The following is a 144,179-nucleotide window of genomic DNA, read 5'->3' as shown; positions in this document are numbered from 1 at the left end:
AGCTGGATGTAGCCACCCCTTCTGCCAGCTCCACTCCTGCCAGCCAATGATGACTTGGATTGCTCTGCCCATTATTAAGGTTGGTTCTAGGCTATGATTTGAAGGTACATGAGGCTGCCACCTTGCCTAAGCTAAGCGGGTCTGGATCTGGTCAATGAGTGGAAGGAAGACTGCCTGGAGCCACATGCCTGCTGACTTGGGTTTCTATGATGAAAAAAAGGTGTAAAAATGTAATAAAGAAATAGTATTTCCACAAAGGGAAAAATGGAGACTTGCACTTTTTATTTTTTGTGGGGGAAGGTAAAATTAATTTCTGTTTGTTTTGTTTTTCAGTTCATCCCCAGGTCTTGGCAAGAGTGATATTTACTTGACTTGTATGAGATTTGTACAAGAGTGACTTCCGGGAAGGGTGACTTAGCCTGTGCCTGCTTTTGAGACGGGCTCCTGCCTCAAAAGAAGCTTATTCAGATATATCAGTCAGTTTTTTCTTTTTTTTTGACTGATTAAACTTCTCCCGGGCAGGGAGAAACGAAGAGATTAACCTCAAAGCCTATTTTTGTTGGGACGACCAGATCTCATTAATTTATGGGACGAGGTCCAGCCGACGAAGGTGGGACGGATTTTCAACAGCAAGCTCTATCTGTTAAAGCGAACGTTCATCTTATCTTCTAAGAGAGAACGCATTAACAGGCAAGCACCCTTCTTTCTATATTTTTCTTTTACTTGACTTAAATTGTTGCTGTTTAAAAGAGATTTGCCAGATTGATCGGTTTTTGACATCTTACTGGGGAGCCGTAACTTCTCTCTGCTACGCACTAATTAATAGCTTATCTCTGTTTTTGTTGCAAAAAGCTGTCCTGGATTTGCATTCTAAAGATACACACAGAAGAGGGATTTCTATTCCAGATTTTTATTTTGAAAAATATTATACTGTTTTGAGACTACTCTCTTTTTGGTCTATTTTATTTTGACGAATCTGTTTCTTGACGATTGCCATTAATTGTTTCGATCCTGGGAACTGCATTTTGTTTACTTAACTATTGGAGAGATAAGGCTGTCTGCTCTGTTTATACTGTGATGTCACCAAGTCTGGAGTATTAACCCAATTGTTGCTGAAATAAGAAGTGGTTTTCCTATATTTTTTTTTTAAAATGGCAATTAAGAAAGTGGCTGAGAATCTGGAAATAACTATGTTTCAGAAAATAATGGATGAGATTGAGATAACGAAAATTGAATTGAGTAAAATGAAGCAGGAGATTAAAGATATAAGGGTCCCTGTGAGAGAGGTGACCCTGGAAGGGGTCCCTGTGAGAGAGGAGACCCCGGAGATTGGAACAGGGGTCCCTGTGAGAGAGGAGACCCTGGAGACTGGAATAGGGGTCCCTGTGAGAGAGGAGATCCCGGAGATTGGAACAAACGTGGAACAGGAACAAGATTTGGAGTCTATGGACTTTAGAAATAAAATCTATTGTTTGGAACTCAATGTTATCTCTGAAGAAATTAATGAAGATTCTAGAGATAAAGTTATCAATGGCATGGATTATCTTCTGGACTGGAATGATGTGATGGAGCCCAATATAGAGAAAATCTATGGAATTAACTGCAGCCATGTGACAATGGAAAAACTTTTAAGAGATGACCCAGTGTATTTTGAAAAAAAGAACAGAGATATGATTTTACAGCAGTATTTCAGCAACCTATTCAGAATGGATGGCAAGAAAATATTTGGGATAGAGGTAATTCCCATCAGACTCTTACTATATGACTATGGCTTTGACAGCAAGATTATTATGGAATACTGATAATGGAAGATTGGATATTGAAATTACTGGACTTAACAAGACTACTGAAGATGGAAGATGAAAAATGGAACTAATAGAGATAATAGAACAATGGCTACTGAAATTACTGAACCTAACAGATTCTGATGTGATGGATTAATTGAAATGTTTATTTTGACTATGGTTATGACAATAAGATTATCATAATTAGTAATGAGATGGATTAATCGATATGCTTATCTGGAAAAAAAAAACTGATAGATATATTTCTTAAAGAATTGAAATCTCTCTTTGACTTTTTGTGGAAAGAATAAAGTAATGTTTATGAGATTTGATGATTAAGTAAGATAACTACTGGAGGAAAGTGATTTTATAATATGACTTAAGAGACAGGATTGCTATATATTATAGACTTATAACTGATTTGATCTTTGACAAATGGGAAGTCAATATTTTACTCTTTATTTTTTATTTTTTTTTGTTTTTTTTTTTCTTTTTTTCTTTTTGTTTAACTATTTTTGATTTTGTTTTTTGTCTTTGAATGTTTTATGATTTTGTCTTGTATGTTTTATGAAAATTTGAATAAAAATTATTGAAAAAAAAAAAAAAGAGATTTGTACAAGAGTGCTAAAGTGTAAGACCTCCATAATAATGTTGTTGTTGTTTAAAGCTTAATGTGTATGCTGTGAACAGTCTCTGAGGTAATCCCTCCCCTACTGTGTGGAGATCTTGGGAATCTGTTCCTCCGAACCAGACTGTTGAGATTTGGGCATGTTTTATTTATATATTTATTGCATTTATATCCCACTTTTTTCTCTCCAAGGAGCTCAAGGTGGCATACATGGGTCCCACCTCCTTATTTAATCCCCACAACAACCCTGCCAGGTAGGTTAGGCTGAGAAGCCAACATAAACAAAATGGCTAGTTGGTGCTCAAATGAGGAGCAAATGAAAGTGGGGTATGGCGAACAATAGAGCTAATGCCACCACACACATAACAACCCCTGCCCCATATAAACTTCCATGTCATCAATGACTGTGGATATATAATAAGTAGGGATGGGGGAGATTTTATTGAGTTCACATTTAAAGGCCAACCTACCTAAATTTGCACTTTCCAAAATAATACAAGAACCAAAACACAGCCATCCTTTGAAATTCACACCTCACTGAATTTTGCAGTGAAATTCTTAAGTCAAGTAATGTGTACAAATATGTGTGTTGAGGTAAAGTGTCCATAAAAACGCATATATGAGTGAAAATAACATACAACGTGTGATATAAAGGACAATTGCTTTGCAAAAATGTGCATGTAAGCAGGGCCGGCTCCAGGAATGCTGGGGCCCTTGGGCATCAGCCTGCCCTGGGCCCCTCTGCTCCCCTTCCATGATCCGTGGCAGGAGCTGTGCTACAGATCACAAGACAGTCCAAAGCTTTCGAGCCACCTGCCGAGCCGCCCGCCATCCCCCCCCTTCACCTACCTTGCTCTGTTGTTCTTTGCGGCTGCATACGCTGCGCGCGCAGGGTTACCATCACACAAGAAGGCAGCCGAGGTTTTCATAAGGGACTGAAGCCTCTACCACCATCTTGGTGCGCATTGCTGCCATCAACCAAGATGGCGGTAGAGGCTTCAGTCCTTTACTGAAACCTTGGCTGCCATCTTAATTGATGGTAACCCTGTGTGTGCAATGCGCGCAGCCGCAAAGAACAGCAGAGCAAGGTAGGTGAAGGGGGGGATGGCGGGCATGGCGGGCGGCTCGGCGGGCGGCTCCTATCCTGCAATCCGTGGCTTCTGCCGCGGATCGCGGAAGGGGAGCAGAGGGCCCCTCAGGAGCTCCTGTAGCTCCGGAGCCCTCGGGCCAGTGCCCAACCTGGCTGCCCTTTAGAACTGGCCCTGCATGTAAGGCAAAATTGCATACATACATGTATTTTAGGAGAAATTCACATTAAAATGTTAGTGAACTGATGTGGAAATGTGGAGGACTGAAGTTGGACCACTGAGAAACTGGGAGAAACCATCACTGACCAGCCCTAATAACAAGTTAGTTTTATTATCAGATTTTCCATGTTAAGGGAAATCTGGATTATATGTAACATAAAGTAGTGGCTGGCATTTTGATGACAACAATGTTGTTTGAATGTTGGCAAAAACGTGTGCATGAGTAGCACTGATTCCACAATAAACTCCTATCTGGAAGCACCCTAAGAGATTCCATTTGGAATTTACTCAGCTGAATGGTGGTTTTGGTTGCTCAGTGGATGTTGTCTTGAGAGTAGCACTGCCTGCCTGTCTGCTTGCCTCTGCTCCTCTCATAATACCTGCTATAATAATAATAATAATAATAATAATAATAATAATAATAATAATAATAATAATAATACTTCTCTGGTGCAAACCATCCCAAGCAGATTGGCCTGGGTAAAAGCTGACTTGAATTTTGAGCACAAAATGCTATTCTTCAGGATCAAATTAGATGTTAATTGTGTTTCTGTATCCTGAGCTTGCCATCAGCTACGTCTTCCTTTACAAAAAGCATCAGCAGGGAACACCATGATCCCAAACAATAATGGTGCATAGGGAGAGCAGGAATTTAAACCTTTGTTTCCTACCCTTTCCTACCCTTGCTATTTGCCCCATTTTTATTTATAGAATTGTTATTTATAGAATAACTGCTTGATAGAAGAACCTGTTCTAACCTTGAGCACACAGGGTACAGAGACTATAAACAGCTTTTGCAATGGGCATCTGATTTTCAAGCTAACAAATTTGTAACAGTATTTCTGCTTTTAAACAGAAGAGTCTCTAAATCGCTGAAAATGACAAGTTCATTATCAGCTGTTCTTGCATTTTTGTGAAAACAATTGTGCTACTGTCAAAAGTATCAACAACTGAGCACTACCGAAATTTCTGTACCAATCCATCTTATTTAATAGAAATGGTATAGTATTTGTGTCACATAATTTTGCCACATTAGTTGAAAAAAGATTCTCCTTCCACCTCCCCAAGTTGGGCTCTTAATGCCACAGTCAATGCCTTATCCCATTGCTCCTCTCCTCTTTTTTCCCTGGCCTGGGCTGTGGTGAAGTTCAGAGATGGAAGGGAACCCTGGCCCCATCTGCACTATACATTTAAAGCAGTATCATACTGCTTTAAACAGTGATGGCTTCCCCCCTAGAATCCTGGGATCCGTCATTTGGAAAGTGTGCTGAGGGTTGTCCGGAGACCTTTATTCCCCTCACAGAGCTATTATTCCCAGAGAGAAGAGAGACTGACTGTTAAATTGTTCTGGGATTTGTAGGTCTGTGAGGGGAACGGGGGTCTTTTAATAGCTCTCAGCACACTTAACAAATTACAGTTCCCAGGATTCTTGAGGAAGCCATGGTTTTTGTTGTATGCTGCATGCCTAGTAAAGCAATATGCTGCATTCTTCATAGACTCACATAAGCCCTGCCCTCTCAGCATGCTGGTCGAGGCAAAGAGTTGGCAATTAATTACATTTATATCCTGCCCTTCCTCCCCAAAAAGCCCACAGCAGCAAATACACAAACGATAAAAAAATTAAAACATCTAAAAACAATTCCAACACATATGCAGATAGGGAAAGATCTCTGCTTAAAAGGGTTGTTGGGAAAAGGTCTTTGGTGGGAGCCGAAAAGATAACAGAGAAGATGCCTGTCTAATATTTAAAGGGAGGGTATATTCCAAAGTGTTGGTGCCGCCACACTAAAGGTCTGCTTCCTATGTTGTGCAGAATGAACCTCCTGATAAGATGGTATCTGCAGGAGGTCCTCACCTGCAGAGCGCAGTGATTGACTGGGTATATAAGGGGTGAGATGATCTTTCAGGTATCCTGAATATATCTTGCAATACAAGTCAGCCATTCCTCAGCAATGGGCTCTGACATATCTTAGTAGTCCTTCTATTAAAGAATAGAGTAATAACCCCAGTGCCATTTTCAAAAGCTCACAGCTGAGAGTCCTGGCTTCAATTCCATTATCATTTGAACAAGGTCAAGTGATAGCAGGATTTAAAGCAAACTTGAAAAATAGTCCCTGTATGTATTTCATTATCTTGTCATTGCCTTTTCAAACATATTTGGCATGGAAACCTAGCTGAATGTATCCAAGTAGCTTGTGAGGCTGTCTCTTTGGGGCTCCTGTTAAAAAGGGCCGTGGCATTTCTTTAAATAACATGCTGCCATTCCAACCCCAAGGCCAAATCTATCCTGATTTTCCCAGATTGCCCCAGAAGCTCCTTCAGGCTATGTGGCAACACCACAATAAAGTATTTCAGGCAAACTGCACATCAAATTCTTTCCCTTGTGGGTGGTCTTTGAGAACAGTAGAGCCCTGTCTGTTCTGCCAGTCATGATAATAGAGTGTTTACAACACTGGGGATGAATGGTTCACTTGGGCAAAAAGATTTATTGCACTGTAAATTGCTTGTCTAGACAGATTTGCAGCTCTGATTTCTGCAAAAGTAAAGCTTTAACTCTCTGAAGGCTGCAATCCTCAAACCACTTATCCCAGAAAAGACCTATTTGCTAGGGTGGGATTAAACCATAGCAAGTGATGGGAGAGACCTGAGACCTTAGAACTACAGGGCAGATGTAATCTGTTGGGCCGAGAGTACCTTGTACTTCGTTATGGTTAAAAGCAATCTTGTCCTGCAGTTTCCTATCCCCTTAATCTACTTTTCTTTGTGACCGACAAAGTTCAAATATTTTGTATGAAACAATGTCCCCTTGAGGCAAGCTCAGTAACTGGAATGCCTCATCATGGAGGGCCAGCCAATATTTTTCTCAGACAGCGAATAACATACTGTTGGAGCTTATTATAAGGCAACAGGGAGCTTAGGACATTTCCTAGGGAAATGCTAGCACCTTATTTCCTGCGGCAACTCATCCAGGATATACAGTCTTATGAGTCAAAGGTCTTGACATCTAGTTTCGGTGTTACTGACATCTACCCATGACAGACAAGAACGTCTTAAAAACATAAGAGTCCTGCTAGATCAGGCCAAAACTAGTTCTAGTCCAGCATCCTCTTCTGACAGGGACCAACAGATGCCCATGGGAAGCCTGCAAGGAGGACCTGAGTGCAAGAACACTCTCCCCTCTTGCAATTCCCAGCAACTGTTATACAGAGACATATTGCCTGCAACACTGGAAGCAGGACATAGCCATCATGGCTAGTAGCTATTGACAGCTTTGTCATCTGTGAATATGTCTAACCCCCTTTTAAAGTCAGCCAAGTTGGTGGCCATCACACCATCTTGTGAGAGCAGATCCCACAGTTTTAATTATGTGCTATATGTACTGTCCTGAATCTTCCAACATTCAGCTTTACTAGATGGGCCCAGTTTCTAGTATTATGAGAGAGGGAGAAAAGTTATCCATTTTCTCAATGCCATGCATAATTGTATACATTTTTACTATGTCCCTCTTACTTGTCTACCTAAAGTAAAAAGCCCCAAATCTCTCTATCTCTGTATCTATGAGGAGAGTGCTATAATCTGTCCAATTAAAACCAATATGAGGTGAATATATTTAAACTTACAATTTCCATCCATGGTGCATGAGTGAATTTGTAATTGCCTTAACCTTTCTTTTAAACTGAAGGGGTCTTCATCGCAGAATAGAAAGTGTGTGTGTATATATGTATGTAAGGAATGGGAAATTCCTTCTCCTTAGCTGATGTAAGATCCTGCCTGAAAAGAACCTGCGTTTTAATGGTTTTGCCCAATGCAGCCCTCTTTCCTTACTTTTGCCCTCCAGATAGTTACAAATCAAGCATGGCAACATTCCTCCTAGCCATCGCACATATTGTGGATGTGTCTTCTGGTTCCAAAATATTCCAGCTACACTGACAAATACGGACAACTCACCAAACATAGCCACATGATGAGAAAAACATGCTCAGCTTGCAGATCCTCATGTCCTGCCAGGTGATCTAGAGACAAGCCTGGAAGCAGAAAGGGAGATAAGCAGAAAAACTGCGGGGGGGGGCTTAGGGCCAGATGAAGCTGCATTGGCCTCTATGGCCATCCTGCTCCTGCTGAGCTGATAGTTGCAAGACTATGACCTGCTACCTCTGGAACTCATGCTGAAGCACAGCAAAGAGAGCGATCCCCCTCCCAGTCTGTGACACTTGCTATCCGGAAGCGGGAATGTCTGTGGTGGAAACAGGGTAGGAAGCAGTGCTGCTCTCCTCCTTTGTGGTGTGGTCTTGTGATGGCTGCGATTTCCTATTATGAGACAAAACAGGATGTTAAATCTCACGAGGGCCGGGTTCTTGGCGGCATTGCAAGATTTGGGCCCCAGGCTTTGGCCCATGTTGCTAGGCCTTCTTATCAGCTGGCAGGACACATAGGAGGAGGTCACTATGCAAGCAGAAAAGCAAGGGGTAGGGTAGAAGAAGAGAGCTGGGGCCTGTTCTCTTCAGGGGTGTAGTGGTCCAGGGTCTCAGAGGGTCTTAGACTCCTTACTTTATTGGGAGCAGGGTCCCAGCAGGGTCCCTATGTCTCCAGCAACTGATGAGTCAATACGCATGAAAGGGGAGTGTGTTAGCCACTGAGAAGAGTCTTCTAACATGCTTCCTTGTCCTTTCCTGCTGATTGGAGCCAATCAGAGTAAAAGGATGTGAGTCAGCCACTGAGAAGACTCTTCTCAGTAGCTAACACACTCTAACACACTCCCCTTTCATGCTGATTGGCTCCTAGAGACATCTGTTGTTGTGGACGAAGTTGCACATGGAAAGAACTGAAGAGTGTGGAGATTACAACAGAGCAAGCGAGGGAGCAAGGGGGCGTGGCTGTGAGGAGACATGGTGTGACTATCATGAAGGAGCCCTGCACTTCTGAATTTGTCTGCTTTGCTCGATATGCCACCAAGGAGGCTATTTGGCAACAGCTACGCAGCCTTGAGTGCATTACATACAACAAGCAGCCTGTGACGATATTGCAAGATTTGTCACCATAAACCTTGAGGCGATGAAGGGAGTTTAAACCATGCAGGAGTGAAATACCAATGGGGCTTTCCCTTCAGATGAATTGTACAAAGAGGCAGTGCCACCAATAAAAATTAAGCTGCTGAGCTCCTAGCTGCATTGAACATTGAACCCCCAGACCTCCCCCGGGACCCAGACTGGCGTTCACAGAGGTCGATGGTGATGAGGAAACAGCATCTGATGGTGGCTGGGGAATCAGTAGGAATCGGAAGAAACAGAAACATCGGAAGTCCCAGCTGCTCAGAGGAGGTCTGACCCAAGCATCTGATAGAGCACTTCGTTCCACTTCAGGAAAGCATCGCTGACATGGTAGTTGTATTGTCTTGTTTCAAGAAATGAAGAATTGGCTCAAACCAGTGGGGACACCTTTTTTGCTCCAACTTCTCAACATGATATCCCGTAATAGGAGTATCTCTTTATGTTGATGTACTTATTTTATCTCTCCCCCCCCCCAACCGGGTGTCTCATACATTCTGGTGTAATAGTACTACATGTCTCCTGGGTGCTACATTTTGGGAATGTGTGGCACTCAGGTGTAGTGCACAGAATTTTTGTGTTCTGCAGTTTATCCAGTTTGCTAGCAATGTTTATGGTTTGGGGTTATTGAGTTATAATTGTAATGTTTGTTATGGTTAGATGAATCTAAGGGCATGCTAAACATAATACATTCATAGAGGCTGTCAGGGAGATTTACACAATTGCATCTAGCTTCATACTGTCAGAATTTAAAGCCATCACCCTAAATGTTTATTTATTTATTTCTTAAATTTGTATCCCGCCCTTTCTCCCAGCAGGAGCCCAGGGCGGCAAACAAAGCACTAAAAAACTTTAAGAAATCATAAAAACAGATCTTAAAATACATTAAAACAAAACAGCATTAAAAACATTTTAAAAAAACAACCTTAAAAAAGGGTTAAAAACATTATTAAAAAACATATTAAACAGTTCTGACACAGATGCAGACTGGGATAGGTCTCAGCTTAAAAGGCTTGTTGAAAGAGGAAAATCTTCAAAAGGCGCCAAAAAGATAGCAGAGATGGCGCCTGCCTAATATTCAAAGGGAGGGAATTCCACAGGGTAGATGCCGCCACACTAAAGGTCCGTTTCCTATATTGTGCAGAATGAACCTCCTGATAAAATGGTATCTGCAGGAGGCCCTCACCGGCAGAGCGCAGTGATCGACTGGGCATATAAGGGGTAAGACAGTCTTTCAGGTATCCTGGTCCTGAGCTGTATAGGGCTTTGTACGCCAAAACTAGAACCTTGAACTTGGTCCGATAGCAAATGGGCAGCCAGTGCAATTCTTTCAGTAGCGGGGTGACGTGGGCGAGACCCTGCTCCAGTGAGCAGTTTTGCCGCCGCATTTTGCACCAGCTGCAGCTTCCGGACCAACCTCAAGGGCAGCCCCACCTCGAGCGCATTACAGTAATCCAGCCTGGAGGTTACCAGTGCGTGGACAACAGGGGTCAGGCTATCCCGGTCCAGAAATGGCCGCAGTTGTCTCACCAGCCAAAGCTAGTAAAAGGCACTGCTAGCCACGGAGGTCACCTGGGCCTCTAGCGACAAAGATGGATCCAGGAGCACCCCCAGGCTATGGACCTGCTCTTTCAGAGGAAGTAGGACCCCATACAAAGCAGGCAACTGACCAATTATCTGAGCTCGGGAACCACCAACCCACAGTGCCTCTGTCTTGCTAGGATTCAGACTCAGTTTATTGGTCCCCATCAGAGCTTGGAAAAGTTACTTTTTTGAACTACAACTCCCATCAGCCCGATCCAGTGGCCATGCTGGCTGGGGCTGATGGGAGTTGTAGTTCAAAAAAAGTAACTTTTCCAAGCTCTGGTCCTCATCCAGCCCACCACCGAGTCCAGGCACCAGTCCAGGGCTTGCACGGCCTCTCCCGATTCAGATGTTACGGAGAAATAGAGCTGGGTATCATCAGCATACTGCTGACACCTCACCCCAAAGCTCCTGATGACTGCTCCCAAGGGCTTCGTATAGATGTTGAACAGCATGGGGGACAAGATGGTACCCTGCGGCACCCCACATCACAGATGCCAGGGGGCCGAAAGACAGTCACCCAATGACCCTGGAGATAGGATCGGAACCACTGTAAAACAGTGCCTCCAATACCCATCTCACCAAGTCGGCCCAGAAGGATACCATGGTCAATGGTATCAAAAGCCACTGAGAGATCAAGTAAGAACAACTGGGTCGCACTCCCCCTGTCCTTCTCCTGAGAAAGGTCATCCATCAGGGTGACCAAGGCTGATTCTGTCTCATAACCAGGCCTGAACCCAGAGTGGGATGGGTCAAGATAATCTGTTTCATCCAAGAGTACTTGCAGTTGCTGTGCCACAACCCTCTCAATCACCTTCCCTAAGAAGGGGGTATTTGCAACCGGTCAGTAGTTGTCACCAACCAATGGGTCCAGGGTGGGCTTTTTCAGGAGCGGTCGAATCATCACCTCTTTCAAGGTGGCTGGAACCACTCCCTCCTGCAATTATGTGTTGACCACACCCTGGATCCACTCGGTCAGACCCCCTCTGCAAGCTTTAATAAGCCGAGAAGGGCAAGGGTCGAGAGGTCACATTGCTGGCCGCATCATCGCAAGCACCTGGTCCACCTTGTTAAAGGGATGAAGGAGGTGGTCAAGATGCAACGCATATCTTAGGGATATGCAGCCTAGTGTCGTTTTCCTTCAGGAAACAAAGAAGTCTTCTAAAAAGATATATTATTGAAACACGTGATTTGGCAAGCAGTTTACTGCACCAGGGTCATCTAAATCTTGTGGGGTAGCCATTGTTCTTAAGGCCGATCTTGCATTTGCTGTGACAAGAACTTTGAAAGACAAAAATGGCCGATACCTTTTTGTGGAAGGTACACTAGAAGGAAGACAGTTGGTGACATTTTGTTCAATTTATGCTCCGAATAAGAATCAATTACAATTGTTACACGAAGTCCTGCAAAAGGCAAGAAATCTTACCAAAGGAGAGTTGGCAGGAGGAGGGGACTTTAACTGGGACACTAGAGCGGTTATATGGAAGGACATACAGGGACGGGGCTGGGCACTGATCATGTCATTCAGGTATTATGATCAAAACTCAAACCAAACTGAAACTGTAAGCTGCTCCAAAAATACGGAGTGATTGATGTCTGGGGAGGCATGAATCCAGCCGACTTCAGCTATACTTTCTTCTTCTCCAGTCAATCAATCACACTCAAAACTCAATTATATTATTGTCTGTCCAGCTGTTATGCAACGTGCTGTTTCTTCTGACATTGGGTATATTTGCATCACTGATCACGCCCCTGTCATAGCCTCTTTTAATCTATTGGAATCTTCCCCTTTTACTTTCTCCTGGCACTTTATCTCAGTGTTGATCACTCAGGCTGATATTAAGGGAAAGATCCGAGAGGCAATTCTTAATTATCTGAATGAAATTAAATCCCCTGAAATTTCTAGCACACTGCGCTGGGAGGCTCTAAAAGCAGTCATTAGGCGTATTTATTTATTTATTTAAAATATTTCTGTCCTGCCCTTCTACCCTGTAATAGGGCTTACAAAAAAAATATCAAATATGTACATAATAAAATTGTAAACAATAAAATCACAAAACATTAAAATAAATTAAAATGCATAAAATACAATATATATATATATATATATATATATATATATATATATATATATATATATATATATACATATATATACACATACATACATACATACACACACACACACACATATATAGGGAGTGGTACTAAAGGAGACTACAAGGATAAAATTTAACGTAGAAGGCACAAAATCATAAAATCAGTGTCAGGCTCTACCTTTTATTTGCATGAAAGAGGAATGGGGACTGAAAAAAAGGAGCAAATTAGAATCTGCTAAATTATCTACTGACCATTATCTACTAGCCATGTCTGCTCCAGCAATACCAATCTACCGGTTCCCCCCAAATTTATAAACAGATAGAACCAAAAAGGCAAGAACTCGATTTGCTTGAAGTCAACAAAACAATGATAAGCCTATTATATCTTAAGCAGCATTTTTATGAGTTTGGAGGCAAAAATTCTAGACTGCTGGCAAGACGACTGAAGAAGTGTTGGGATGCCACTAAAGTAATTGGAATTTGGAGACAAAATGGGAAGGTAGTTAGAGATACACCTTGGATATGCTCAGAATTTGTACAGTTTTATACATCATTGTATAGGTCTCAGCAACCAAGCCCTGAGCGTATCCTACAATATCTTGCTGATTCTTACATTGCCCACATTACTGATGAGGAGACACAGCTCCTAAATGAGCCAATAATGCAGGAAGAATGTCTGGAAGCCATAAAGCAAGTTAAAAGTAACAAAGCTCCAGAGCTTGGAAAAGTTACTTTTTTGAACTACAACTCCCATCAGCCCAATCCAGTGGCCATGCTGGCTGGGGCTGATGGGAGTTGTAGTTCAAAAAAGTAACTTTTCCAAGCTCTGCAAAGCTCCTGGTCCTGATTGGTATACAGGTATTTTTTACAAACAGTACAGTGATATATTACTCTCACCCCTTCTTCAACTTTTTTAATGATATCTTATATGGTGTTCCCCCTTCTGGAAACATGGAAACATTCTAAGATTACTGTTATTCCTAAACCTTTTAAAGTTTTAAACCTCTTAGTTTAATCTTACCATCCAATCTCCCTGTTAAACCAGGATTCTAAATTGTTTACGGCTATCCTTACCTCCCAACTTATATAATAGGCAAGTACATCTATCAGGACCAAGCTGGCTTCCTCCCCAACAGACAGATAATGGACCCCATTCATAAACTCCTAAACATTCTCAAGCATTGCAAGATGTCTGGATCCCCTTTAGCGTTGCTGGCCCTAGACATCTTCAAGGCCTTTGGCAGTGGCTTTTTGGCACAATTATTTAAAATTCTGAAACACGGCCTCACTTTGAACATAGTCTGAGTTATACATAAAGCTTCACACGCTAAAGTTAGGCTCAATGGATATAACTCAGAACAATTCTCCTTGGAAAGGGGGACTAAGCAGGGATGTCCCCTTTCGCCATTGCTTTTCAACTTAGCTATTGAAGCACTAGCATGTTGCTTAAGGACAAACCCCCAGATCAAGGGTATAGTTGTGAGAGGAAAGGAATACTTTCTCGGTCTATATGCGGATGACATAGTACTCACTTTGCCAAACCCACTAGATGCTGCCTCAGCATTACATGCTGAATTACCAGAATTTCATGGAACAGCAGGTCTAAATTCGAATTTATGGGAATCCATATGCCTCTCAGTGTGCAGAAAACTCTTTCAGAGAAGCTGTCTATCCCTAGATGTTATAAAGCGTTTCAATATCTCAGTATAAATATCACTAAAAATCTCAACCATCTTTTTCTAGCAAATTATGGGCAGGTATGGCAACAGGTCTGTCGTGATTTAACTAGATGGGCAAAGTTGAAACTGTCCCTGATGGACCAAGTAGCAGCGGTCAAAATGACAGCATTGACTAAGCTGACATACCTCTTTCAGACTCTGCCAGTTTGGATCCCCCCTCCCCAACTGGCCAGATGGCATTTATATTTCAATCTCAAAAACCAAGGATTTTCAAATCTTTGCTGTACAGGCACCAGAGTCGGGGGAGGGGAAGGGGGATCCATAACTTAAAAGTGTACTATGAGGCTTGTCAGCTTAGCCATGTAGTTTCATTCATTTTGGAAGACCCAATAAAACAATGGGTGCCTCTGGAGCTCAAAGAAATGTATGGGGTTCCACTTAGTGTCTTCCCTTTTTATAAACATAAATTTAGGTCTCTCACTAGGCTAGACAATGATTTCACTCTCACCATGATTTGGATATGGAAGTTGAGGGCACCACTATTAATCCCTGGCTGGTGCCCCCTAATTCCCTTGGCTTTCCACCCCACTTTTATAATAAATACAGGTCAAATGAGATGGCAAATGAAAGACACAACAACTTTATAGGCTTTGTGACTTCTACAAAACACCGCTAACAGAACTGGAGGTTAGACAGAAACTTCAAGGGGTGCAGTTATCATGGTTGACCTGGAACCAAATTAATTCATTTATCTGTGCTCCAGCAGTGAGGGCCACTGCAACCAGAAATTTGACACAATGGGAATTACTGATAGCTTCAGATGCAGTGCAATTTAAAGGGCTGATCTCGCAAATTTATAGGATGTTCCTTGAATATGACTCAGGCAGTCCTTATGCCATACGGTTGACCTGGGAAGGGGATTTAGGGATACACATAGATGGAGGCAATGGTAAACCCCATCTGAATACCGCTTACCATGAAAACCCTATTCATAGGGTCACCATAAGTCGTAATCAACTTGAAGGCAGTACATTTACATTTTACATAGATGGAGCAGATTGGAACGCTTTATGGGATAAACCTCTGTACCAACCCACCTCTGCCCAGCACAGAGCAACGGCACTCAAAGTGTTGCACAGGAAGTATCTCACTCCTGGACACCTCTCCCGCATCCGACACGGATCCCCCGCCACGTGCTGGCATGGGTGTACCAGTATTGGGTCATATTTCCATATGTGGTGGGAATGTACAAAAGTAACAATTTTCTGGCAAGCAGTCTTTACTGAAATGGAATCTGTTACAAAACAGACTGTTGAGAGAACCCCAGAAGTGGCACTATTTGGACTATGTCTAATACCCAATAAAGACCTGAAATTTAAAGAGCTTATTCAAATGATGCTGCTTGCTGCTTGGATGGTTATAGCAACAGAATGGAAGACCTTGAATGGCATCTCCTTGGACAAATGGTATGACCGCATATGGCACCTTGCTCTTTTGGAGAAATTAGCACAAAGACTGAGGGTGGCTCAAGGTCAGAGTAAGAATGATAACTTTTTTGGAATATGGTTTGTTTTTATTGACTATACCAATCAGCCAGAACATAGACGTTCTCCACCTTCAGCCTATGTACGGCAATGGATTTTGTAATACCATTCCACTTCCCTCCCCTTCCCCCTCTCTTCCCCTCCCTTTTTAAAATTTTTGATTGTTATTCCCTGACAACCTAGCAAAGTAAAGTGATAGAAATTAGACCACGCCCCACACTATATTGCAGTTTCTGTATTTTGATTCGCCCATGAGTTCTATTGTATAAATTGTATAAAGGGTTTCTAGATTAGTAGCAGTGACTGAATGGGCTGATGCTCTGTATGCCAGCATGGCCAACATGGAGCAACATTTTAAAGCCTTTGACTGTGTGGGCTGTGTGGCAATGGCAGTAAGGACCAATCTCTGGATCAACAGGAGAGCCTGCAGAATGAGACCCTCTTGATGAAAAGCTGGATATCATGCTTGGTCTATTAGAGGACCTAGGTAATAAAATGGCAGTGGTAAAGTGGTGAACACTGTGACACTGGAAGAACATGTTTCCATGTAGGTGACAGTGTCAGTAGGGTGGGGACTGCAGCACATACCAAAATAATCCAACATTCAAGGTATGGCTGTCAGTGGGTATTTTGGTCAGCTGGGACCTGTGGGCAGCTATCCACACACATGGCTGTCAGTGTTCTAGGGCATGGGGCTAGATAGTAGTATATCCAGCCAGCCCACATGGCCAGCAAGCAGCACAAGGACTTGTCCTCTAGGTGGAATGGTTCAGGAAAGCCAATGGTCTTCTCAGTATAACCCCCTATGCTGGTGTCTGATTGGCTATGGGCCTATTGGTTGCCATCTATAAAAGAGGTAATATGGAAGGGGGAATACTCATTCTTCCTCCTTTTCCAGGATCCTGAACTAAAATTGTTAATTAAGGATGGGATCTTAGGCAGCAATCTTAAGTGGGTCTACTCAGAAGTAAGCCCCATTGAAATTAATGGGTTTACTCCCTGGTGAGGACTAGGACTGCAGCTTTAGCCTACCTTCCCAATGAACTGGAGCAGCCCAAAGCGAACAAGATTTGGAACAATTGGCTGTCTTGTTAGATCCTTTTCATGGGGTTGATGGCTAAAATGCATCCCTGGCACGAGCTGCCCTGATATTATGCTCAAATTACATCTCTCCCAGCCTTAGCCATTCTGGTTGCAATATGATGAGTAAATCAGAATGATAGCAGTGGTGGGATACCTTGTCAGTAGCTGGGAAGAGGGGTGAAATAATTGGTATTGGTCATCAGGCCCTGATTTGGGATGTCAGAGAATTCCAGTGGAAACAGGAGCAGAAATTGCCAATGTTCAGTTATTTGTCCCATGCCTGAAATGGAAATCAGTCCAGAGATCATGATCAGTATTTGTTGTTTTCAGTACATAAAGGATACATAATTGATTATTTCCCCTCCATTTGCATTGCACTTCCTTTGCATTGAAATGAATGGTGAGAATAACACAATAATGTAATTAATTATGTAAAATCCTGCCACAGCAGATAGTGAGACAAATAATTTAAGTTTTTGTTGAAAACTGAACTGCAGTGGAATGGAAACAGTGTTGCATGCGATGAACATGGGCTGGTATGGAAATCGATGCCTTTTTACATCCCTAGCCATAATACTGTGGTTTGGTAAGAGGGCATAAAGAAGGCCTCACTGATGCCCCATCATACTGAATTGGATGAGACGAAGCCCTCATCCCACTGTTTGACATTTACCTGAGAGAGAATGACCTGTTGAAAATCTCTGGGTTGGAGGTAGTCTCCCTCATAACCTGTGATCTTTATGAAGTGTTGTTCCCTAAAGATTTTGTAGGTCAAGATGCTCCCAAGGTGAATCTAGTCTGGAACTAGAAGAGAACTAGAAGAGACTCAGCATAAATAAAGCCTCAGGGTGTGCAAACAGGGATATAAGCAGGATGGTTCCTGAATGATGCCTGGCACAATCTTGTTGGTTGAGGGGGATAGATCACCAGACAGCTGGGCATCATTCAGGAAGATGCTCAAATGTTCCAGGGGGAAGGACTTCCACCTTTCACCCATGGGACATGAGATCTACTTGATGAATATGGCCATGGACATAGCAGCATTCATCACTGCGACTGAGTGTGTGAAGGAAACTGAAAAAACCTGACCCCTTCCTGTGGCAGGTGGGACAGAAAAGTGGGGTGGAACTAATTCATTTCATTTCATTTATTAGATTTATATACCGCCCGACTAGCAATAGCTCTCTGGAGATAACTAACTGGAGATATACTCGGATCCTAGTAATCATGGAATGGGGGGGGCTGCCCCAGGAATGAGGAGGTGCCAAAACTTGGCCAGTGGGTGGAGCAAGGGCCATTGAGCTGGTCTGGCAGCTACTGGACACGGTACCATCTTACAGTTTAACCTGGCACAACAAAGTCTGGAGATTTTAATAGGTGGCTAGGCTGGACAGCCAGGCCAGTTCCTCGGGTGCAGAGAGTAGGGACTGTTATGCAATAAAGATTGCAATAGCATTTTTTCGATTCAAAATCTGTGTCCACCTCTTTGCTGTCACTTCAAAGCCCCCCGGAAAACCAGTCTACAGCACTCACTGTCAGGCAGATGGGATTGTTGCAGCAACCAGATAAGAGGCGTTGCCGATCTCCTCCTTCTTGGTGTGGCTGGGATTTCCCACTCATCATGAGACAGGATGAGATATGAAATCTCATGAGGGCTAGTTTCTTGTTCCAACTGCAAGATTTGGGGGAGAGCTATAAAAGGCCTTCTTATCAGCTGGCAAGCCCTTCACACCCAAGACATTCTCCCTTGGTGCAAGGTTTACCCAGGGACATGCTGCTTACTCTTTAGGGGGTTGGGAAAGAAAGTGCTTTTCATGCCATCCAGATTGGCCCAGGATGAGCATGTCCCATTCCCTGGAGTAGCCTTTATGCTAGGTTAATGTTTTTATTTGTTGTTATGTGCCTCCAAGTCGACTACGACATATGGTGACCCTATGAATCAGTGACCTCCAAGAGCATCTGTCATGAACCACCCTGTTCAGATCTTGTAAGTTCAGGTCTGTGGCTTCCTTTATGGAATCAATCCATCTCTTGTTTGGCCTTCCTCTTTTTCTACTCCCTTCGGTTTTTCACAGCTTTATTATCTTTTCTAATGAATCATGTCTTCTCATTATGTGTCCAAAGTATGATAACCTCAGCTTCATCATTTTAGCTTCTAGTGAGAGTTCTGATTTAATTTGTTCTAACACCCAATTATTTGTCTTTTTTGCAGTCCATGGTATGCGCAAAGCTCTTCTCCAACACCACATTTCAAATGAGTTGGTTTTTCTCTTATCCACTTTTTTCACTGTCCAACTTTCACATCCATACATAGAGATCAGGAATACCATGGTCTGAATGATCCTGACTTTAGTGTTCAGTGATACATCTTTGCATTGGGGGACCTTTTCTAGTTCTCTCACAGCTGCCCTCCCCAGTCCTAGCCTTCTTCTGATTTCTTGACTGTTGTCTCCATTTTGGTTAATGATTGTGCCAAGGTATTGATAATCCTTGACAAGTTCAATGTCCTCATTGTCAACTTTAAAGTTGCATAAATCTTCTGTTGTCATTACTTTAGTCTTCATGCTGTTCAGCTGTCGTCCTGCTTTTGTGCTTTCCTCTTTAACTTTCATCAGCATTTGTTTCAAATCACTACTGGTTTCTGCTAGTAGTATGGTATCGTCTGCATATCTTAAATTATAGATGTTTCTCCCTCCTATTTTCACACCTCCTTCATCTTGATCCAATCCTGCTTTCCGTATGATATGTTCTGCGTACAGATTAAATAAATAGGGTGATAAAATACACCCCTGTCTCACACCCTTTCCGATGGGGAACCAATCGGTTTCTCCATATTCTGTCCTTACAGTAGCCCCTTGTGCAGAGTATAGGTTGCTCATCAGGACAATCAGATGCTGTGGCACCCCCATTTCTTTTAAAGCATTCCAGAGTTTTTCATGATCTACACAGTCAAAGGCTTTGCTGTAATCTATAAAGCACAGGGTGATTTTCTTCTGAAATTCCTTGGTCTGTTCCATTATCCAACGTATGTTTGCGATATGATCTCTGCTACCTCTTCCCTTTCTAATCCAGCTTGGACATCTGGCATTTCTCTCTCCATATATGGTAAGAGCCTTTGTTGTAGAATCTTGAGCCTTATTTTACTTGCATAGGATATTAAGGCAATAGTTCGATAATTACTGCATTTCCTGGGATCCCCTTTCTGGAATTGGGATGTATATGGAACGCTTCCAGTCTGTGGGCCATTGTGTAGTTTTCCATATTTCTTGACAGATTTTAGTTAAAATTTGGACTGATTCAGTCTCAGTAGCTTGTAGCAACTCTATTTGTATGCCATCTATGCCTGGTGATTTGTTTCTTCCAAGTATTTTAAGAGCAGCTTTCACCTCGCATTCTAAAATTTCTGGTTCTTCATCATATGGTTCCTCCGTGAATGAATCTGTCATCCTGGCATCTCTTTTATAGAGTTCTTCAGAGTATTGCTTCCATCTTCCTTTTATTTCATCTCGGTCAGTCAGTGTGTTTCCCTGTTGATTATTTAACATCCCTACTCTTGGTTTAAATTTCCCTTTCATTTCTCTAATCTTTTGGAATAGGGCTCTTGTTCTTCCCTTTTTGTTGTCCTCTTCTGTTTCTAAACAGTAACTATTGTAATAGTTCTCTTTGTCCCTACATACTAGTCGTTGTATTGTTGCATTTAGGGTTCTGACTGTGTTTCTATCTCCTTTTGCTTTTGCTTTCCTTCTCTCTTTAACCATTTGAGGAGTTTCTTCAGTCATCCATTGAGGTCTTTCTCTCTTTTTAACTAGAGGTATTGTCTTTTTGCATTCTTCTCTGATCGTGTCTCTGACTTCATTCCATAGTTCTTCTGGTTCTCTGTCAACTAAGTTTAAAGCCTCAAACCGGTTCCTTATTTGATCTTTATATGCTTCTGGGATGTTATTTAAATTGTATTTTGGCATTATGATTGCTTTGTTGTTCTTCTTTAGCTTTACTCTGATTTTCGATATGACCAGTTCATGATCTGTACCGCAGTCTGCTCCTGGTCTTGTTTTTGCAGAAAGTATGGAACTTCTCCATCTTCTGCTACCAATTATATAATCAATTTGATTCCTATATTGACCATTTGGTGATGTCCACGTGTACAGTTTTCAGTTGTTCAAAAAATGTGTTCGCAAGAAACAAATTATTGTCTTCACAGAATTCAATAAGTCTCTCTCCTGCTTCGTTTCTGTCTCCTAGGCCCCATTTCCCCACAATTCCTAGTTTTTCTTTTGCATTCCAATCCCCCATGATTATCGGCACATCTTGTTTTGGTGTGTGATCAATTTCTTCCTGTACTTCTGCATAAAATCTCTCCAATTCCTCTTCTTCTGCTTTTGCCATTGGAGCATAGCCTTGGATGATGGCTATGTTGATAGGTTAATCTCATTGATATTACTCGCTCAGACCTTGCGTTGTAGCTCCTGATTGCTTTTGCTATATCACTTCTCACTATTAAAGCAACCCCATTTCTTCTTAATTTCTCATTTCCTGCATAAAATATTTTGTAGTTGCCTGATTGGAAATGTCCCATTCCCATCCATTGTCCTTTGTCACAACCAGGTGGGACAGAAAATGGGGGGGAGGGAGTAGGGCCCAATAAAACTGGAGAAATACTCCAGTTCTAGTAATCAAAGGACAGGAAGGGTTCCTCCAGGGTGGGAGAGATACCTGTATTTGGGTGGAACAGTAGAACAAGGACTACCAGCATATGGTGCTGGCTTGCAGCTCAATCCAGCACACACAACTTGAGGTTTTAACAGGTAGTTAGGGTCAAGTGTGAGCATGGCACCCCCTGGATATACATGGTGTTTTGCCAAAGGGCAAAAGATTACAGGGTGTGTAATTTCGAGGCAATAAAAGACTCAGGAAAGAAAGGGTTACAACACTTTTAATGAGAGCAATTGATGTTTACAGAAGTAGGCAAGCATTTAAAAGCAATTCTTATCTCACACCCTCTCCTTCTGAGTTTACCCGGAGCTCTGATGTCAGCAGTGAGGAGAAAGCCCAGCTGTTCAATTCCTGTGTGTAGACTGATGTCAAAGAAGCTCTCAAAGCAGGACTTTGGGAGCTCTATTTATACCAAAAGAAAGCCCCCAGACCTGAGTGCAGTTTTGCACTTCGTGACTTTAGTTCTACCTGTGAGATGCTTATCTTTCCTTGGATCTCACACCTCTGTCTTTTGTTTATTTCTTCTGTTGGGTCAGTGTTTTGGAATTCTGCTGCAACTTAGAGGGGAATATAGCTTTTGAGGCGGTGTTCCCATCATATGTGAAAGCATCCTCCCTGTCTGTTTTGGCTAGTTAGGAGCCTTTCTTACCTCATCTTTGTTATGTTCTCAGACTTCTGTATGAGAAAGTCTGCACAACAAAACCACTCGGTCTGAATCAGTGTGTGTGTGTGTGTGTGCACGCTCACACGCGTGTATGTGTGTGTGTGACAGGAACACGGGACAAGAGAATGGAGCATGCTACACTAAATCTCCTCAGACCTCACATTGAGATGTCTTGCGGTCAGTGGGCGAAACACATGGCATGGACTCTTCAGGGGACAGGATAGACTGGATCCTCTTTCTTCTTTTCTACCAGAAGTGGCTTGCTGGGTGGGGTGGAGCTGCTGTGCTAGCTTTCTGGAAGGTGGGGCATTGTTGCTTACTGGTAAGGAGAAGGAGAGGTGGCAGGTAGGTTGGCGCAGTGCAAACTCACTGGCAGGAGTGCCAGATTGACTTTGCCAATGCATTTGCACTACACAAACCTCCCCACTGCCTCATCCCTACCCTCCTGGTAAGCAGTAGCAACCCACCTGCTAGGAGGCTAGGGTAGTAGCACTGCCGTACCGAGCAAATCACTTCTGATAGTGACTAGTTCCAGTTGATCTTTAAGTTGTTGGGCAAGAACGTTGTGACTGTATTTCAAGTCCAATCTCTGGCTCTGCCTTTTCATTGTCACTGCCGCAGATGACTGGCTCTGTTCTCTGGCACATGGAATGCTTACATTTGCTTTTCCTGTTAGAACAGTAGAGGAAGGAGGGAATTGTTTATTTCAAAATGTTTTGTTGTTGTTATGTGCCTTCATGTCGATTATGACATATGGCGACCCTATGAATCAGCGACCTCCAAGAGCATCTGTCATGCATTTAAAATGTTTATTACAGAGGAAACAAATTCTGTCTTGCAAGAAAAAAGCTCCTGAGAACTTTGTTAAGTAATTTATTATGAAAATGTCAAAACCATTGTTCTTTGAATATACAGTGTCAGGGGAAGAACAGTGAACTGTAAATACATACTTGTCCTTGACAGAAACAAATCTCTGCTGATTTGACTATCCAGCATCACGACACTGCTTGAAAGATCCTCTCGGCCTTTGTAATTTTAAACAAGTCAACCTCAATGAGGACAGAGGTGATGCCACAGATTTTAAAACCAACCACCCCAAACTAAGAAAGTTAAGCCATCATAACTGTTTCTGGACTGACATTTTTGAAAACATAGAGATTGTGGGAAGGCTTGTGCCTACTAGTTAACCTACTCAGTACAGTCCACCAAGTATAGTGAGACAGTTCCATTTTTATTCCTCCCATTATTTCTCTCCAGGGCCCTTCAGTCATTTAGGCTAATCAATAATGGCATTCACATACAATGGCCCAGTTCACCTGTCATGGTAAGCCATAGCTATTGGTTTATCATGAATGTGAAGATTGCTCCAGCAGGAACAACAAACTGCAACTGGTGGCCTAGCATTATATCCGAACAAGTGATTGTGGCTTGTTTCACTCACACCAATCCAGAGTTGGTAAGCTGAGAACAAATCTTGTTTTAACAGTTGGAGCAAAGTTTTTTTCATTTCATTTTTTCATTAGATTTATTAAGGTCAATTGACCAGCCACAGAAATTCAGTACAAAAAATACACTAAAACATATTCAAAAACAGAACAAAATAGTACAGGTAAGTTAATTATTTCATAAGGCAATGGATCGATTAGGTCAAAGGTTCCTTACTGATCAGGTCTCTACGTGTATTAATGGCTGCTGCGAAAAAATTCACGACTTTACAGGTTATGGGGGAATTAATATCCGTTAATAGATATTATGCAAAAAATTTTTTATCTCTGCCTGGAAATTTCTGGAAGAGAGGAATAATAAAATGGCTGCGAGGGCTGGTATAAAACCTGCACTCCAGTAATAAGTGTTCTGCTGTCTCAATGGCACCACTGTCGCAAGGACAGTAACGTTCGGTCCGAGGGATTCTATTGAACCTTCCCTCTAGTAGAGCTGAGGGCAAAACATCAAATTTGGCCAACGTAAAGGCCTTTCTTAACCTAGGAATAGATAGGTGATAAAGAAATTGAGCAGAAGTGAATGGTTTTAGGGATGGCGAGCTTGCAAACCTAGGGCCGAGACAGGATAGTACATTTTGGAAATCCACATCCAGAATCCTCTGGGTGATGGCTAGCAGTGCTTTCGAGCGCCCCAATGATATAACATAAGGGATAGAAAAGCCAAGAGAAGTAAGCTGCAAGGAAAGGGATTTTTTCCATTTGGATTGAAAGTTGTCAATTAATATAAGGGGGGAAAGACCAACTGGTTCAAAAATCAGTTTCATCCAGTAGCGAAATTTAAGAATCCAGATCCGCGATTCTATGGAGGGCATACCTGTTATATATCTCAGTTTGGCATTTGAAACGCAAGGGGGGACGGCTAAAATACTTCTAATAAATTTATTTTGAATAATCTCAAAGGGTAAGTGTGAATTGTAGTTACTCACTTGGGCACCATACAATAATTTTGAGATTACCTTGGCCGTGAAAACCCTGATCGCAGATGGTACATAGTGGCCACCTTTTGAGCAAAAAAAGGATAAAAGGGCTTTTGATGATCTTAAGGCAATTGCTCTGGCACTCTCCACCTGCGAGCGCCAGAGACCTGACTTATGAAATAGTATTCCCAAGTATCTGTAGGATGGAACTTGGTCGATGGGGGTGCCATTAACTTGCCAACGATACTTCCTTCTCTTTCTAGAAAACACTATAACCTTAGATTTGCTGTGGTTAATCACTAGCTGGTCTTCTATACAGTTGCAAGCAAGGACTCTTAACAGATGTTTCAATCCAACGGGCTATAGCGATAGCAAGACCACGTCATCGGTGTATAATAATACTGATATAGGTTTATTAGCTAAGGTGGGAGGGTGAGCAGGGCCCTGTCTCAACTTCTGAGTCAAGGAGTTGATATATAGGTTAAATAGGGATGGGGCCAATATACAACCCTGTTTGACTCCCTTATACGTGGGGATGGATTTGGTAAGGATCCCCTCGCGGTTGCATCTAATTTGAACGTATGTGTTATGTGTCAGCTCTACACTGCATCAGCAGTGCCAGGGGGGGCTGGAAATTCCTGGGTCTTTGGCAGGGAAGGAAAGTCCTTAGCCAGCAGTCGGGTTGTAAATCTGCCAGGCCTATCCGAAGCGTACTTGCCGAGTCAGAAGTCCAGAAGCGAGGTCAGTGGAGGTCCGGGATCAATTGCCAAGGAGGTCAGTCAAAGAGATGCTGCAGGGAAACTAGGTCTACACAAAGCCACGCCTGACGTTGCAGTCAGCAACAAGCTGCAGCCAAGGTGTGCCTTATAAAGAGCAGGATGGACAGCAGGTGTGAGCCCTCAGCGTTTGGGCCTTAAGGAGACAGGCCTGCCTCTCTTCTGCCTGACCTTCTGCTGTCTACGTTCTGCAGGTGAGGGGGAGTATCCTGTTCACTGTCTGTGTCTGGCTGCAGGGCCTCTGCTGTCCCTGGGGTGCTCTGCAGCTGAAGGGCAGAAGGAGCTGGATTCTCAGGAGGCTCCTCCGTGTCTCCTGCTGCTCCTGGGTCTGCTGCTGTTACTCCCGAGTCATCCTCATCGGAGGAGTCCTCTGACGGGGCCATGACACTATCCCCCGCCCCACGACCATCCCTCCGCCTCCCACCTGGGCCCGGCTTATCCGGGTAGCGCTGGTGGAAGCGCCGGACCAGACGAGGGGCATGCACCTGCGTCGCCTCTTCCCACGAACGTTCCTCAGGGCCGTACCCCTGCCAGTCTATGAGGTACTGGAGGCGGCCCCGATGCCTCCGGGAGTCCAGGATCTGTGCCACTTCGAATTCCTCTTCCCTGTTGACTTGTATCGGCGGCGGGGGCGGCGGTTTACTACTCAAGGGGTGAGGCGGGAGAGCGGGAGTCAGCAGTGATCTATGGAAGACAGGGTGAATGCGGAAGGAGGCAGGGAGTTGGAGCCGGAACGCCACCGGGTTAATTTGCTGGGTGATCTGGAAGGGACCTGCATTCCGAGCCTCCAGCTTGTGAGACGGCCGTTACGAATGCAGGAATTTGGTCGAGAGCCATACCCGGTCGCCTACCTTCAGTGGCGGGCCTGGTTGGCGGTGGCGGTCAGCAAAGCGCTTATACACGTCCTTGGCCTGCTCCAGCTGCTCCTTCAGGACTGCCTGCAGGGCCTGCAACTCCTGCAGCATGACATCCGCAGCGGGGACCGGCGATGGGGGTCGCACTGAGGGGAAGAATCGGGGGTGGTAGCCGTAGGAGGCGAAGAACGGGGTCTGCGCGTGGAGGCATGCACCGAGTTATTATACGCGAACTCCGCCAACGGTAACAGATCCACCCAATTGTCCTGTTGGAAGCAGGTGTAACACCGTAGGTATTGTTCGACGGTGGCGTTGGTACGTTCTGTTTGTCCATCTGATTGAGGGTGGTGGGCGGAGGACAAGTGGATCTGGACGTTCAGGGCCCGAAACAGGGCCTGCCAGAACCGGGCGGTGAACTGGGCTCCTCGGTCAGAGATCAGGTGGTCGGGGAGGCCGTGTAACCGGAAAACCTGGGTCAAGAACAGTTGCACAGTTTCTGGGGCAGAGGGTAGGCCGGCACAGGGGAGGAAATGGGCCATCTTGGTGAACAGGTCTACGACTACGAGGATGGTGGTCATTCCCCGGGAGGCCGGTAAGTCCGTGATAAAATCCAGGGAGACCGAGCGCCAGAGCCCGGGGGGGTAGGCAGTGGGAGCAGGAGTCCCGGGGGCTTGCCGGGGTGGCTCTTGGCTCGCTGGCAGGTATCACAGGCTGCTACATAGTCCTTGACGTCCGCTTGGACCCGGGGCCACCAGAAATCCCGTAGGACCAGGTGGAGGGTTTTATACGTTCCAAAATGCCCTGCTGGCTGGCTGTCATGGCAGAGGTGGAGCACCTCTCCCCGCAGAGCTCCCGGGGGAACGTACAACCGGTTCCGGTGATACAAGAGGCCCTGCTGCAAGGAAAAGGGGCTGTCCTGGGTGGGCATCCCTGACTGGAGCTCTCGCTGCTGGGCCAGGGCGTAGGGGTCATTTTGCTGCTGTTCCTGCACCCGGTCCAGGAGGGGTTGCGGCTGGTGGGTAGCGGCGAAGTTCTCTGGGCGAAGAATTGGGCGAAGGGGGCGATCGACCTGCTCGTCTCGGTATTCTGGCTTGCGAGAGAGCGCGTCTGCTAGGGTGTTTCAGCGGCTAGGGAGGTAGGTGACTGTGAACTGGAACCGGGAGAAAAACAGGGACCACCGGATCTGGCGTTGGTTCAGCCGTCGGGTGCTTTGCAGGTGCTCCAGGTTTCGGTGGTCTGTTTGTACCTGGACCGGATGGCGTGCCCCTTCCAGGAGATGACGCCAGGTCTCGAAGGCTACTTTGATGGCCAGTAACTCCTTCTCCCAAATGGTGTAGTTCTGTTCTGAAGCGTTGAGTTTCCGGGAGTGGAACGCACAGGGGAGCAGGGACTGCTTGCTCCCTACCGGCTGAAGTAGGACCGCTGCCACTGCCTTATCCGATGCATCGGTCTCCACTATGTAAGGTCGGGTAGGGTCGGGTTGCTGGAGGATGGGTTCAGATGTAAAGGCGTGTTGGAGGCGCCGGAAGGCCTGTTGAGCGGCCTCGGTCCAAACAAACTTCTCTTTGCCTCGAAGCAGGTCTGATATGGGCGTGGTGAGTTCGGAGAAGTGGGAGATGAACCGGCGGTAATAGTTGGCGAAGCCCAAGAAGCGCTGCATATCTTTGGGGCTTCGCGGAGCTGCCCAGTGGAGGATGGTCTCAATTTTGGCGGGGTCCATCTGGATACCCGAGGGCGAGATCCGATGGCCTAGGAAATCCATGGTCGTGAGGTCAAAGGCGCATTTTTCGAGCTTGGCGAAGAGGCGGTGCTCCCGCAGGCGCTGCAGCACCGCTCGAACGTGCTCTTTATGTTCCGAGGGGTTCCGCGAGTAGATCAGGATGTCATCCAAGTAGATCACCAGGAAGCGGTCTAGGAGGTCCCGGAAGATGTCGTTCATGAAGTGCTGGAAGACGGCAGGAGCGTTGCACAAGCCAAACGGCATCACGGTGTACTCAAAGTGCCCATAACGGGTGCGGAAGGCCGTCTTCCACTCATCGCCCTCCTGCATACGCACCAGGTTGTAGGCCCCTCTCAGGTCTAGTTTGGTGAAAATGTGAGCGCCCCGCAGCCGCTCTAACAGTTCTGGGATCAGGGGCAGAGGGTAGCGATTCCGAACTGTAATCTGGTTGAGGGCGCGGTAGTCATTGCACAGCCGGAGTTCCCCACATTACTTTTTGACAAAGAGGACAGGGGCGGCTGCAGGGGACGTGGAAGGGCGAATGAACCCTCAGCGCAGGTTCTTGTCGAGGAACTCTCTGAGGGCTGCCAGTTCGGGTTCTGACAGGGAATAAAGCCGGCCCACGGGAATCTTGGCTCCGGGGAGCAGGTCAATGGGACAGTCGTAAGGACGATGGGGCGGCAACTGGTCTGCCTCTTGCTTCCCAAACACATCCGCGAACTCCTGGTACTGTTCCGGTAAGGCCTCGGGCACGGAGCTTGCCTCCTGGGTCATCAGGATGCACTCCTTCGACCTCCAGCAGTTGGCTTGGCAATGGGGGGATCCGAGGGTCAGTCGGGCCGTGGACCACTGGATGATGGGGTCATGCTGCTGGAGCCATGCCAGGCCCAGCACGACCGGGAAGTGGGGTGCGGCAGCCAGGTAGAACTGGAGGCTTTCCTCGTGCTCCCCCAGGGCCATGTCGAGCGGCACTGTCTCCTGTACTACAGGGCCCGAGGCGAGAAGCCGGCCATCAATAGTCTCCACCAGGAGGGGGCGGTGAATGGGTTGACTAGGAACCCGGTGGAGCTTGGCAAAGGACACGTCCATAAAATTGCTGGTGGATCCTGAGTCCAGCATGGCGGGTACTTGTAGGGTCCCCCTTCCGGGGACTGTCAGTGCAATCAACACGGTCAGATGCTTGGGCGGTGAGGAACTGAGGTGGCAGGCCCCTTGAACCATGAGGGTGCCCCAGCTCAGGGGCCTGTGAAGGCCGGGGCATGGGCGTTTCCCGAGGCAGGGGCTGTGGGTCGTTTCGCGGAACACTGGGCTGCAAAATGTCCCGGGGTCCCGCAATACAGGCAGAGGCCCTGTTGCCGGCGTTGCAGCTTTTCAGCCGCAGAGAGACGTGGCCGAGCCCCTCCCAGCTGCATCGGTTCTGCCGGGGGTGTAGGGTCCTTGCCGACAGGCTCCAAGGGCCCAGCCACTGGGGCTGATGCTCTGTAGACTGGCCGGGGTCGGTTGGCAGCACGCCTGCTTTCCAGCCTCCCGTCAATCTGGAGACACAGGCATATGAGGGCTTGCAGGGTTCCAGGGCGCTCCACCCTAGCTACCTCATCCAGGAGCTCATCCGACAGCCCCTCCTGAAACTGGTCCATGAGAGCGGCTTCGTTCCAGCCCAGGGTTTGTTGCAGTAGACAAAAGTCTGTTACATATTCCCCCAAGGGGCGTCGGCCTTGCCGCAGCCTGAGTATCTGGCGGTTGGCTGTGGCAGATTGGACTGGGTCCTCAAACATAGCCTTCAGTTCTCTGGTGAAGGCGGCTAGGTCGTTGAGCACGGGGCTCCGCTCGAGGAGCAGGGGTGTGGCCCATCTAGCTGCCGCCCCGGTGCAGAGGTTAATCAAGAATCCCACCCGGGTCTTATCATCTGGGAAGGCCTCTGGTCGTAACTCCATGAAGAGCTGGGCCTGGGCCAAGAAGGCTGAGAGCTGGTCGGAAACCCCAGTAAATTTCTCTGGGGGAGTCACAGGGCACTTGGCTCTCCCTGTAGGGAGAGGGGGTGGGGCTGCTGCTAGCTGGGTTTGCAAGCCTTGGACGGCCAACAGCAGCTGGTCTACTTGTGAGCGCAGGAGCAAGTTTTCCTGCTGGAGTTGCTCCATGGTCAGCACTTCCCCCACTCCTTTGTTGCCTGCTTTGTTTGGGCTGACTGCAAACTGTCAGCTCTGTCATGACCCCGGACCCCCAAGGTACTGGGTTCATGCATCAGACTCAGACCCCCACCCCTAGGGAAATGAGACGGGAACCAAAAAGCTATTACTTCACCCTTGCCAAGGCTGTGTACGCTCACAACAACCCTGCAAGGTAGAAGGTAGGCTGCCACCACCCCTGTATACTGGTCCACTCAGAGCCAGGGGATCTCTGAGCCCAGAAGATATATAAAACCAAGGTCCTAAAAGGCAAGAGTCACAGTTACACTCCTTGCCAGGCACCTCTGGTTTAACACTTAAAATCCAAGCTTTTAACTTCTTAACCCTCTTTGGTAGTTAGTGACTGAGATTGGTCAAGGTACTGAATCCAGAACCACCCTTTCTCTCAATGAACATACCAGGTTAAATAGAAGTAGCTTTATTAAGATATATAAGTGCACATAAAATATAGCAGCAAGTAATCCTTTAAGACCATACACCCAAACAGGGGTTTAGGTTCTTACAAGAGAATTCATACACACAACAAGAAAATAACAAACTAAACTCACCTAACTACTTACACACGAGGTAGTTGGTTGTGTGGCACCTCTCCTAAGAGAGATGGATGTTCAACATAAAGCAATGGAACCAGACATAGGTTGCCTTCCCATAAGCAACCCCTGGAACCATAAGGCACAAGGGTTTGGAACTCTGGTGCCAGTCAGCATAGGCAGAGAACAGAGAACAAAGGCTATGGGTCTCTAGCCCTATACTTAAAGGAAAAAGATCCTAACGGTCCACGTTTAATTGACCAATCAGGAATTGGCTGATGTAATGTTCTTCTCGATGTTTCTCACAGTTTTGCGCCTTGCGGGCCCCCCTCCCAACTGTGTTTTCCAACTGTACAAGCCAAGGATGACCTTGGGTACCAGGCACTTGCTAATCAGCAAAGATAAACAGGTGCAGCTTGTTAAGACTTCTCTAACCATCTTCAGCTGGGAGGTGAAACTCAGAATTGCAAATTGGCAAAGGCTTGTTTTTTCTAACTGTAACCATCTCCCAGAGTCCCTTGCTGGAGCCAAAGTATTGCTATTAAATTTTTAATAACTCATGACCATTACAGGTTCATGACACGCCCCTTTTTCAGGAAGATGATGTCAGAACTCTGGATAGTTCTACGTCATCGCCACAGCAACCAGGGATAAGAGAACAATCAAAAAATTACATCAATATATCAACATTGCACTATATACAGCATTAAAAAAGGGGGGAAGGATTAATAATACATTAAGCAAGTGAGCTACTTCTCGACTTATGCCTTCTAATATTTTCAAAAGATACAACAAAGTTACAAAATAACACCAAGAAAATTAAGGGACCCTTAACAATACCCCCCAAAAAGAAGACTTTATTAAAGAAATAAAGAAACAGAATAAAAAATGGGGTAATCCAAAAGCTGGTCCAGGTTCAAAAAAGGTCATAAGCCATAAAATCCTATAAAAGTCCATAAAACATGTTAAAAGCGTAAAAGAGTAAAACAAGGTCTAAAAACAGTCCAAAGGTCATCAGAGCTGGGAAATCCGTCAGTGGAATAGGCAGGAGTCAAATATCAGTCAACTGGAACAGGTAAGCGAGATAGGGCATCAGCTACTACATTATCGCGCCCTTTTATGAAGTGGATTGAAAAATCAAAGTCTTGAAGGGCCAGACTCCAACGTAACAATTTTTGGTTGGAGTTTTTCATCCTGTTTAGCCAACACAAAGGGGAATGGTCTGTCTGCAATTGAAAATGACGTCCCCATAGGTACGGGCGTAACTTGTCAAGAGCCCAAACCAAAGCAAGACACTCCCTTTTCAATAGTAGCCAAATTGCGCTCTCTTGGAATCAATTTCTTACTAATATATGCAATAGGGTGCAAATCTCCAGCAGCATCTTTTTGGAGCAACGCAGCTCCTAGCCCAAAGTTGGAGGCATCCGTCTGAACTACAAAAGGGCTTGAAAAATCAGGGGCTTTCAAAACAGGATAGTTTACCAACATGGTTTTTAAAGCATCAAAAGCACTTTGACATTTATCAGTCCAAATGACATGCATCGGCATAGTCTTTTTGCACAATTCAGTTAGGGGGGTAGCAACACTGCTAAAATGTGGGGCAAATTTTCTGTAATAGCCTGCTAACCCCAAAAAAGATTGAACCTGTTTCTTAGTCCTAGGAACAGGCCAATTTTGAATAGCTTCGATCTTAGCCTCTAGGGGTTTTACACGATCCTGCCCCACCCTATGGCCAAGATACACAACTTCCCCCAACCCAAATTGACATTTCTGCGCTTTGATGGTTAGTCCAGCAGCCTGCAGTCTCTGTAAAACAATTCTCAAGTGTTTCAAATGCGAATTCCAGTCAGGGCTAAAAATGGCTATATCGTCCAGATACGCGCAAGAAAATTCACCTAGGCCATTAATCACGGAATTAATAAGCCTCATGAACGTTGCTGGAGCGTTTCGAAGTCCGAATGGGAGAACCTTGAACTGGAACAAACCCATATGCGTGACAAAAGCAGATTTCACAGCAGCGTCCCCATCTAGAGGCACTTGCCAATATCCCTTGGTTAAATCCAGAGTAGTGATGTATTTTGCTGCTCCCAGCCTTTCTATTAAATGGTCCATCCTAGGCAAAGGATACGGATCCAGTTGGGAAATCTGGTTCAGCTTCCTGTAATCCACACAGAAACGCACTTCATTAGCTTCCCGTTTAGCCACTAGCACAATAGGGGAGGACCAGGGACTGGTAGAGGGTTCAATAACTCCCATTTCCAACATAGCCTGGACTTCCCTCTCTACCACTTCTGCATTCCGCCCTGTAACTCGATACGGAGAAGCTTGCATAGGGGGATAATTCCCGGTGTTAATAGAATGAATAGCCAAATCAGTTCTTCCAGGCTTACTGGAAAACATAGGTTTAAGGTCAGTCAGGATTTGGACTAATTGATTTCGTTGCTCCTGAGTCAAACCTTTGGGTAGGGTAACTTCAGTTATCCCCCCTGCTTGTTGGCTCTCTGTAACCAAATCCAAAGAATCCTCTGCAAATTCACACACCTTAGCGCAAGCCATAATTAAATGTTCATTAAGAGAATTAGATTTCTCCGCCTTTAACAAAGCAGCTGGGTTGACTTCCGTTTTGTTTTTACAACTTGGGAGGCTTCCCTTCTTTAATAGAACTGTCTTAGTTTCTCAAGAGCCAACAGGCGGCACTTTGCATTCCATCAGCCCCCCTCCTCTGGGCTGCAAAGGCGACCTTCTTTCCTGTGGCTCAGGCAAGCCCACGGCCCGCTCCTTCGAAGCCTTGGCTTCCTTCCCATTACTTTTCAAGGCGTCTAACAAAACTTGAGACCTAGCAAGAGCATCCCTCTCCGCTCTACGTTCAGTCTCTTTATGGTGCAGGAAAAGCAGGTCTGTTCCTATCAAAATGTCCCATAAACTGTTGGTTGAATGAACTAGAACTCTATGGCGCCCAGTCCAATTCTTGTACGAAAGCACCAGCTCAGCTACACGAGCTTGCACTGTCCTGGGTCCATACGCCATGACAGTCACTTGTAAGTCTGGGACATATTGTTCTGGCTTAACCAGGTGTTCAGCAATACTGGTAATCTCAGTTCCCGAATCTACCCTTCCCATGACCTGAACACGATTAACATATATGGGTTCTGAAAACTGCGTTTGAACCCATTCCTTACATTCCGGGGAAAGAGGTTTTGGGTAGTTTCTCCCTAGCAATAAGCTATCCTTTACTCCTCCCTCTCTGCCCCCGGGTATATTTTGTACAACACTCACCGACAGGGCTTTGACTACAGGTCCACGAGGAGTTTCAGGACGGTCTTGTGAATTTGGGGCAGAAAACACAAAATCCGATTCTGCTCCTTCATTCTCCTCTGCTGACGACCAGGAAGAAAGTTCAGGGGGTTCCGCTCCAGGTGACTCTAAGTCTCTTACACGCACAACTGGTGCAACCCTTGGATTCTTCCTCCCAACAGGATTGGGCTTAGGCAAGATTTCAGAACAGGAATTAGCCTTATGGCCGATTTTTCCACATTTAAAGCAAGTTATTTCTACAAGGGACTTCTTTTGTAATCCCGACTCTGTCAGAGAGGAAGTTACTTTGGAGTAGCTCTGCCCTCCCTTCACTTCCCTCGGCAGTTGCCATGGTTTCTGCATGCTTGGAATCTCTCACCCGGGCGGTTTCACAGGAACGTTCTCAGGTTTCCGAAACAGAGTAAACTTTTCTCCAGCTCTGTTTTTAAACATACGATCTGCTAGCACGCCTGCTTCAGCTAGCGAACGGGGCTGCTGGTCTCTAACCAGAGCCATCAGGTCTCGAGGGAGACGTCTGTAAAACAGTTCTTTAGCAAACAGATCTAAAACCTCACCTCGAGTTGCAGCCTCAGCCGTGTCCGCCCAGCGTTCCACATTCCTGCCCATCCACGCAGAAAAAGCTGAGAAGCTCTCACGAGCCTTTTTTTGGTCTGCCTCTAAACGCCAAAAACAGTCCTCTGCTGTTAAAGCAAAGTGGGATCTAGCTAAAGCATAGAAGTAGTCAAAATTATCTGCATACTCCGCTGGCAGAGAGTTCAACAATTCTCTCAATTCGCCTTCAGCGTTAATGCGTAAAGCACTCATCCAGTACTTTTTAAGCACACCTTGGTCTCTACAAGAGTGAGCAAAAACTTGAAAAAAGGTAAAGATATCATCTGTCTCACGAAAGGTCGGAAAAGATTTTTTATGGAGGTCTGGTCTTCCTCCTCGCGGTTGTTGCAGCTCACGAGCAAAACTTTCCCTACTCCGGCGATCCTCCTTCATAGCCTTGAACTGTATGGACAACAGCTTCATTTGCTTGGCTAGGTAACGCTGCATACTTCTAGGCAGCTCTTCCCCATCAGAATCTTCCTCCTCCTCATCTTCACTTTCCTCTTCACTTTCCTCAGTTTGCTTAAACACGATCTCCTTGTCATCCGCAGAAGGCTGAGGTATAAGTGACAGAGCAGCAGCGCCTTCCTCCAGCTGAACAAGCTGACTAGGCAACGCATTGTCTGCCAGGTGCACATCCTCGGCTCCGTTCTTTTGAGATCTGGTTTTTATCTTTTGTGACATTCTGCACTAACCTTACTACCCAAAGTAACAAACGGTTGTGTCAGAAGTCTCCTTCAAATTTACAACTTGCTGCAAAGCACTTATTTCACACAGCGTGTTCACTTAAGAGCAGGAATGGCCTCGATCCCACCGCTCCCAGCCATGTCATGACCCCAGACCCCCAAGGTACTGGGTTCATGCATCAGACTCAGGCCCCCACCCCTAGGGAAATGAGACTGGAACCAAAAAAACTATTACTTCACCCTTGCCAAGGCTGTGTACGCTCACAACAACCCTGCAAGGTAGAAGGTAGGCTGCCACCACCCCTGTATACTGGTCCACTCAGAGCCAGGGGATCTCTGAGCCCAGAAGATATATAAAACCAAGGTCCTAAAAGGCAAGAGTCACAGTTACACTCCTTGCCAGGCACCTCTGGTTTAACACTTAAAATCCAAGCTTTTAACTTCTTAACCCTCTTTGATAGTTAGTGACTGAGATTGGTCAAGGTACTGAATCCAGAACCACCCTTTCTCTCAATGAACACACCAGGTTAAATAGAAGTAGCTTTATTAAGATATATAAGTGCACATAAAATATAGCAGCAAGTAATCCTTTAAGACCATACACCCAAACAGGGGTTTAGGTTCTTACAAGAGAATTCATACACACAACAAGAAAATAACAAACTAAACTCACCTAACTACTTACACACGAGGTAGTTGGTTGCGTGGCACCTCTCCTAAGAGAGATGGATGTTCAACATAAAGCAATGGAACCAGACATAGGTTGCCTTCCCATAAGCAACCCCTGGAACCATAAGGCAGAAGGGTTTGGAACTCTGGTGCCAGTCAGCATAGGCAGAGAACAGAGAACAAAGGCTATGGGTCTCTAGCCCTATACTTAAAGGAAAAAGATCCTAACGGTCCACGTTTAATTGACCAATAAGGAATTGGTGATGTAATGTTCTTCTCGATGTTTCTCACAGTTTTGCGCCTTGCGGGCCCCCCTCCCAACTGTGTTTTCCAACTGTACAGGCCAAGGATGACCTTGGGTACCAGGCACTTGCTAATCAGCAAAGATAAACAGGTGCAGCTTGTTAAGACTTCTCTAACCATCTTCAGCTGGGAAGTGAAACTCAGAATTGCAAATTGGCAAAGGCTTGTTTTTTCTAACTGTAACCATCTCCCAGAGTCCCTTGCTGGAGCCAAAGTATTACTATTAAATTTTTAATAACTCATGACCATTACAGGTTCATGACAAGCTCTACACTGCATCAGCAGTGTCAGGGGGGGCTGGAAATTCCTGGGTCTTTGGCAGGGAAGGAAAGTCCTTAGCCAGCAGTCAGGTTGTAAATCTGCCAGGCCTATCCGAAGTGTACTTGCCGAGTCAGAAGTCCAGAAACGAGGTCAGTGGAGGTCCGGGATCAATTGCCAAGGAGGTCAGTCAAAGAGATGCTGCAGTGAAACTAGGTCTACACAAAGCCACGCCTGATGTTGCAGTCAGCAACAAGCTGCAGCCAAGGTGTGCCTTATAAAGAGCAGGATGGACAGCAGGTGCGAGCCCTCAGCGTTTGGGCCTTAAGGAGACAGGCCTGCCTCTCTTCTGCCTGACCTTCTGCTGTCTACGTTCTGCAGGTGAGGGGGGAGTATCCTGTTCACTGTCTGTGTCTGGCTGCAGGGCCTCCGCTGTCCCTGGGGTGCTCTGCAGCTGAGGGGCAGAAGGAGCTGGATTCTCAGGAGGCTCCTCCGTGTCTCCTGCTGCTCCTGGGTCTGCTGCTGTTACTCCCGAGTCGTCCTCATCGGAGGAGTCCTCTGACGGGGCCATGACATTATGGTGCAACCCACGGATCAGGGCAAGCAGACGTCTATCAATAGTGGAAGCCTCCAACTTAGACCAAAGGATATCTCTTGAAATTGAATCAAAAGCCGCCTTGAAGTCGATGAAGGTGGCAAAAAGAGCACCACCCGGCCTAACCATGTATTTATCTACTAGATGTTGAAGTACAACAATATGATTCAAGGAAGAGCGCGATGCCCTAAATCCAGCCTGTTCCTCTTCTAGGATAGACTCCTGTTCCATCCAATCTTGTAGCCTGGACAATAAATGCCCTGCATATAATTTGCTTATAATGTTTAAAAGAGAAATAGGCCTATAATTAACGGGATCCTTTCGCGAGCCCTTTTTAAAGATCGGAATAATGATGGCACAACCCCAATCTTCTGGGATACATAGGGATTGATCTATACTAGTAAATAAAGCAGCCAGGACCGGGGCCCACCATTCTAGATTAGCTTTAAGAACTTCGGGAATAATGTTATCTGGCCCGGGTGCTTTATGCGGTTTTAATCCAGCTATAAGGGATTTTATCTCCTTTACAGGTACGGGCGGCCAAGGAGGGAGGTTTTCTATAGGAGAGTGAATCCTAATTAAATTGGTTTGCCCTAAATTAAAGATATTATGGAAATAGGTTTCCCATGTATGGACCGGAATATGATGATCCACTACATTTGGAGTAGTTGGCCAACCCCCGGCCACAAGCTTCCAAAAGGCAGATACGTCATTTGACTTAGAAGCAACTATCAATGCGTGCCAGAGTTGGGTCTGAGCTATTCTTTTTTTTTGTTTAATCAGTTGCTTGTAATTTCTTTTTAATGTGAGGCATTCGGAAAGCAAAGCTGGTAGATCTTGTCCTCTATATTCCTTGTATTTCTGAATTAGCTGTTTTTTTAAGGTGACACACTCCTTGTCATACCAAGTTTTTGATAAGTTCGGTCGGGCAAATTGCTTTACTGGTAGATGGGACAAAGCAAACATTGATGCCCAATTTAGATGTAACACTAAGCCAGGGTTCATGGTTTAATACTCCTGATGGTGGTGGTGTTGGGGTGGTGTTGGGGAGAGTGAAATGGGACTGGTGTCGGCATTCATTGTAAACCGTGAACTATGGCTTACCATAAACCATTAACTGTGGCTTACCATGATATGTGAACACCACCATTGTCAAAATGGTACTACTTGTACATAAAATTAAGCATGGGTGTGGAGTGTAATGTTCACAGGCCACAATGCAGACATTTGCAGAAGGGTTTGGGGACAAATAGGATTTATCTGAATACCTGTGAATCAGTGGCTTGTTGGGTGATTAACTGATTAACTATCAGATCCATGCTGCTACAGTCTCCCCAAGATTGTGGGTCAATGTCTATTGACTATGGAAATCACTAACAGGCCAAAAAACCCCTTACAGTTTAAGAATATACTTATGGCCACAGCTAATTCTACCAAAATTTTAAAAGGAGGGAAATTTTAAAAGGGTGGAAAGCAACATAAAGCAGTAAAACCAAAAGCAAAACCACTGCAGTGAAATATTTATTAGTATGTAATACATATTTATTAACCCTACTAGATGTTAGTCATAATACTGGATGTTAATAACAGGAACATTAGTACAATATTATCATGGGTTTTATTGCACACAGCTCAAACTAGGCAAGATCACTATATTATAGATCAACTAAGTTACATTCTTAAATTTAGCATTTCATATGTTTCAACATAAATGGGAATTTTAAAATATAAATTAAATAAGGATGAAAAACATATTTTAACATTTGCAAATGTAGGGTGGGGGAATAGGGACCAAGTGGGTCCATAATCCATAAAGTCTGTCAGACTTGAAGCTCATCTCCAGTATTATTTTTAAATCTAATTTACTTATTTTAGGATTTTTCATTATCTTCTAATTGCATAGATATTTTTTTCAGTGCATTAAATTGTCCCTACTGACCTCCTCAGACTCCAGCAAACCTTGCTAGTTCTGATTAATATCTCAACCTTCTTGTTACAACCCCCCTAAAATTAATATTTAAACACTAGGGCTGAAATGTTTAATTGTTTAATTGGTTAGCTGAAACACTTTAAACAAGTAAAAAGGTGTTTGTGATTTTTAAAATTAATATTATTTTAATACAGATATTGGTAATAACTGCATGTGGCAAGTATCATTTTAAAAGAAAGAGTTCCTCTTTCTAAACTGATGCTTGCTACAACACATGTTTAGTATCAGCTAGAAACAAGAAAGTATGTATCCTGATCCAGAACTATTGTTTCTGTCCATGTGCAAATTTAACTAAATTGACGGCAAAGCTTGTATGATCAATCAACTAAGATTTGTTGATGACAGTATCACTAACCACCCAATTCTTCTGCTTGCTAATACTGATATCTAATATAGTCCAACACTCTGCAGCCTTGTTCCGATATGTTAAAGCAGCCTTCACCAACTGGGCATTCTCCATATGCTTCGGACTACAACACCCATCAGCCCCAGCCAGCACAGGTGCCAGGGCTGGGGCTGATGGGAGTTGTAGTCCAAAACATCTGGAGAATGCCCAGTTGGTGAAGGCTGCCTTAAACTCTTTTATCACAAATGCTGGTGGGAACAGCTTCTGAACTTCCTCCTCAAGCATCCTTCTGTCTTCCACCTTCTCTCCCACAAAAAGCCCATCATATTTTTCTCCAGTAAACATTTTCCTCCTGTAAGTCTGTCCTTTCCATATAATCCTTTCAGCAGAGAAATAAATCTTCAAATCAATACTACAATTATATTGCGAGAAACAACATTAAAATCAAACCAACAACAAAATCAATATTGTGCAAATCCAATTACACTGAAGTATGCACCAACTGTAAACTCAGGTTACCAAAGGGCTACAGAAGCGGAAGTAGCTCATACATGACATTTAAACAAAACAACACAAAAAGATTGAAGGGCTCTTTTTATTCATATTGAAAGCCTTTCAGTTAATTAAATTTGCAGCCGGCATATTTATACCAGACTGTCAAGACAGGCTCAGCAACCAGACAAGCTCCAAAAGTGGCTTCATCAGGCATTCTTCTTGTTCAGGTTATCTGAAAACTTGTCTAGCAGTATCTCTTGTACTCTGTCACTGTGGAATACCCATAAAGGAACACACTGCATGAACCTTGCCTTTGAAAAGATATATAAAAGTAGGAAAAGGCACATTAAGATCTCATGTATATGGTCAGATTTTATAACATTGAGGCTAATCATTTCTGGATGTGGTTTTTACAGAATAGCACATTTTGGGTGCCTGGTGAACACCTCTGCTTAGATGAGTTATCTGCCTTTTTAGGGTGGGAGTGAGAAAGATGCAATGACAATGGGAGCTTCCAGACTGGCTGTCTATTGAGCATTCATGCTGACATGTTCACACAAAACATTGCACAGAGGTTAAACGACATTGCCTGGTTATTGAGCATTCCATCATGATACGTTAATGAGGAGGTTATATGACATTGCCAGCTAGCAGTTGATATCCCACAATTTCCAGTGCAAATTTCTGTCACTTTTCTTACTGGACTTTTTGTGGTTAGAAATGTGATAGTTGCACTAAACTGTGTGGGGATAACAGCCAAATTTTGAGTGAACAAACAGCCTATCTGGAAGCAGCCAAAGCTTAATTTCACAGCTAGCTGCTGCTGAATGGCAATGCCATACATGGGGGATCCCTGAGCATGCTGCAGGTGGGAAAGAGGTTATTAGCCTTATTCTAGAGAAAGGGAACCTTTGACTTTCCATGTGCTCAGGAAAGGAAAGGCACCCATCTTCTCAACATTCAGATGCACCATGAATAGAGGTTAGATTTTCACCATCGTAAAGATCTCTGGTTTCTCTCAATATTGTTTATAGTACCAGTAACATTTAAGCTAAAGTATTTGTGTAATCTGAAGTAAATTGGCTCTATATACAAAGATGGGCACAGCAATCCTAACCTTCAGATTGGCTGGCTGGAGGGGTTTAGGATTGTGTGGAAGTGTCCCTCTGCCAGTGGAGAAGAGCTCTAATGGTGATGTAGGTGACACATCCACTGTGGAGGCTCCCACTGTCACCTGCAGAAAGTTCCACAGGCATAGAAGTACCACTTATTTTATTCCCACCAGTTCTAGCCAGCATCAGGACCCACAGTGGGGCATTCTGGGGGGCAGAGCAGAGGTGAGATGGACATAGACATGAATCCACTAGAACCAAGGCTCCCTTGTCTGATGAGGAAACCCCAGGATTGGGGCCCCCATCCAAGCCAATCTGAATCTGGCATAACTAATTTTCTCATTGGAACCAATGAGCGAGGGGGGGGGAAATGGAAATGGACTGCCTTCAAGTCGATCCTGACTTATGGCAACCCTATGAATAGGGTTTTCATGGTAAGCAGTACTGTATTCAGAGGTGGTTTACCATTGCCTTCCTCTGAGACTGAGAGGCAGTGACTGGCCCAAGGTCACTCAGTGAGCTCCATGGCTGTGTGGGGATTCAAACCCTGGTCTCCCAGGTCGTAGTCCAACACCTTAACCACTACACCACACTGGCAAAAAAGAAAAATAAATTGTGCAGGTAGAAAAAAAAGAGATCTACCTTACCCCTGTTTACCTTGGACAGCTCAAGCTTTATCTACTCCACCCTTCCCCACTTAATCTAATCCTATTTTCTTTGGGTGATAAGCCCCATTGAACAACGCAGTGGGACTTATTTCTAAACAGACATGGATAGGATTGGGCTAAAATTAATGACTAAAATTAGGCACCTATGGTCCCTAAATGTTGGCAAAGGAGAACCCTAACAATCTCTCCCATCTGACTAAAGTTTACAATTGAATTACCAAAATCTCGTGGGCTAAGCAGCCAGATGTCTCATCTCCAAATGTGACATACTCCAGTGATTCTCTAGCAAACACTTCTGCTGTCTTGGTGATTAGATTGGGCTTTGTGTACATGGTCATTGGAGTAGAAATACCAAAAGGAGTCACCGCCTGAAACAGGAGATTCAGTAACAACACAAGGAAGAACAATAGCAATCCAGCCACAATCCTGAATGCTTTGCAAATCACAGAAGTTTTATAAACTATTGAAGAAGACAGCATCTACTAGGATGGAGTACAGGAGAGAAAGAGAAATGTTTGCCATAATTAAGAAAAAAGAAGGGGGTAAAAAACACACCAAAGTTTTCCCAGCATCACATCTTTTTCCGAGGATTTAGCTTTATGTTTATTCCAACAGATGAGAGAAATAGATTACCTGTATGATAATTCCTTTTCCTTTATATTCTGATTGGAGCGCTTTGGAAAACGTGTATACAAAAGCCTAGACAGACAAAATTAAATATATTAAGGGAGAAGAAAACTAGATATATTGCATATGTTTTACACTTTATTTAACTGCTGAAACATCAGATTTCACCAAGATCCACCCCACCCCTCACTTTAGGACCCTTTGATTCATCTTCCCTATCACCAACCAATGTTATTGTTAGAGGTACGTTCCTTCTTGGGAATATAAGAAGGTTGCATATGTAGAAAAATGTCACCAATTTCACAGAAGTTAACCCAGATGTGATATTTCAAGTAAGAATAGACCTCTGGTATAGAGTGTGCTATATAGCAATACTTGAATTATGGAGGGTGAAGAAGATAGGGGAGCTTTAATAAAATCCACCACCCAGATATTTGCAATTTTAGACATATCCTATCCCCTGTACCTTTCTAATAGCTTTAGGTACAGCTGCGATCCTTGACTTGCTTACTTCTAACTCAGTTTATTGGCCCTCATCCAGCCCACCACCGAATCCAGGCACTGGACCAGAGCTTGCACAGCCTCCACCAATTCAGATGTTACAGAGAATAGAGCTGGGTATCATCAGCATACTGCTGATACCTTGCCTCACATCTCCTGTTGATCACTCCCAAGGGCTTCATATGTTACACAGCATGGGGAACAAGATGGTATCCTGCAGCACCCCACAGCACAACTACCAGGGGGCCGAGAGACAATCACCCAATGCTATTATCTGAAAATCACCCAGGAGACAGGATTGGAGCCACTGTAAAACAGTCCCTCCAATACCCATCTCACCAAGTAAGCTCAGAAGGATACCATGGTCAATGGTATCAAAAGCCTCTGAGAGATCAAGAGTAACAGGGTCAAACTCCCATGTCCTTCTCCCAATAAAGGTCATCCATCCAGGCAACCAAGGCCAATTCAGTCCTATAACCAGGCCTGAACCCAGACTGGAATGGGTCAAGATAATCTGTTTCATCCAAGAGTAGTTGCAATTACTGCACCACAACCCTCTCATTCACTTTCCCTAAGAAGGGGGTATTTGCGACCGGTCGGTAATTGTCTCAGTTCAATGGGTCCAGGGTGGGCTTCTTCAGGAGTGGTCAGATCACCACCTCTTTCAGGGCAGCTAGAACCACTCTCTCCCGCAATGATGCACTGACCACACCCTGGATCCACTCAGTCAACCCCTTTCGGCAAGCTTTAATAAGCTAAGAAGGGCAATGGTCGAGAGGACACATTGCTGGCTGCATCATCGCAAGCACCTTGTCCACATCATCAGGCCGCAGCAACTGAAACCGTTCCCAAGAAGTTGCAGCAGACGTTGCACTGGACACCTCATTGGGGACTACAGTAGATGTGGATGGGGCTTCAAGACTGCTATGGAGGTGAGCAACTTTACCCTCAAAGTGCCTTGCAAACAATTCCCAGTGGGCCTCCGAAGGGTCTAAAACTCCATTTTCTGGAGGTGATGTCAACAGACCCCTGACAATACGGAAAAGCTCCACTGGATGGCTACTTGATGATGTGATGGAGGCAGAAAAGTGGGCCTTCTTCGCTGCCCTCACCACTGCATAGTAGGCACAGTTATGATGTTTTACTTGTGCCCGATCAGCCTCATAGCACTTCTTTAGCCACTTGTGTTCTAGCAGTTGTCCAGCCTGTTTCATTGCTATTAACTCACTGGTGTACCAAAGTGCAAACCAGGTTCCACAATGCACGTGGCAACCACATCAAGAGCCTGACATGGCTCACTGTTCCACAGTGTGACCAGGACTTCAACAGGGTCACCTGCTCTATCTTCTGGGAACTCCCCCAGGGCATTCAGGTATCCAGTGGATTCCATTAGTCTGTGGGGGTGACCATCTTAATCTGTCCACCCCCCATGCATGGAAGGATTGGAGCCATAAGTCTAAACTTCATTAGGAAGTGGTCTTACCATGACAATGGGGTGACATTCACCCCCCTATCTCCAGACCACCACTTCCTCCAAAGTGCAAAACCCAAGTCAAGGGTGTGCCCTGCCTGAACTATAACTCTTCCATTGTGTCCAGTGGAACCTATTCCCACAGGAGTTAAAGACTGTAATTTCAATATCTCTCTAGTGTCATAACTATAATGATACAGGAAAAGTCTAGAAAGCAAACAAATATGAAATTCTTACCTTGGAGGCAGAATAGGTGGTATATAATGGACAAGGAAATGTGCCAAGGGCAGAAGAGAGGTTGAGAATCAGTCCTTTTTGTCTGAAAAATGAAATAAAAATGTAGCATAAAAGATCTTTTATTTTGTTACCTACAGTAAAATACCAACAGGACATTATCCACATTACCAGAATAAAACTATACTTGATGATGCTAAATGCATCCTTGGAAACCAAATCATGGTTTAAAACAGACAAACCATTAAGAGCAGGTATGAAGAACTCTGATTTCCATTGGGAATGCAGGAAATGTGGGGGAGAGGTTAACAGCAGGTGTGGAATGATGCACGGCAGTCCCAACAAAAAATAAAGCGCCCTAAACCTGCTGTTAATTTAAAAAAATAAATAAAAAACACTGATATGGTTCCTCCTAGTTGCATCACATGTTGTTTGGCTGTGCTGCCATTTCCACTGTGCACTTAGATCTGATGCAATTTAAGATGATTCTCGTATGCCCTGTCCCTTCCAGATTAGGGGAGTGAGGCACTTATGGTGCAGTGTCCAATCCTGCCCCCTCCAGCCCTGAATCTAGCATTATACTATTGGATTATTTTAATTGATATTTTTATATTTCTTTTTCAGAAAACAACAACAAGGAAAGATAACTCCCAACAATTCTCCTCCCATCTGAGGATCAACATATCCATCTTCTTCAGACCTATCCAAAGAGGATTCTAAACTGCCAGATTTTAAATCTAAACTACCAGATCAGGACATAGCGTTCTGCTATAGACCCATCCTGCTTCCAGGAAGAATCCTCTATAAGTGACCATGAATCTTTTATTGGTCTTCTGTCTTTTCTTGTGCACTGATATGTCTAATAGAGCAAAAGCACTAGGAGTCACAGCGCAATCCTACAGATGTCCATTCACATCCTATAGATGTCCCACTGATTTGAATGGAACTTACTCCCAGATAAGTGTGTATAGGATTGCGACCTTAGGGTGCACCCAACTATGTTTTACCCAAAGCAGAACAATTGAAATTGATGGACGTAAGTAAGTCACCCATTCATTTCAATGGGTTGTATCCAATGCTGCCATTGCATTTGCATAAAGGAACTCCCGCCCCATGTGCTGCAGCTTCACATGTACCCTCAAAATCTGCTCCAAACGGTTGGAGGACCCTCCAGAGCAGATTTTGGAGGTGCACGGGGCGAGGAGAAGAAGGGGAAGTCCTACTGCAGCAGAGGAACTCCAGATGTACAGCATTGGATACAATCCAGTGGGTTTACTCTGAGTAACACTAGCACTCTATATAACCAGTAGTTGGGTTTCATTCCTTGGAGGCCGTGCACTCTCTGACAGCAAAACACCCATGTTGGAGGGATTACACATAATAATAATAATAATAATAATAATAATAATAATAATAATAATAATAATAATAATAATAATAATAATAATAATAATATTTATTAGTCGCCTTTTTCCAAAATGAAACTCAAAGCGACTTACAAAAAAAATCTCAAAAACATACAGAATAAAGATTACTGTACAAAAGCATACCAAGCAAAACTCAATACAATAAATAGAACAATATAATAAAAATCGCAACACACAATACAACTCAAATATAAGTTTTCTGCTACCCCCTTCCTGTCCCCCAAACTCAGAACCTATTAGTTCTGCCATCGTAGCCAAGAACCCACCCCCCCAGGCTTAAGCTACAGGAAGCCCCACTTCAGATATGTTTGGTGGCAGAAGCCACCTTGGAAACAAACAAACAGGACGCTACCATGTTGGAGATGAGACAGGGCACCTCCACGTGCCAAAATCTGTAGTTGGGTTTTGAAAAAAGCAGATGGGAAACAGAAGCATATTTACACCCACACTCAACCCATGAGTTGTTGGGAGTAAAGCACCAACGCTTGTAACAAGTAACCTGAACTAATGCGGTGGGGGGGCAATTGACAGAAAGGTAACCTATTCTTCCCTCACTGATGCCTTCTTTAGTAACTACTTGCATTTATTATTTCCTCTACATTTTAAGTGTGTCCTTCTTGCTTGGGGTGGTCATGGTCTCCCTCCATTGTTTTCACCCTGAGGGCCAGATTAGGCTGAGATATGGTGAGTAGCCCTTGGTCACCAAGTAAACTTTGTAGGTGATTTCCATTTAAAAATAATAATTAAAATGATTTATATGCAGGCAAAGTTGATGAAGTAATGCAGATCCACATAATACATTTAAAGCACACCCAACTCGTATTTAAAGTGCATGACTTCCCCCAAAGAATCATGGGAAGTGTCGTTTCCTCCTCACAGTTATAGTTCCCACCACCCTTAACAAAATGAAGTTTCCATGATTCTGTGGTGGGATTCATGTGCTTCAAATGTATGTTGAATGTGCTTTAAATGCATGGTGTGGATCTGCCCTAGGTATGTTGTGAATTGAAAAGAGCAATTTTACAAGATAATTTTTAAACAGGGGAAGGCCTGTAGTTCAGTGGTAGGGCGTTCCAAAGTGTAGGTGCTGCCACACTAAAGGATCAATTTCTTATAAGAGCAGAGCAAGTACTATGTGGCACCCGTAACATGGAAATCACACTTTGAACTTGGCCTGGTAGCAAATCAACAACCAGTGCAGATTTCAGAGCAGAGGTATTATGTGCTAACAGGGTCTCACTCATGTCAGCTATTGTGCTGCACTAACTAGAGCCCTCAGGTCAGGTTGTGCTGTATGGGGATTTCTGTGACTTTGGCTGACTGGCTGCCGGGTTTTTTTCAGTTTTGGTTTTCGGTTAGGAAACCTGACTGGTTGTGGGATGCTGAGTCTTCTGCCTTACTCATAGGAACCTTGTTATGATTGGTATGTATGGCACTGCATTTAGGGAATGATCACTGTCTTTTGTTTTTCTTTTCTATTTGCATTTCATTTACCTCTGCCATCACTCCCTTACATCCATAAAGGCCATAACAGTGGTTCCATGTGCTCAGCTCAACCCCCTTAAAACCACTGATGATGCACCTAGTTGTTTACATGATGATTTGTTTCTTGTCCAATAGTGGTAAAAGAGAATTCACATATGGGGAAGTGTGTCTTCAATTGCTGTTGTTCCCAAGCTATTGCCTTTGAAGGTAGATTAAACCATGTGTGTTTGTCAGTTATTACTCACTAGAATTGGGTTGGGTGTCAAAGTGGCTTTATAGCAGCCCACAGGATTGACAGGAAAGGGTAGATTATCTTCTTAACTCTTACTCATTTCCCAAACCTCTCTCTGCAGTGAAGGGTTAAGTTTGTAAAGAGATTTGAAGCAGCCATGTTAAAAGGCAGGTAGGGTACTCCAGGCAGGGCATTGCCAACACTGCTTTGATACCAATATCTTTGCAGAGGATCCCTAGTCAAGCCGTACCAACCACATAATCCTAACCATATCTATTCAGAAGTAAGTTCTGTTGAGTTCTATGGGGCTTAGTCCCTTAATAAGTGTGTTTAGAATTGCAGCATTGAGGGGCATCCATCTTTACTCCTGATTGCTCCCATCTAACATCTCCACAACACTAGGCTTCCTTTTTCCTACAATGGCCTTCTGGTGACTGGCCTGGCCTGAGGGCACTTAAACTCTTCTTGCTAGAAGCAATTAGGCTAGATTAAATGTTACCTACCCAGTGTCCTTAAAAAGGTGAGAAGGAATGATTCTGTCACCTCAGATGGACGTGGGAACACCCTCATTTAGCTAAGATTTCTATCTTAATTTCCATTTGGAGATTTTGTTTGTTTGTTTGAGTGGTATGCTCCAAGCAACTGTGGTTGATGCTTAACATATCATGCTTAATAACATCACTGGGCCCACCTCTGAAATCTCAGGGTTTGGGATACTTCTGACCTGGCAACTCTATTGCAGCCTGAATGGCTGGCTTCCTGCTATTGGTACACAAATGGGCTGGGCAGATCTCCCCAGTCATTTCCAGCAATAGAGATGATACTTTCTGTTGTGCTTTGCATCACTGACCAAGGAGCATGAGCACCTGGTTTGTTGTGGGCTCTATGAAACCAAAAGCTATAGTCCCAGGGATATATTGCACATACAGTGTAGCTACCGTTCATAACCATTGTGAGATTTTTAAAATATTGTTTTAAACCCTTTTCAGATGTTGATCTCAATGTATCAGGCTAATCACACAGAGAGGGAGCAGAATCATGACTTCTGCCCCAATGTGAACTGATTGTCTTTACCTCCCCCTACCCTGGACATGATGAGCACAATGACTGCAAAGGGGAAGCCTATTGATATAAGCTTCCATACAATTCATGGTTAGGGCTTGACCACTCATAGGTTTGCTCTTTGGCAACATCACACTCAGTGCATGGATATTCTTGGGCAGGGTCAATGGGATGGGGCAAGGGGTGTGGCCCTTCTCCTCCATACAATAAGTTCTACATGTGAAGGACAATGTAGTGCATAATTTATACAGGCCAGAGAATTAACATAGGGTAGCCCTTCCCAACCTTTGGGTTCCCAGATGTTGGTGGGCTACAGTTCCCATAATTCCTGACCGTTGGCCATGCGGGCTGGGGCTGATAGGATTTGTAGTCCAACAACATCTGAGGACCCAAAGGATGAGAAAGGCTGACATACAGAGTACCGTCCATTTTCTGGAATGTGCTAATACCATGGCACATGGTCCAACATTGGTCGATCATGACATTCTCTAGAGAGTGTGTGTACATTATGTGCCTAGCTGCAGCAAGTATCACGACTGCATTGATCAAATCAACCCAAAGTTCATTGAAGTTGGAAAGCTGCTTCTTTTTCTTTAAAAAATTAGTACACAGAGAAGAGGTTTACCTTGACACCATCTGTTTCAAAATAATCCGTGTCATCTAAAACAACAACAAAGAAGCATATTAAGAACTGTAACCCTGTGCCTGTTGGATAAAACATAGTGAACAAAAATGGCTATATAATCCTCCAACACAGAAAAAGAATGGCTATGCTGGGTTAGATCAGCCTTTCCCAACTAGTGGGCCACCAGATGTTGTTGGACCACAACTCCCATCAGCCTCAGTCAGCATTGCCAATGGTCAGGAAAGATGGGAATTGTGGTCCAACAACATCTGAAGGCCCACTAGTTGGGAAAGGCCGGGTTAGATGGATTTTGGTTCTGCTCTGCAAATGAGAGAAGAGGACCTATCTTCAGAGCAGTTTTCCAAGCAACCAGTTAGCACATGATCAGAAGGGCAGACCCTACGAAAAATGAAGGTATAGCTAAGGAAGGGGAAGGAATGTGGTTCAATTCACATTTTAATCCACCTAATTCACACTTCCTAAAACAGTACACAAACCAAAACACAGACATCCTTTGAAATTTGCACATCTCTGAATTTTGTGATGCAGCTCTCCAACCAAACCATCTGTACAAACATAGGTGTGTTAGGGGATGTGCCTAAAAATGCATATGTTAGGGAAAATAACAGACAAAATGTATTCTTTAGAAAAACTTGTTTGCAAAAATACTGTATAGTAGGCAAAAATGTGTATATTAGGAGAAAAGCACACTAAAATGCTGACAATTTTCATGAGGACTTTTAAAAAATATATATAAAAATTTGGGAAAATGAGAAATGGAGAGAAACTGAAATTAACAGATTCATCCATCTCCAGGCACAACATGGCACAATTCACTGCACGTGCTATGCCGAAAGTAAAAGTTCATCATGTATATGCTTGCCTTGTTATGGCTTGTACACCTCGGACATACTGCATGAGTGCACCCAAGACTCCCCCCAGCACCATGGAATCCTTTGCAAAGAGAAGGTTAGTGAATAATGGAAAGAGCAGGAAGGATCGAAACTAGGAGCCAAGATGAAGCAGAGAGAGAGGAATGGTCCCAAGTCTCTGAAATCATGTGCCTTTCAGGACATGGTGTGGGAGAGGTGCAGCATGTGAAAACTGAGAGATTAAAGCAGAAGGCTAAATGTAGTGAAAGGTAGGTAAGGTAAACCAGGAGAGAGACCTAACAGTTCGAGGAGGGACATGACAATGATCAAAACTTTCTTTGTCATATCTAAAATATATATTTGCTGAGACAGCGGTGAACAATCAAGTTGCTGTTTGAGCTTGTTCAAGGTACACATTTAAAGGAATGGATTGCAAATTAATTGTTTTGCATTTGAATCTCTGTGAACACAGTTTGAGAGCAAACACCAAAGCAGCAGCTGTTAAAATCTGCTTAGGAAAAAAGAGGCAATTGGATGACTCTATGAACACAAGCCTGCTAAAAAAAAAAACACCTGTAAAATTGAGTGAGTTTTTTTTAATGTTTACAACAGTTTGGGGAAACAGTTTTCCCAACAGTTCAGAGGAAAGTATGATAATAAAGATCTGTGTCATGTTGCAAAAGATAATGGTTGGGTTGCGATGAAGTAACACACACATTGTATCACTTCAAATTAACCTGGTGTCCCAAACCGCAAGGCACCAAATTCTAACCACAGCTGGTTGGCTGTAATTTGAACACTTCACTGGCTGCAGACAGAAGAAATCTATTGACCAGCAATGTTTCTGTTGACTGTTTAAGATTATGCAAAAATGATACATGGAGAACAGATTTAAGATTATGCAAAAATGATACATGGAGAACAGACTTATCAGTGCCTTTTTGTTATGATAGCAACAACAACAAGAGTCCCCATATTTCTAGTGAGTTAAACTGATTGAAACCAAAAGGAACCTTTGGGTTTCCCTGTGATGCTGAACTACAGCTCCCATCATCCCTGACCATTGACCATGCTTGCTGGAGTTGATGGGAGCTGTAGTTCAGCAACATTTGAAGGGCCATACCTGGATTAAAACAAAGAATGGCAACAAGAACATCTCCATACACTAAAAGTTTGGACATTTTTTAAAAAAGTGATATAATGTTAGTATAAAAATGTATTTTATTTATTTATTTATTTAAGGTATTTTATGGCTGCCCTTGACAAAAATACTCCCAATGCAGCTTACAACAATGCAAAAATCATAAAGCTGCGCTCTCAGTAACATAATTTAAAAGCACAAATTACAACATCTAAAAATATGACAATTTCAAAATTACCCAACAGCAGTACATACAATTGAAAGCCATGTATTTATTTATTTATTTATTTATTTGATTTATTAGCTGCCCATCTGGCTGGTTACCCAGCCACTCTGAGCGACGTACAAAGCAATATAAAACATTAAAACATCGAAAGGCTAAACAGTAAAAACTAAACAATAAGGTAGAGGCAACTCAATTTCAATAATAGAGCTTCTCGCCTGTATAGTCCAAAAGGTGTAACTTCAGATGGAAGCTCCTGGTGTAAGTCTTCCCACCCTGGCATAGAAACCAGTGTGGGTGATAGTCTGTTTGCAAGATCAAAAGCAGCAGCCTCTCTTGATCTTAACCTCCAGCAGCTCCAACAGGGAGGAGGGCGGGCTAAACAGGCCCCTCAAAGTCGAAACTAACAGGGAAGTTCTTCTCAAAGAAGCCGAGGCGAAGGAGCCAGGGTGTAAGTGCAGCCGATATCAAGGCGAAATAGACGAAGGCCAGATGGTAGGACGGTGGCAGCTGCAGGGGTGGTTCCTGGCCATTAGAAGCCGCCGAAAGATCATCACAACAAAGTGGCGTCTCCCAAGGACAGGCAGCAGCATCAGGCCCACTGAAAGGCTGCAGCCCATCTCCGGCTCCAGCCCGGCTCGGCGTTCTCCACCGTGAGAGAGGTGGCAGTGGTGGTGGCGGCAGCGGCAGGGGCCTGGTGTAGGTGGAATATCAAGTCACATCCCTGGATCTTACTGACAGCTGGCATCCAGGTCCAGGTCAAATACGAGGGAGACAGCATAGGAAAAAGGGAGGGGGGCTCCCCGGTATTTCCCATGTGTTCCTGTGCATTATAGCCTCCGGCCGAGGGGGAATTACCCCATAAAAGCCATTGGTGGTGGGGCTCCATCGCCTGTAGCTGTATGTATGCAAGCCTGAACAACGTTAGGCATCCACAGAACCAAAACCACAAATAGGTTGAGAGCATAACTGGTAAAATCATGTCAGTTAAAAGCCATTTGATAAAGATGAGACTTTGATGCCCTTTCAAAGGCCATAAGTGATGGAACCAATCACTTATCAATCAGGCCAAAGTTCCACAGATCAGGAGCTACCACTGAGAAGTCTCTATTTCTAGTCCCACCAACCTGGCTGATTTTAACAGCAGGAAAAGCGGGTTTGTATGGGTGTAAGCCAGGGGTGCACCTTTTTTGCCCCCCAGGGGCCACATGTAGCAGTGGGTCAACACTCAGAGGCAGTGAACCCGTGGGCATGGCTGGTGGTGGGCAAGGCCTTTATACATAATGTATACCTCCACCCCTTCAGTCTCCAGCATTCTGACACAGGCAAAATTGGTGTTCTCAGGCTGCTGTTGGCAATGTAGGGATGGTGATTTTGCCTACTTTGAGAGTGCTGTGGAGTAGAGGGTTTAAACGCCCACCAAGAATTCCTGATACAGGCAAAATTGCTGTCCCTGCGTTGCTAATAGGAACAGGACAGGAACACCAATCTTTTCCCTGTTGCCCAGCTGATGGTTGGACAGCAGGAAAAAGTGGGTGAGGCTTCCCAGGGCTTGGCAGATTGCAGAGAGAGTGTCTGAGGGCCACACATGACCTACAGGCTGGCCAGCCATGATGGAGGCTGTCCTTCAAATAATCTGGCCTCAAACCATTCAGGACTTTAAAGGTCAAGACCAACACTTTGAATTGGGCTCAGAAATATTATGTAAATTTGTATAGATATTAGCAGAGATTGCCAACAGTCTGAGATGTGTGTGTGCCAGTGTGTGCGTTTACCTAAGTAGCAGACTTTTACCCTGCATTAAGATCACTGAGACTTAAGACTTAGTAAAATAAGAAAAGCTACTTTATTTATAGAAATAGATAGTAGATAGGAAAGGCATACCTAGTTCTAATTAACTAACTAAGTTGGAGGCGCAATGCCCAGATGTGGGAGTTGCCAGGAATGGCTCTAAAGGGTGGCCAGATGGAGCCCTGGCTGAGGCCCCATGGCCCAGGGCCCCTGAAGGGCCCCTCATTATAGTGGGGGAGTAGCGCTCCCCTTCCGCGACAGGCTCCCTGCCATGGATCGCAGGGAGGGAGCTGCCCACCTGCTCGCTCGCTCTCCCCCCGCCCCGCCTCTCTTGCCCTCCCGCTCACTCGCTTGCCCACTGTCCCGAGGGCCCCTCCTTATGGTGGGGGAGTAGCACTCCCCTTCTTTGGCAGGCTCCCTGCCATGGATCGCAGGGAGGGAGCTGCTGCTGCCCACCCACTCGCCGGCCGTCCCACTCACTCCCTCGCTCAACCTCCCTCCTCGCTCGCTCGACCTCCCACCTGACTTCCCTCTCTTCCACCTGCCTGGTAGGTAGGAAGGTGGGGCGTGCGTGTGTGTGCCAGGCCCTAGGGCAGGCTGGTGCCCAAGGGCCTCGGGATGCCTGGGGCCAGCCCTGGGAGTTGCCCTCATGGCTCAGGAGAGAGAGCAAAGACAAAGATGTCTCCTCTCTCTCGGACAGTCAAAGAAGAGAGGAAGGAAAGGGCGGAAGGAGGAGGGGCAGATGAGCTTCCCTAAGCATATCAGTCTGCGATGGAAGGAAGTCAGTCAGAGCATCACAGGTAAATGTAGTCAAGCCTAGCCATCTGGAGGACCCTGACTCTATCTCCCTTCTGGAACATAAACAAAAGAACAAAACAGGAGTTGCTCTTGCCCCACTTCCAACAAGAAATGCACTGGAGACCAGTACAACTGGTACAGTATCTGTGTGATGCATTCTTTCAATCTAACTCCAACAAGCTCCAAGGGACTGCATTCTACACCAGTTGAAATGTCCAAGTTGTCTGCAAAGGCAGCTCCAGATAGAGCACATTACAGTGGTCTACTCCGGACATAAACTAGTGCATGCATGATTGAGGCTAGGTCCACTTTCTCAAGATAGAATAGTCACTGGCCTACCAGCAGAAGCACAGAACAGAAGGTACATTCCAGTTACAAATGCACTCTTTTGCTTTCTGTCATGTATTATCCACCCTGAGGCATAGTGCAAGACAGGCTTAATGGCACTTTTGGTGTTATGTGTTAAAACACCCAAACTGTGAACCACACAGAGTTCCAAAGTGTGCCCAGAGCGTCAGGTGAATTCATCCAGGGAACCACAAAGAAAGAGGAAAAAATCCCAAAATGCCATTAAAAATTTAAACATTTTTGCTATTAGAGATCTCTACAGATTTCTTCATCCCCTAATGCAGGCCCAATACTGTATACTAGAGGTCGAAATGTGTTGGGCTTTCCTAAGTAATATTTTTTTCTCAGCGTTTTGGGATTTTTCCCTCCTTTTTTATGGTTCTTTGGATGCTGGCTGTTTTTTGTTTCGAATTGGTCCAAGGGTCATCATGGCAAAGTGAATGAGCAGGAAGAACAGGACGCAAGTGAAATGAATGACAGCCAGAAGGGCTAACCAAGGACAGCTAAAGGGCTAGATTAGAAGACCTGGGAAGCTGAACTAGGATCAAGAGAGCCGCAGTGATGGGGAGAACTGGTCAAAGTAGAGCTGTTAATAAGTCTGTATCAGGAGCTTGCTGCTTTGTTTATTCTTAGGACGGCTGGAGAGTTCTCAAGGAAGGATTTTTTAACTATTGTTAGGATTGGGCAAATGTATCCATTTTCTTTTATTTCAGTCTCTCATTTTTTTCCAACCTCAGGTTTACTTTACCACATTTCTGCATCACTTCCCCGGGTTTTTTTTAAGGCTTTACAAAATGTTCCAGTATTTTAGGGAGCATTTGTCCTAAGATACACATTTTTGTAAGCAATTTTCCCTAATGCATTTCTGGATATCCTATTTTTAATGCACATTTCTCCTCTGTTATACACATTTGTGCACACATTTTTTTTGTTGGAGAAGTACGAATTTCAAAGGAAAGCTTCCATTTGTGTATTGTTTTGGGAACTATAAATTAGGCAGGTTCTCATTAAAATGTGAGCTGAATGAATGTTTTCCCCTTTTCTAAGGGAACTCAGTTATTTCATCTCCCTGGCCCAGGCAAGGTGTTTAAGAAATTCATGCATATCAATTCAAATACTGCATTTTTTTTCTGGCAAGCACACAACACAACAACCTGCAACATGTATCCCTAAAATATGATGCAGCTCATAGCACCCACAATTCAATGTGATCTCGAAAACCACCTCCAGGACCTTTTCAATGAATAGGTAATGTAGCTATCACCAAACAGAGTGTCTTTGACTGCAACTGAGTCGTTTGTATCGTTATTTTCCACATATGCTGAGCTATTGTGTGGTACTTAAATTTATATCCCACCCTTCCTCTCAAAAGTTGCTCAGGGCAGCAAACAACAAGTATAAAAAATCTTTAAAACAATTCCAATACAGACACAGACCAGGAAAGATCTGTGCTTAAAAAGCTTGTTGGAACAGAGCATACCTTGGTGACAGAGATGATGTTGCAGTTGATGAGGTCCTGCAAGGAGTAAAAAGCTGATTACATGGGAGGTTCGCTTATCTGGTGAAGACAAGGCATTTCACAAAGGTCAGGTTGACATAATGTCTAAAATGGGGGGGGGTCTGTGGCCCGCTAGGAGTTGTTGGACTGCAACTTCCATCACCATTGGCAGTGCTGGCTGGGGCTGATGGGAGTTGGAGTCCGACAGTATCTGGAAGGCCACAGCTGCTCCGTTTCTGGTTGAAAAGGAAACACTTAAGGATGAAAAAAGGATGTCTGCGGTCAGGTCTGCTAACAAGATGCAGGAGAAAAATAAATAAATAAATAATTGCTTGTGCATGGCAACCCCACCAATAGATATAGGGAGAGGTGCTCTGCCCGAGGCAGCAAACTTTGGGGAACCATTAAATGAACCGCAAACTGTTAATTATGTAGTTAATTATTATATTTTAAGCCCGTGGAGGGATTGCATTTTCTACCTCAGATATCAAGATATTGTTGGGCATTTCTCTGCCTAGCCCCTACACAACAACTTTTAAGTCATATACTTTCAATACCAGGAGTGTGGTATATTGCAAAATCAGATGCATGGTGAAAATGAACTCGATTTATTCCCCAGCTACTGGGGTGGCCATGTGTCCTACTTCACAGAGGATAGTCCTCTATTTTGAAGGGCTGCCAGAGGACAGTCCCCTATTTTAAGGTGTCCCCTAGTTGAGGGCTATCCAGTCCAAGTCTGGTTTACAGATAAGGAACCAGAAGAAGGGACAGCAGGAGCTGTAAAGTTAGCAGCTCCTGGTGAGCAGACCCACAAACAGGGCCGGTGCTAAAGGGTCAGGTCAGGCCCTGGTCGAGGGCGCTGAGGACCCCTGGGGCCACAGGGGCTCCTGAGGGGACCTTGATAGGGTGGGGGAGGAGTAGCACTCCCCTTCCGCAATCCGTGGCAGAGTACTGCCGCAGATTGCAGGGAGAGAGCTTCCCAGATGCCCGCCCGTTTGCTGGCTCCACCTACCTGTCTCTCCTGTCTTTTGCGGCTGTGCGGGCTGTGTGCGCAGGGCTGCCATTAACCAACATGGCAGCTGAGGTTTCCCTAAGGTGCTGATGCCCCTGCCGCCATCTTGGTTGATGGCAGGGATGCATGTGCATAGCACGCATGTCTGCCATCAACCAAGATGGTGGTGGGGGCTTCAACCCCTTAAGGAAACCTCAGCCTCCATCTTGGTTTATGGCAGCCCAGTGCACACAGCTGCAAAAGATAGGACAGACAGGTAGGTGGGGTGTGCTCGAATGTGTGTGCATAAGTGCTGGGGCCCGGGGCACCGCCCCTGCCCACAAGTCACCTGAGGGCTTCTCCAGTGTGGTGAGATGCATTGTATTTCTATTTAAATCACAGTTATTATTTCAAAATTTGCGCCTATATATTACTGCATGCAAAGTTTAGGCAAACCAGTATCCTCTTTTTTGGAAAAGCATAACTGGCCACCGTATCAGCTATTGCCTTGTCTGCAAACTGCTGTACCACTCCACAGAGGGTCAATTTATCCCAATGAGTAAAGTTCCTCTTCTTTCCTCTGGTTTTTTTTGGAGGGGGAGGGTAATGAAGCTCAAGAGGAAAAACTGAAGTAGGAGGCAGCTCAGCTCTCCATGTTTTAATGTGTACAGAATTGTACAGCTGTCCCATCCCTGATTTCATCACAAGAATACACACTATCAGAGAATAATCCTTACCTCATCTTTGTCTGGTCCATGAAGAAAATGGCTTGGGAAGGGGCTAGGAATCATCCCAACATTGTTAACTAATAAAAGGAAGCACAGTAAGTAGAGTTACACAGCTAAATGGCACAACTGCTTAAGCCAGGCTTTGCCAACCTAATGCTGTCTAGATGTCTTGAACTTCAGCGCTCACCAGATCCAACCAACCATGCTAGTGAGAACTGATGAGAATTGTAGTTCAAAACATCTGGAGAGCATCAGGTTGACAAAGGCTGGCTTAAGCTGAGTTACTGTGAAGGTATAGCACCAGTTGGACTCACTCATAAGAAAAAGGACTTTTTTTTTTACATGATACAATGGTAATCCCTGATCATCCACGTGTAGGTTGGATGAGGGCCAGTTTGATGGACTATAAATTCAATAGATATGAGAAGAGTTTATTTCCTGTAAAGTGTTTAACTGAGATAACTTTGTATGGACCTTCCTGAAAGTCTCATGGATGGTTCTACACATGGTTTAATTGTTGGCTCACTTGAGTTGGGGAGATTTGTTTTCTGAGTTGGGACAAACTTGCATAGGGCTGTGCTTGGACAGCATGTTTTGAGGACAGATGGGAGCAGACATGGGAGATGACAGACCAAATTTTCTCTGCTTGGGGTTCCCTAACCAACACCCTTCCTCTAATAATTAAAGATCTCCTATTGGTCAGTTGTTTGACAGCCGTTCAGGATATGTCATTGAAAAAACAAACTCACATTAGTTTGCATTTGCAAAGAATGTCTTAGACATTTGAGTAATTCAGACTAATGGCTTTCTAATACATTGGTTGCAAGAATTTAAAAAACTACATACATAGAAATAACACATTTCTCACTGCAATCTGAAATGAACTCTTGACAAGAATATTGGATACTTTACTCAAAATTCCAATTTCTAATCCTTGAAGACTTTCTTCAATGTCACCATATATGTCCTTTCTGGTGAAGTCAGCTTGTATGATTTTCACTTTTCTCCCTGTGGACTGTTCTGCATTTAAAAAAAATAAAACTCATTTCTGTGCTCTCTGAGAAGTTTGTTGGCAGCTGCTAGCACAGTAATACTGATGCATTAAGGAAATATGCCAGTTTAGTAGTTCTTAAAGGTTTTTTTCTCTCTTGAAGATGGTTGGGGGTCTCAGTAGACCACTTAAACTTTTTTTTGTCCTAGAAAGAAAAGCACATACATTACTCATATTTTAATAACTTTTTAATCTCTTCAGCACTGGCAGCATTGTCAAAGCTAGCTCTGTACTGTATAATGATAATCACAAGCCCTAGGCCAGGGTGCTGAAAGGAGTATCTTTACTGGTGATTTGTAAGGAAAAGGTTAGTAGACTGTACCAACATTGTAGTATGAAAATCACAGGACTAAAGCCAGGGCCTTCAATAGCCTGTTTGATAATCTGGCCCTGGTCAAAACTTCCTTGATCTCTACCATCGTAAGAAACAAATCAAGTGCAGGGTGGCATAGAAATATACCTTACTGTTCCAGGCTTTCTGAGGACCACCTGAATGGAACTCGTGGACCACCACTAGTTCATACTGTGATGTATGAGCACCTCTGTGCTAGTCATGTCTTGTACCAAAGCAGTGACACAAACTACAACATCACACCAGTACAGGAGTTTTTGCATTTAATTCTGCAGCACTGGGGGACTGGAAAAGACCTGCACTGGGAGTGCGTACTTGAGCATCTGGGTGCTTGCTTGCTTGCTCTTCTGGGTTGCTGTCTCTTCAGACCACTGAGGTCCCAGGCAAGTGCTGCAAGGACTGGGACCCCCTGCCTACCTGACCCTGCTCCAGAGACAGGCTCCAGTCAATCTTGCAGCCTCTTGCATCAGCTCCTGGCTGGGTCAGGGGGCATAAAAGCCCAGCTGCCCTTGGATTGCCACTGAAGGTGGTCATCCCTTGGGGAGCCCTGAGGGCAAGGGCCCTACCCCCTTCTATTATTTAAAAACTACTCTAGAGAAGATTGGTAGTGGGGAGGGTGTACGGTGCATATGCAGTTCTTGCGCAGGATGAGAACCTCTGCAGTGAACTGAATGATAGGAGAAAGTTGCCAGATGCCTTCAGAGTGAGAGTCTATAACTGGCAGAAGACTGGCCCTCTTTGGGTATGAGATGGGGGGGGAGTAGAAGTGCCCTGTGTGAAAGATATTGAGTGAGTCTGACTGTTCCCAATTCTCTCAGAGGTATGCTGGGATAACTGGTTCAGGTAGGTTTTGTTGGTGGGCTCTTGTTGTGCACATATGAGGAGTTTAGGAGACTTAGTAAGCAGGAACATGGGTGATGCCACCTCAGTCTCAGTGATCATGGGTAGAGGGAGGTATAGCCATGGGGAGGTGGTGAACTACCATAGAAGATGAGTGCAAAGCTATCTACATCTTGTTCCTTGCTGCCACTCCTCTCATGGATGGGTTCGTCATTGCTCATCTGCTATGCCGACTGGCCTGTGTGTGCTGTTGTTCAATGCCAGATCAGTACACAATAAGACTACACTCACCCGTGATTTGATCATGGATGAGGGTGCCAATTTGGTGTGCATTACAGAGAACTGGGTGGGTGAGCTGAGAGGAGATGATCTAACCCAGCTTTGCCCAGTTGGATACTCGGTGCAACATCAGCACAGTCTCCAGGGATGGGGGAGAGGGGTTCCTGTCTACAGAACTTTCATCTCTGTCACCAGGAAACCACTCTGTCTTGCAGCTGGCTGTGAGGGCCTGCACCTGATGTCGGGCCGAGGAGACAGTAAACTAGGGTTGCTGCTGGGGAACCATCCACCTTGCTGCCTGGCAGCTTCTCTGACCGAGCTGGTGAAGGCCATCTCAGAGGAGCTTAGAATGATAGTGCTGGGTGATTTCAATGGCCATGCTGAGGCTGCCTGTAGTGTTCTGGCTTGGGACTTCATGGCCTCCATGACAACTATGGAGCTGTCTCAAATTGTCACTGGCCTGACACAAAGGGCAGGGCACACCCTTGACTTGGTTTTTGCTCCAGATGGAGGAAGGTGTGTTCTGGAGATGAGGGTAGATGTCATCCCATTGTCATGATCAGACCACTTCCTGTTGAAGTTTAGGCATACAGCTCTGATCCTCCCCTGAAGGAGTGGTGGACAGATTAAGTTGGTCCACCCCTGGAGACTAATGGAATCCACAGAATTTCTGAATGGCCTGGGGGAGTTCCCAGTAGATAGAGTAGGCCCTGATGAAGCCCTTATCATGCTGTGGAACAACGAGGTGCGTCAGGCTTTTAATGTGGTTGCCCCTGAGTGCCCTGTCCACCATTGTGGAGCCCAGTTTGCACCTTGGTACAGCAGTGAACTAAGGGCAATGAAACGGCTAGAGTACAAGTGGCTAAAGACGTGCTGTGAGGCTGATCAGGCACGAGTAAAACATCATAACCATGCCTACTGTGTGGCGGTGAAGGCAGCGAAGGCCCACTTCTCTGCATCCATCACATCCTCAAGTAGCCATCCAGTGGAACTTTTCCGTATTGTCAGGGGTCTGTTGACATCAACTCCAGGAAACTGAGTTTTACCTTTCGGAGGCCCACTGTGATTTGTGCCTCCATAGAAATCTTGATGCCTTCACATTTACTGTAGTCCCCAGTGAGGTATCCAATGCAATATCTGCTGCAACTTCTTGGAATTAGTTTCAGTTGATGTGGCCTGATGGTTTGGACAAGGTGCTTGTGATGATGTGGCCAGCAATGTGTCCTCTTGACCCTTGCCCTTCTTGGCTTATTAAAGGTTGCTGAGGGGGTTTGACCGAGTGGATACAGGGTGTGAGAGGGAGTGGTTCTAGCTGCCCTGAAAGAGGCAGTGATCTGGCTGCTCCTGAAAAAGCCCACCCTAGACCCATTGATTTGTGACAACTACCGCCTGGTCACAAATACCCCCTTTTTAGGGAAGGTGATTGATAGGGTTGTGGTGCAACAATTGCAAGTACTCTTGGATCAAACAGATTATCTTGACCCATTCCATTCTGGATCCAGGCCTGGTTATGGGACTGAATTGGCCTTTGTCATCCTGATGGATGACCTTTATCAGGAGAAGGATGGGGGAGTGTGACCCTGTTATTCTTACTTGATCTCTTGGCAGCTTCTGATACCATTGACCATGGTATTCTTCTGGGCTAACTTGGTGAGATGGGTATCGGATGCACTGTTTTATGGCAGTTCCAATCCTATCACCAGGGGCTTTTTCAGAGAATAGCATTGGGTGATTGTCTTTCAGCCCCCTGGCAATTGTGCTGTGGGGTGCTGCAGGGTAGCATCTTGTCCCCAATGTTGTTTAACATCTATATGAAGCCCTTGGGAGTGATCAACAGGAGATTTGGGGTGAGGTGTCAGCAGTACGCTGATGATACCCAGTTCTATTTCCCTGTAACATCTGAATCAAAAGAGGCCTTGCAAGCCCTGGACCAGTGCCTGGATGAGGGTCAATAAACTGAGTCTGTATCCTAGCAAGACGGAGGCACTGTGGGCTGGTGATTCCTGAGTTCAGATAATTGGTCAGGTGCCTGCTTTGGATGGGGTCGTACTCCCTCTGAAAGAGCAGATTTGTAGCCTGGGGGTGCCCCGGATCCATCTTTGTCTCTAGAGGCCCAGGTGACCTCAGTGGCTAGAAGTGCCTTTTACCAGCTTTGGCTATCTCTGGACTGGGAGAGCCTGACCACTGTTGTTCATGCACTGGTAACCTCCAGGCTGGATTACTGTAATGCGCTCTATGTGAGGCTTCCCTTGAGGTTGGTCCAGAAGCTGCAGCTGGTGCAAAATGCGGTGGCATGACCGCTCACTGGGACAGGGTATCACCAACATGTCACCCCACTGCTGAAAGAATTGCACTGGCTGCCCATTAGTTACTGGACCAAGTTCAAGGTTCTGGTTTTGGTGTACAAAGCCCTATATAGCTTGGGAACAGGACACCTAAAAGACCACCTTACCCCTTACATACCCAGTTGATCATTATGCTCTGCAGATGAGGGCCTCCAGCAGATACCACCTTATTAGGAGGTGCATACCAAACAACATAGGAAGCGGACTTTTAGTGTAGTGGCACCTACCCTTTGGAATTCCCTCCCCTTAAATACTTGACAGGCACCATATCTTTTTGGCACCTACTGAAGACCTTCCTGTTTCAACAAGCCTTTTAAGTAGAGACCTTATCCCAGTCTGCTGTGCTGGAATTGCTTTTTAATATGTTTTTTAAGCCTTTTTAAAAAGAAGTTTTTAAAGATGTGTTTTAACATGTTTTTTAAAAATGTTTTGTTTTAATATGTTTTAAAGTCTGTTTTTATGATGTTTTAGAGTCTTTTAGTGTTTTTGTTTGCTGCGCTGGGATATGGGAGGAAGAGCAGGATATAAATAAATAGATAAATAAATAAATAAATATTTACAGCCAGCTACACTTTATGCAGAAGGCAGTGTTGTAGCACATCCACTCCATTCTCCTAGTAAATCTCTGTAATTGTTGAAGGGTTGGTATGTAACCCTAAGCTAGCAGTGGACCATGCTGGGGAGTGTACACTGCATGTCTCTATATGTCTAGCGACATGCAGGTAAACATTATGACATGGATGGGGAATCAGCAGGGATGATATTGTTTCCATCAGCCCCAGCCAGCTTGGTCAATGGTCAGGTATGATGGGAGTTGTAGTCCAGCATCATCTGGAGGGCCACACTCCTGCATTATGGTGCTCACTGAAGCGAATGATGAGCAAACACTTTCTTGGCAAAGGAGAATCAGGAAAGTATTACAAGGTTTTTTTTCAATCCGGTTATCGCTCAATAAAATAAATCCTAGTTGACAAATAAAATGCATTTTACAGTGCAATCCTAAGCATGTTTACTCAGCAAAACGTCCCACTGAATTCAAAGGATTACATACTTAGTATGTTTAGGATTGCAACCTAAGGCATACTTAGGTTGATAAGGCATATACTGTATGTCATTGATAAAGATCTAGTAGGAGAATGTTTTCATGTTTTAGGGACTTACCAATTTCAGAAGCTACCTTGTGCAGTTTTTCCAATGTTCTGCTAATCAAAACAATATTTAATCCACGTTTGGCCAGCTACAAAAACAAGTTTTTAAAATATCAATATTTAAGAATTGTGGTGATATGACAAAAGCATTTTAAATTCAAAGATTGTTGTACTTTAATTGACATTTTGCTTGAAAGCTGTCTTACACTTGCTGACTTGTTATCCAGACACTTGTTACTTTTGTTCAAATATCCACAACTCTGCAGAATACCCAAGTGTACCTGACCAGCAGCAAAAGCTAAGCTGCCTTCTGCTTGTACAATACAATTCTGAGTGAACTGGAATATTCTGACTCCTAGTGGCAAAAGTATGAAAATGATAATAAAGGTCCTGTTCTTTGAGATCCTGAGCAAGATTCAAGGCACTTCCAGACCGCTACTATTTTGGGGTGGGATTCAGTCACATACTGGCCAGTTCAGGTTGCACGGTTGTAATTGATCGGGAGGACTCATGCAGTCTGCCCTCTGAAAAGATAAGACTTTTTGCAATAAGGAAAGTGATGGAAACTGAACAGGATAATCAGTTGTAACACTTTTGCTCAGAACACCTCCCCACAAACAAATCAGACTGAATGCTTATTAAGTAGCCAATGCCTTCTAATCTCCCTGCAAACAAATCAAGGTGAATGCTCAATAACCAGATCATCTGGAAGTAATCTAACTCTCTTCTCCTTTCATATTGCTTTAAATTGGATTCCTGCATTGAGCAGGGGGTTGGATGACCTGACCCTTTCCAACTCTACAATTCTATGATTATGTAATTTTTCCCCTGTGGTATTAGAACAGGGAACCAAGTAAGACAAGACTGTGGAGTTGGTGGTAGGAAATAGAATATCACTCTTAAAATAAAATATTTGAAATTGAAATGCAGAGAAGAAGGCAAATACTTTTTATCTATTGCCCCAGAGTCCAGGACAAGAACTAACAGGCTTACGTTATAGGAGGGTGGATTTCACATGGACATTAGGAGAAAATTCTTGATGCTAAAAGCAGTTCAACAGTGGAACCATTTATTATTTAATTTGAAAAGATTTATATACCGTCTTACATTAAACTAATATCAAGGCAGGCATTGTACAGTAAAACAATTCAAATACAAAACAACAATTCATAAGCAATCCAAAAATACACCAAAACCAATTCAACAAAAAACAACATATCACAATTAGAGTAGTCAGAAACCATTCAACTGGTATCAGAGACCAGGGAAAGTTAGAGTAAATAAGCATCACTAATAGGCAAAAAACCTTGCAGTTTAAGAACGTACCTATAGCCCACAGATATTTCTATCAAACTTTAAAAAGCAGGGAAATTGGGCAGCTATAGTGAATGCACCAGGGGAGCAGGAGACCTGACCTCCTCTCTGAGATATTGGACTGCCCTACAAATTGGTCAAAATGCAAACACCATTTGGGTTGGTCTTTCCCAGTCCAATCCACTTCCTGTGTAGCTTGGAAGAATTTGGTAACATGTGCCTCTGAGCATATGGTGAGTGGTGATAACACCTGCCATCTCCAAAGATGGAGAATTATATTTTTGTATGTTTGTTGGTGTTCTTCTTACTTTGCTTCTTTCCTGTGTTACTAATGTTTCTACAGAGAATCTAAACTAGAAAATTTTATTTCCCTCATTATTCATCCTAGAAATCAGTATCAAATTTATTTTTATTAATTTCAAAGTCTTTTTATTGGTTAATGTCATATGATGGTGAAGACGGCCTTTTGTGTTTCCAATTGGAGGTTTTGTTCTATTTCTATTTTGGCTGCATTAACAGTTGAATCTGAAACTGCAGTTTGATGTAAAATCAGACTGATTACAATACGTTGCTACTTCAACAATGACTCTAGCTGTTGGAAAAAAGAGGATGCATGTTTTCAGCCTGCTGTGTTTATACCACTGCATTTAAGGAAAGGTGGGCACGGTCAATTAAAAACATAGAGCACAACTAGAATTTTGCTAGAATATATTTCACCTCCCACTGTTTTATCTTGTGCAAATTGAGACACTCCTGAGGTCCACTGGAGGCTATTCTGCAGAAAAGTCAATGCCATTATTCCACAATTATGTTTGGAGTTTTTTTTAGTGTAAATTTTGGAAAGTGTTGCTGTACTTCACATATTCACAGAAATAGAAACAAACAAAAAAAAGATTTCCTATAGGCAACTTCACTAAAATTGCAAAGTAAATCAGACATATTTAAAGTGACCATCTGAACTATATCAACTGTCTTAATAATGTTGCTTCCTCCCTGCTAAAACAAGATCAGCACAGCACATGTCTTCTTTCTATCTTTTGGGTTGATTGCAGGTGTTGCCACCACTCCCCATATGCTCAGAGGCACATGCTAACCAAATTCTTCCAAGCTTCACAGCAAGTGGATTGAACTGTGAAAGACCAGCCCAAATGGTGTTTGCATTTTGACAAATGTGTAGGGCAGTATAATATCTCGGAAAGGAGGTCAGGTCTCCTTCTCCCCTGGTGCATTCACTATAGCTGCCCAGTTTCCCTGCTTTTTAAAGTTTGATAGAAATATATGTGGGCTATAGGTACATTCTTAAACCGTAAGGGTATTTTTTGCCCATTAGTGAATTTCTCTGCTTTTTAATCCGGGAGGTAAGAAATGGGATCCTGTGCAAGTTTGCTGAGAATGGATTGATCATTTGCATGCTTATTGAGTTCAGTGGGATTTACTCCCCTGCAATCATGCTTAGGATAGGTGAAACTGACCCAGGGGATGTGGAGGGCAGGAGGAGGAACAGGAGGTGGGAGGGGAGGAAAGGCAGAGGGGAGGACTGGGAGGGGAGCAGGCAGGAGGGGGATGGGAGGAGAAGGACAGGTTTGATCATTTGCATGTTTATTGAGTTCAGTGCGATTTACTCCCATGCAATCATGCTTAGGATAGGTGAAACTGACCACAGGGAATGGGGAGGGGAGGAGGAAGAAGAGGAGGAAAGGTAGAAGGGAGGATTGGGATGGGAGCAGGCAGGAGGGGGAGGGGAGGAGAAGGGCAGGTTTGATCATTTGCATGTTTATTGAGTTCAGTGGGATTTACTCCTGTGCAATCATGCTTAGGATAGATAAAACTGACTGGCGGGGAGGGAGGGAGGGCTGGAGTGGGCAAGGGAGGAGGAAGAAGGAAGTGGGGGGAGGAGGATGGGAGGGGAAGGAGGGGAAGGGCAGGTCATCATTTGCATTCTTATTGAGTTCAATGGGATTTACTCCTATGCAATCACGGTTAGGATAGGAAGAACTGACCATGGGGGAGGGGGAAGGGGAAGGGGAAGGAATGGATTGGAGTGGGGCAAAGGAAGGGGGAGGGGAGGGCAAGTTTGATCATTTGCATGCTTATAGAGTTCAATGATATTTACTCCTGTGCAATCATGCTTAAGATAGATAAAACTGACCATGGGGATGAGGAAGGGGAAGGGGAGGAGGGGAAAGGAGGGGATTGGAAGGGGATGGAGATGGGGAGGGAGGGGTAAAGGAAGGGGGAGGGGAGGGGCAAGAGGGGGGATAGGAAGGAAAAGAAGGGAGGGTGGGTTTGATCATTTGTATACTTTTTCATTTCAATGGGATTTATTCCTGGGCAATCATGTTTGAAAATGGAAATGGACAGGGACTTCCCAGGAGGATCCCTACGCCTGTGCAGCCTCTGAGACGGGCTCCCGTCTTGGATGAAACTTATCCAGTTTAAATTCAGTCAGAAGGCTCTTTTCTGACTGGGAATAATTTCTTCCGGTTAAAGAAGAAACGTGAGATTTCCCACATTAGCTTTGTTTTGATTGTTGGAGTCTGGAATTCGTCAGAATTGTCTGTCTTCCAGCAGCTCAGACAGAGCGAGGATTTTTATGCTAGCTCAGCTGGATAAGTGACCCGTTTTTTTTTATATACGGATTAACAGGCAAACATCCTCCTGTCTACATTCATCATTTTCTTATCTATACAGCTAAAGAGATTTGTCAAAGTAACAGCAATTGAGATAACCTAGGTGAGGTAAGACTTTCCTTTTTTTGTTCGCGGAGCTAGGGGGGAAGAAAATATAAATAGCTTATCTTTTTTTTTTTTTATTGCAAAAAGCTGACATGGAAAATGGCATTCTAAAGATTACAACGGGCGAGAGATTTCTGATTGGAGGAGATAAGAAATCTTTTTGATCTATGGCTGGGACTATTTTTCCTGATCTACTTTTTTTTTGACGAATCTGCTCATTCTCTCTGCTACTAGCTATTTCGACGCTGTGAACTAAAGCTGTTCTTACACTTTCAGGCAGATAAGAGATAAGGGCTGTCTAGCGTGTGACGTTAGTTTGTTGGAAAAATTAACTCCTTTGTAACTGGTTAAAGAAATAAGCTGCTCTTTGTTTGGGACATTGAAAATTGAAGGAGTTTTGTTCCTTTGGCTTTAAGAATGACAATTAAGAAGACCATGGATGTACAAGAAGGGACTTTATCTCTAGACATGTTTCAGAAAATAATGAATGGGATTAACTCAATAAAACAAGAACTGAGAAATAATAGACAAGCGTGGAGAATTGAATTTTACGAAATGAGACAGGAGCTGAAAGAAACTCAGGATTCTATGAGAAAGGAGAATAAAGATAGATCTGGAAAACAAAAAAAAAGATGAAAGAGAAATTAAAGGCAAGGTTCAAACTATGGAGACTGGCTTAATTATGGACATGAAAAAAGATTTGGATTTCCTGGCTGTGATGGATCCTGGAGACAAATATTACAGTTTGGAATTCAGCGCTGTCCCTGAAGGAATTGAAGAGATTGGAGATAAAGATATTATCGGTTCAAAAAAATTCTTGGACTGGAAGGATCTGATGGAACTTGAAATGGAGAAAGTTAACAGAATTAATCCCTGTCTTGTGTCAATGGAAAAACCTTCAAGAGATGTACTAGTGTATCATGTGGAAAAGAGGAACAGAGATGCGGCTTTGCAACAATACTTCAGTGATACGTTTGGATTTGATGGCAAGAAAATATCTGTGATGGAGGAAATTCCTATCAGACTTTTATTATATGACTATGACAGCAAGATTTTTGGGTGCGTAAAGATGGAAGATGGAAGATGGACCCAATATGGATAATGACAGAAGAGCGATTTAAAATCACTGGACTTAGTAGATTTGATGAGTTGGATTAATTGGCATGTTTATTTAGAAAAAAAAATTGATTGACATATATCTCAAGGATTGGAAACTTCTCTTTGACTTTTTGTGGAAGATTAAAATGATATGATGTTAATGAGATTTGAAACCAACTAAGATAACTGTTGGAGGAAGGTGATTTTATAATCTATTAAGAGATAGGTCTGTTACATATTATAGATTTATAGTTGAATTATAGTGTTTTGAAATTACTGGATTTAGTAGATTTGATGAGCTGGATTAATTGGCATGTTTATTTAGAAAAAAATTGATTGATATATATCTCAAGGATTGGAAACTTCTCTTTGACTTTTTGTGGAATATTAAAATGATATGATGTTAATGAGATTTGAAACCAACTAAGATAACCGCTGGAGGAAGGTGATTTTATAATCTATTAAGGGATAGGTTTGTTATATATTATAGATTTATAGCTGAACTATGACAAATCGGAAGTCAATATTTTTATATATATGTATTTTTTTTTGTATTGTATTAGTTATTGATTTGTGTTGTTTTCTTTTTGTATTATTTTGGTTTTGAAAATTAGAATAAAAATTAATTGAAAAAAAAAGAAAATGGAAATGGACTCTCTTCAAGTCGATCCTGACTTATGGAGACCCTATGAATAGGGTTTTCATGGTAAATGGTATTCAGAGGTGGTTTACCATTGCCTTCCTCCGAGGCTGAGAGGCAGTGACTGACCCAAGGTCACCCAGTGAGCTTCATGGCTGTGTGTGTATTCAAACTCTGGTCTCCCTGGTTGTAGTCCAACACTGGGCAGGGATGGTATGAAGAGGGTGAGGGTAGGAGATTGGGTGGGTGGGCACTGGGCAGAGGGGAAGCCTCTTTCCTTTCCAAAAGGAAAACATTGTGAACAGTATCATTGCTTTTCAGCGTTTCCCCCACCATTCTACAGCAGGCACATGTAGCCTGCCACCCAAATTTAAACCCCTGGACACATCCATACCAGGCCTTTAGTTCACTTTGGACAGTCATGGCTTCTCTCAAAGAATCCTGGGAAGTATAGTTAGTGAAGGGTGCTCCGAGTTGCTAGGAGATGCCCTGTTCCCCTCACAGACCTGCAATCAGGGTGGCTGACTGTTAAACCAGGCTGGCCACTGGAGCTCTTTCAGTGTAACAGGAGTCTCTTCACAAACTACACTCCCCAGGATTCTTTGGGGGTAGCCAAGAGTGTCTCACATGAAATCAAAGACTGGTGTGGGTGTGGCCCCCTGATTAGGCAAGCCCAGCAGCTGTGAGCTTTTAGAACACTGACAGTTGGTTCTTACTGAGCATGCCCAACACTATCATTCAGTTCAATGCAAAATGTCTTAAATTAATTAAAAATCAGCCAGGCATTTTTTTAACTGTTAAACAGCAGACGATGAAGGTCAGAGTATGGGGCAAGGTCCCTAATAGGACTCCAGGTACTCTGTGAACATGGCTGATTTTTAACAAATTTGAACAGATTATGAGAACTCTGACAGAAAAAAGTCCAAAAGGGCTCTGGGGTTTTTTTCCTCTCTTTTTAGACTTTGAACTCTCTATTTTCTCTGACTGTTTTGTGTATCGCCATGAAAATTGAGAAGGTTGTTAAGCAAGCGTTTCTGAGTTCAGGAGTGTAAGTTTGGTAAGGTATTGTTTTGAAATGAGCTTATGGGAAGCATCAGAATGGCATGGGAGGTATTTTCAATTTAACATTGTGGAATGTGAAAAAATGCACGCTGGCTATAGTATACAGCCACTCTCGTGGTTGTATAATACAGTTTTTTAAAAGCTGGCAGAAGCACACCACAGTAGGTGCCTGCCATATCTTGATGGAGAGGCAAGCTCTTTCTTACAGATCTTCTAGCAAAGCCTGGAGAGCCATCCATTGAGGATGATCCAATTCTAAATGCCCTGCATCAAGCATTACTACTTGGAATGAACAAATTCTGGTTAACTAATTCACTGAATTAATTAAAAAAATCTCCGAATTGTGCCTGAAAGTAGTTCCCCTAATTTCCAGGTGAACTGAAAGTAAATTAAGTTCCTTTTGCAGGAGAAGCTAGGGCAATTTTAATTCAATTCAGTGTTAATTTTAATTCAATAATTTATACATATGAGAGCTTATATACATATAAGAGCTTAACTCTATGTTTGATTGTGGCCACTGCATTTACTATGTTTACCTATGTAAAAAGTGATGCTGCTCTTTAAGCTTACAGATCATATTTGTTTGGGAAAAGTCAGAAAACAATTGTTCACATTACACTGTGTGTGTGTTTTTTGGTATTTTCTTACACTTCTTTGATATACTTTATACTTGAGCAGATATCTTGTAAAGTTCTGAAAAAGGCTGAAAAAAATGCCAAGGGCCACATGAATTGTGAATTGAACTAGAACAAAATTAGTTCTTTTTTGAGGATGCAAAGTTGAACTGAAATTAATTTCTTTTTTGGACAGGGTGAACTGGAACTGGAACGAATTCCTTTTTAAAATGAACTTCGCAAGCACTGGATTCGAAGATCCACAAGCCTCCCCTGATTCTTTGACATGTCCACATGGGAAGCTTCTCTTACTGTCACTTCAGCACATCAGTGCTATGCAGGAAACAATATCCTCACCCAAAAGAAGGCTGGTTCCACGTTGCAGGACATTTGGGACAACATTCCCCTGATAGATTGTGCCACCTGATCCCATGATTCCCTTTGCTCTGACCTTGAGTATACACCTTCAGGTCACTATGGGGAGGCAGCCCTTTCTTTGGCAGAGAATCCCTGATCAGTCTGGAACATTGAGACATTTCTCATGCGGAACTCCATCAATGTGTTGCCATGCTCCTGACCCCTGTTCAAGAGAGCTTCCCATATAATCTTGTAATACAATCTACTGTCTCTCAGGTAACTAAAAACACGTGATTTTACATGGCTGTGGAAAAAATATCTACAGAGTCCTCTGAATACTCATAAATATTACAACATAAATGTTAAGTAATTTTGTACAGGTTTATCATACCTCCAAGGAATAGGCTTTTCCAATCCCATCTCCTGCTCCTGTGATCACTAAAAGATGAGGCAGAGAAAGATGTGGGATCTTCATTGTCTTGTTCTTTCTTGCATTTCCTTGTGATTCCCCCCCTTGTGATTTCCCCCCATTGAAATCAATGGGATGAAGGAGACAGCCAACATGGTGCCCTCCAGATGTTGCTGGACTGCTACACCCTTCAGTCCAGATAATTTCCCATGCTGGCTGGGGCCAATGGGAATGGGAGTCTAACAACATTGGAGGGGGGAGGGGACCACACTGGCTATTCCAGACCATTATTAGCACATGCTTAATTCTGCGTTTGGTGTATGCCTTTGTCTCCAGGCTGCATATGCATAATAATTTTGGATGACGGATAGTATAAAGTGATAAGAGGATTAACTCAGGGGATAGAATAGAGGGGGAAAACATTCTGCAGAGCACAGGTGTGCTACCTACTTCCAAGGAAGTCTTCTTGAACAAATGTTTGTGCCTAATCAATGCTACTAAGGAATTTATATATATATTTATATATTTATTCGCTAGATTTATATAGCCACTCCAGAAAGTAAGTTTTCAGGGCAACACATTTTTTATGAGTGAAGACTCCAAACAGCCATACATATCTCCCACTCAGCAAGGTGAATATAAATGAATGATTTTACAAAATAAAAAAATGGGTTTGGATACCAAGATAACTGAAGGAATTTCATAGAAGGGACATTTTTCTTTCCTTTCTCCTCCCTGCAGTCCCCAGAAGCCTCCTTGCAAGGTCACGGGGAGGGGGGGCTCTCCTGAATCATATGTGATGTGGCTGGGAACATGGGAAATCAGCTAAAATCAGGTTTGGATCCTGAGTTTGGATTTAACAAAGTTCACAGAAAGAAAGTTTCTCATCCTTTCCTACCCCCAGCAGCTCCCCTTCCCCCCTGTCCATCCCACGTGACTTAGAAGGTCCTACATTTATTTATTGCTATTAAAGAATGTATTTAAGGAATCCAAATCAACATGGCATTTAGAAAGTAAATAGAAGGCAATCCTAAAAATGTTTTTAAAAAGTGGATCTAGAAATGTGCCGTCAACTGATGTGTCAGTAAAAGCAAATTGTGTATTAAAATGAAGTGGACTAAGAAGCTGCCATGGGCAAACAGTGAAAGTAATTAACAAGACAGTCCTATACATGTCTACTCAGAAGTAAGTTCCACTGAATTCATAGGGGCTTACTCCCAGATAAATCTACATAAGATTGCAGGCTTAATTTCTTTGTATTTACTATTTTTCAAAATGTTTGTAGTTTAACAACAACAACAACAATAATAAACTGTCCGACCTTCACCAATGGTCCCAGGGCAAGTTACAAAATCTATAATATTAAAAAAGAGTTAAAACACATTTCAATCACAAGAATATGGTTGGTTCTGAAAACATATCTCAGAAGCTGAAGGCCAGGGTAAAGAGGTATTTTTGATGTTAGCATTTCTCAATTATATATTTGTATTTTGAAAAAATTCTCAAGGGTGTATATGTCAATATTATAACAAGAAAGGGTAGTTTGTTTATTTAGTTGTTCATTACAATTATATCCCACCTTTTCTCCAAGGAGCTCAAGGTGGCATACATGGTTCTCCCCCTCCTCATTTAATTGCCACAACAACCCTGTGAGGTAGGTTAGGCTGAGAGGCAGTGCCTGGCCCAAGGTCACCCTGTGAGCTTTGTGTTAAAAAAAGGACAGCACTGCAGAGGGTCGTATCTGCTTTATATACACAAAACGCAAGGGCAGTTCCAGTGTCATGAGCCTTGGAAGACTGAAAGCCCGGAGTAGTGTAGTGGCTGGAGTGGTGGGCTGGGACCCAGGTTCAAAACTCCATTCAGCCATGAAGCTCACTGGGCTAGCTGTCTCTCAGCCTAATCAACACACAGGCTTGTTGTGAGGATAAAATGGGAAGGGAGGGAACCATCTATGCCACCATGAGCTCATTGGAGAAAAGGTCGGATATCAAAGCAATAATACATTAGGTACACAAATGAGATTGTGGCAATGATCCTTACCAAGGACTCAGTCCTATTGGACTGGGGAACTTACTTCTAAGTATACATGCTTAGGATTGCATTGAATAGTCAAGTGAGAAGAGCCCTTGATAACAGCAAGTTCTCGTGCATTCATAAAGTGAAGACAATATACACTCAAGAAAGAAAGGAGCTTTGTTTCAGAAAGATGGTCAATTCACTACTTAGAATATACGTTTTAAAATTACATTCACCAATGTTTAAAAAATGCATTCAGAAATAAGTGCCCACTGTTATACCATTTTAAATACTGACTAAGGAAGAGTTTGTTATACTTTTTAAGGAGGCATTCATGATTTACTATAGTAGCAATGCACCCTAAGAACACTGGAAGCTGCTTTATACCAAGTTGGTCCATCTAGCTCAATACTGCCTGCACTGACAGGCAGTGGATCTCCAGTCTTTCCCAGCCCCATCTGGAGATGCCAGGGATTGAACCTGGGACCTTTTGCATGCAAAGCCGGTGCTCACAGCCACTGACTTACTCCCAGCCCCCATCTCATCAGATAACTTCACATTGCATCTCAGCAGTAAAAATATAAGGAAAAGTTGCTTTACCTGCCCATTCACCCATAGACAGAAAAAAAGATGGAGGCAAAGTATGCCATATAAACCGAGAGAAATATTTCAAAAACAGAATACATTTCACCAGAAAAAACAGACAAATGATGCCCCCAAGGCAAGTGAAAAACTGCTGCTGGAATTCACCCATGACGAACAGATGCCGAGAGCTCAGGCTATTGCCACTCTCTCTCTCTCTCTCTCTCTTCTGGTGTACTGCTACTTTATGCTCTGGAAAAGAAAAGAAAAGGGAAGGGAAGGGAAGGAAAGAAGCAGCCTGCCTAATCATAAACCCTTGAGTCATATGAATTTTTTTTACCCATAGAATGCACAAGGACTTATAACAGAATAACTTTCTTGGCTCAGATATGTAAACCACCCAAACCAAAATATAAGAACGAAAATGTGTCAGTCTGTTTCGGTGAACATAGAGATGCTCAGTGTGATCTAAGTCATGTCAGCTGCTTTGAGGATGATCTTGCCTTTGGTTCTCTGCTGGATCTCCTGAGATCAAAGATGGTCCATGATAAAATCCTGCTTATAAATATCTTTATCACTATTTAAGATATTTACATCCAGCCACTAAAATTGCTGTTGTATATGTAGCAGAGGGAGAATGTCCAGATGCTTGAAATGTGTTTATTCCAGGCCTGCCTCTTCCACCTCCTCTCCCCACTTGTCAGTGGTGCTTTCCCAGTTTTGAGGCTGCTCTATCTATGCAACACTTAGTTAATGAATTAGCAGCACAATCCTAAACATGTCTACTCAAATAGAAGTCCCACTGAGTTCAACAGGGCGTACTCCCAGTAATGCGGGTACGGGATTGTGTGCTCTCTCTCTGTATATATATTATATATATATGGAAATGGAAATGGACTGCCTTCAAGTGGATTCTGACTTATGGTGACCCTATGAATAGGGTTTTCCTGGTAAGCAGTATTCAGAGGTGGTTTTACCATTGCCTCCCTCTAAGGCTGAGAGGCAGTGACTAGCCCAAGGTCACCCAGTGAGCTTCATGGCTGTGTGGGGATTCAAACCCTGGTCTCCCAGGTCCTAGTCCAACACGCTATTTATGTACCATTTCATTTAAAAAAACATCACAGAGGTTTACAGCAAATAAAAACTGTATAATAAAAACCATTAAAAATACAGTAAAAACAAGGCCAGCCATTGTAGAGACATCTTCTTAACTGCCTGCATAAACATGGCAGAACAGAAAGGTTTTCATCAGGCGTTTAATGGTTGAAACAGAAGGTGTCTACTCAGGCCTGTAGCTGGGAAGGGGGCAAATGGGGGCACTGCTCCCCCCAATCTATGGTTTGCACCCCCCGGACTTCATGGCCAGGGATGATGAAAGTTGTATTCAGCAACATCTGAAAAACCAAAGGTTTCCCCACACCTGATGCGTAGCATCCACAGAGCAGAATGGGCGATGCCTCACAGAGATTGGAGGCATACACCACTTTCTCCTGCTATTGCTGACAACTAGTAATTTTAATTTATTTCAAGGCACCTTAAAAGCATGCTTTTAACATTGACTGAATCATGCATGCTTTGAATGTTTAATACCACTAGTCCCCTGTTCGGGGTGGAACACTGAATCTAACACTTTGCTCTCTGCTGCCATCCCCAGATCAACAGTGCTGGACACTGTCAGATTCCGCCCAAGCTCCTGGAGCAAGCATTTAGCTTTAGAAAACACAAGAGCAAGGCTCTATATCCCACCCATGTTTCCTCTTATTAGATCAGGTTAAATAGATTTTTGGGGTGGGTCACTTTTTGATCAAAAAAGTAGCACAGGGTTAAGATGAAGAGTTAGCCTCCCTCTCACAGTATTGCAGCCCCAATCTAATCCCACCCCTTTCCCATGGCTGCTTTCACTTAAAAATAAAAGAAAACCACCACACAGCCAATCCAGTTGTGGGTTTCCTGATGTCTTGTCAAGTTTGACTCTTAGTCTAAGCCAGGGATAGGGAATCTGTGGCCCACCAGTTTTTGCTGGACTATATCTCCCATCATCCCTGACCACTGGCCAAGCAAACTGAGGCTAATGCAAATTGGAGCCTAAGATCAGGAGGGCCACGGTTCCCCTTCCTTGGTCTAGGCAAATGCATTTTCCAAAGACAGAGAAGCTTTGGTGCCCTGGGGTCCTTTGGGAGGGAGGTGCATATATCAATCAAATAAATAAATGCCTAATAATATTATTATGATTAATAATAGCCTAGATAAAGGCAGGATATAAATCAAATCAAATAAAGGGCGGGATATAAATCAAATAATAAATAAATAAATAAATAATAAATAGATAAAGAAGACCAACTTACAAGATAGATCAGAGGCTCATTACTGTGGTGGTGGTGGTTACTTCCACTGTTTGTTTTTTGTATTTTGTTAGTTACTTTGACCTCTCTGTTGGAGGAGAAAAGGCAAACAGAAATGGTAGTATCAATAAATGTGGGTCAGCTTTGCTGCTAGGTACAATACAGTATGTCTCCTTAAGAACAGCAGCCTCCACTCCTCCAAGAAGACCAGGATGTCACTGCTGCTAACTAACTAAACTAACTTTTTAATTTAACATATTTCCAGTCTCCAGGCTCCCAAAGGTGTTAAGAGCATCTTCCCAGCCAGAGGCACCTCAGCTCATTGGCAGAGTGCCAGGTGGCCTGCCACTCAAGGCCACCCAGGCTAAACATGATAAACAGTGGGATATGGTCCCCATGTTTCTTTGTTGCAACCTTTGATCACCTCAAGAATACTGCATGACAAATCTACATGGGTAACCCTATGTGAGTACTTTTCATTCATTCATGTACTTTGTTTATTGGCAGTATTTTTATCCCACTCTTCAGCTAAAAAGGGCTCCAAGAGTAGCTTACATCAATAAGATGACCCCTGTCCTCAAGCTTACAATCTGAAAGGCATGACACAAAAGGAAAAGGGATTGAGAGGGAGGAGGAGAAAAAAGAAAAAAATCCTTTAATTTATCATTTTGTTTGCTCTTTGTCTTTTTGACCCTGCTCTTAATAAAATTGTTCTTTAATTTGGCATTGGAATGAATCTGTAACAAACCATAGGGATTGTTCCCACCCTGCTCCCCTGGACTAGCTAAGCTGCTTGGAGTCATACTACATACTTTCCCCTAAGAAGTGATAAGAGGAAAGCAAGCTGCCTTTGCTGGAAATGATGGGAGGGTTGTTGTTGGATGCTCTCTCTCCCAGGGAGATATTTGGCTCATAGCTTTGCTTCCTCTCTGGCCAGAGCTAGAGGAGACAGGAGTTGGAGGCACAAACATATAGAAGCAGCTACAACTGGCCTACCTCACAAGGAAGATGGGTGAATCTGTCAATGTTGGTTTCTCTCCCTTTTCTGTTCTCAAGTTCAGTTCTCCACATCAGTTTGTGATTTTTTTGAAAAAGTCCTGTGAAAATTCATCAGCATTTTATTGAAAATGTCTCCTTGTGTGCAAGTTTGCCTAATATATACATTTTTGCAGTTTCCCCAACATAATATATTGTTGTATGTTAATAGTAATATGCATTTCTATGCACACTTTACCCTATGCATTTTTTTGCATATTACTTGTCTGGAGAACTGTATAGCGAAATTCAGAGAAGTGTGAATGTCAAATGATGAATGTGGTTTGCATATTGTTTCAGAAAGTGCAAATTGGGTAAGTTTGCATTTAAACGCAACCTGAATCAAGTTTCTCCCACATCTGTACAAGGCAATTGTGGGTTCGGCGTCTCTTGATCTCTTATGCCAATTTTTCACCTTCAAAGAATTGGATCCAAGTTCTGCTCTAAGTTGATCAATGGGTCTACTCTGAGTATGACTAATATTGGAGATAACGTCTGCAATTGCCCCAATTTTGTCTCAGTCATCTTTTTATTTCAGCCTAAAAGAAAAATTCCCAAAATGTAACTTGACCTACATTGCATGTCCTCAGCGGTGGCCCATAGTGCACTATGCATTTGCTAGCAGTTCAGAAGTTACTTGCCAGCTAACTCTCACTGGTCAAAGGCCTTCCATATAACCCTTTCTCTCTTTAGATGAAGATAAAAACTACCAGAAGAACCTGTCATCCTGGTATCTGATAAGCAGCAACCTGCTATGTGAAAGGAATCCTGTTTTGTACACTGTTTTATCACGCTTAAAATAGCTTATGAAAATGAAGGGGGTTTCAAAAGCAGCTGCTGGGGTGCCTTTTAAAGGATAAAAGATGCCCTAAGGTCTTGCCCAAGCCCTTGGGTTTGCCTAAGTAGTTATCTGGATTCTGGTCATAGTTTACATTTGAAATGCTGTATGTTGTTTGTAATGCTTCCAGGCAATAAACCCTCCTATGCACAGGGAGAAAGGGTAATATAAAATACCTTTGGCCTATGAAAGTTGAGTTCAGATGGTAAAACTATGTCTAGGTGGTACCACTTTAGATTGCAAGTGAGAAGGGGCCCATATGAAAAAATGCTGTGTTACACAAGAAATCCTCCACCCCATAGAAAACTAGATAATATCGACCGGTCCCAGCTCCCCTTTTCCCAACAGCAAAAAATAATTTCAGGCTGCAATCTAATACCTACTCACCTGGGAGTAAGCTCCATTGAGGTCAATGGGGATCACTTCTGTGTAAACATATCTAGATCAGATCACACTGTTCCCATCACCTTCACTGGTTTGCCTGTTGCTACTTCTGTAGCCCTCTTCATTTTACAAGCACTCATTTTTACTGGCATAGGAGCTGACTGCACATTTTAGACTCACTTTATGCCTTTTTAGAATTTCCTTTAACTTCTAAATGCCATGTCATATCAGATTCTGTAACTCAGTGTGACCACCAGTACCTATCATGGTGTCCGTGAAAGGTCTCAGTAAATATCCATTCTAAAATCCACAATGCACAATCTTTGCTCTTCCTTCCTGTTCATGTCCTGTTTGTATGAGCTATGGCTTATTGAGCTATGGCTTATTGAGCTCAGCAGTTAATCAGTCACATGGAACTTTAGGTTACTATATATTAACAGAATTATAACAAAATTGCTATCAGGCATGATGGGAAGTAGATATGTCTATCCAAGTGCTGATAGACAAATGGCATTGGATTTGTTTCCCATTGTATCTTATGTATGAATCTTTTTTTAAAATTCTATAAGGTTTTGACAAGATGGTACTTGCCAGATTGAATAAAATATATTCAAGTGCCAGTGATCAATGATGATGTTTAGATTTCAGTACAAATAAGTTTTATGTTATGTGGGGCTGCCCAACGATCAGAATGTTTGGGAATATACACTGACAGAAATAACAAGTATCCAGGGTCATGACCTCCCAAGACATCCTGTTGTAATTATGATTGGATATCTTAAAGGTATTACACCAGAGGACTGGGAAATAACACCTCAGGTATTCATGGTGGCCAAAATGGTGATTTGTCAGAAATGGAAAAATCTCTCAATTCCTGGTGAGCTAAAGTTTGAGAAAGGGCTTATATGGTGCAGTTGACTTAACTTTTTTAAAGTTAAGGAGAGCAGACAAAGAGTCAACAAATTCATTGAAAAAGAGTTTATTATTCCATTTTTAAAAATAAAAACACACAAATTAAGTAGATCACATTAATCCACATTTTTTATCTGGAGGAATATGGAAGGTGCAGTCATCATACAATACAAAATATAATCAGCTTTGTTATTGTAAGAACTGTCTATAAATTCTGAGTAACTGAAATATCAATGTAACTTTTTTCTTTTACATACCTACGTAAAAACCAGAATCATTGTGGTATTTGATAAGAATTAAGATGAACTATTTGGTTGTTTTCATAAATTTCTATGCAGCTTTGTGAGTATATATAGCTATTTCATCTCTGAATTTATAGTATATTTATTTATTTTGCAAAAATTAAAAGAAAAATAATATTGTGCCTTGGATCTTTCACAATATGCTTTCTCTGGCTAACTAGGATTGCTCCCCAGATAATACTGGGGTTCTTTTCATCAGAATTTTTAAAATGTGGCATCTCTGTTGAACATGCAGAATGGTGGTGGTGTGCTGAGCTTTTAGAACAAGTTTTAACCCATTGGGCAGGGATGGAGAACCAGTGTCCCTTCAGAGGTTGTTGGTCTACAGCTATCATCACCCCTGACCATTAGCCATGTTGGATGAGGCTGATGGGAACTGGGAGTCTAACAATATCTGGAAGACCCCAGATCCCTCATCCCTGCCTTTGAGGATCAGATAATCAGGCTGGGAGGAAAGAACACTGCATGATGTTCTGACCATCACATCTCCACAATGACTCTTTGGAAGAAGGCATAGAGATAAAAAACCTAAATACAACATGGATCAAAGTGTACTTGCAGCCTTGCCAGGTGGATCTCCCTGAACCAAGTAGACAATGTGGTCTGGGTGTTTTCCATCCATGATAGCTCCTGTCCTGCCCCGATCTCCAGAAAGCAACTCTCGGTCATGAGATTCATGGGTTTGTCTCCTTCATGCCTAGATGTAGGTCTTCTAGCTCCTCATCTGGCATTGGCGTATCTTATTCAGAACGCAAACAAATTCCAAGTGACCAGATGAGCAGCCATTTGAGCCTTGACAAGCTACAGACCAGGTGTGTGCTGATTTCATTTTATGCCCCCTGTTGTGAATGCTCTGCAACTTTGTGTCCCAATCACATTTCATCATTTACCATGCAGCTTTGAAAAGTACAGTGTTTGGAGATGTGTTTTAGGGACCATGCACAACACTACATCTTTTGTAACATTTTATGCCCTGTTGGCTATTCATTACTTTTTCTCAAAAAAGTATTCATTACTTTTTCAGCAGAAACAAGAACTATCCATCTGTGACAGCATCACAAAAGATTAGAGAAGTGGGTTTTGATATTACCAAATACAATAGTTTCATGAGAAGAATTAAATGACCAGCGTAAGGAAAAAAAGGCACTCTCATACACAAGTATGCTGGCTTGGATCCACAGGTGCCATTACAGAAGCAGAAGTCAGTTCTGTTTGTCAGAAAGGTTCTCCTTGATCTTGTCTATTTCCCTCCTCCCACTGAAGCCTGTGCCAAATCCTATGTCACTCCAGGTGGCCTCCCAACCAGAGTGGCTGTTTAGGATGTCCAACACAGCTGCAGCAGAAAGAAAAGGTCCACAGTACAAAAGAAGGATCCAATATCACTGAAGCGAATAGCTCTGCTGGGAGAATCACACAAAGAAACTTGGCACAATAAGAAGGTTATCCCGAACACAAACATACTGAGCACAAGCCTGTACTTAAGGCACAGCATTTTGGGGTGGGGGTAAGTAGGTGCTTATTCAGTGGTAGGTGCTTATTCAGTGTGCGGAAGCCTTAGACAGTCCAATGCACCAGGTGGCTGCGGATCACAATGGAACTTTGTGTGGCCATAAGTCTAATGGGCGCACTCATGAGATCATAGGTTGTGTAATCTGCACAGAGCTTCTTGGTAATGCCAGCGACAACCCAGGACAAAAGGTCTTGGTGGACCATTTAATGATCTTTCTACCTGTTGTAGCAATTGCAATGCACTGTGCTAGATGCCATATGATTTTTAATTGTATTTTTACAGACACATTGTGGACTACCTGAATGAAGCTTGTGGATCATTAGCTTGTTACAGTTTGGTAACCCCCGAGGGAGGCTTCTATGTGTAGGCACAGACAGAAGGCAATCCTTAAGGTACCCCAGCCCCAGAAAGTTTAGGGCTTTCTGAGCCCAGTCCAAATGGCTAGTTTTTAACCTTAAAGGTAAACACTAACACTGTGAATTGGGTTCAGAAAAAAAGTGGAAGGCAGCAGAGATGGAATAGTACCAATGATATGCTCCGATTGACCAATCTAGTCAAAAGGCTGGCAGTCACATTCTAAACTAGTTGAAGTTTCCAAACATCTTCAGTGACAACCCTACACAAGGTGCATTACAAAAGTCTAATCTGAATGTTACTACAGCATGGATGGCTGTAGGTAGGCCAGCCTTCTGCAGGAAAGGATGTAGCATTATAAAAAATACTAAGGCTAACATACATTATTCAGAATGTAGTGTTTTGATCAGAATATAAGTGAAATCACAGAGCAAATAGAGGAGTACATATGAAGGTGCCATAAATAGGCCTGTCTAGTCTGGTGTTGTCTATTTTGACTGGCAGCAGTTTCTTCTGGGCCTCCCAGACCTTTTACATCCATTTTTTTTCTTTTTTAATTGAGAATGTCAGATTGAACCTTTACATCAAGCATGTGCTCTGCTTGTGAGTTATGACTGCCATTTTAAGTATCTGAGTGTGTGCGTGAAATGCATTTGTTACCTGAATGCTATATAACTGATACAGTAAACTTCTTAGATTTTTCTTTTTAAAGAAAATTATCTGGTGTTTTATGTAGGTATAGATCTTATTCCTTTTATTGTTGTTTTTATAGTATTACAGAAAAGCCATAAAGGGCATTGGCATTTTAATTACAGATTATGAACAACTTAGAATTAGTTCTGTTTATAATGCTGTTTCCATGACTTACAAAAAGGTAACCCATTACAGAAATAGAGCTAGGTGTTTTCATATTTACGGATATTTCCATTTTTCTAGACAGAATGTGCCACAAAATTAATGTAATTAGAATTTTTCATAGTGTCTCCTTCCAATGCATTTGCATTGTGCAGGGCAGCTAGCAAAAGATATTAAAGACTTGATTGCTTTCCATATATGAATGAAAAACATTCCAATATCTTCTGCTGCCTTAGTCTGCAATCTATTCAAAGCTCCAAATGTAGGGGTTTTTTTGGGGGGGGGAAGTAGTTGAACAAAAGAATAAAAAAAGTTTCCCAAGATTTCACCAAATGGGAGAGGAATATTCGAACCTACTTGACTCATTTGATGGTGAAGGGGGTGTAGCCTGGGCAGCATCGCAAGGACCAGAGAGAGAGATATGGACATTTGGCCCCCTGGCTTGAGGTTAAGCAAAAGCCAAGTGACTCAGACTGAGGTTTTAGCAGTCATTTTAGGCCCTGCCTGCACCTGTGTTACCACTTTGTGCTCCTTGCTGTGAACGCTCTGCACCTCTGTATTCCAGCTATCGTCTGTGTTGCAATTTTAAAGGGAAAAGGTGCCTGGAGATATTATTTCACAGAACTTTGCACTGCACTGCACTGCAGTTTTTGTAGTGCTTCATGCTCTGTTGGTGTTCTCTCCAGTTAATCCAGCAGCAAAAGTCTGAATGATTCCACTGTGGGGGCATAGCAATAGATTATGGAAACAGGTTTTGATCTCGCTGAAGACAATAGTTTCAATAGGAGTATTAAACAAACAAAACCAGCACAAGAAGAAGGAAATCCCTTCTTCAAAAAACACTGGCTTGGAGCACAACTGGAAAGTGTTTCTGCTCTTGTGGGAGGGGGGTGTCCCCTATTTTCACTGATCCTCCCCATCCTTTCCAGCCCTTTCCTATGTCATTCCAGATTGTTCCTCAACCCTAATGAGTGGCTTTTCAGGGGCTGCAAGAAGCTCAGCTGGAAGGGGTAGGTGGGAAAGCTCTGTTACAAAAGCAGAATTTCAGTCACGGAAGTCAGGATCCAAGCCAGTGAGCACTAACCTGTAGTTCTTCTTTAAGGCACAGAGGCACAACACATATTTAGTATCAGATGTGCTTATTCAGTGCATCACATATTTGGCATCAAATGTGCTCGTTCAGTGCATTCAGTCCCCAGACAATCCAACGCATCTAGTAGCCGCAAATCACACTGGAGCCCTGTGCACCCACAAAGCTAGTGGGGGCATTCATGAGATCATAGTAAATTGTGCAGTCAAATGGCTAATTTCTTGATGGTGCTGGGGTTGATGCAGGAGGAACAGTCTCTGCCTTTGTAGATGACAGATTTCTTGCCCTTTCAGTGGCAGCATCATAGAACTGGGGAGAGCCAAAAGGATATCTAGGCCTATGATCTGCCCTGAGGCAGGACAATCCATACATCAACTGGCCAACAGATCAGCCAACACAATGTAATCCACACCATTAAAGCTCAGAACTGAGAAAGCTAGATATAAGCATGGAGAGGAGATGTGTGTCCCTGAGTTCTTAAGCAAGGGCCGCACATGTAAGGCTGTTAATGGAACAATATTTTACAGTCTGTACCCATCTTCTGGAGCTAGTGAATCATTTTCAAAATTTAAGTAATGATTTTACCTAGGGGTCCACATCCACAGTCTAGGGAAATGGCGAAACAACACCCACAGTATTGGGATGGAAGCCTTGTTAATATAAAATTGAGTAAGGATCACTGGATTTGACCAAGCACAAGGATTTTCAATGGAAGGAACAAAGAATTACTCAAACTCGTGTCCGCCATCCATCCACTCACTGCAATTAGTCTTGGTACATAAATAATCAAACATGTCTGCTATCTACTGCTTTCTAATATCATGGTTTGGCTTACAAGGATGCCATGGCCTGCAGTGCGAGATAAGGTAGAATTTTCATTCCATAGCTATTTCTGCATGTGTTTCAAGAGCCCACATCCTTACAGCTTCTCATGTCTTCTGCTTCTGCTAGCTCTTGGCACCTGGCATTGCTTTTTCTTCATCTGTGGAGTTCTTAGGATTGTCAGGTCCCCGTATTGTTAGAAATGAGTATCTCAGTCCTCCTGCCATGCTAAAGCACACACACACAATCAGAAAGCTGTTACCTGTCCTCCATGTGAATCTGATATGCATTCAAAACTTCACTCACCAGATATTGAGTCCTATGAAGTTCAACAGAGAAAAGATATAGTCTCCACCAACCAGCATTCCAATATAAGCAATGGAGACATTCTGAAAACAAAAGAAAGGCACGTCTAACTTGTATTCTTAGGATCACTGTGCTTTTAAGACATACTTCCCAAGATAAAAATTATGAACAATGAAGAAACTATTCTGATCTAACTTTGTTGAATTGAAAATAATACGTGGGATATTTTTATATTATTATTCTTATCATTATTGTGTACAGCAATCGCCCTTCATTTGATAAGCTTTATCGCTTTTCTGGAGAAACGGAAGATGAGATAATTGTTCAGTGAGTAACACCATGCTCTCATTGGGCTATGAACTGCACTTATTGTAGATAAAAAGTATCTGACCTTCATTATGCTACTCTTCACATCCTTTAGAATCCTGAGAACCTTTTTTATAAGCTCCCAGCCCTCATGATAAAGTTTTTAAAGCACAATTAATGGTGACCTCTTTGTTCACCTTAAGGGTTTCCCCCCCTGCAGATCAAGATGCCTGTTGCCTACCATGATCATATAGGCCTTGCTCCTTTTTGTCTCTGCTATTTTATTACCTAACCAAAATAACAATACATCCACCCAAAAAAGAACCCTCCGTGGCATACCTCTTCTAATCAAGCAAAGGCACTGCCATCAAGACAATTAAGTTTCTGTTTCACAAAATGAAAATGAACACAAGACTCAGAGTGACTGAATGGCTTCCATAGCTTGTTCCGACTGTCACCCACCATCAGGTCCTGTTGGCTCACTTACCTTTATAGCACCAACCACTGTGGTTGTGAGGGCAGAATTATAATGGCAGCAGAGGACTGTAGAATACATCAGAAGAAACCTGAAGTAAAAGAGACATATCCTGATCCTCTGCACCTTTTTCCAAAAGCAAGCAAACACAAGATTGCAACCTTATAAAACTATCATTCCAAGCTGATATTCACTGCCCCTCTTAAACAGGGCTGTATATATTTTAAACAGCCCCAGTGTAATCTAAAAGAAGCTGAATTGGGGATCTGTACGAGATGATGAAATAAAAACTTGCCCTCGTGTGGACTTTACTGCCCAAACTTAACTGTACAATTTCCACAGTTTTTCATGCTGGACTATGAATAGCTGTCAGATTACTTTAGTGACAGTCCACGCTGTTACTTTGAACCTTTCATAGCCTTTCATGTGCTTTAGCGCAGACAGTAAAAGAAGAGCAACGCATTCTGAGAAACTAATAATTGCTAGCAATTATCTTTGCTCCCTGATAAAAGATAATTCCTCAAACTGTGATGGGGCATGACATAAAGCACAGAGAATAAATGCAGACTTTGAACCAAATGGGTCTCTTATCTTCTTATGTTTTTGCTGTGGTTACTGGCTGTTATCCCATCCTGCTGACTATATAAAGGCCTGCAGTGGATTTGCAAGATGCAAAAAAGAAAAAAGAAAAAGCTAGCTATTACTTGTCAAAGCCACCTTACCCCAATACACAGGAAAGAAGAAACTGTAGGAGAAATAATACATTTGTCCATTGCTTGAAACCGGTGGCCTATGAAAATAAAAAGCACATGTTTTAGGAATGCTGTATTGAGAAGAGATATTCTAATAACCCAATTTGAGAAATAAAAAGATAACAAGATGGATGCATCTGATGTTTAAGAATCGCACCAGGATGCCTGCTCTAATTTTCACTGCCAGGCTTCTATGAGTATCACCTGTAAGCAATATGGATCTTAACATCTGCTCTTTAAGACCCCCAAAAGTAGGTCACTGTAGAAAGGCTAGACATATTTTCATATCGGTTTCACTCCTTGACATACATTCAGAATGTGCAGAGAAGAGAAACAAAGGAAAGCCAAGTGGTGCCCCATGTTTACTTATATATGGGGTCTTCCTGATCCCTTCAACCCACTCCCATAGTTGAAAGGACTGTGCACCTAGCTTGCATTATGAGGGCATGTAAGACAGACAGTGCTGGTGGCTGCTCGGCAGCTGGGGAACGCCCTTCTCTTGTAAACTCACTTCAGTTCTCCCCATTTATATTTGGCTTTCATGGCCAGAGTAAGCCAATATCCATTTTCAGGAAGACTTTAGTTTTGCAAGATAAGAAAGTTTAATCTCTTCTTTCATTTTGAAATGCATTGCTACCCCACCTGTAAAACCCTCTAAATAAAATATTTGCCTAATTAAAACAGACTTGTTTTTGACTGGGTAGAAAGAATCTTAATTGCAATCATTTACTTAATTATTTGCAATCATGCTTCTAATTTCTAATGGATATGATCTCTCTTCGAGGTCAGAACTGTGCCTGTTTTGAAAAAGTTTAGGGGAATGTAGCTCAGTGGCAGATCAGATGGTCTGCATGCAAAAGGTCTTGGGTTCAATCTCAGCATCTTCAGGTAGGGTGGAAATGTCCCTTGTCTGAAACCCTGGAGTGCAGCTGTTAGTCAGTGTTGATAGAACTGAGCTAGATGGACCAATGGTCTGATCTGGTATAAGGCAACTTCCTATGTCCCTATGAATCTTGGACAGCACCTTTCAAATCCATAGCATCATGCCTGACAGAGCGCTGGTTAAATGGGATCCTGCGTTTTGGGCATGCTCAAACCATCAGCCTGATCGTGGCTTAAAAATGCACCATGTGGCAGCTCAAATCACATGGATAGCTAATCACTAGCATTTGGTGAGGCAAAGACATGCATCCATTTCTCCAGACGTTGGAGCAACTGTGGGAGTGCACAGACCTTCCCTTCCTATCACTTTCTAGTCACACAGTTACACTGTTCCTGCTGTATATTTTAAACAGATTCCCAAGAGGGCTGGCAGCAGGTAAGAGAGGGCTTAGGGTAAGGTTTCCCCTAGTGCCCCACCACCACAGTGCCTTGCTGGGAAGCTCCCCCCCCCAAGCTTAACGGGGGTAGACAGGAATGGGCAGCACCACTGAAAGCAACACAGCTCCTGGGGCCTGTTAGCCCCTCAGACCCACACTGCAAAGAAGAGGGCTGGGCAAAGCTGTTCCGGCTGCTGCCACCGTCATCACCTTGCTAATCCCTAGTGCTTCTGAGCCTGCCCCTATGTGTAAATTGAGAACAGGGCCTAGAGGCACTGGTAACAGCACAGGCTGATTCACTAGGGTGAATGGGCCACTGCCCTGCTAGCCTCAGCCAGTCCCCACCTCCCTGCCTTCTTACTTACATCCAGCCCAGGGGGTGGCCCTGCCTGCCAGCTTCCTCCTACGGAAACTCAGCGTCGCCCTTATAGAATGCAGCAGGGAGGAGGACGGGAACAAAGCTAGAATTAGTTGACTCTGGCTCCATGTACTGTTGGCAGCTCTGCCTTCCGCCCCACCAGTCTCAATGAGCATCAGCCACCATGACTGGAAGATAATGGGCCAGACAATAAAGCACTGGGTCATTTTTTAATAAAGGGGGGAAAAATGAGACCTGCATCAGCCACTGTGGGCCATGACATTTGTCCCACAATGCTGACACCGGGCCTTGCCACCAAGCTGCAAGCGGTTCCTTGAAACCACCCTCTGGATATTTTGCTCAAAAATCACCCTGTTTTCCTTTCTCCATGAGCAGAAGCTCTATCGTTCAGGGAACCGAAATGAGGACCCAAGTCTGTGAATGTATTACAATGCCCTACTGTGTTTACAAGCACTGCTTACCTGCTGTAAGTCTCCAGTGAAGAAGCTTATGATAACTGCAGGGATTATCATAAAACAGGCATTATAAAAAATGACTCCATATTTTCCCAGCTCCTGTGTGAAACAGACACACCTGTTTGACAAGCTAGTTAAAGATCACTTAATATCTACCAGAGGAGAGATTTCATATTTAAAGATCTAATGACATTCTAGCAAGAAACCTATTAATCCATTTACTACATGCCTGCAGATTGTGTAATACACTCTTCTGTGATAAGTACAGTATATACACAAAGGCCAGTAGTACACGGGTTAGTTACAAAATAATCAATTCAGCAAATGAAATGTTTGTATGGGCAATTCACAGGGGATGGCACTAGACTGGTTAAAATTGGCCCAAAGTGAATGAGGAACACAGTTGTCTTGCCACACAGAACTCCGTCTAAGTAGTTGGCAGAATGTATGATGTGCACGTTCTTTTCTTACTCCCCATCCCCCCCCAAAAAACAGGCTAAACCTAGAAACATTTGGGTAAGCAAATGGCTAAGAATCAGAGATGGTGACCATGGAAATAGATTTTCTAGAATACAGAGGGTCAATATGTGAAAGGTAGGGGGATGAAAAGGAAATAGGTTACAAACAGATGAGGGAAAAAATATCTCAGAGTATTTTTTACCACAAAGACAATCAGCCTGGACTTTACCAAGTATTTGATCTGGCTGCATGACTATTTTGAACCATCTCTAAACTGCAACACGCCAGGGCTTTGAAAATCTTCCCAAAATGGGTTTAACAAGGATTCAAGGAATTGTGATCAGTGGCTGAAACAATTGCATGGCTGCAATTTATCACGGGAATTAGACTTTTATCCAAAAGGACCTCAAAATGGCTGTGCACTTTTGAGTTTGAACTTTTGAGTTCACCCGATGAAGGGCATGGGGAACGTGATGACAAGAGAAACTAACCATTGAAAACTGCTGTTACCTGAAACCTAGGCTGGCCAATACAAAAGGAACTCCTTTGCTTGATCAACATCTAACATAGCCCACCCATCTCAAGCCTTGAGCCTACATTTACAAGGCTGCCTGTGCCTACGTCTGCAACAGAAATCAGTTTCCTTCTTGATCCAGCAGCTAACCAATTCTGTTTCCTTTCTTCAGATGTGTCTGACCTCTTAGAAAGATGGCATGTCCACAAATGATACCAATGTTAAGGCCAAAGCTGGAAAATGATTACCCAAGTTAATAAAGTAGTTCAGTGCTGGTACTAAGGACTGTCCACATTTTTATCAATCTCTTAGCAGAGATGGGAACTAAAAAAATTGTCGATTTTTTAAAATATTCGTCTAGCCCTGATTAAGGCTATCTATGAGCATATTTATAATGCACAGAACAAAGATAATCATTCCTTTGTTGTATGTAGAAATGAAATCCCTCTATAGTTACCTTCGGGTCAATTTTTTGCTTTGTGTAAACACCATTTGCTGCTGTGAAGAGATCATTCAGCAACACAGAAACATAGCCTTCCAAGCTGAAAGCTAGATCTGATCTGGAAGAGAGAATGCAGAGATGGAAGCATTTAAAAGGCCACAGCAGGAGGGGCATCCTTTGTACAGTACTCTGCTAGCTCTCCAAACCATATCCATGTTATAAAACTTGTCAAGGCTAGCTGTGAGTTCAAGAGTCTGTAATAGTAAAGGCAGCAACAACAAACAAAACAAAAGTTGCACTGTTCCGGCTGACATTTTGCTCAGAGGTTGCTGTTTCATTCCTGGCAACTTCTCCAAGGTGATCAACACAACCAACAGCTAACATCAGACTAATTCTCAAAAGAAAAAAACAGGAAATGGCCATGAGTACAATATCACATGTGTTACAGTTAAATATGCCCTGTACATTTCAACAGAACTTGTGCAGTACAAGCCCCTCTGAAGTTAACATTGGCAGCCCTTTTTTGTGGATTGTGACTAGGGCTTCTGTTGCTTTGAATCTTACCTTAGGTTTGACCCCCTCCCCCCCCCTTCACTCCATCATTTAATTATCATTCTTTATGATGGCACAGGAAAACTATTTGCTATTTGGGAGTTTGGAGAAACCCCCAGAAGGAGTGTAAGAATCAGTGAATGAGAGTGAAGTGAAGCAAATACTTTCCTAAGGGGGAACATATGTTTAGTCCCCCCCGTCTGCTTTGCCATTTTGCGTGAAAGTGAATAGCAGCTAGCTATACTACTTTCTAATTGATTTGCATGGTTCATAGCTCTAGATCCAGGTACTCAAGGAAGGCTTGGACTTGCATTTCTCCAAGAACAGCCCCTCTTTGGAACCAAATGAAGTTTTATAAGAAGTGTTTTGATCCAGTAAAAGGGAGGTAGTCTGCCATGCAAATGAGTGGAAATCAAAAGGACACCTATGTTCTAAGGTGCACCGAAATAAGCTCTCTGGGTCATAGCTGTAATTTCAAAAATACTCAATCCAGAGTAGTCATTTGGAATTCTAGAATCTCAATGTTAACCACTGTACCACAAATCATGGGATATTGACACTAAATGAGAATGGGTTATTTTCAGTATGACTTATGACTGACCATGCACTAGACTGAGTCCATCACTGATCCCAACATTCAGTGACTCCCAGCCCTCTTCTCCCAGTAAGTGACAAGACTTTAATAAGTCTCCTATCCATATTCTGAAAAACAAAGGAAGTAACAATGTAAATATACTTCATTTGCATTTATTCTAAGAAAATAATTTTAGCTGCTTGATAAGATTCTTTTTTCTGCAACATTTTGTGGGGGATTCCACATCTCAGTGATCTTTAGCAGCAGTGAGTAAGCTTTTGGGGGCCAGATGGCGGCAGCGGGATGGCCATGGGCTCTGCCTCCCCATCTCTCTCACATACACACTCCCCCCATACTCTCAAACCGTCTCATCTCAGCAGATGGAGAGATTTAAACCTCCTTTCCTGGGGTTGTATCCAACAAAGGCATCCCATTAGCACAATGACTTCCCATCTGCTCAACAAGACTTCCTCTCCCTCTCCTTCCCCTGTGCAGCCCTCCCAAATCTCCTCTGGAGGATTGGGGAAAACCCCAGAACACAGGGGTGGTCAGAGAGCGGCCAGGTTGGGCCCTAGTTGAGGTCCCCTGGGGCCCAGAGGGGCCCCTGGAGAGCCCATCTTTGAGGTGGGTGGGTAGTGTTCCCAATCCGTGATCTGCAGTAGCGTTTGCTTCTGACCCTGCCGCAGATTGCAGAAAGGGAGTTCCCAGGAACCCCCCTACAACTGTGCAGGCCCACAATGCCTGCCTGCACGCGCCACCTACCTCTCCCATCGAGGTGAATGCTGGCCACAAAGCACACATGTGTGCCATCAACAAAGATGGCAGCGGAGGCATCAGCCCCTTAGGAAAGCCTCGGCCGCCATCTTGGTTGATGGCAGGCATGTGCGCACAGTACGGCTAGCATTTACCGCAGTGGGAGAGATAGGTGCAGGTAGGCGCCATGGGCCCAGGGCAGGCTGGTTCCCAAAGGCCCAGTCATGCCAGAACAGTTGAGGAGGGAGAGGAAGTCTTGTTGAACAAGTGGGAAGTCCTTGCACTAGCGGATGACTTAGTTGGATACAACCCTGGTGCACTGAGATCCCATCATGCCTCCCTCCTCCTCCTCCTCTTCACGGTCCAGCTGATTTGTGGAGCTTGGAACAGCTGAGGAGAGTACAGATTGGTGCACACCAATCAGCTGGGCAGTGGGGAAGTAGAAGAATCAGCTGGGAAGGGGGGACTGCAAGCAACATCCAGGGGCATGTGCAGGGGCACGTCAGCCAGGGGCACGCACAGCCCACGGACTGCTCGTATGTGGACTGCACAATAAAAGCATTTTATATTATCAATTTCCTATGCCAGTTCTTCCAATGGTCCCCTACAAAAGAATTACATTATTTAGGTATGCTCAAAAAATAAAGACCCAACTCGACAGGAAAGGGTTTAAAATCTTACCCTGCTGCTATGAAAGCCCCAAGGATGATTGCAGCCACACTAATTATAATGCTCAATGGATAACGCTTCCTGGAAAGAGAAATTATATCATTGATCCCCCAAAGTTTATATTCAGGATTTAGGATAAACAATTAACAAACCAAAGACCAATCTGAACCAGCATTATGTGTGTGTGTGTGTGAGAGAGAGAGAGAGGGAGGGAGGGAGGAAGGGAGGGAGAGGGAGGGAGAGAGAGGTTTGTGATATGCCAGAACGAGACAAAATAGTTAGGTTTATTTCTTTTACTCATACAACTTCAGCCAGTGAACAAGCTTGCCATTTTTTTGTCCCTCCTGAAAATCTGGACGCTTCCTTTCAGAGGGGTTGTAGCTCAGTGACACAGCATTGGCTTTGCATGCAAAAGGTCCTAACTTCAATCCCTGACATTTCCAGGCAAGACTAGGCAAGATTTCCCTCTGAAACCCTGGAGAACAGCTGCTGGTCAGGGTAGATAATACTGAGCTAGATGGACTGATGGTCTGACTCTGACACAGTACAAGGCCTATGACCCCATTCTGTTTCACAAATAGGTCCATCAAAGCCAATGTTTACTTGTGATCCCTTCCAGAGATTGGTTCCTGGTACATAAGCCCCAATGGCCATGGGGAGCTACCAGTGGGGAGCTCAAAGAAGGAGAAAGCTCCAACCACAAAAAGGGGAATGAGGTAGGTTGCAAACGCAAACACATCTCCAGATTGAGGCATTTGTAAATGCAAGTACAAATCTGAGACAGGTCTATGGTACATACTCCCAGGTAATTGTGTATAGGATTCAGTGACAGAAAGCAAGGCAAAAATATGCACAGAATTCTGAAAACATTCAATGCTTCTAGTGCTTTTGAGGCCAACATACAGTTTAGCCGGGAGCTAGCAAATTGCTAATGGATTTTATTAGACCTTCATAACATGCACAGTGCTAAATTTTGAGTTGAAGTTACATTTCCCCACAGAAGAAGCACTGAGGAAGCCTGCACAAGAAAAAAACTGCCCCCAACAACAAATCCCAATAACTTACATTCCAAACTAATACATGACTCCTCTAATTTCAGCAAAACTTACTCATATGCAAGTATGCACAGTGTTGCAGCTCTAACATCTTGCTTGTGGCAATGTCTGATGCTTCATAAAAAAAGGAAACACATTTCCTTTAATAAAAGTAAAACTAATTTGTTTTGCGCCATTAATAGGAGAAAATGCCTTTACAACCCCAAATTATTAATGAACCTGACTCAAAGGCATAATACAGCAACTAGCACGTAGGGACAAACACAACTATTACAATAGGTATTGTATAGAGATAGAAGAGGATCATAAAAAGGGTAGAACAAGAGCCCTATTCCAAAAGATTAGAGAAATGAAAGGGAAAATTAAACCACGAGTAGGGAAGTTGAATAATCATCAGGGGAACACACTGACTGACCGAGACAAAATAAAAGGAAGATGGAAGCAATATATTGAAGAACTCTATAAAAAAAGATGCAAGGATGACGGATTCATTCAGGGAGAAACCGTACGATGAAGAACCAGGAAATTTAGAATGTGAGGTGAAAGCTGCTCTTCAGATACTTGGAAGAAACAAATCACCAGGAACAGATGGCATACCAACAGAGTTGCTACAAGCTACTGAGACTGAATCTGTCCAAATTTTGAAAAAAAATTGTCAACAAAATGGAGACAATAGTCAAGAAATCCTAAGAAGGCTAGGATTGCAGAGGGCAGTTATGAGACAACTAGAAAAGGTCCTCAAATGCAAAGATGTATCGCTGAACACCAAAGTCAGGATCATTCAGACCATGGTATTCCTGATATCTATGTAAAAAGATGTGAAAGTTGGACAGTGAAAAAAGCAGATAAGAGAAAAATCAACTCATTTGAAATGTGGTGTTGGAGGAGAGCTTTGCAGATACCATGGACTGCAAAAAAGACAAATAATTGGGTGTTAGAAAAAAATAAACCAGAACTATCACTAGAAGCTAAAATGATGAAACTGAGGTTATCATACTTTGGACACATCATGAGAAGACATGATTCACTAGAAAAGACAATAATGCTGGGAAAAACAGAAGGGAGTAGAAAAAGAGGAAGTCCAAACAAGAGATGGATTGATTCCATAAAGGAAGCCACAGACCTGAACTTACAAGACCTGAACAGGGTGGTTTATAACAAATACTATTGGAGGTTGCTGATTCATAGGGTCACCATAAGTTGTGATCGACTTGAAAGCACATAACACACACACCCACTGTATTGTGTTTGTGGCAGTAAGGCCTCTGGCATGGAATAGCTGAGGTGGTATGATGGCATAATGTTCAGAAATGCTCTGGAAGTACTTGTGATCCAAATTCTGTGAGGTGATGGAGAGCTGTCAGTTTGGCTGGAATCATCATCTTTCCCAGGCCAAAGGGACAGGGAAAGCACTATTGGCAGGCTGAAGATTGGAAAGAATTCCCAAAAGGTACAGAAGCTTAAGGGCAGGAGACATTATGGATGAATGAAGGGTGCAGCATCGGCAATTAACTGAAAACAGGAACCCAACAAAAGTCTCAAGAAGGTCCATGAGGAAAAGGACAAAAGATAGAGCACTCAGGAGGACCTATGTTGAGTATGGGGAGAATAGGAAGACAAGGAGGACAAGGCAAGGTAGGTAAAGGAAATGGAGCAAAGGCAGAAAAAAGTGCGCTGAAAAATCAGAAACAACAGGTGATGAGGACATGGAGAAAAGAGGAGCTAATGAGAAGGAGAAGACAAGGGAAGTCTGGAGAGACAAAGTTATCAGGTCCGGATCCACATGATACTTTTCAGAGTTTTGTAGAAGATGAATTCTCACAGTTGTGGCTTCTGCTGTCATCCCATTGTTGCGATCTGGCAATCCCAAGGGGGGCAACAAACCATTGGGGTATTGCTTTTTTGGAGGGGGGGGCTGACGTTCACATATTGAGTTGAACTAGCCAGCCAATTCTTTGGCTGCAAGTTTCTGGAACTCATAGATGGAACTATGTCTGTTTCAAAACCAATGCATTTCTTGCTTCGGCAAGTGTTCCACAAAGCCCAAGTATTATCTTCACAATTCTGTTACCCAACAGGAACCAGCCATCTGTGCATTCTGACCAGACAGCACAAGTACATTTTATTTCATTTAATAGATTGCAGTGGTATTTTAAAAATGGGTGGCAAATACTCACCCAAGTACCAGAACTTCCAGCAGTAATGTAAGAGGAATGGTAAATTTCCGAAGGACTGTAAACATCGGCAAACTGTTTTAAAAAAAGAGGGAGAAGGAGAGAGAATATCCAGGTCATATCAGTTGCAACCTCTTTTATTAATGCACATCTGTCTTCATGAATGATATCCTCCTTCGCTTAGACTAGCATTAAGAATGTGCCTGAACAAATACTCAGACTCTTTCATAGCCAAATGTCAGGCTGACACTAAAGGCCGATTAGACAACAGAATAGTTGGAAGCAAGACTTTTTTAAAAAAGTAGAACTTGGACCACTGCATTACGCCATCCTCATACGTTAACTTTTTCTTAAATGTGTTAAAAAAGTTGTCTCCCTTCGCATCGGCCCACTCGGGCTTTGACGTCAGCTAGGGAGGCTCTGCTGGTGGTGCCTTCGCTAAGTATGGTCTGGGGGGGCGGGGGCACAATATGAAGGAGAAGTTGCTCAGCGGTGGCATCCCACATACGGAACCCCCCTCCCCCAGTACAGATCCAACTGCCACCTCCCCACACACATATTATATAAATTTCAAGCATCAAGTTAAAATGCATTAATTTATTTCTATTAGCTTTGGGAGCATAACAAGGGTGGCTTCATTGGTTTACATTGACTAATTCAATGTCGCATTGCTTATGCTGCTTTTTTAAAATTGTTGTTCGCTGCTCTGGGCTCTGCTCTGGGAAAAAGTGGATTATAAGCAATAAATATTAAACAAGCCACTTCAGAGATTTTCTTTTTTTGTATAAAGTGGTCTACAAATCTTATTACAAAAATTAATCATATGCCGTCTTCCACCACCTGCTAGTTATAGACTAAGGCAACAGGGCAGCCACTGGGCAAGGTTTTGGGCTTGAATCAGCCTTGGTCACCCTGACAGATGACTTTTATTGAGAATAGGACACGGTGGGTGTGACCTTGTTACTCTTACTCAATCTCTTAGCAGCTTTTAGTATCACAGTATTCTCCTGGAATGACTGTTCAGGATGGATATTGGTGGCACTGTTTTACAGCAATTTCATTCTTCAGGGAATAACACTGGGGGGTGCTCTTTGGCCCCCTAGCACTTCTGCTATGGGATTCCACAGGGCACTATTTAGTCGCTAATGCTATTTAACATCTACATGAAGCAAGTGGAATGGGTCATTAGGCGTTTTGGAGCATGATGGAGAATAAGCCAATGACACACAGCTCTGTTTCTCCCTAACTTCTGAATCAGAGGCGGCTGTGCAACCTCTGGATCAGTGCCTGAATTAAATGGTGGACAGGACAAGGGCCAATAAAGTGAGTTTGAATCCTGGGAAGATAGAGGCTCTGTGGGCAGGTAGTTCTGAATCCTGTGTCCGGACGGGATGGGGTTCACAGCCTAATTCTGATCTGCTTGTGTTCCAATAGTCGTCGTTCCATCCTGATACACCCTTTTTTTTTTGTTCCCGCTTGCTTTGGCACTTGCTGATTCGATCTGAGGTTTGTTTGTTTTTTGGTTGTGAAAAAAATGGCATAATTTTAAATGTAACTGCCTATGTAAATGATCATGGTTTATTTTTTCCTATTTATCATACCTACACACTGTTACAAATGCATCAACTTAGATGAAATTATGAAGATAATTACATACATTCGGGGGGGGGGAATCCATGCGTATTACAGCTGCAGTCTGGGGCAAAAAATCAGTGCCAATTACAGCCACAGCCTGCCGCAAGAAATCAGTGCTGGTCCAAAAAGATAGCGGACTGTCAAATTCAGTCAGAATCCGGTACTAAGTCTGATTTAGTGGATATTCTCCCCCATCCTTCATGTCCAGGAGACAGGCCAATTGCCTGTTCTGAATGAGGCTGCACTCTCTCTGAAGGAGCAGGTACATAGTCTGAGAGTACAGGAAATCAGATTTCGGCTGAACATCAGGAAAAACTTCCTAATAGTTAGAGCAGTATGACAATGGAACCAATTACCTAGGGAGGTGGTGGACACTGGAGGCATTCAAAAAGCAGCTGGACAGCCATCTGTGGAGTATGCTTTAACTTGGATTCCTGCATTGAGCAGGGGGTTGGACTCGATGGCCTCATAGGCCCCTTCCAACTCTGCTATTCTATGATTCTACTCCTGGATATATTTTTGTCATTAGAAGCGTAAGTGACCTTTGTGGATAAGAGTGTCATTTACCAGCTTCAGAGAGCCAGTGTGCTGTAGTGGTTAAGGTGTTGGACTACGACCTGGGAGACCAGGGTTCGAATCCCCACACAGCCATGAAGCTCCTTGGGCCAGTCACTGCCTCTCAGCCTCAGAGGAAGGCAATGGTAAACCCCTCTGAATACTGCTTACCATGAAAACATTATTCATAGGGTCGCCATAAGTCGGAATCGACTTGAAGGCAGTCCATTTCATTTTTTCATTTACCAACTTCATTTGGTACATCAGCTATGGCTATATCTGGATCAGGATTGCATGGCTACTGTAGTCCATGCATTGAGAATGAATTACTGCAATGCTCTCTATGTAAGGCTGCCCTTGGGCCTGGTCCAGAAGCTCCAGGTAGTACAGAATGACTGATAGACTACTAATGGAGAAAGATGACCAAAGCCGTGGGACATCTCTACTAAAACATCTGCACTGGCTGCTCATATGCTACCAGGCCGGGTTCAAATTTCTTGTATTAATATAAAAAACCCTGAACAACCTGGGTCTAGGATATTGTAAAGATGGCCTGAGCCCTTATATCTTGGCTCTATCACTGAGATCATCCAGAGGAGCACTCTTAATTGTCCCCTGTGTTACATAGGCCCAACTAGCTTCAACTAGAAGTCAGGCATTTAACGTCACCAGACCCATACTGTGGAGTAGTCTTCCAGCAGAGATCCGGCAAGAATCCTTGTTGCTGGCTCCCAAAAGACTTTTTTATGCCTATTTTAGCTGCTGACTTTTTTTTAATGAGCCAGTCATTTTTACAATTGTTTTGGTTTTATGGATCTTCTGTTCTATTGCATTTATATATGTTAATGTACACCACCCTGATATTTTATACAAGTGGGCAGTATATAAATAGCTTTATAAATAAATTACAAATAAATAAATAAATAAATAAATAAATACTAATCCCTCCTGACTGTTGCATCTAGAGGGTAAAATGATTTTTGTCCAAAGCAATCGATGGATATGATAATGCAGCTCCCATTCAAATTCATATATAGCTTTTTACTTACAGGGATTAAATAAAAACCAAACTGCCTGGCAACAATCCAGCTTTTACTGTACCTTAACTTGCTTGTGCTTGATAATCCACTTATGTGATTCCCAACATAAATCAGAGGAAGTGGAAACAGCTGCAATAAAATGGGTGTACCATTTAGAAGAAGCCAATTTTGCCCTACTGTGGAAGAAATCCATTTCAAGTTACTTCATACACTCCAGCATGAACAGAAAAAATAAATGCTCCCAACAGCAGCAAACTCTGTAAATAATTGCCACTTTTGAACTTTGTACAGCTTTTTTATAGCCAAGTACATTCCATGGCCCTGCTTGATTAAAAAAAAACAGATTGATCTTACACATTTTTTTAGGACCCATGATAATGAAAAAAAAAACCCTTGTCATGCCTACACTTGACAGAATTAGGGGAAACCATTTCATTCTATAAAGCAGGGATGGGGAATCAGGGACCCTCCAGATATTGTTGGACTGAAATGGAAATGGACTGTCTTCAAGTCGCTCCCGACTTATGGCGACCCTATGAATAGGGTTTTCATGGTAAGCCGTGTTCAGAGGTGGTTTACCATTGCCTTCCTCTAAGGCTGAGAGGCAGTGACTGGCCCAAGGAGCTTCATGGCTGTGTGGGGATCCGAACCCTGGTCTCCCAGGTTGTAGTCCAACACTCTAACCACTATACCACACTGGCTCTACAACTCCCATAATCCCTAACCATGGGCTATACTGGCTTGGGCTGATGGGAACTGGAGTAACAACATCTGGAGAGCCACAGGTTCCCCAGCCCTGTTATAAAGACTCAGTAAACACAGGCCAAGATAAAGATTTCTATGCATATTTAGTTGGAACACGGTGTGTTCAGTGGAGGTTACTCCCAGATGACTGCACATAGGATTGCAGCCTATGTTTATTCTAATGTTTCCAGAGAAGACTTATCCCACAATGTATCATCTGGACCAAAACATATGAGTCTATGCAATACACAATTGGCCATGTGGAGGCCAGTTTGGAGGCAGTAAGTTCCCAGGAGCTGGGGTGCCTGCTGACTGACAACTCTTTCCCATCAATCCATTATGTAATTGTGATCTGTGAAATGGTGGATACTGTATTAAAGCACTGTGTTTATTTCATTAAGAAATTAAGAAAAAAACCACAAAGAGCAACAGACATATACTGTCTGTTGCATTGTGAAACAAGTCATCCATGCTTAAAAAAAACACCCTGCTTTGAAGTAGATCCCACAGATATCCATGTTAAAATTAAGATGGAAGGTGGCAGAATCTTTGCCCCAGGAAATTCATGCTGTGGACTGGGCCTGCCATTTTTGTGTCCATGTCAGACTACAAATGTTGTGGTATAGCTGCAGATGTGTTAGTAATGGGGTAGCCAACAAAGTGCCTCAAGAGCTTATGGACTCAACTCCAATCTTCTCTGACCACTGGCCATGTTGGCTAGGGCTGATGGGAGTTGTACCCCCAACATCTGGAGGGCACACCGACTTCCCCATCATCAGCCCGATGCTGCAATCAGATCTAATGGCACAAATGAGAGTGATTGAGGTTCCAAGGGGTTAATGTTGATTGGCATGCTATGACCTGCAAAGCACATATGAAGAGAGGCATGCCAAAAAAGGCAGCCCTGCCTTCCCTTTTCCCCTGGAACATCCAGTGATACAAAGGCAGGAAAGAGGAAGACACAGGGTTGTGTTCAGCAGCAGACTCATGTCTGTGATAATGTCTACTTCCAGATATACTTATCGCCATCTCAGTTTTCTGGAAGCCCAATTTTTCCTCTTGGTTTTTCAGAGTCTGGCAGGAGTGAAATAGTTTTGCCTTGTGACAATAACAGTTTGGGCCAGAGCAATTAAGCAACAGACTATGTTGGAAACAGAAAATCCGCAATAACATACAAAGCAATAACTATGCAGAGAGTCCTCCGTGATTCATGGAGGATCAGGCTCTCAATGGCTACTAGTCATGATGGCTCTGTCCTATCTTCTGTACCTGAGACAGCGTGCCTCTGAGCACTGGTATTTAGGAAGCATGAATGGGGATGGTGCTGTTGAGCTCATCTCCCACTTACAGGCTTCCCATAAGGATCTAGTTGGCCACTGTGAGAACAGAATGCTGGACTGCTGATACCTCCCTCTTGTGCATGGGCCACACAAAGGCTAGTAGAGGGAGAATCAAAATCACTCTTATTAGTACATCTGTTGAGGTTTTGCCTACATAAGCAACAGCACGCACAGCCTGAGGGAATGATACTGCTGACTCATTCTTAGCAAAGGAGAGTGAGCACATAAGCCTGAGACATTGCTTGGCCTTGTTCTAATCCACATAGCAGTAAACCATGGTTTAGCATTACATGCTTTGTCAGAGGGAAAAAAATCGGTACTCCCTATGGCGACCAGATGCGCTTGGGGCGAAAAGAATCTAAAGCATTGATTATTTTATGAAATATATAACGGAGCATAAGATCAGGTTTTTCACTTTCTAAAATTAAGGCCCATGCAGTTCCTCTTACCTTCCTAGGTATACTTTTATCAAAATCAGGGAAGTGAATGATTTTATTTAATTTTGACACATATAAGATCAGAATAGTGGTTATCATCTAAAAAAGAAAAAGAGAAAGAAATCATGAATGACAAACTGGACCACACATAGACCACATGGATGAGGCAACCCAAAAAAACGATGTCGAATATACAGCTAGGGTAAATCACAGATCACTTCCTCTGCTGGTCTGCAGGAGAGTTGCACTGCGGCATGGAAAGAGTGGGTTTTTCTTTGAGTGACCCTAACAGTCTAATTTGCAGATTTCACTACTGGAGACAGACCCTAAACTTGTACTGCCCTTCCAGAAAGGGAGAATGGCTGGGCTGGTTTGACTGTAACAAGCTAGAAGAGCACAAGCAAAGCACTGGGCTTGTGTGCTGCTTCCCTCCCCTCTCCTCCCATGTGGCCAGGAGGAGCGGTGCAATGTATTGTTTCACTTTCAAAGAATCCTGAATTAGAGAGAGCATCATTTAAAATGAAGAAGCCAATATCACAGCCCAGGGATTGCCAACACACTGCCCGTGGGTGCCACGCTGGTGTATTTTTTGTGATTTTTCATTTAAAAACTGTTTGGTTTTTTGTGTGTGTGGAAATAGCAGGCGCTTTCTTTACTCATGGAGGGGTTTGTTATTATTATTGGTGTTGTTATTGTTATTATTATCCTGCCCTTCTTCCCAGAAGGAGCCCAGAGTGGGAAGCAAATAACAAAACACTAAAAACATATTTAAAAAACCATATAAAGAAAACAGCTTACAAATCATAAAAAGAAAACATCTTTTAAAAACTTTAAAAAAAAATCTTTGAAAACATCTTTAAAAACAGATTAAAAACAATTCCAGCACCGATGCGGACTATGTCTATGTGTGTAGTATTCCAGTATGCTCTGCGTGTGTGTGACTGAGAGACATGCATTTGGGCAGAGAGAGAAGAAGCGATGTGTAAGTGGTCTCTGTGTATTTGTGGTCTGAGAGAGAGAGACAGGTGTATCTGGTGTGTGTGTGTGAGAGAGGGAGGGAGATGTATGCATGTGGTCTTTTTGTATGTGTGGTCTGTGTGAGAGATGCACTTGAGCAGACAGTCAGCTGGAGATGTATGTGTGGCTGTGACTATGAGAAGTTTATGAATATACATGTGTGTGAGAGAGAGATGCATTTGTGTCTGCAGTCTGCATGTGCTGTGTGTACTAGAGAGCATGTGAGTGTGGTGTGGCTACCTTGTAGATTTTTCCTGGTACTGGGGAATGCTCCCAGCATTGTTACATATGTGGATGGGTATGTGTGTACCAGCAGGTGACTTCTCACAATAAGCATCAGGTCATCAGGGCAAGCAGCCATTTCATGTTACACCACGCCCCCATGGCAGCCATTTTGTGATCACAACACTTTTTCAAAATGTGTCTGCTGATCCAAAAATGTTGGTGACTCCTGCCATAGCTCATGGTTTGAAGTTGGCTTCTTTAGATACTGACCAGAGTTTGTTTTAAACCGTGATCTCTGGTTTGTATTCAGTGCTATGCCAGGATAGTCTTGGAAGTGAGATTAAATGCTGCAGAAATCCTTCTCCTGGCCATCCAGGAGCAGGGAAGGGGAGCACAAACCCAGGACTTCACTTGGGCTCACTCTTGCTCATGCACGTAGCACTAAACCATGGTTTAGCATCACATGCAACATGATCACTGTAACCCAGCCTTATGACTGGTGCACACTTTGAGGTGCAGATGAACAACCACATAGTATTCAAGATGAAGAAACTGATCTGTATTTCATCCATTTCTAGATGAAGGTAAATAAACATTGTACTCAGGTATTCTCCTCATACAATTCCAGTCATGCAAAGGGCGTGAGCAGAGGCACAATCTCTTGTCCCACCCCCTCTGCCACACCACTGGTTCTATCTATGTGTTGAGAAGGCAAATGTCTGTAGTAGTGAGCTATCTTGCTCTGTGGCGAGGTGAAGCCCATGCTGGACACAAGGAAGGGTAGGGTTGACAGCGAGGCAAGGTGAGGTTCTGGCTGAATACAAGGCAAGCTAAGGCAAGGGTACTTTAGGACACAGTTCTGATATCGCTTCAGCAAGAAACAAAACGGAGACTGAGCCCTATATAGCAGCAACAGCAGCAGCCTCCTAATTGTTAGCCCTGCCACACTGGAAGGTACTGCTTTAATTAAAAGGGCTCAGCCTACTGAGATGGAGCAGGGGACTTCTGGTTTCGCTTGGTCGTCTGCAACAGAGTCCTCTGAGGCCAAGGAGTGCAGAGCCACATCCTCAGGTCACCTTGCATGCCCTTCTGAATAAGAGGGTCTTGACTTCTGGGTCCTAACAGGTGCCTTCTCTACTCTTGGATGCTCCCCGCATGATTCGGTCTCTGATCCGGCAAGGAAGCCAGAGATGGTGATATGACAGAAGAGCAGGCTGTGATCTGGAGAAGGAGTCGGAGGCTGCAGGGCTGCCTGATGGGGAGTCAGGTCAGGCTCAGAGCTGAATGCTGAAGATAAGGTGACCATTGCACCTGTTGGATAGGAATTCCCAGAGGAATAACCCAGACCAGCAGGACCTATAAAGCCAGAGCCTGGATCCTCATGCGCACCTTTCCCTGAGCCTGAAGAACCACATGCCTCCTACCACATATCACCAGTCCGGCAGCTCAGAGAGCACACCAGGAAGAGGCTATAGAATGGAGGAGGAGCTGGCCATTTCAGGCCAGAGGGTTGGCCTGTTAAGACATTGAAGTTCTATCAAGCAGGTGGAGGTTGTTTGGAGACAGAGCCATAAAGGGCCTTAGCCTGCTCCCAACCTTTGCTGAAGCAAGATGCTCATTCAGAGCTGTCTGTGATCCAGCCACCTTTGACCAGCCTTGCTACTTTCTCCATGGGATCTGCAACGAACCAGAACACAACACCCAGGGAGCTTGCCTGGCTGTCCCATTTTATATAATGGATGTAGCATACTGAGTTAGACCACTGGTCCATCTAGTTCAGTATTGTTTATACTGAGTGGCAGCAGCTCTCCAGGATTTCAGACAGAGTTCTCTATCAGTCCGACCTGACAATGCCAGGGATTGAACCTGGGACCTTCTGCAGGCCAAGCAGATGCTCTACCACTGAGCTACAACCTTTCCCCAGTTACAGTTATGGAATTGTGTGTGCAGGGAGAAATGCCCAAATAGGGCTTAATCAGAAGCCATACAATACTGAACTCCCAAGTCATTAACATCAGCAAAACCCACATTTGTGAACTGATCTATTCATATAGTCATCTGTCATTTACTACTTTTTATCTTGGAACATACCTGTCCTACTCCAAGAAACAATGGAGATGGAAATCTAGGGAAAAAAGCAAACTGTATCATACATATTATTATATATATATTTTAGCATATATATTTTTTAAAAAAACTAGATTTCAGAAAGAAACAAAAGTCTTAAAGACACTGATAAAACAAAAGAAAGCCTAGCAGTCCTTCAAGTCAGGTTCTGATCCTGTTTAAAGAAAAATCAGTTGGATTTGTTCACAGGGCCCTCATCATCACTTTCAAAGAAGGTTAGTGCAAACTAAGATGGGGTGGCTAAAGTGAAAATATTTTAAAAAATGGATTTTTAATACAATATTTCCATGACAAGGGAAAGATGGGCAAGCAAAAGTACAGATTATTTGCGGATTTTCTACATATTTTCCATATACAGATATGAACCTATTTCTCTACTCAGGTAGGACTTTCTTTTTCCTTTGGCAAAAAAAAATGAAATAGTATACATTTAAAAAGCTGCCTGATCCTAAAGCTGTAAGTGCTGAAATGAGCTTAACTTTCATTGTTTTACAAGCAGCTTGGAATTGCACTTTTGTATTTGCACTGAGTTTCCTGCTACAGAGGTGTGGTCTTCTCATAGAACTCTACAGCTTTCAGCAATATGGGCGAGGCCACAGCAGTAAAACCATTTTATATTTGTTATGTTACAGGGTGTTTTCCAAAGATGCCCTTCTGCTAGCAGAAATCCTCTTCTACACTGAAAGGAAGAGTGTTTGCGTGGAATGTGACCCCGCCGCCAGGAGAACATCTGTTTGTACAAGCTCTTGTGTAAGCCTTTGCAGAAGTGTATTCTCAAGACCTTTACATGGTCCTTTGGAGTTTATACGCTATAGCAGGGGCCATCTTTGACCCTCCAGATATTGCTGAACTATATTTCCCATCAGCCCCAGCAAGAATGGCCAGTTGCCAGGGATGGTAGAAGTTGTAGTTCAGCAACATCTGGAGGACCAAAGGTTCCCTACCCCTGTACTACAGCCTGAATTTGCAGTTTCTTATAGCACTCAAAGTGTGGGAGCAGCTGCGGGCATGGATGCAGCCACCCTCACTTCGTAACATTCATCAAGCTCCCAATCCCCAACCTTCCTTGTGTTGCATAAGAAAGGTCTGCAGGGGGCTTCTACTCACATTCACTTAAATAATAGACTCTCCACCATATGATCAGGAATCCTGTTTCATCGGGGCTGTTTCACCCCAGCCCAGTAAATGGTGGAGTAAAATTGTACACAAAGCACTAATCAATTTGGGACCAGCCTACTTGAAATGGCACCTTTCTTCATATATTCCTGGCTGTCCTTTGAGGTCTGCTGGAGCAGTGTTATTAACTGGCCCATATAACATCTGTTCAACAGCTCAAGGAATGGGGCATTTAGTGTAGCAGTGCCTATATTGTGGAATTCACTGCCTTTGCATATCAGACAGCTGTCTTCTGTGCTTAGTTTTAGATGTCAGCTTAAAATATTTTTATTTACACAAACTTCCCCTGCCATGCAACATAAAATTGTAATACCAAATAAAACATTTGGTTTTATACTGTTATGTTGATTTTATTATGTACGCTGCTTTGTGAAGAGCTTTCATCTTTTAGATTTAGTGGTGTAGAAATGTAAGTATAAAGAGAAACCTTTCAGAACCAATGGAAGATCTTCCTTTGAACCATGAAAGCTGTTAATTTTGACTGTTTACATATATGATTCATGAAACATATTCCTGCATTTTTCCACTCTCTCGTTCTGGCTAATCCTACTTTATCATAAAAAAGCATACAGTGAGCAAGAGCTTTGGAATTGTTCACCTTTGTGACTAGAGCACCAACTGTCCAGATTTGGAAGAATACCAGAATCTCCAAACGCCTTTTAAAATGTGAGTTCAAGAAGAGATGGAGCGTTCTTTTTAGAGAGGGGGTTAAAGAGAGCACTTACAATAAAGCCAAGATTTATGACTCAGTAAAGGGCAGGGTGGTGGAGGGTTTGCAATCGAATTAGCAGGATCAGTGCCAAGAGGCAGCAACGATGGGCACTACAATGAAGTATTTTGCATAAAGTAGTTTTTGAATGGGGACAAGGAGCAGCATTTCACATCCACCATCAGCTAGGGAACGGAAAGGTAGTTTCTACTTTCACCCCATCGATGGTGAGCGGACTCGGTAGCAGTCCAAGCTGTTCCTCCTCTCACCTGTAAGCAGTCAGCACTGTCTTGTTTACCAGGACGATGAAGAAAGAGCAGATCCCATAGAAGAGGGCAGAAAACAGCTTGGGCAGAGGAGAAGGGGAAGGAGCAGCGGCAGAAGCGCCCGGCTCCTCTTCCTCTTGCCTGCCCTTCATCTCTTTGCACGTGCTGCAAGCCCCAAACTGTTCGCCATACCACACGGCATGATCCTCGCCGCTCCAGCAAAAGCAGCCGTCATAGCCTCTCCTCGGCAGAGGAAACGAAGGCAAACAGGAAGGAGATCGCACCCAACGAACCAGCCTGTCCCCACCTACTCCGCAGCAACTCTTTCGCTCCCTTTGGAAACAAGGGCTGAGTTGAGGGCGCCCCCTGCTGCAAGATTCGTTTGCATACAGTCCGGAAATCTTGGAGACTGCACGGATCCCCGCGCAGCGCCCAGTTTAATCTCTTCCGTTTTACCCCGCACTGTCTGGACAGGGGAGGGAAGTTGATTTGGTATGTAGCCACCATTGGTATGTAGTTGGTATATAGCATTTACACAGGGACCTGCCCTGCCTTAGATCAGTAGACTTTTGCGTATTCAGAAGTGGGACCCATATTTGACCTGAAACTCCAACACGAAACCAGCTTTTATTTTTTACCTTGCCAGGCTGTCTTTATCCCCCAATCTCCCAGCCCCAAACAACAACAAAAAGGGGAAGATACTTTTAAAGAGTTGATGGCTAGGATGTGACCTTCGCTCACACATGCACGCACGCACACGTCCAATCTGGTCATAAACCAGGATCCACCACTTGAAGAACAACGATGCTGTCATTATGATGGACTAGATTACTTTGTGCGCAGCCATCTTTCTAACATAGAAAGCTGCCTTATCCCGAGTCAGACCGTTGGTCCATTTAGTTGAGCTAAATGGACCGACTCAGTATTGTCAAGTGGTGTAGTGGTAAACTTTTGAAGTGCAGAACCTCATCTTGATGGAGCCTCACACCCACACTTCTTTTCAAGAGTCCAAAAATGAATATGCTCCCCAGCGTGCCAAAGAGCACATTGCCCAATTTATTAGGATCAGCAGACGGTCATAGAATATATATTTATAGAATATATTCAACGTAAAACACATTGAGCTTTAGTAATAGGCATGTTACCAAATTTTTCCAAGCTACACAAGAAGTGGAGTGGACTGTGAAAGACCAACCCAAATTGTGTTTGCATTTTGACAACTTTGTAGGGCAGTACAATATCTCAGAGAGGAGGTCAGGTCTCCTACTCCCGTGGTGCATCCACTATAGTTGCCCAATTTCCCTGCTTTTTAAAGTTTGATAGAAATATATGTGGACTATAAGTACATTCTTAAATCTCAAGGGGTTTTTTTTGCCTATTAGTGAATTTCTCTGCTTTTTAATCTGGGAGGTAAGAAATGGGATCCTGTGCAAGTTTGCTGAGAATTGATTGATCATTTGCATGCTTATTCAGTGGGATTTACTTCCCTGCGATCATGCTTAGGATAGGTGAAACTGACCCAGGGGATGGGGAGGGGAGGAGGGGGAGGGGAGCAGGAAGGAGGGGGAGGGGAGCAGGAAGGAGGGGGAGGGGAGCAGGAAGGAGGGGGGGAGGGCAGGTTTCATCATTTGCATGTTTATTGAGTTCAGTGGGATTTACTCCCGTGCAATCATGCCTAGGATAGGTAAAACTTACTGGGGGGGAGGGAGGGATGGCTGGAGTGGGCAGGGAAGAAGGAAGAGGGGAGGAGAGGAGAGGGGAAGGAGGGGAAAGCCAGGTCTGATCATTTGCATGCTTTTTGAGTTCGATGGGATTTACTCCTGTGAAATCATGCTTAAGATAGGTAAAACTGACCATGGGGAGGAGGATGGGGAAGGGGAAGGAGAGGATTGGAGGGGGGGTGGAGGGAAGGGGCAAGAGGGAAAGGATAGGAGGAAGGAGAAGGGAGGGTGGGTTTTACCATTTGCATACTTTTTGAGTTCAGTGGGATTTATTTCTGTGCAATCATGTTTGAAAATGGAAATGGACTGCCTTCAGGCCGACCCTAACGTATGGCGCCCCTATGGATAGGGTTTTCATGGTAAATGGTAATCAGAGGTGGTTTTACCATTGCCTTCCTCTGAGGCTGAGAGGCAGTGACTGGCCCAAGGTCACTCAGTGAGCTTCGTGGCTGTGTGTAGATTCGAACCCTGGTTTCCCAGGTCCTAGTCCAACACTGACCTGGGGGAGGGGCAGGGAGGGTAGATTGGGTGGGTACTGGGCAGAGGGGAAGCCACTTTCCTTTCCAAAAGGAAAACATGAACAGTATGATTGCTTTTCAGCGTTTCCCCCTTTTTATTCTACAGCAGGCACATGTAGCCTGCCACCCAAATTTAAACTAAAGCTGTCCCTGGCCACATCCACACCAGGCCTTTATTTCATTTTGGACAGTCATGGCGTCTCTCAAAGAACCCTGGGAAGTGTAGTTAGTGAAGGGTTCTGAGAATTGCTAGGAGACGCCCTGTTCCCCTCACAGTCCTTCAATCAGAGCGGCTGACTGATAACCAGCCTGGCCACTGGAGCTCCGTCAGTGGAATAGGAATCTCCTCTCAGCACCCTTCACAAACTACCCAGGATTCTTTGGGGGAAGCCGTGACTGTCATGAAATAAAGGTCAGGGGTGGGTGTGGCCCCAATTTGGCAAGCCCAGTAGCTGTGAGTCTGGCTTTTAGAACACTGACAGTTGGTTCTTACTGAGCATGCCTGGCCCTATCATAGGGTTCCAGCCAAAATTTCTTAAAATTAAAGTCAGCCAGGCATTTTTTGAACTGCAGAAGATGAAGGTCAGAGAGTGGGGCAAAGTCAGTAACAGGATTACAGGTACTCTGTGAACATGGCTGATTTTTAATGAATTTCAACAGATTATGAGAACTCAGAGAAAAAAGTCCAAAAGGCATTTGGGGTTTTCTCTCTCTCTTTAGACCTTGAACTCTCAATTCTTTCTGTTTTGTGTATTGCCATGAAAATTGAGAGGGTTGTTAAGCGTTTCTGAGTTCAGGAGTATAAGTTTTGTAAGGTTTTGTTTTGAAATGAGCTTATGGGAAGCATCAGAATGGCATGGGGGGTATTTTCAATTTAACATTGCAGAATGTAAAAAATCCACGCTGGCTATAGTATACAGCCACTCTTGCGGCTGTATAAAAATGTGTGATGAAAGGCAACCTTTAGCTTTAGAAATTCAAGCAATCTTGTAAAGAAGTGTTACCATTTAAACTGCTACATGAAGTAGAAACCCCATCAAAGGAAAAAAGAAATCCAGCCTCTGCTTCTTTTCCTCATTCTGACTTCCTCTGTGCTAACTTGCCACAAACTTAAAAGCATCCTTATCGCCTCATTCATTTGCCACAGCAAGAAGGGGCCCATGAGTAACCCTGGCATTCCAGCAGATGACATGACTGCTCCTGCTCTGAGAAAAGTCCCAGAGTTGTGTTCCCTTGCAGTTTTTATTCCTTACACCGCTGATGTTTTCTACACCAGGGCTGGGGAACATGTAGCTTTCCAGATGTTGTTAGGCTCCAACTCCCATCAACCCCAGCCAGCATGGCCAATGGTCAGGGAAGATGGGAGTTGTAGTCCAACATCATCTGGTAGGCAACAGGTTCTCCATCCCTAGTCTACACACCAACTAGTACTGACTCTGGGTGAGCAGAAAAATCTGCAAAACAGTTGAAAACATTTTCTATGTTTGAGACTCAATCGACTAGGGTGTTACAGGTACAGCTATTAAATCAGAACAGCAGTGAGGAAAGTCTTGTTACAACCAGTTACTGTTGTTGTGAAAGGTCAATGGGTCATCTTCTATACCAGTGGTGGGGAACCTGTGGCTTTCCAGATGTTGTTGGACTACAGCTCATATCATCCCTGCTCATTGGCCAAGCTGGCTGGGGATAAATGGGAACCTGACATCATCCGGAAGACCAGATTCCCCAACCCTGTTCTGTACATTTCCTAGAAATGTCACAGACTGCACTTATAGTAGAGTTGGAAAGGGCCTGTAAGGCCATCAAGTCTCACCTGGTTAATATTTGAATCTGCATGGTAGACTAAGCTAGATCTGTGTTCCTTCCTTATTTTGTGTGGTCCCTGATGTCTTCTAAAGCTGTCGCATCAGAGTTCCTTCCTTCCTTCCTATTTGTTTCCTCCTCAAATTTTCTGACTTTTAAAAATACCTTTCCCTTCTTTCAATGTAATTTCATACTATTAGAAGAGACAGTATTTTTAGCGCACTAAAGTTATTACTTCCACTTGTTTGCATACAAAAAGCTGTACTGCTGTTGTATTACGTGTATTTGAGTGTAGCTCCATCAAGCTCAATGGGTTTACTTCTGAGTAGACCTGCATAGGATTGGGCATTCTAATCAAAGGTAATCATGGTGAAAATTGAAGGTCAGACTTTATTACAGTTAATTAGAATGCTTTTGGCTCTGCCCACACCAGCACATGGACAACGGATTATCCTTGAGAGAATAATGCTCTGAACAGGGGGGGAAAGATGTCCACCTGAGCTAGACCATGGCCAGATTACATTATATTAGTTTTATATCCTGTCCTTTCCAGTAGGAGCACAGGGTAGCAAACAAAAGCACTAAAAACACTCTAACATAACAGACTTTAAGATATATTAAAACAAGACATCCTTAAAAACATACTAAAACAAAACATCTTTAAAAAGATTTTTAAAAGCTTTAAAACATCTTTTTCAAAAAAAGGTTTAAGAACATATTAAAAAGCAATTCCAACACAGATGCAGACTGGGATAAGGTCTCAACTTACAAGGCTTGTCGAAAGAGGAAGGTCTTCAGTAGGCGCCAAAAAGATAACAGAAATGTCCCTGTCTAATATTTAAGGGGAGGGAATTCCAAAGGGCAGGTGCCACTACACTAAAGCTCTATTTCCTATGTTGTGCGGAACAGACCTCCTGATAAGATGGTATCTGCAAGGGGCTTTGTACACCAAAACCAGCACCTTGAACTTAGCCTGGTAGCTAATAGGTAGCCAGTGCAATTCTTTCAGCAGCAGGGTGACATGTTGGCGATACCCTGCCCCAGTGAGCAGTCTCTCTGCTGCATTTTGCACTAGCTGCAGCTTCTGGACCAACCAGATCTAGCAAAGATCATGGTCTCAACTATTATTCCATACAGGTTCTCTTGTTAAATGCAACAAAAAGCCATTTGTAGCTCCTTCTCCCCGCTCACAAAATTTGGAAAGTTAGTAACAATATTGTCCAATGCAGAATAATCCAGCCACGGAAAAAAAAAAACAGGGTTATGGGCCAAGGGCTCCAATGTACACATGGTATTTTGCTTTCTCAGTTAAATATAGTTTGTATTAGAGAACTGTACCTACCAGTTCTTCAATGTACCATTGAAGTCAGACATAGAACCATTGTGCACACATCAGAACTTCTACAAAGCTTTGAACATAGCAGATGATCTCTAGGGTACAATGTGAACCAACAGTATCATCATGAATGCAGATTTAAAATTTAGGCAACTTTTTATTCAAAGCTTATGAGAATTACAGCATTTTTAATTCATGCCAAAAGTACAGCTTAATCACATGAAGCAAAGAATTCTTGAACCACCATTTTAAAAACCCCAGTCTTTTTCACAAATGTAACTTATTTTGAAGTTTTTCCAAAGATGTATTTTATACATAATTGGTAAAGCAGCTTAACTAGCCAACAGCTAGTCAGTATGCTGTTTTTTTTAAATTAAATACATATTTTCAATATGCATTCAGTGTAAAGTTTGAAAAGCGGAAGGTGTTTGTGAGCACCAACAATGAATTGGGCCTTGTTCTCATTACCAGGTGATGCAGTCATAAGTTTTCGTCTGTGTTATCAGCTGGATTCCATGAAGTGCCAATGTCTTTCCCCATTTCCGAGACAGCTTTAGGGATAGCATCAAAATTGGCATTTGAGGGTCCTTGGCCCTATCTCCCAAAGACTACATATCAATTTTTATGTACCCAAAAGATCCAAGTTGAAGTGCTTTGCTTTAAAGAAGCAGATGTGCCAAACATATATGAAATTAACAAGCCAAAAAGTGACCATGTGATTTAAACCAACTACTGCACTACCTTCCCTCTTTCTAGCTGTTTAATACATAATTCTTAAGGATATACCAAAATAAAATTGACATAGGTATCATAATCCTGGAAACATCAACAATGTATCTTGCTGATTTAAAACATTTATTATTAAACTTTACATTTGGAATTAGCTTTCTTCACTTATTTGATGCGATTATAAGGAATTAAGTTCAACACCAACTTAAATCATAGGTGGTTACTTGGACAAGGATCATATAGTTCATATTTTTATGCCAGCAGCCTTTATTTTTGCTAAAAACAGGTGCATAAAATTATCTTGTCTATTATGCACCTCTACTCATTTTGCTCACAAATAGCTACATGCGTGGCATATTATAACTTAAAACTACTAAGAATAAGTAGCTAAAAATTTCCTTTGAGTGCCCAAGAGCACTAAGTGCTATTCTATAACTTCATTTGGGGGAAAAGGTAAAAAACACTAACCCATATATCTCACACTTGCAACTACGTCTGGAAGCCTAATTTACTAATTGTATAGCAAATATTTTTTAATTTTTTTATCAATAACTGAAGTAGCTAATGAACACAAAACTTAGCATGTTAAGTTTCGAATAAAGCAGTAAGGTGGCGTTATGCAAGAAAATATTTTGAAGCAGTATTTTAGTGTTTGCTGAGTCTTTTACTAAAAACCAATGCTATCCTGCAAATATCCCTATTGACAAAAACAAAAATGCCATTGTTACAGGCAAGAAATCCTCAAATGACGCCATGTTACTGATGCCTAGAATTTGCAAGACATATCACTTGGTTATAGGCAAGTCCAACAATGTGCAAAACATCCCCAACGTTCTATTAGGAACAACAAGTGCTACTCCGTCAAGACTGCCAAGATCTGTTCACAAAAGCGAAGTCAGTCTCATGTCAGCAGTCACAGTGAAGATCCTGAATGACATATCACCCATTTCTTCTATGTTGCTATTTCTAGCATCCTTGCCAGTGATGCTAGGTAAAATATTGGTATTTGAAAAATCATGGATGCATGAGTGTTTATATCGAATTTTAAAAAAATGTTTCTACTGTTTTCTTTGAACACATGTACCATTTTTCTAATCTAATGAGTTAAAGAAAGTGCTTCCTATGAGGACTAAATCAAAGAATGACAGGTATCCTGATTTTACACTTTTATATGTGTGGCAAGTCCCACTGATTGCAGTGACTTACTTCCATGTAATTGTGATTAAGAACAAATCCCTAACCTTGCAAATCTAGCTTTCCATAACATGAGCATTTCCCACTCTGCATTATACAGTCTCCTATTTACAAAATACTTTTAAAAGCTTTACATCTGACTTTACCGTACAAAAAAAGTGCAATTCTCTTACCCCATTTTCTGGGGCAACAACATTCTTCATAAATTCTACAGAATAGCAGCCTATGGAAGCAAATAAGGTGCTTAGCTTATGCCCAGGAACTAACTGGTTTTAAGTACTGAATGCAGTACTTTTTATTTATCAGCAGGTCCAGTTGTTCTATTACTGTCGTAATGGAGCTCCAGCCAAGTTTGCAAGCTCAATGAGTGCCAGTGCACCATGCAAGCGTTCACGCTGTTCTTGCAGGCGGCTACAAGGGACTGAGTGAGCGATATTTTTTTCCTCCTCATCTTCAGACTGAAGATATTCCATGGGATCTTGCTGCTCCTGGTCAGGCTTATGAGCAGTTTTGCTTTTCAGTGTTGGAGTGCGCTGTTCTCTCATCTCCCAGTACCTGTCAGTAAAGATGAACATTTGCATTAGAAATAGCCATTTGATTAGTGTGGTGTGAAATAACATATTTAAAATATCCAAGATGGCAGGTACTTGTTACAATGCAATAGATTTCTCAATCCTCAATGTTTTTTGTTTAATTTGTGAATTGCTTCTTTTGAAACACCTTAAAGCAATTAAATAAAAACATCAATAATAAAAACATATAAACTTATTTTATATAAAATAACTTACTTTGCCAGCCATTCAGCAACAGCTTTGTTGTCTGCAGTTTGATTTTTATTCAGTCTGTCTGTTGGTTCTTCTCTCCTCAGCTTTGCATATGGATGCTTGGGACAATGACGGTTTGCATGTGTGAATCTGCTTACACATCCTTATTAAAAAACAAAACAGAAACACTGAAAATGTAAACACTAGGCCATTATATTACCTTCTCATGTATAAAACACAAGCTATTGTCTCAGCAAACGTATGAGTAGTGGGCTTGGGAACCAAAGTTTTGGTCTATGTTTCTATCAATATGTAAAACTCCATCTGCCTCCCAGGCTCTGAGTGCCTTCAGCCTTTAAAGTTGCTCTTGCATACCTTCCCCACCTATTCCGAAGATGAACCCTACAGCCACACTGGCCATGAATTGGCCATTTTCCCCCTTCAAACCACATACACCCCATAGTCCCTCCTTCCAAGGAAGCAAGGGACCTATACAAAGTACTCCTTGCCTCCCTATTCAAGGACGGAACTTCAGCTTTCACCAGTTTCAGCCATCGCTCCCCCCCACCCCCAGAGAAGGGCAAGGCTTCACTGCTCCAAACATACTACATGATACAATGTTACACTGTCCAAAATGCAGTCTTTTCACACATACCAGCCAAAGTAAAGCACACTCTGTATCACTGATTTTAGTGGAGGAATTAAAAATGGGCTGAACACCCTCCCATTGATGTCAGTGGGTTTTTGAAGTGCTTCACTTTGACTGGATCATGCCATTTGTTTTCAAACTAGTAGTATCTACCTCCCCTCTCAAATAATACATATTGGGAGAAGTGATGTCTTTTTTCCAATTGTATTCACAGCACTTGATTTGAATAAAGATAAATCTCTCACTGCTCACCAATTTCCGCACAGACAAAAGGTTTTTCTCCTGTATGGAGACGTTGGTGCGTTTTAAGTTGCCCACTCTGAACAAAAGCTTTCCCACACTCTGGATAATCACACAAATAAGGCCTTTCACCTGGGGAAAAAAGTTGGAACAACAATCAAGTATACCTTGAAGTTTGATAAGGATACCTTGCGGAAATAAAAGCACTGAACACTTTTTCTGCAAGTGTATTATTGTTGCCAGTATTACAATGTTATCAGATTTTAAAATGTAGCTGTTACTCTGATATAAGCTTAAGGAGTAATAACAAAAATGTACTTAACATTTAGAATGGGCCTACTGCAGATGTCCTAGCTGTCATGCAATTTGACTACAGGCCTTTCCCAGTCATTTTGACAGTTTTGATGTAGTTTGTCTGATATAGTCTCTGCTTCTAAATTACTGCAACAGGTACACCCTGCATTTCTACATTCCCCAATAGATTCAACAGAATGGGAATTATTCAAAATTAAGGTTCTTTTAAGTCCCACTGATTTCAATGGGAGAGTTACACATTTAAATGCATGATTAATTAAAGTTTAAAAGAAGCTTAATGTTTGCAATTGTATTAAAGTTGCAATCCTATGTCCTCTGGAAGGATGCCAAAGCTGATACTGGAGGGAGCTCTGATACTGGATTCTGCTTCCCCATGTGTTGGCACAACCAATGTCAGAGCTGATATTGTACGGCCTGAAAGGGGGCTTGTTAGAGGTATGCTGGAGACGATCAGGTAATCATCCCATGTTTATTCACTTGGAAACGCATCCCATGCCTAGAATTACAGCATAAGTGTAATTAAAGACTAACCCTGTATTTCATAATGTGGTGAAACTACTGTGCTTATTAGAAGACAGATTTACAGTACAGCAACAGTTCACAAGAAAATACGGAACACGTACAGTTCAGGGAAATTATCTGACCCTTCTCACAAAATAAACATGTAAATTGTATCTACATCTCCCCCTTACAAGACATTACAAGCAAAACAAGAAAATAAAGAGGCCTTTATTAAATAATTGTGTGAAATATTACTTTCACCATTTTTAAAAGAATCAGACATATTGGATTTAACACCTGTGGAACAAAAATTTCAAAGACGATTTCTCCTGGCTTTCAGAATGTTAACTGCAATGCAATTCTGTACTGGTATAGCCAGACTTTATCATGTTATGAAATTTCAGCCTATCGTAAATTCCATTTAGTTACTGATAATGCCTTAGTTTATTTTTCAAATTTTTCTCCAAGATTCATGTTCTGACAGAAGATCCATTGTTGGCTTTATTCCTTAGTGATTTGTTCCACTTACCAGTGTGAGTTCTTCTGTGGGCCTGTAAAGATTTTTCTCGTGGGAAGACTCTGTTGCAAACAGTACAGCGAATCCTGCTAGAAGAATGCTCTCCCTCACTTATTAGATCTCGGACTGTGTCTGCTCTTGGCCGGCCTCTTCTAATCCCATCCTAGTAAATAAATGGGCCATTATAAAAACTGTATCACTCAAAACACTACTATATAAAGGGCTGGCAGGGCAGGAGACTTCAGTCCATGGGTCAGTCTGCACTTCCTGGCATATGACAGCTGTTCAGCACACAACCTGCTACAGCTGAAACCCTTTTGTTTATAGCCTTATGCTACAGCTGAAAACCTCTGGGAGCACTTGTTTGCTGAATGTGCAGCATATAAACTTAATACATAAATCTATTTTTTACAGAAGACCTTACTGTCCTAATAACTTCACACAACTCTAGCTTGGCCTTATATATTCCTGAGAAGCAGAGCTTGGAAAAGTTACTTTTTTGAACTACAACTCCCATCAGCCCCGGCCAGCATGGCCACTGGATTGGGCTGATGGGAGTTGTAGTTCAAAAAAAGTAACTTTTCCAAGCTCTGCTGAGAAGACGGTTTTACAAACACTACAAACATAAATTCGGGTCAGTAACAGCCTCCCTCATTTCCGCCTTTCTGCCTGATTATTAAAAAAAAAGAATTTTAAATTGCGACAACTTTCACAACTCCTGTCCTGAGGAGCCACGTATTTAAAGGCAGAAGGGTTATTAGGAGTATCAACCCAACGCGATAAGGAAGCAATTATTACTTTAAAGGGCGTGGAGCACGCGTGCGCGTCCCTTCAGAAAAGAGAGCTCTAAGGAAGTTGGTCCAGCGCGCCTAGTCGTTCCCTGCCTAGTCGCGCGCCCGCACTGGCCAACGGTGAATCTCGGGTGTGCGCGTGACCTACCTTAAAAAGCAATACATATGTTTTTGGCGCGCAGAGGTGTCGTCACCGGGAGCGTGCATCACTCGCGGAAGTGACTTAACTGAAAAAACTCTCCAACGATGATTACAGAGAGGGAGGCGGAGTGGGGTGGCCGGACATTCAGTAGAACCTTTTAAAAAGGAGCCCTCCCCCACCGCGCGCCTTTTCCCCGCCCCACCCTCGCGGTTTCCAGTTTTAACTCCATCGGCCCCGCACTCACTCTCAAATGCCCGCTGCTCCCGATGCCGCTGTCCGGGCTGCCCGCTTCTTCGTCCTCTCCGCCCGAGCGTCTAACTGCACCTCGGATACCGCTGCAGTTCCCCCCTCCTCCGCCCCCTCCGTCGCGGAGAGGCTGAGCCGTGGATGGGGGAGGGCTGAGGGTAACGTTATGCGCGTTCTCTCCCCAACGCCACGGGTAGACCATGAAGTCGCTAAAGCCCGGGCTGGTGGGGATGGGTGGCGGCGGCGGGGCACGAGCGGGGTCGTCGCTGCCAGCGCGGGGTAGCTTGACAGGGGTGGTTTTGATGACAGAGACCAAGACGCGCTTCGGGGAATCTCCCGAGCACATGATAACGGGCGGAGGGCCCGGTCGTTCAGACATCCTGCGCCAGAACTCGTCCTGTCTACAATTCGCTCCGGTGCCCAGCTGCCGCCGCCGCCGCTTTTGGGTCTTCTTTGGTACCCAAAGGGAACACTTTAGGTATGCATGACAGCGAAGCAGAAAAGATCCGTCTCAGAGGCAGCGGCTGCAGATAATTTCACTCCTACTCCCGAATTGGTCGCGGCCTCTTTCCACACGGGGCTTCTCACTAACGGCAACCACAACTCTCATCACCACCAAACCCAAGACTTTCCCGCGTTACATTTCGCGCCTGGGCGGGACCAATCACGAAATCGAGTGTAGACGTCAGGAAACTGACAGGCACTCGTGTCCAATTACAAAGAAGAAAAGCACCAACCTCTCTCACTTCAAAGGCAGACAGTTTAGAAAAGAAATAGGCTGGGTTGGGCTTAGTCACATTTGAGCTCAGCCATTGGTTTACGTTACCCTGCGCTGGCCAACAGAATTCGAAAGTTTGCTAGAAGGGTGGGTCGCCGGCATCCCACCAAGGCCCGCCTCCAGCTTTCCTCATGTGAATAATTCTGCTTGGTGCCGATAGGCCGTCGGCTGGAAAGGGGGAGGCTTTATTGCTGGCGGTTAAACGCGCAGTAAACATGCTTCGGGAAGGAGTTGATAGGGGTGTCTGGCGCGCTTTTAGTCTAAGGCTGCTGGTTTATAGTAGCTGCGAACTCAGCTTCCTAAGCACGCTATAAAACACACACCCCTAGACAATTATCATGTGATACATTTAAAGAGGAGGCGAGAGTAAATAATGAATTCAGGGTAAGAAAACGTTCAGTTGAAGAAAAGAGGCTCTTAGAAAGTCTCATGAACTCAAATGTGTTCCAAGAAAGCTGTTTTACAGTCTTACATATTGTGCTTTGGAGCTTTGACTTCTCATGTCAATAGAGCTGATGGTAGCCCTGCGCATCTACTTTGCATGCAGAACGTCCCAAATTCAATCCCCAGTCTCCGAAAGTTGGGCTGGGAAAAAATTCTTATCTGAAGCCCGGAAGAGCCTCTGCCAGTCACAGACAGTACTGAGCAAAATGGGCCAATGGCCTGACTTGGTATGAAGCAGCTTCCTAACCTATATTGGCACAGGAATACATTTTCTGGTATTCAAAGGGCTTTCAAATGGATTATCCTTACAAGAGGCCTGTACTGTAAATCAGTGTTATTCCCAGTGTTACAAGGGCGTTACAGACGATAGAATAGAATAGAATGGTTTGCTTAAGGGTATCGAGTGAGTTCTTCATGGAGGAAGAGACCTACTGGATCAGTCCGAAGATCCATCTAGCCCTGCATTGAAACCAGGGACCTGGTTTGCTCTGCCACAGTACTCCACCAGCTCTGTTAAATATCACTGGTAGTAGTACTGTGCAATTATTACAGTACAGTATTATCTCTTATAGGCCGATGTAAGAAAGCAATTTTTACGTAGAATACAAGTAAGTTTTTGTTAATACTGTCTGGACACTTACTACCCTTTTTGCATTTGCCTTCTGTGGATAAGTCAGACAAAAATTCATTAACTATGTATGTATATTGTTGTTATTACATTTATATCCAACGATTTCTCCAAGGAACTCAAAGTGACATACATGGTTCTAACGCTCCCCATTTTATTCTCTCAGCAACCCTGTGAGATAGTTTAGGCTACGTCTAGAAGATCATGACTGGCCCATGCTCACTCAGTGATCTCTCAGACTGAGTGAAGATTTGAAACCTGGTCTCCCAGGTTCTAGTCTGACACTCCAAGCTCTACACTGTACTATCTCTCATTCCTATATGTAGGAAGCAATTGTACAAGCTGCAGCTTTTTGATTTATGGCAGGATGTATCTCTATCTTAGGGCAGTGTGGAAGCCTTGTACTTTTTATAAGTGCATCAATGAGAAGTTAATTGGTTATGTAAGTAGCAAGCGGTTTGGAAAGTTTCTGTTAGCTACCTCTACTGAGAATCTACTCTGTAATTGTTGAAGGAATGTAAATTTATATTGAAGATGCAGGATACACTATGTAAAAAAATATACATATGTTGAATTACTGAAATTGGGGATTTAGTTTTTATTCCAACTTATTTATTTATTTATTTATTTAATTAAATTTCTAGACCGCCCTATAGCAGAAAGCTCTCAGGGCGGTGTACAACAAATAAAATCACAATTAAAATATGAGCAAGTGTGGAAAAATATATATATATATAGTACAATTATAAAACATTAATAAAATTGCCATTGAGATTTAAATTAAGATCATATTAAGTTTAAAATGTTAAATTAAAATATTTAAAAATTTACAAAATTTAAAAAGCCTGGGCGAAAAGGTAAGTTTTTACCTGGCGCCGAAAAGATAACAGAGAAGGCGCCAGGCGTATCTCGTCTGGGAGGGCATTCCATAGTTCGGGGGCCACCACCGAGAAGGCCCTAGATCTAGTTGTTGATCTCCGGGCCTCTTTATGGGTTGGAACCCGGAGAAGGGCCTTCGACGTTGAGCGTAGTGAACGGGTAGGTACATAGCGAGAGAGGCGCTCCATCAGGTATTGCGGTCCGATGCCGTTTAGGGCTTTATAGGTAAGAACCAACACTTTGAATCTGGCCCGGAAACATATCGGTAGCCAGTGCAGCTGCGCCAGGACAGGTGTTATATGGTCAAATTTCTTTGTCCCAGTGAGAACTCTGGCCGCAGCATTTTGCACTAGCTGAAGTTTCCGAACCGTCTTCATAGGTAGCCCCACGTAGAGTGCATTACAGTAGTCAATTACATTGCCAATGGCAATTCTTGGTATGTATTGTGTTACTTGTTCATGCCTTGTGTTTTATTACTATACCTGAGAGCACTTATTTGGACAGCCAACATTCATACATTGGCTCACTCATGCAATCCTTCACACCTTGGAAGAGAAGGTGTCTGCTTTCCCATTTACTCAGGGAGGAGTCCCCCGTCCCCATGGCTGTAAGGGAAAACATGCTCCTTTGCTTTCAAGTTATACAGCATGCTTCATATCAAAGAAGTAGTCTAGAGATATTGGTAAGTTCACATTTCCTACAAATGCATTCCAGACTACTTATTTGCTCAGGTTTATATCCAGTGGGGGCTTTGTCTTAGTAGAAGAACTGCTAACACAGGGGAAGGCACAACATTTGCACCAATCTCGCTTTACCATTTGCAGCCATATCCTATACTGTTTTAGAAGGTCCCCAAATCTTCAGGAAGTTTTGGGGAGCATGGGGATGGGGCTGTGCTGGTAGGGGGGATCAGCAAAAATTAGGTGCGCAAATAGAAGCACTTCTGGTAGCACAAAGTCACTGTTGGATGCATTCCACTGTGGACATCTGTATACTGGCTTATTGAAGCAGTCTTTGTCAGGTAATAAGAGCACATAGAATTTTAGTTTTGTTGTCTGATCTTAAATAAGTTTACTTAGCAATAAGTACCAGTGATTTAAATTTGATTTACCTTCAAATTACTATGCTTAGAATTATAGCCTTAAAGAATCAATAGCCTGATGGGAAGAAGAAAGATCTAAGAAGGAAGTATGTCCCACATCAAGCCAGCAGCTGTTTTATGTGGATCTGGCTGCCTGTACCATTTTGCAGTAATTTTTCTTTAATCCTTTGTTACAGAAGCAGCCAAGTTAATTAGAAAAAAAGGTAGCTGGTCATTTGGTCATTTAGCGCAAAATTCAAAAGACAATAAAAATACTTTATAAGGGCAAACCAAAATTCATAATGTCAGTGTTTGAGATATAGGCTGTATTTTCCAGAGTGTGAAAGAGGGAAATGTATTTGGTTGAGAGTATGAAGTTAAGTCCTATGTACAATTTGTGCTGAGATTGAACAGACAAGTCTCTAGAAGTTTTCCTCTGACTGGGTCAGTGGGAGTTCAATAAGACAAAGTCGAGAATGTTTGAAGAACTGCAACAGTGCAATATAATATCAACTGAAGCACCTTGATCCTATGCAGAAATGAGTTCCACTGAATTCAATAAATTCCTCAAATGGTTTGTATAGGATTGCAGCTGAGCAGCCTGACTGCAGATGTTTACTCTCAAATCAGTGTGTATAAGTCTGTAGCCTGAGGGCTTCAATGGAAATTACTTTTGAATCAACAGAAATTCAGCCTGTATGAATGCCATAAGTGATTTTTGTAATATACTGTATAATAGTATTATTGCCCATCTCAAATAGAGGCCAACAATATGAATGATAGGAATACTCTCTTCTAGCCATCCAGGAACTACCTACCTTTATTTAGTGCTGTGCCATCAGCGTACATGGTGCTTTACAGAGAACAAAAGGGTAGGTCCTGGTCCTGAGGACCTTATAATTTCAAATTTGACACAAATAACGGGAAGAGAAGTATAGGCAGGAGAAAACAGCAAAAGAACACACAACTTTTTCAGTTATACATGCTTGGGCTTGGTTTAGCTGCAATAGAGTAGGGCATGAGGGTTAAGCCAAAGGCCTCACAGAAAAGGTGGGTTTTGAGACAGGATAGGAGGAGTATTGTACGGGTTCTGGGGGGCAGTTCCAAGCATATGGAGCAGCAAGGAGAAAAATAATATTTTACCCTAGATTACCTTCTCTAATATATAAATAAAGAGACCTCACTCACCAGAACCTGAAACTGAATTTGGGGATTTAGTTTTTGTTCCAACTTAATTACCTTGCCAATGGCAATACTTGGTATGTATTGCATTACTTGTTCACTGCTGAGAGATAATTTGTACAGTGGACTGATTCCATGGAATTTTGAAGTGACCAAGCCTTGGAGGAATTCCATCTGTTGCAATAAAAACAACAAAGTCTTGTGGCACCATAAAGATTAACAGATTTTTGGGGGAGGGTATAGGTTTTTGTGGACCAGAGTCTCTTTATCAGATACATTAAGTGTTTCTCTTCAGCAGGCATGTAAATGGGTATAGAACAGGAAAGCTATAAGCCATGGGTCCAAATATGTAGGAAATGCAAGAGCTGCAGTTTGTGACATTAATTGTAAAAAATTAATGCATAAGATAAACACAGCAACTATTAGCAGTGGCAGTAATTGGTGATAATATCATTTTCCCTACCTTTTTAATGTTAATTTAACACCTGAAGTGGAGAAGAAGCCAGTAACTTGATTTAGACCTAAACAAACAGAATCAAAGTTATTGATAAATTCTAGTCCAGCAGTCTCCCTTTGATGTTTTTTGTTAAAGAAAAAGCAGCAGAGTATCCTGTGAGATTGAAATGTTCTTCCACGGGTTTCTGAACCATTCCAGATTTTGGTTGCTTTCACACTGCACTTTATTATGTTATTCTGACCATTTATTGCTTGGTAATTTGTACATTATATTTGATCTTTCACACGATGTACAAGCTAGCTCTGGAATTCTAGTGGAATGTAGTGCAAGTTTAGTGCAAATTTCCATGATAAATTATACCAGAAATAATCTGTTAGCAAGGCTGGGAACCCGGAAGATTGCAGGAGTTTTTCACTACCTGCCGCTGCTCACATGACAGGCATCCCAGCATGCAGTGCGTTCCTGCCCTTTAGTCACGTGGGTTTTTTTTGCCTGACAAAAATTGTACTGGTATTATGGCATTGGTGCAGATAACAGCAGCATTTCTCTCACACACCTCTGTGTCGATACCACTAAAATAATTTTAAAAGTGAGATCCTAAAAGAAGAGGGCTTGCATGGCGACGGGATGAGAATTTAGATCTACACAGTGGGGAACAGTGCGCATGTGTATAATGGGTGAGGGAGAAAAACATCGGCTGAAAAAGCTGCTGTTCCTTAACGCAAAAGGTACTGCAGTGTGAAAGGGATTTTAGAAATCGGGGCAGAAGCGCTACCTTTTTAATCTGTTAAACTAACGGCATCAGCCCCATGTGTGAAAGCACCCTTTGATATTGAATGTATATTCATTTAGCAATTTGAATAGAGGCTGACCTGTTTGTCCGAAGTAAGCAGGAGAAGGTCATTGTTGGCATGTGATAGAATATATCACACTGAGGAACTGATAGGTGACTGAATACTGATGTTATTAGTAATTGCCTGAACAGAAATAGGGACAGAGTTTGTTGCAGGCTCTCAGTTTGTCACAGACTCTGATTTCTAAGTTTGTACCTTTTGTTTTGTAGCACCTCATGTATCAGATGAAGTTTGGCATGATAAATAAGTTATTCTAAAGGGGCACAAGTGCTGGGTTTTTTTCTGCTTAAGCAAACTCACTCACTGAAATGTTAAACTGGGGAATTTACCTTTGGCAAACAGTTACCACTCTGAAGTTTTAGATCAGACAACAAATCAGAAATTGGATTTGTAGATGCCTACAGCAAGGGTGGGGAATCTGTTATTCTAGATGTTGCTGAGCAACAGCTCCCATCATCCTCAACCATTAGCCGTCCTGACAATGTGAGCTGGAGTCCAACAACATCTGAAGAGTCAGGCTAGCCTAGAGGGAGCTCTGTAGAATTCACCTCCACGTCTGTTAAAATATGGCCTTTACTGGGAAGTTAAGACCCTTGTCAAGTACATAACCACATCTCTCAGAGAAACAAAAATCAATACATTGACCTTATAGACTAGAGGTAGGAATAGAATGTGCAGGGTGGTTTCTATGAAGACAAAAACTTTAGTGCTGAAATTTCCTGCAGGTACATAGCAAAAATACATTATATTGAGTGGTTAGAGTGTAGGGCTAAGACTGGGAACACCCACGTTCAAAGCTCCAATCAACCATGATGGAACAGGCTATACTTCAGCTCTATAGTACATGCTTTGCAGCAAAAGATATCAGGTACAATCCCTGCCATTTACAGGTGGGTCTGGGAAAGGCTCCTGTTTGAAACCATGGAGAGCTGCTTCTAGTCATTGTAGACTAGTGGTTTCCGAACCTTTTTCCCCACGGACCACTTGAAAATTGCTGATAGTTTTGGTGGACCATTGATTCAATTTTTTTTCTGCCTGTTGTAGTAGCAATTTTAATGTGTTGTGCTAAAAGGTATATGATTGTTAATTGTATTTTTATTGCTTTTATTTCTTATATTGCATTTTATAGTATTACAATTTACATTCCATAGAATTCAGATTGTAATATAATAAAATACAATATAAGAAATAAAAGGAGCAATAAAAATTCAATTAAAAATCAGTGTGATATTTAATGCAGGCATGCCACGGACCACCTGAACGAAGCTTGCAGATCACTGGTGGTCCACAGACTACAGTTTGGGAATCCCTGCTATAGACAGTACTGAAATAAAAGGACCATTGCTGTGACATATGGAGGTAGCTTCTTATTTTCTTCAACCTATACCTGAACAGGGTTGTTGTGAGAACAAAATGCAGAAAATAAAACTGCACACCACCCTCTAGGAAATACAGTACATAATAAAAATGAAATTAATAACAAAATTTATTTTTAGTTCTCCCTCCTCTGAATCTTTCATTTGGGTTGGAGTATCCTTTGGGTTGGGGTATACTTTATCTTATTAACAGAGATTGCAAATAGTTGTTTTTAAAAACTTTTGCTATTTAGAATGGCCTTCATTCTTTAGTGAAATACACCTAGTAATTCTACCATTTGCTAAACTAATAATATAATACCTAAGCTGTCTTCTAGAGTTACTGAAAAATAGTTCGAAGACGACAAGGACGTTTTTCTTTCACAGTATATGTGATTAATAGATTTCTGACAAGAACTTCAGTGGGACCATACTAATTAATTTGCTAAAGTACAATAATTAACAGTAATTAAGCAGATATGTTTTCCCCCAGATGTAGTCCTATCCATCCATCCATCCACATTTTTTTAAAAAAACTTGCTTTTGCTTCCAAAGCCGGGCACGTGACGCCACAGACACTCTACGTCATAGGCCAGAGGCGTGGGAAATTATGCGAGCGGAGGGGATTCCGGGTATTCATTGGTCGGCTGAGGCAGAACTGTGTACGCGGATTGGTCACCGACTCTGAATGTCGTCGAGGCGCATTATTGGGTAGGGCAATGAGGAGCGGAGAGTGTGGATTGGTTGTTAACTCAGGCCTTGTGGGTAGACGCCAGCGTGTCGATTGGACACTGCAGTCGGACGGGGCGGGAGAGCAGCCATGGCGTGGTTACTTGGGCCGTGCTGAGTTAACCTTGCTTCTTTCTGTCGCATTCAGGAAGGGGCGGCCGTCGGTGCCGCTGTCACGGCGATGATGAAGAGCGCGCTAGCCAGCCCCGTGGCCGCCGCCACAACTATGCAGGAGAGTTTCGGCTGCGCCGTCGCCAACCGTTTCCACCAGCTGCTCGACGATGAATCCGACCCTTTCGACATCCTCCGCGAAGCTGAGCGGCGCAAACAGCAAAGCAAGAAGCGCGAAGAACCGGTCGTCTCAGCCGGCAGGAAGCCCGGCCCTGGTGGAGCCGCCGCCGCCGCCAAAAGGGAATCCCAGAAGGAGCGTAAAGGCTCCTCCTTTCTGCAGCCGGAGAGCCCCCCAGCGCCCGGTATGAAGGGGTAGGGGGAGCGGAGAGACCGTAGTTTGCGGGGCTAATAAGCGCTGATAAGTTGCCGAACGCTGCAGCCCTAGCAAGGCGCCCTTACTTGGAAGTAAGCCCCCATAATCTCGGTGGCGTTCCCGCCGAGTAAGCCTGTAAGGCGGTGTAAGTAAGTTCGGTCTTGCAGGTACTTAGTACGGATTTTTTGCTCACCCGGAGACATCCTTAAGTTGGGCGTCCGTAGAAATGAGTCGTTTTGTTTTCTGTTCATGGGTCTGTGTGAATGGGCCCGGGAGTGATAAGTGGAATCCGGATTCGGGCCTGCGAATGAAGAACTTGGGTGGGTGGAAGTTAGCAGGGGATGAACTTAATTTGGATTAATTAACGCGTAGCAGTGCCTCGAACTTGCTGCGCTATGATGCCGCCGCACCCGACGCAGCATGTGCGTTTTCTGCCCGCGGCTCTGCCCTGCTTGAGACTTCTGCGAGCCGGCGCAACTCTCTTGCCTTTCAGTGAATGAGGGTTGCGCAGTCGCTTGCCTCATGGTTATCTTCCGACTCCTCCCTACGCGGGCCGTGGGCGAGTCTCTTACCTAGGCAGGGTAAGGCTGCCTTCGTAAAGGCGAGCAATTGTGGCGTCTGGCGGGCTGATTCTCTTTAGCAGCGGCTATCGCAGGCGGCTGTGGTTGGGCTGAAGGTGAAGTGGCGCTGAAAGTCGTGGTTGTGTCTTGTCTCTGCCTTCAGTCCTAATGAACAGGGCTGGCCGGCCTCAAGAGGTAGCGAGTGCCTCTTGTGCCCCACCACCCATCTTTGTGCCCAATTAATTCCATCAGTGAAAAGTAGCTTTCTACCACCAAGCTGTCAAAAAGTGCTAGGTAGGCTGCTTTCAGGTCTGCTTGGAGTGGATATGCAGCCTTTCCTAATCTTTGGGACCCCAGATGTTGCTGGACAACAATTCTCATCATTCCTGACCATTGTAGCCACAGAATGGTCTGTCATCTGCTTCTAACTAGATTGTGCTTGTGAACAATTCAGTTTGTGTAAGAAACTGGTTACAAAAGACAACAGAGTGGTAGCTGTTTCCGACCTGTGTGTGCCCCAAGGAAGTCTGAAGTGTGCTGACAGCTTAAGCCAAAACATCAGATGTATGCAATACTTGATGCTTCTCATTGCAGGGATGCCCCATGCAGCATTGGTGTGATGTTCTTTCCCCTTCTCCCCTCACTTGTCAGTATATGAGTAGTGACCCTGTTACAAAGGAATGGTGCACCAAGTTCCCTGATGCAGTCAGCCATGTTGTTATCCCAGCAGTGTTGTTAAGATTGGCTCATTCCCAGTGATTGAGTAGAGAGGTGGGTAGGGTGCCAGGAAATAAAGGGGGCATCTCTGCCTGCCTCCTGCCCCAGGAGCTTGATTTTATTTATTTATTTAAGTTTTAGCCACCCCTCATCCCATAGGATTCCAGGGCAATGTATGGTATATAAACTGGAACAGATTCAGAGGAGGGCAACAAGGATGATCAGGGGACTGGAAACTAAGCCCTATGAGGAGAGACTGAAAGAATCGGGCATGTTTAGCCTGGAGAAAAGAAGACTGAGGGGAGATATGGTAGCACTCTTCAAGTACATGAAAGGTTGTCACATAGAGGAGGGCTGGGATCTCTTCTGAATCGTCCCAGAGCGCAGGACACAGAATAATGGGCTCAAGTTGCAGGAAGCCAGATTTCTACTGGACATCAGGAAAAACTTCCTAACTTTTAGAGCCATACAACAATGGAACCAATTACCTAGAGAGGTAGTGGGCTCTCTGACACTGGAGGCATTCAAGAGGCAGCTGGACAGCCATCTGTTGGGAATGCTTTGATTTGAATTCCTGCATTGAGCGGGGGGTTGGACTTGATGGCCTTATAGGCCCCTTCCAACTCTACTATTCTATGATTCTATAACATAACTAGATCCAAAAGAAAAATAACATTGCATAATCATTAACATTTCTAAAAAAAAATTAAAACAGCAAATTCAAGTAAAATACACAAGCATTTCAGCACTTCAACAGCGAACATTAAAATACAGATCACCAAGTTGCTATTCTCCTCCCCCAAATGCTTGGGTGAAAGGCATGTATCACTGAGCTTTGATTGAATTAGATTGGCACCTCTAACTCTATAAGCCCCGTTCTTATTCACTCAGAATGGTGATATGGTAAAATGGTCTTTGAAAGAATTATCGGTTAAAAACTAATAGGAACTCATTAGTTTTTAATGAATTCTTTGGAACTTTGTCCAATCTTTATTAATATTGTACTAAGAAGTTCACATCTCTTTCCCCGTTACATCACCAGGATGGATATTAGGCTTTGGTAGCTGTTAGATGATAATGCCACTGCTTGTTTTCTTTGATTTGTTAACTTTCTTTCTGCTGTTTTCCTGAGTAGGTCTTCTCCTTGGGAATTGGCAGCTTTGCACTGTTTTGCTCCTCTCAGATTATGACAACATCCAGATCTCTCTCTCTCTTCTATCAATATGTTTTCATACATTACACTGATTACAGGCTTGAAAAATCATACAGCTATGATTGTTTGGGCACAGCAGCGCCTCCTTGCACCTAGTAGGAATAGGACTCTGCCAGCTATGTATGACAGTGTTCATCAGAATTTTGGAAATGTGGGATACGTTGAGATGTGAAGGCCCGGAAGAAGATAGGAAAAACACAGTTTTCCCTTTTTCTAATTTGTCCAGGAAAACCTGGGAAACTTGTTTGCCCCCCGGTTTTTCTGTTCTCCTCCCAGTCCTTTGCGTCTCTAGATATGTTAAAACAGTGTCGTGTGATGAGTGGATTGTTCTTAGCTCTCTTCTGTAGTAGTTCATCTTGGCTTATTGTGGTAGGGTTCCCCTCCTCCTTTTTAGAAATGATGAGTTCTGCTGAAATAGTAGCAGCCAGAATGTGGCATTGGAGGTGCAGATGGCCCCCCAACACTCGTGGGCTTCAGGTGCCCGATTAAGGCATATTTCTTCACTCAGTTGAATGTTTTATTTAATGTCTTGCTATGATATACTGCTGCTATATTTTTCAGATTTGATGTTTTAAACTTTAGTTGTGTAGGTTTTTTAAAAGTTTATATTGGGTTTCATTGTGTTGTGAATCGACCTGTCTGAAGGACGGTCTAAAATGCAACAAATAAATAACAAATTTAGGTCCTAGCCTGAAGTAGATTTGGGAGAGCTTTGCTTCAATGAAGGGGATGTGGAGGAGCTTTTCTTTGATGAGATTTCGTTAGTACAGCATAATGGCAAATGTTGAGGTCTCTTCTTCGGGAATGCCCTTTACCTGTTCACATGCAACCTCAATGTAGCCTTTTTCTCCCTACCCCTTTGTTTTTGATTGAAGTTGCTACCCTGTTCTCTGTGTGGAGGGTGGTAAATGTTTGAAATCTTGGGCTGCATAAGCTCCTTAACCAGTAGTTGAGTTGCTAACTGAAATTAATAAAAAAAACCTGCAAATGGTGATGAGATTCCCTTTTGCAGTTTTGCAGGACTGTAGAACCCGTTACACATTCATTTTCAGATGCGTAGCTATTTTTGAAAATGCACAGGCTTATTTTACTTAGAAAAATGGAAGTCGTTTAAATTTATCTCTGTGTAATTATTTTAGAGTATGTGCATGTAAGCCTCTTAATATATATGAGTTTCAGCTTCCTCAAATAGAAAACCATACCATTGTTTAAGTAAATCTCTTTGGATGTAGAAGAACCCTTTGCTAAGTAAATGCAGCTTCCTACGTGAGGAAAAATGTGCAATAATACAGTAGATTTAACATATACCAAAGAGTTCAGATCAATTTTTTGACACCTGTAATTTTTTGTAGTGAATATAGCCATGCTATTTCCTTAATTTCTTTAGAGAATCTGCGGGTCTTAGCATTGTTTGAACTATTTCAGTTGAGCAGCCGGTCAAGTAAAATGGGTTCTTTTGGAGTTTTGAAAATCTGGTTTGGCTACATCAGATATACTGGGAAGCTTGGGTGTGTTCTGTCAGTGGTGGTTGATTCTGTCAAATAGCACTATAGATTTCCTCAGTCCAGAAAATATGGAAGTTGCTTGCTGGAATACAGATAATGCTACTGAAGTGGAATTGAACCTTTATATACGCTGCTGCATGGATTGTGGTCATTGGTAGCATGACAACACTGGTAGGATTCCTTTCCATAACACCTCCTGAAAAGCAAGTTTTTCCTCCTCAGATTGAAGGTTCGTGTATAGTCATAGAAGATGACAGATCTCACAAATGATACAGACAGGCTAAGATTATGTAAAATCTGCAAGCTCGTCTCATCTTGCTGCCAACATTGTTGCCATATGCTAAAACTTTTATTTCCTGCACTTTTTTGCTGTTGCCCATGTGAAATGTGAGCATAGTTTCATGCTTCACAAATGGTTTTTCACAAATCTCTCCACCAGTTTCAGTTTATATATTTTAGGTGGGAATCCCCCATTTTGAATACTGTGTGTGCTTCATCCATAAACTCAGCAAAAGCTGTCTCCTACCATAGCTGGACTTTCTTGCTGAGTGACTTGTCCTGAATTTGTAAAACCTAGTCAAAACATTTTGCATGATGGTTTGCTGTCATTGAGCCAGAATTTACCTTGAAATAAATTCTGCCTTTTTGTTGCTCAGTTGCACATTGAAAGTTGTAACATTAAACAATGGGATGTGAAATGAAACTGAACCCTGTGTTTGGATTTGAGACACAAAACACTTTGAAGTTTTGTTTAGCTTATTAGCTTATTTTATTATTTCTATCTTGCTGTTGAACCGAAAGTTTTCAGAAATAAAAGTTGTACTCAGAATAGACCCATTGACATCAGTGGAGTTAAGTTAGTCACGAATAAGTGAAATTCACTGATATTGTTGGGTCTACTCTGAGTATGACTTAGTTGGAACTACCCAGATAATATGTCTACTCTAGACAAATACATTTTTAAGCGAATAAAAACACATCAGGAAATACCAATGAAGAGTATAAGTACAAAGTCAAAGATCAAAACAGTTGGGTGTAAAACAAAATGTTAAGCAGATATTAACACACAACAGAAAACAAACTAGCAGCCATAGTTTAAACAACTATACATAACAACGTTCACTAACCTGGTGCCTTCGAGATATTTTGGACAACAACCTCCATACTACCTGGAGTTGATGTGAGTTGCAGTCCAAAGCTTCTCCAAGGCTCCCTTAGGGTCTGATTGAAGCAAAGTTCCTCAATAACAAATAGTGTTGTGTGATTATGTGCTTACTTTGGTAAAAAAAATGAGGTGCCACTAATATTTTGATAAAAATGCCATGAATTCTACCACAAAATGGCTGCCATGGGCAGCAAAGAAGCGATGGCACTCTACTAATGAGTGCTGTCACACACATAAAAAGCATTGATTATAATTAGTCTGTCAAATGAAACTCAAGTTTGTTTTTAATGCTAGCAATTTAAGTAATTTATATTTTGCCCTACAGGGCAGAAGCGAGCTCCAAAAAGGGGAGAACAGCAAGGATGGAATGAAAACAGAGGCACAGAGGTAAAGCAAGATAAAGCTGAATGGAGACCTTCTTTCAGGGAGTACTGTCCTCACGAAACTGAAAGACAAGCAGAATTGACTCTAGAAAGGTATGCGCTGCTGGAGGAGATATAAGGTAGTGTTTGAAAGGTTTTTTAGAGTTTATTTTATAAGATAACGTTTAGTTAGACCTATGGTAGATTGCTCCTAGAGTAGGTCAACAAAGCCGTAACTGTTATCTACAAACCCTTTTTCCCATTCTGTGCTTAGTTGAGTATCCCCAGTTGGCTGGGTCTTGGGATTCTAGCGTACATTGTTCCTTTTCATGCCTCAGATTTGCTTTGGGCTTTATGGTTCACTTATATGGCCTGGAGGTTCCCTCATGTAAACGTGTCCCTGGTTTACATGTCTGTAGCTGATCTTTCTCTTGAAAAGATGAGAAACTTAAAATTAAGTAGTTTTATCATAGCAATATGTTAAAAAATAGCACTTGCTTTACTGAATTTTGGGATGGTGGTGAATGGTTGCTGAATTTCTCTATCATACCTTGTGGTGTAGGAACACAACAGTCTCTGCTGGTGCAGCAATTTCTAGATTTATGGTGTGGGATTGTCAGTGGTTTTATTTTTTGTTTAAAGCTCATCTTGCCGCTCAGTTCAATTCAGCAGTGGGAAGTAGAATGCTCTCCAACCTTTTTGAACCATTGCCTGTATTGAAATGGAGGCTCAGATCCAGAGATGTCTTGCGCAAGAAGAAAGGAGCTTCCACTTGTGCAAGGCAACTCCCACCAAGTTATTCCAATTTTCCCTGTCCTCCTGCAGCCCTCTATGCTCCCATCATATGCCAAAGGGTCCCTTTGCCCTCACGAGCAGCTTTTTAGGGGGTGCATGAGACTATAGTGGGATGGAAGAGCCAGGAAAGCCCCATTGTGCAAGCAGAGTTCCACTTATCTGTCTCTGGATCCAACCCTTAGATTGTGGCCATTGGAAGGAATCAGAGCAGTAAGATTAAACCCTGCTGGATTAAGGCCAAAGGCCCATCCAGTCCAGCATCATGTTCTCGCAGTGGTCAACCAGATGCTAATGAGAAGCCTGTGAGCAGGACCTGAGAGCAGCACTTTTTCTACTTGTGATTCCCAGCAAATGGTATTCAGAAGTATACTGCTTCTGACAGTGAAGTCTGGTAGCCACTGATAGCCTTCTTTTCAAAAGGAGATTTGTCTAATCTCCTTTTAAAGCCATCCAATTTGGTGGCCATCACTATATCTTGTGGGACTGAATTTCATTAACTGTATGCTATGTGAAGTACTTTCTTTTGTCTATCCTGCATCTTCCAACATTCATCGTCATTGGATGGCCCTGAGTTCTAGTATTATGAGATTCTATTCACTTTCTCCATTCACACTGTGCATAATTTTAGTAAGATCATGATTAATGTCTTACATGTAATTTTTGTATTTCTAGTGTACCTACATGGCGTTAATCTTTTTAAAGATATGTTAGAACATACTAAGGTACACTGTCTTTCAGACCAACAGACCGATTTGATCTGGAAAGACCAATGAGAGGTCGTGGGGGAGGAAGAGGTGGAATGCGAGGCAGAGGAAGAGGTGGTGGAATGAACAGGACTTTCAATGGCTTTGATCAAAGAGGGAAGCGGGAATTTGACCGACAGAGTGGTAGTGACAAAACGTAAGTGTGTGCTGTTCTAGTATCTTTTTAGCATCTTAGTAACACTTGTTTTTTGGGGGTCGGTGGGGAGAGATCATGGGTGGTGATGGAGAGCTTGCATCTGCAACTTGCCTTTTGTATGACCTTTTTTAATATAAATGCTTGTAATTTCCAAAAAGAAGGGAACTAAAAAGAATACTCTTTATGTCTCTAGAGGAATCCGAGGAGAAGACAAAAGGGGTGGAAGTGGACCTCGCAACTGGGGAGCAGTTAAGGATGATCTGAGGTATAGTGATATTTTTGTGATTGTCCTAGATTGTAATCATGTTGAGAATATAATTTCCAAGTTGTGCAGGTGATAATTTGCTGTTTATGACCTGATATTTTCATAGAGTTTATTGCATAACCTTCGACTCTTAGCTTTCAAATTAGCATTTAACAAATTCTTCTTCCATAAACCCATTTGTAGATGGTAAAAGTCACTTGCACTTGGTCACCTGTGCTCCCAAAAATGTGGCATGGGAAGCAACATAAGCTGTGGGTCATATCAAGCCACATACTAACTTAAAGACAGAAGGAAAGCTTCCCATACTTTCATGCCCGCCCGCCCCCCTTTGTCACCTGTGCTACCCCTGCCAGCCTTACCAGAGGATCACAATACAATCTTTATTGAATTGTGTATCAGAGAACATTGTTGTTTATTGCTGTACACCCTCCCTTCATTGCTGTCACAGAACACCAGAATGCCTATTTCAGCCATAGGCATAGATTTGCCAGCGGGGGTTGAGGGAATAATGGAGCAACACCCAAATGTTCTGAAGTGGCAAAATGTTTGTGCCAGGCAGGCTTCCTCAAGCAGCATGAATGAGATTTGTTTCATTCTGTAAGGTTTTGTATCTTACCCTTTTCCTAGGCTGAAGGCAACTTCTGCAACAAAACAGCAAAATTCATACAGCCCACGGTTCTTTCAGTAATAATCCATGCAGAATTTATTTTTAGCCCAAAACATTCTTCCAAAGAGATTTGGCAGAACTGAGACACCTCTGTGTCTTTTTCACCTGTTCTTTTTTTTAAAAAAAGTTGATGCCAAGTCATAGATCTGAACAACCCAAATTGGGTACACTGCAGAGTATCGTCTTTGGTTTCCAGTGGGCTCACTAAGTGCATTTATTGTTTCTATAGTGAGCTGGAACAGACTGCTCCTATGGAAGAAACTGCAGAGACAGAAGAAAATCCAGGAGTACCAGAAGGAGAATCTCCAACCAAGTACGGGCTGGTTTTGAATATCTTGCTCTTGTTGTTTCTTAAGTTATTACTGGAAAACATGGCCCCTTGTCTGGAAGTTTCATTCTAACATCATATCAAGCAGATTGGATTTTTGCATGCTGAAACACAGGCTGTGACTAGAAATGACAGTTAATACAACCCCCTCAGGCCTGCCCCACTTGGGTCCCACACCGGTAACTCTTCATAAACAATTGCTGCAAACTGTGTAATCCATACTTGGCAATGGAGGTTTATATTCAGTGTTAGTCCTGCTCAGAGTAGACCTACTGAAATTAACTACTGTCCAAGGACAGTGTTAAATACTACACAGGCTATAAACAAGTTTGGTTAATGCGTTTAGCCTAGGCACCTGTAGAATAGAGTGTTTGGACATAAAAATCCAAAGTTGTAAAACATACTATAATCAAGACATGTGAGAGCCTTAAAGCTGGGCTGCTTCAATATTTGTTGGAGATCTGCTATGAATAGTGGTCTCTCTTCCAAATTGAGTCCAGCCAGTTGGCCACCAAATGGGATGTGCACTTTGGATTAAGGTCCTCCCCTTACATCTTAACAGAGCTCTAGGTCTTCCCAAAAGACAGATCATGGCCAGCAAGAAAATTCTGGAGCGCATGTTTCAAATATACCTGTCATTTTGCTGCTTTTTTCATATCCTGAAGAATTCATTGGTGTTCAGATCAAATCCCTACCTGATCATCTTTGAGTTTTTGTCTACTATTGGGTATCAGTGGTGCATTGGAAGAATCTATTAATTATTTGTGTATTTCTTCCTACAGAGTGTGTGTCTGCTAATTTTATCCAGTCTGATCACCCTTCTGCTCCAGGAATTCATTGTTTCAGATTTCCTTGATCCCTGCCCCCCATCCCATCACTCATGCTGTCATAGCTATATTGTTATACCAACCAGTTCTTGCGTGCTGGTCCCAGTGTAGCCAAGATGACACAATGATACACACCGCATACTCATGGTATCAGCTGGGGTGGGGGAATCCCCAGATTTACAGAAGTACAAATTTAGAGCTTCCTCAGGTGTTGGGGCAGTACCTGGAATCTTGAAGAGAAACATTCCACGCTGCAGCATTTTGTTGCAGGTCCCACTTGTTTTATTATTTTTGTGTGTGTGTGTGTGTTCATAAATCTGTATCCTACCTTTTTCTGCCTTGACTCAACAAGTATTTTTGTTAATAACCCATTTTGGGTTTAAAAGAGTTCTTAAGAAAAGAACAATCTTGCTTATTCAAGATTGCCTTTAGCATCAAATTTGACAAGATTCCTCTCCTAGTTAGTTAATTCCAATTGAATTATTGCCACACCCATGACATATCCATGCTCTGTTCTATCCATGTATTTCATCAATTTCCTGAATATATCTTTCTGGAAAACGTATATATCTAATAGGATATGCCAGGCTAATTCCCTGCAGGGGATAAGAGCTAGTTCTATTTCTGTTTCGTGTGACAGACAAGTATATATGAGCAGGGAAGCTACTAAAACTGGGTTAGCAGCAAACTTGGACTTGTTTGCAAGGCAGGTATATACATCTCAGGTTTCGCTTGAGCTTGCATGTGGCTAATGAATCAATGCTGATAACTGGTTTTGTTCATATATCTTGGACACTATGGCAATACTAAACAGCAGAATTCTGTGTTTACAAAACGTGGTGAAACACGTTAGTTAAGCATGTGCTGCTCTTGCGATGTAGAAAAAGTTCAGATATGTTCAGATATGGTGATGGAATCCTATCAGTCAGGTGTAGCTAACCTTTCTTTGGCCTGAGGGCCACTTTTGCTGCTGCTGCTGCACCTTTCAACGGCTTCATGCCAGGAGTAGGCATGGCCAAAAGTAAAAGTGGGGCATGGTCAAAGTTTGTGGATGTGCGTGCACACACAACCATGTAGACACTCATGTACATGCAGAGAGAGACAGGCAGATAGATGCATGTGTAGAAACACGCATGCAGGCTGACGTGTGCATACATAGCTCCCCCCCTTTTCTGCCAATCTGTGCTGATGACAGGAGTAAGGAGTGTGATTTCCTCCCTGCTGTAGCAATGAGAATGGGTTTCTCCTCTCTCAGCACAGCCCTGCGATGAGGAGATAAAGCAATCTCTGAAGAGCAGAGAACGCTATTTTCTGCTTACCTTGTCAAGGCACAACTCCCTTTTGCACCCTGCCATTCACCCTAGGAAACTGCCTTAGGTTCAGTCAGACCATTGGCATCTAGCTCAGTATCATCTACACTGATTGGGAGCAGCTCTCCAGGTTTTCAGATGGGACATTCCCAGCCCTACCTGGAGATGCTAGGGATTGAACCAGGGACCTTCTGCATGCAAAGCAGATGCTCTGCCACTGAACTACAGCCCTTCCCCTAATTGCTGTGAGGTTCTACTGCTTCCTGTATTCTGAGTGCTCTGACCAACGGTAATGGTGGCACGCAAGAGGGAGAAGCAGAGAGGCATCTTTGCAAGGTAAGCAGAGGACTTTCCTCTCTTTTGCAGCCCTCTGCTAGAGAGGATGAACACTCTTCTGCAAGGCTCTGCTGGGAGAAATGTTCTCCCAGCTCAGTGCTGTGATGGGAGGAAAATCCCACCTGCTGCTCCCTCTGCTCATCAGCACAGTGCCACCAATTTTGCCAGGGGCTGGCGGGATTCGAGCAGCTTGATGGACCTCATCCAGCCCATTGGTTCTCGCCCCCCACTCCCCGCTATAGAGCTCTGTATTGGAAATCATACTCTGCCAACCATTTGAGTGCATGAGTGAGGTATTGGCATGCTTGGGGGAACCTCAGCATTTGCAGAAGTGTAAAAACTCTTTAGGACCCCCCTCAAATAGCCCAGTGAAGACTCAGTTTGCTCACTGGTAATAGAATGCTAAGGGTCTGTGTTGGTGGAATTGAGTAGCTTGGAAGAAGGAATGGCTGGCTGGAACTCTGAATAGCAGCACTCCAAACTGCAACATTTTGTTGCAGCTCCCACTTGTGCAATCTCTGCTTTACCATTGTTTAAAAAGGGAAGCACCACTTTCAGTGCTATATACAAAACATAAGTAGTTGCCTTCAATGAAGTTGTACCCTCCCTTTCGATTCCTGGCATTTTATAGGCTAATGGTTTTTACTTTACAACTATAAACCCTTAGAATTGCTGAAGGAGAGCCAGTGGAAGAAGTAGTTCAAGAGATGACGTTGGATGAGTGGAAAAATCTTCAGGAACAAAATCGACCAAAGCCTGAATTCAACATCCGGAAACCTGAAACTACTGTTCCTTCCAAAGCAGTGGTGATTCACAAGTCAAAATATAGAGATGATGTAAGCATTAACTTAGACTTTAGAGGGTTCTTCCTTTCAACCCTGTATTACAAATATCTGCCTTTATTACATACTGAAGCATAGCTAACGATTCTCTGAATAGATGAAACATTAGAATAAGTAGGTCATTTCAGCAATTGCAAGTTTTTTTAAAAACCTCTAGCAACACAAGAGTATTTTTCGATTCTTATTTGATGGCTCAGTCTTGGTGACCAAACAGAAGCGTTTTTGTTGATGTTTCTGGTTTGTTGTGTCTATTGAATATTCATGGTTCAATTTGCTGCATTTTTAATCTCTAGTTCACAATTTCATACTGATGCCCAACTTAAGTGTCCCCTGGAAATAAGTTTCTGGGAACTGGTGGGTGTGGAGGGAGAGAAGGGGGATGGTTTCACAGCAGGCCCTACTTTGATGCTTAGACAGTGGGCATGATCCTGCTTCTCCCTGGTCTAGTGTTCACTGAACGTGTGAAGAGTTCTATAGGTCCCCCCCCCCAAAAAAAATGTATATTGGTAGGTTCACAGGCTGGCATGGAGGTCACATCATTTTTACTACACTATTTTGGGAACTCTTAATACAGACTCTTGAAACAAAGTATTGAGGCTTTCTGACGCTTTGGCTGCTAGGTGTGTCTGTGTTTTGGTAACGATTGCAGTTTGACTGCCTCACTTTCTACCAATGATAGGCATGCCCCCTAGACGTCCACTGCTACTGTAGCCCAGCTTAACGATAGCTTTTCTCATATTAGGCCCTATATTTTGGGATCAGTGGGTATGGCTTTGCTTTTTACCACTGTTCGCAGAGGTGAGAGCATGTGACATGGAACATGTTTTTTCCATAACTGTATTGTCTCTTGGGAATGCTCTTCCCAAAAACCTCTGCCTGATAACCTGCCAGCATTGTCTCTGTAGTCAAACGTAGGCATTTTTTATATCAAAGAGCATTCTCTGGCTATTATAGGCTCTAGGTTGTACATGCAGATACTGCTATTTTAGTCTTTATAATTTTAAAATAAGTACTGTAGATTGTATGGTAGATGTTAATTATGATATACATCAATTTGCAAAGGACAAAAAGTAAAAATGGAAAGCTAATAGCTGTATTGTCCTTTTAACGTAAAAGAAGCAATTCTTCGTGCCTGCTGTGTTTGTAGGTGTAACATAGTTATAGAATGTTGGTGTTAACAGAATTAGCGTACTTCTAAGAGCAAGTTGTCATTAATGGCAAGTGAAAAGGGCTGTCTTCTCTCACATGTGTTTGCCCATACCTCAGGTCTTCCTCAGAATCTCTATTCTAGTTTTTCTGCCATCTGGATGGTGACCTGGAACAGGGTCTGTTCAGCAATGGCGCCAGAGTTGTGGAGCTGTCTCCCGGAAGAGGTCTGTTCTGCTTTCTCGCTTCTGGTTTTTATATATGACTCGTTAAGATGGTCCTTTTTCAGAGTCTTTTGGGCACATTGTTTTTTGAAAGCTACAACTGCTTCATTTTCATGTTTCCTTTCCAGTTTCAAGGAAGCCTCCTGTGCTCCTTTTGGCATGGGAAAAAAGAAAATCAGATTGCGTCCTTAATGTAGATCTATTCTGTTCTAGGTGCTGAAGGAGGATTTTGAGGATGATTCTCACTTTTTCCGGAAAGCAGCAAATGACATCACTTCTCAGCTGGACATTAACTTTGGAAATCTGCCTCGTCCTGGACGTGGAGCCAGAGGAGCACGAGGTGGTCGTGGGCGTGTCCGGAGAGTTGAGGACTCAGGACCCAGGCCGGAAGTGATGGTAATGTTACTTCTAGTGTGCTGTGTTAAGCCCTCCTCCCCAAATCTAATGAATGCAGATTGAGAGCAATTAATAATAGTTGGAGATGGACAAATTAAGCTGAATTATGTAGATTTGTCAAATTTTCAGGAACTTAAAACCCCCCACCATCTAACACTCAAGTCCTACATTTGTGAATTTTCAAGACTTCATGAAGTTTAAAAGCTTGCACCCGAGTGAGCAGAGTGTGCAGGTGAAAAACCTATATGCCCAGTGTACACTGAAGTTGTCCATCCATTGAGAACTATGACTCCCATCAGCCCTAGCAAGCACGGCCGTGGATGATGGGAATTGTAGCTCAGCAACATTTGGAGGACCAAAGGTTCCCCACACCTGTAGTTAATACTTGGGACTACAAGCTTGGGAGCAGCATCAAAGTAGAAACAGTGATGAACAGACCCAATATTTATGGGCATCTCAGGAACTAGGCAATACAACCAGTTGTTACTTAACTAGTAAAAAGGTTTTGAGATGTGCTGCTCTTCCTTTTAGATGCACGTCACTGCTCCAAACCCTGATGACCCTGAGGATTTTCCTGCTTTAGCTTGAAAGAACTGAATAATGGCACCTCCAAAGTAGCTGTAAAGATACCAGTTCTACATTGCTGTGGAATAGAATCATCCAAGTCTACAGAGAGATGACTTTTGTGTGTGAATTTTGCACTTCTATTGTGTTAAGAGCCTAGACAGCAAGGTCAAGCACTGCTGTTTTGGGATTAGCTGTGTGAAGGCTTATGGTATCATACGTGAGGGATCTCAAATAAAGGTTCAAGATGATGGTGTCAAAACAAGTACAGAGGGATGACTCTTTGTCCATGGTGTCACAGGTGTAAGCTATAAAAGATTGTTTTGGGGACTTGATAGCAAAAATCCATAGCTACTTGACAGCTGCTTCCTGACTTCACTGAGTGAAATGTTACCTTTGTATATGCAATTCTGAGAGGTTGGCAAATAAACAAAACCTGCTCATTGCTTGGGGTACGAGGTGCTACTTTCACATTGATTTAATTTTCTTACTTGATAACAATGGAAGCTGCATGGTAGCATTTACTGTTTTGTTTCCAGTTTGGAAAAAGGATTTCTTCTCTGGGTGTCTTGGGAGTGAAGGTGACCTAAAGTTTCTAACACAGAATTGCAATGCAGGTAAATTCTGGATGGGCTTATACCACTGCAGATTGCTGGTGGGGGCCTTGTAAGATGGAGCATTGATTCACGTGAACTCTCATTTGAAGTGACAGGGTTTGGATAGGTTTATACCACTACTGACCTACTAGACCAGGGATTCCCAAACTGTGGTCCATGGACCATCAGTGGTCCATCGCTTCATTAAGGTGGTCCACAGCATGTGTCTGGATTTGGGGTTGAAGATGGGAGATAGCACAAGAATATTTGTATTGATGTTTAATTGTATTTTATATTGTATTTATTACAATTTGAATTCTATGGAATTACCCTTAAGTGGTCCACCAAGACACTTGCCAATTTTCAAACAATTTATTGAGAAAAAAGTTTCATAACTGCTGCACTATAGACTTTTAAACAGGGTTTAAACTACCTAGGCTGCACTCCAATACTTGCTTACCTGGGAGTAGGTCCCATTGAACCCAGTGGAGCTTACTTCTGAGTAGATGTGTTGGATTGCAGCCCTAATGTATTAACTTGCACTCATCAGGATTTCATCTACTATTGTAGCATTCAGGTGCTTTGTGATCCTTCTGTAATCGCATCAGGGCTTGTTCATCCAGTTTGGTGTTAGCTGAAAGCTTTACTGATTCCTTTATTAATGTTTTCTTGCATGATTAATGAAGAATGTGTGTGGTGTACTTGGGTATTTGTTTCAGAGTACAAATTCTCAAGTGGCTCAAGGTAAAAGTATTCTTTTATAATGCACATGAAGAATTAAATTAGGACATACTTGCATCAATACAAATACATGTTTGCTTAGTGGGTTTTTACCAAAAAATTGTTTCCCTTGTAATATATGGATAGTGCACACGGTAGAGCATCATAAGCAATAGATTTTTATTTGTATACAGTGCTTACATGTTAGTCAATATTTATATAGTCAAATTACACTGATTGAACAAATGCATACTATCAAATTAAATTTCCAAGATAGTATTAAGTTCATCCTTAGAATAACTATAGCAAAATAAACTCCCAGTCTGAATGTTTAAAAATACTATTTTTTTAAAAAAAGAGCAGTATTGATTACACCTGAAACAAATGATCTGTACAAGTGGTTTACAAGGCAATGCATACAAATACAGGACAATACAATTGGGAGCTACAAGTGGTGACTTTTAAAAGCTTCATTTTTTGTTCTGTTTAACAGCACAGCTGTTGTGTAGCAGGTGAATGTCTGAGATTGACCTCACCTTGAACTGATAGCTTGAAAAGTATACTGCAGCTGTGGTAACCAGTACAGCAGCAGAATAATTTCATTTGGGTTATGTAGAGTGTCTGTGTATAGAAGGCAAAACGAAGAACTCAAATGGCATTCACTTGTCAGCTTCAACATCAAGCTAAGCAAATGATGCAGCTGAAAGAACTGAGAACCCTCTTTGGTTCTACCAGCCTGGAAAAATGCAATGAGCACACTTTAGGTACAAGAAAGGATCTAGAAATGTGGAATATTTTTCCAGCCATCAATCAAGCTGTTTATCAAAGGTGGTTTGAGATGCACCAGACCTGGAACTATTTTTCAGCAAAACCTACCAAACTTAACACCAAGCAAGAGGTGTCTTAAATTAATTTGAAGCATTGGTTTGTTATGGCCCTATCACCATTTCTATGGGTGTTACTAAG

The 144,179-nt window shown here is 43.1% G+C and overlaps 4 protein-coding genes and 1 non-coding gene across 9 annotated transcripts; 1 reads left to right on the top strand and 4 right to left on the bottom strand.

The window, feature by feature from the left end:
• Positions 1–41,846: 41,846 nt before the first annotated feature.
• Positions 41,847–74,711, bottom strand: HSD17B3 (hydroxysteroid 17-beta dehydrogenase 3). Its single transcript, XM_061609154.1, has 10 exons — positions 74,558–74,711; positions 71,924–71,970; positions 63,726–63,801; positions 58,610–58,717; positions 57,707–57,774; positions 55,961–55,996; positions 49,308–49,342; positions 44,480–44,561; positions 42,277–42,342; positions 41,847–42,011 (listed from the first exon to the last, which is right to left on the bottom strand). The coding sequence occupies exons 1-10, from the start codon at positions 74,709–74,711 to the stop codon at positions 41,847–41,849; spliced, it is 837 nt and encodes a 278-aa protein (XP_061465138.1).
• Positions 74,712–80,960: 6,249 nt separating this feature from the next.
• SLC35D2 (solute carrier family 35 member D2) lies at positions 80,961–107,767 on the bottom strand. Of its 5 annotated transcripts, none has more exons than XM_061626348.1 (13): positions 107,442–107,767; positions 105,252–105,285; positions 101,931–102,017; positions 99,459–99,526; positions 96,171–96,242; positions 94,048–94,107; positions 92,951–93,019; positions 90,406–90,508; positions 88,982–89,074; positions 86,793–86,860; positions 86,083–86,161; positions 85,290–85,372; positions 80,961–81,752 (listed from the first exon to the last, which is right to left on the bottom strand). In XM_061626348.1, exons 1-13 carry the CDS (start codon positions 107,588–107,590, stop codon positions 81,668–81,670), a joined length of 1,050 nt encoding a protein of 349 aa, XP_061482332.1. In that variant the 5' UTR covers positions 107,591–107,767; the 3' UTR covers positions 80,961–81,667. The 5 variants fall into 5 exon arrangements, with proteins under 5 accessions (XP_061482332.1, XP_061482355.1, XP_061482324.1 ...); XM_061626371.1 differs by having other exon boundaries at positions 81,661–81,749; XM_061626340.1 differs by having other exon boundaries at positions 81,662–85,211.
• Positions 105,006–105,079, bottom strand: TRNAA-GGC (transfer RNA alanine (anticodon GGC)). The gene has a single exon. It is a non-coding gene; the product is annotated as a tRNA-Ala (tRNA).
• A 6,931-nt stretch (positions 107,768–114,698) lies between the features above and the next one.
• On the bottom strand, positions 114,699–119,656 carry ZNF367 (zinc finger protein 367). The gene is made up of 5 exons (XM_061626331.1): positions 118,903–119,656; positions 117,738–117,888; positions 116,405–116,524; positions 115,528–115,666; positions 114,699–115,294 (listed from the first exon to the last, which is right to left on the bottom strand). The coding sequence occupies exons 1-5, from the start codon at positions 119,281–119,283 to the stop codon at positions 115,063–115,065; spliced, it is 1,023 nt and encodes a 340-aa protein (XP_061482315.1). The 5' UTR covers positions 119,284–119,656; the 3' UTR covers positions 114,699–115,062.
• Positions 119,657–127,337: 7,681 nt separating this feature from the next.
• On the top strand, positions 127,338–142,343 carry HABP4 (hyaluronan binding protein 4). The gene is made up of 8 exons (XM_061626321.1): positions 127,338–127,764; positions 133,261–133,411; positions 134,831–134,992; positions 135,186–135,257; positions 136,154–136,237; positions 139,393–139,561; positions 141,151–141,333; positions 141,865–142,343. Exons 1-8 carry the CDS (start codon positions 127,473–127,475, stop codon positions 141,919–141,921), a joined length of 1,170 nt encoding a protein of 389 aa, XP_061482305.1. The 5' UTR covers positions 127,338–127,472; the 3' UTR covers positions 141,922–142,343.
• The last annotated feature ends 1,836 nt before the right edge of the window (positions 142,344–144,179 follow it).

Source organism: Rhineura floridana, chromosome 1 (assembly GCF_030035675.1).
Source record: "Rhineura floridana isolate rRhiFlo1 chromosome 1, rRhiFlo1.hap2, whole genome shotgun sequence".
NCBI classification, from domain to species: Eukaryota; Metazoa; Chordata; class Lepidosauria; order Squamata; family Rhineuridae; genus Rhineura; species Rhineura floridana.
Note: the sequence above shows the minus strand (reverse complement) of the source record. Positions and strands in the feature narration are given on the sequence as shown.

Excerpts from the sequence above, each read along its gene's own strand:
- HSD17B3 (XM_061609154.1), bottom strand. The coding sequence starts at position 74,711 with ATGGGTGAATTCCAGCAGCAGTTTTTCACTTGCCTTGGGGGCATCATT. Across the intron at positions 49,343-55,960 it reads ACATCATCTCTGTCACCAAG|ATGACACGGATTATTTTGAA; the intron begins GTATGCTCTGTT and ends TTGTTGTTTTAG. Across the intron at positions 44,562-49,307 it reads TTGAAACAGATGGTGTCAAG|ACAAAAAGGACTGATTCTCA; the intron begins GTAAACCTCTTC and ends TTCATTTTTCAG.
- SLC35D2 (XM_061626340.1), bottom strand. The coding sequence starts at position 107,590 with ATGAAGGGCAGGCAAGAGGAAGAGGAGCCGGGCGCTTCTGCCGCTGCT. Across the intron at positions 86,861-88,981 it reads TCACTGGAGACTTACAGCAG|GCCACCGGTTTCAAGCAATG; the intron begins GTAAGCAGTGCT and ends TTATTTTCATAG. Across the intron at positions 86,162-86,792 it reads CTTCTTTCCTGTGTATTGGG|GTTTCTTCTGATGTATTCTA; the intron begins GTAAGGTGGCTT and ends CTTTTACTTCAG.
- ZNF367 (XM_061626331.1), bottom strand. The coding sequence starts at position 119,283 with ATGTCTGAACGACCGGGCCCTCCGCCCGTTATCATGTGCTCGGGAGAT. Across the intron at positions 116,525-117,737 it reads CCACAGAAGAACTCACACTG|GTGAAAGGCCTTATTTGTGT; the intron begins GTAAGTGGAACA and ends TTTTTTCCCCAG. Across the intron at positions 115,295-115,527 it reads GTTGCTGAATGGCTGGCAAA|GTACTGGGAGATGAGAGAAC; the intron begins GTAAGTTATTTT and ends CTTTACTGACAG.
- HABP4 (XM_061626321.1), top strand. The coding sequence starts at position 127,473 with ATGATGAAGAGCGCGCTAGCCAGCCCCGTGGCCGCCGCCACAACTATG. Across the intron at positions 136,238-139,392 it reads GAAGGAGAATCTCCAACCAA|AATTGCTGAAGGAGAGCCAG; the intron begins GTACGGGCTGGT and ends ATAAACCCTTAG. Across the intron at positions 141,334-141,864 it reads GACCCAGGCCGGAAGTGATG|ATGCACGTCACTGCTCCAAA; the intron begins GTAATGTTACTT and ends TCTTCCTTTTAG.